Below are 140,471 nucleotides of genomic sequence, written 5' to 3' on the forward strand. Positions count from 1 at the left end.
GTTCGGAAACCTTTTCAGGACCTTTCCCGGATACGCTCTTGGCAACACGCCCAGAGCTAGATTGGGGCGGCGGGCGGGTGGAAAGTAAAGGCATACTGCCGCGATGGCAGAAAAGTAACTTAACGTGATGGAATAAATAATGTGCCGCACTGGGAGAGCCGGGTTCAAATCTCCACTCTGCCATAAAGCTTGCTGGGTGAACTTAACCCAGCCCCTCTCTCAGAGCCTAACCTACCTCACAGGGTTGTTGTTGTGAGGATAAAGTTGTTGGAAGTGAAGGATTGTTCAGTGTCTCTGTGTACCAAACACAGAATGGACAATAGAGCTAGCAAGCTTGATCGGGCAGCTTCCCGTGTATCTGTCCTCTTCTCTTCTTTGAGGCTACTTCTTTAATTAGCTAGAATGCTACTCTTAGGATCTTCTTTTTTTTTAATAAAATTTTATTGGTGAGTGGAAAAACAAAAGAAATTTTTCCAAATTTAACACATATAATCCCATTTTCCCCCCTTACTCTGTCCCCCACCCTTTTCCTCCCCCCTCCCTATTGACTTCCAACAGCTTTCCAACCCTTAACCCTTCTTATTACTTAAATCTATTTCATTTATATTTTCCTACCAACTTTGAATCATAATATCTCTTACTCTAAGCACATTCTTATTCTTTTACATAAACTCTATCAAACATACTATCAATATAGTATATCTCATATCAATATAACATAACAATATAGTATAATATATAGAAGTCTGATCCACTAACCCGTTATTTTATGTTATATATCATATATAGTATATCTCATTGAGATATCTATTTACCCCTTCTCATTATCTCATATATTCAATGTAAAATTCCCTTAAATATTATATTAGCTTAGATTATAATTACATTCCCCCTAAATGGTAAGATCCCTTCTCTCTTCTCATTGCAACATTGTTTTTTTTTAAAAAAATTTCAAACTGCCACAGTTCTCCTTTTACATCCCGCTTTTTTTCCAAAAATTGTTTCAATTTCCCCCAATCAACAATATATTGTCCTAGGTCAAGATCTTTAAGTCTACTCTTAGGATCTTTATTCATTTATTTATGTCATTTATAGCCTGCCTTTCTCACTGAGACTCAAGGCGGATTACCCAGTGCGAGATTAGTGCAGTCAAAATTAAGGACATTTCCATAAACGATGCCATATTTATTTTATTTGGGCAGGAATCTGGAATTGACCCCCATCTTGGGACAGTTATTATCTGTTATTGATTTTATGATAAAATGTTGTTTTATGAATTGTTTTAATATTTGTATTATATTTTTATAACTGCTGTACCTCGCCCTGAGCCCGCTTGTGGGAAGGGCGAGTTAGAAATGCAATAAATAAAAAATAAATAAAAAATAAATAAAAAATAAAAATGAAATTATTATTATTATTATTATTATTATTATTATTATTATTATTATTATTTATGGCATTTATAGTCCGCCTTTCTCCCTGAAACTCAAGGTGGATTACACAATCTGAGATTAGTACAGTCAATCTCAGGAACATTTCCATAAATAATACCATAGGGTAAACAAATATAAGTTCACAAAGACATAGCATTAGCAGAAATCCAATACAACGTAGTGGTGAGGTCTGTGGTTCCTAACTCATTAGCGGATCACCTGAGATCCCCTCCCTACTATCCAGCCCTCCTATCTGAGTTTTTGAATAATTCAGCTTTGCATTGTTTGTGGAAAGCCAGGAGTGTGGGGGCTCTCCTGACCCCCTCGGGCAGGCCCTTCCATAGCACAGGGGCCACCACAGAGAAAGCCCGTGTATGGGCTGCTGTCGATTTTGCCCATGTGCAGTGTGGCACCTGCAGGAGACCCTGTTCAGAAGAGTGAAGCTGCCATGGAGGGGCATAGGGAGGGAGGCGGTCCCCTAGGTATGCTGGGCCAAGGCCATGAAGAGCTTTGTAAGTGATAACCAATTCCTTGAATTGAGCATGGTAGCTGATAGGTAGCCAATGGAGTGACTGTAGGATGGGAGTGATGTTGATGCTCCTGCTCGCTCCTGAGAAATAAATACAAGTTTACAAAGACATAGTATTAGCAAGGATCTAATACAGAGTTATCAGACTCCAGGTAGGGCCTGCACATCTTCCGAGATTATAACTGATCTCCAGACCACAGAAATCACTTCTCTTGGACAAAATGGCCGCTTTAAAGGGGGGAAGGGGACGGTATGGCATTATACCCTGCTGTGGTGCCTCCTTTCTCCAGACCCCACTCTCTCCTGCTCCTCTTCCAAATCTCCAGACATTTCCCAGCCTGGAATTGGGAACTGTATTTCAGCGGTTCTTTCCTTCTGGCTAATTCCTTCTCTTCTCACTGCTTTGTCTAGCCACCATGAGGACAAGAAATGGGCACTCTGCAATGTCTCTCTATCCTAGCCTAGCTAGCTAGTGAAAATGCTTTCTCTACTTTTCGCATCCAAGGACGGAGTTCCTTCACAACAAAGGGCTTCCCTCTCTCTCCCAAAGCAACAAGCTGCCTATTGATGATTTCACAAGCAGCACAAACCAAGCGGCAGGGGGTACTGTGGGTGTCATTATTATCGTATCATATGCCAACTGCTCAGATATAGAGAGCCAGATATAGAAAACCAGTTTGGTGTAGTGGTTAAGAGCAGCAGGACTGTAATCTGAAGAGCCGGGTTTGATTCCCCACTCCTCTGCTTGAAGCCAGCTGGGTGGCCTTGGGTCAGTCACAGCTCTCTTAGAGCTCTCTCAGCCCCACCTATCTCACAGGGTGATTGTTGTGAGGATAATAACAACACACTTAATAAACTGCTCTGAGCGGGCATTAAGTTGTCCTGAAGGGCAGTATATAAATTGAATGTTGTTATTGTTATATAGGCTAAGGGCAGCTCTTCGTAGGAAATCTTAGGGACCTCAAATATAGGCAATTCTTTCTACAGAGGTGTAATGGAAAGAGAGCTGAGCTGAAAACCAAATTAAAAATGTGTATTGAGTTTCCTGCAAAGAGGGTCCAATTCCCTGTTGAGGGGGGGGGGGGAACCCAGCAGATAATCACCAACTGCTCTTACTGATATTTGATGGTCAATAATTGACGGTCAATTTTCTCTAACAAGAGCACTTCCTTGGCTCCCTTCCCCACATCAAAAAAATAGAGGAGAGCCTTCATTTTGTAAGTCTGGGGGCATAGAGAGATTTCTCTGTCTGCCATCCCTGGAACATTTCTTTTAATCCCTCCCTTTCACATCACCCGTATGGCAATAAACCTCTACCTGTCCTCGTAACCCCCCCTGAAAAACTACAAAAAGAAGCCTCAAAGCTTAAGCTTTTCCAACCCTTAGGTCACCTTAGTGTTCCTTTTCTGCCCTTTCTCAAGCGCCAAGAAACATTTTCTTAAGAAGCCGCTCCCAGAAGTCCTGTGCAGCTTTTCAAGATTTACCAGGCAAAGTGCCCGCTCTACTATTGTTTAGGAACAACCTACAAAGGTTTTATATTTTCTCTAAATCAGTCTCTAGCTGTTCTCCATTTCTTGAACCCTGTGTGACAGAGATGTGTGTGTATGTGTGACACAGACAGTTGTGTGCCTGCGTGGTGACGATAGGCTTGTCTCGTCTAGACAGCATCTACTTTTTAAGGTGGCGCTGCTGCCTGAACTATGCTCTCCATTTCCTTATGGTGGAAAAAGCCCGTGAGGCCTTAGACCCCACATCGAGGAATAGATGATATTCCTTTGCGTGGCCCAGCCAGAAACACACTCGGAGCTTCTGTTGCTCATAATGCCCCTGGCTCTTTAATAATCCATCATCCACCTTTCAAGATCCTAGATGGGCATGCCACGGTATATTAAAGGCGGGCAGGGGGTTTAATTAATTCTTCTCTGTGCCTTTATTCTTTGCACGGCACTGTTGTTCACCCAGATTTCGGTTGCCTAGGGATCTGTCCAACGATTTTTAGTACTGAAAAAAAATGCTTGCCTGGGAAAAAGCGAGATGACAGCTGGGGTGCTGTCCAGCATTCTTTACATGAGACACACACACACACAGAGTTTAGCAGCCTAGTGAAAAGTGACAACACAGTGTGTAGTAAGAGAGAATCTGACTAATTCCTCCAAGAGGAAACTGGGATAGCCCCCAGGGCTGGCTTTGTGCACAAATGTGAGCAAGAAATGAGAACAGGCCTTTGCGGTTTGTGTGTGTGTTCCTGGTTTTTGTGTGTTTGTCTCTGTCTGAATTCTGGGGGAGGCTCTTAACAATTAGAAGATTTGTTCTCACCGTACATGCAAGAAATTAGATCTGATTTAAATGCTGTGGGTTTGGAGGTGGGGGAAACCCACAGAATTTGGCACTCGTACCATTTCCTACTGCTTCACACAATGGCTAGCTGACTTCTTTCAGCTGTACACACATTTTGTGTCACTTTTCAGGGTTGTAGGAGTGGCAAGAAGGGGGCTGTGTGCCACCTGAGGAAGGGACCTGGAACCTGGCTGCATCTCAGCGTCTGGTGCGGATTCAAAAGGGTATCAACCCTTAAGGAAAAATCAGCCATTGAGGGGGGAAAAGGGAGGACTGAATAAAAGATAGTGAAAGGTGGCAGTCAGTTTGTGTGAGGTGCCAGCAATGTGCAATGGCTATAAACCGCCCAGAGCCTTCTGGTGTGGGGAGGGCGGAATATAAATCTAATAAATTAAATAATGTTGCCCAAGGACATGAGAGACCCAGGTTCGAATCTCCACTCTGCCATGGAAGCTCGCTGGGTCACCTTGGGCCAATCACCCCTTTCAGCATAACCCACCGCACAAGGTGAGGTTCAAACAGAGTAAGGGAGAATAGTGTTGTAAGCTGCTTTGGCTGCCTGTTGGGGAGCAAAGTGGCCTATAAATATTAAATAATATTTTAGCCATCTTCACCAGCTTTCTTTGTCTTCTAATTTCTCAACATATTGAAACTGTCAAGAGGGCTTCTTTTCCCCGCCATTATCTATTCTCTCTCTCTTTCTCCGTTAGTGGCTAATTGTCTCCAGGAGATGATAGAATTCTACTCTCTGTGTCTGAAACCCTAGAATAATTAGCCACTAAAGGAAAGCTAAGATGCATATTTGATTTTTATAGACTATCTATATAATGTATTGTCGAAGGCTTTCACGGCCGGAGAATGATGGTTGTTGTGGGTTTTCCGGGCTGTATTGCCGTGGTCTTGGCATTGAGGAACTACAATGCCAAGACCACGGCAATACAGCCCGGAAAACCCACAACAACTATCTATATAATATTTATTACAGGCACCTGGCCAGAAGGTCTACCTCTTCCCTGTGAATTTGCCTCCACAACTTCAGACCCCTGTAGCCTTCTTACTTACAGTGAAATCCTAAGCAGAGTTACTCCAATCTTAGCTCATACAATGGGCTTAGACTGGAGTAACTCAATGTAGGATTTCATTGTTCGTCTGCCTCTGCAAAGATTCGGAATTCTCCCCAGAGAACCCTACTTTTCCATGTTGCGGAAAGAAGTGGCACAACCCTCAGGTGGCAAGGTGGATTTCAGGGTGTAGGAGAGGAGGGCCATTTTTCAGCGCTCATTCATGTTTTTTAAAAAATCCCTGTATGCTAAAAAATAATCAAGGAGAAAGATTTTTAGCCCAGTCCCTGCAATGCTCATTTTCTACTTGCAGGGAGATAGGAATTTGGTTTTCCCCTAGGGAAATATTTAAAGATGAAAGAAAAATCTATCTGAAGTACTATAATCCATCCCGAGGAACTCTAGTCCCTTCTGTTCTTGCTTGTATTGACTGGTTCTCAGAGATGGACTTCTTACCTCCGGACTTCACGTGCAGCAGAATGAAAGGACAGCATGGACTAAACCACTTCAGAAGGCAGGTGGGACCTGGAAGACAAACACCATTTATTCCAGCACAAGTTTTTGTGAGCCAGAGCTCACGCCATCAGATGCATGAAGCCGGTGTGGTCTCTCAGGTGCCACTGGCCCCCAATCCTCCAACAAGGCTACTGACCTGAAACTCGTTGAGCACTCTGACCCCTACGCCACATGGGCTGTCTTCTGCAACAAAAGTCTGCATCCATCCATCCATCCATCCATCCATCCATCCATCCATCCATCCATCCATCCATCCATCCATCCTTCCTTCCTTCCTTCCATGGCTCTGTCTTTACTTACTTTAATGATACTGCTGGTTTGGCCAACTGGCTTTGACTTCCTTCCTCCCTCCCTTCTTTCCTCACTCCTTCCTTCCTCCCTTCCTTCTATCTATCTATCATCTATCTTCACTTACTTTAATGATACTGCCCCTTGACTCCCTTCCTTCTTTCCCCCTCCCTTTCTCCTATCTATCTATCTATCTATCTATCTATCTATCTATCTATCTATCTATCTATCTGTCTGTCTGTCTGTCTGTCTGTCTGTCTGTCTGTCTGTCTGTCTGTCTGTCTGTCTGTCTGTCTGTCTCCTAATTTCCTTCCTTCCTCCCCACTTCCAACTTCCCCCTCTTCCTTCCTTCCTTCCTTCCTTCATCCCTTCTTTCCTCCCTCCTCCCTTCCCTCATCTGTCTTTACTTACTTTGATGATACTGCTCCTTGACTCCCTTCTTTCCTCCTCCCTTTCTCCCATCCATCCATCCATCCATCCGTCCGTCCGTCCGTCCGTCCGTCCATCTCCTAGATTTGCTTCCTTCCACCCCCCTTCCAACCCCCCCTCTTTCTCCCTCCCTCCCTGCGAATTTCCACCCGCCTCCAGAGAATCCCACCCGCCCCCCCTGCAGCCCCCCCGTCTCCCGGCCGGGCGGGAGAGGGTTAAGGGCCGCCTCCTCCTCCTCCTCCTCCCCCGCCTCTCCCCCCCCCCGCGCCTGCGTGCTGCCGGAGCGGCCCCTCCCCGCCGCCCGCCCGCCCCCCCCTCCTCCCAGCCTCCTCGCCGGAGCCGGCCTGGGTGGGGCCGTGTTTTCTCCGCAGCGGCGGCTGCGCCAGCCAGGCTCGCCTGGTCCTCGGGCGGCCGCGGATGCTGCGGGCGGGCGGCGGCTGCCTCTCCTGCTCCTGCTGCTGCTGCGGCTGCTGCTCCCGCGGGCCGCCTTGCCGGGCTCTGCAGCGGGCGATCCAGAGAGCGGGGCCGGCCCTGCCCCTCCCGGGCCCTGCCCTGCCAGCCGCGGGCGATGCTGGTGCAAAGCCGCTAGCGACGCCCTGAGCGCCGGGCTCGCGAGCCCACGGTCACCCCCAGTCCCTGCAAGAGTCCGGGGGTCTGCAATTGACTTTGGCCTTTGGGAAAAAGAGGTTTATTTCCCGGGGAACTCTGGTTAGCCTCGGGTCTTCCCTCGGTGCTCTTCCAGCCTCGCCTCCGCCCTTGAGGGGCATCTCTGAGCTCTTTCTCCGCCCTGGATTATTGTCTCTTAAGAACCTGCTCGTTTTGGTCCCCCAATCTATTAATGTTTGCATTCTTCTTATGTAGGATTTTTTCTGCTGCAACTGACGCGGAATTGCACTGAGAAGCTACTATTTTTTTCCAGTTTTGGCAAACGGTGCTGATAATGTGAAGCCGGCACGGAGAGACTTGGGACCGACTTGGCAGATCTGTTGTCTGTGCCCAGGGTGGAGTGGCAGAGGACGCCTGGCCCAGCCGTCAAAATGGCGTGGCCTTGTATCAGCCGGGCGTGCTGCATCGCCCGCTTCTGGAACCAGCTGGACAAAGCAGACATCGCCGTGCCTTTGGTGTTCACCAAATACTCGGAAGCCACCGACTTCCCGGGTGCGCAGGTGGTCCTACAGCAACAGCAGCCACGCCTGACCTCGGCCATCGAGACCCAGCCGGCTGCTGTTGGCGGTGACCTGGATGCAGTTGCTAAGGTGACATCTACAGCTGGGGACCAGGTGCCCGGGCAACACAAACCTGGGGCCAAAGATTCGGGGGCGTCCGACTCGGTCATGCGCCAGGACTATAAGCCCTGGAAGGCGCAGAGGCCCGAACCAAGCTGCAAGCCCAAGAGCGAATACCACCCATCGGAAACGCCCTTTGAGAAGGAGAGCCAGTACCAGAAGGATTTTCGTGCCTGGCCCATCCCCAAGAAAGGGGATCACCCCTGGATTCCCAAACTTATGCCCATCCCCCCGGTCGACCTAGACAAGGGGTCCAAGGAAAGATCCGGCAGTCTGGAGAGGAGGAGAAAGGCTCAGGTGAGCCATGAGAAGGAGCAGGGAGGAGAGAAGGAGGTGGAGGCGGCGGGCAAGCCCAGCAGACCCGAAGAGGGGCAAGCCAAGAAGTCCAAAAAGAGGTTCCATATCACCGAGGAGGCGGCCCAGCCGTCACAGCAGCCGGGGTCCTCCGCACCAGCAGAGGGCAGCAAAGGACGGGCCGCAGTGGACGCGCTTAACCGGCAGATCAAGGAGGAGGTGACGGCACGAGTGAGCACCTCTTCCTACAGGTGAGAAGTCCAAACCACTTCCCTGTCCAGCAGGACTTGATGTCACCTGGTCAGGTGGGGGGGCATCTCCGAGCAGGTGAGGTAGCCCCCCTCCAACAGCAAGATCAGGGCATCTTTCAGGGGGGCAAAGTGGGAGATAAATCTGAGACCCTCAGTGCTCTCTTGGGCTGATTCCGCACACGTTGGATAGTGCACTTTCAATGCACTTTATCAATCGTTTGTGGTGGATTTTTTGTTCCGCACACGAAAAAATCCATTCCAAATGATCTATAAAGAGGATTGGAAGTGCATTATCCAACGTGTGCGGAATCAGTATAACCATTGTAGATAGCGCTTAGTTCAATGGTGCATCTCATGTAGAAAGTCCCACGTTCCATCCAAGGCTAGGAAAGGCCTTTCTCGGATGGAGATCCTGGAGAACCCACCACCTGTTGGAGAAGACATTTGATGGCAACAGCGGCCTTGATTGGTACAAGAGAGCTTCGTATGATGTTGTAAACCGCCTCAAGCACCAGACCTGGTAGAGAGGCAGTATATAAGGTGAATGAATGAATGTATGAATGAATGAATGAATGAATGAAACAATGTAAGTTACAAAACTCACTGCCCAAGGATATAGCGATATCCATTAGCTTAGTAATAAAGAGCCCAATAGCACCTTGAGGACTAACCAACTTCATTGTAGCATAAGCTTTCGAGAACCACAGCTGTCTTCATCAGTTGCAGAAGGGAGCTATGGTTCTCGAAAGCTTATGCTACAATAAAGTTGGTTAGTCTTCAAGGTGCTACTGGACTCTTTACTATTTTGCAACTACAGACGTAACGCGGCTAACTCCTCTGGATCTGTGACCATTAGCTTAGATGGCTTTAAAAGGGGATTAGATGCATTAGTGGAAGATTGATACATTGCTGTTTTTTAGCCACAATGTCTAAATGGAAATTCCATGTTCAAGGGGGGCATACCCCAACGAGTGGTTTTGGCCTCCTTGTCCCCTCGTGCCGAGCGACATTGGCTTTCCCCGTTGGATGGTGGACAATTGGTCTGACCCAGCAGAAATCTTCTTATATTCTTTCCAAAAGAAAAAGGTATACTTCCCCCTCCCTTATAACTATACTCTCCATCATATGCAAATATGTGTAGAGAGAATCAAACTGTTAAAACATAGACTGGCTCGGTTAAAACTCATGTTATTAAGTGGCTGAATTTCTTTAGCTGGATAATGAATCGACAAGAAGCTCTTCATTTTAAAAGTTCTCATATCACAGCTAAGGAAACAGTTTTGCCCATCAGAGTTAACATCCTAGGCTTAGTACCAGGCAGATCTGGAAATCCTACCGTGGGCAGTGTGTATTAGTGGTTAGAGTTTTGGATTAGCATCTGGGAGACGCAGGTTCAAATCTCCACTCTGCTATGGAAGCTTCCTTGGTGACCGTGGGCCATTTACAAACTTTCAACCTAACCTACCTGGCAGGGTTGTTGTAATGATAAACTGAAGGAGATAAACGTAAGCCGCATTGGGTCCCCATTGAGGAGAAAGGTGGAGTATAAGTGTAGTAAATAAAAGTAAGAATTTTTTAATTAAGATCTGCTGAAAAGATGTGGATGGATGAAAAAAACCTAAACCGTTGTGAAGACTTGATTTTTTAAAGTTCTTATACAACCTCTCAACACTTGCTGCTTTCTTTTTTCTTTTCTTTTTAAAAATAGATTTTTTAAAAATCCCAATGAATTTTGAGTTGCCGTTTCAGGTTTTAGTTCTGTGTGAAATCTTATTTCCGCATCTGAATTCAAGCCTTTAGGAATTTCTTTACAATATTTCAGACTCAAACGTGACATTCCAAAAACCGGGATATTTTGATACCCGGAGGAAAAAAATGTTTCAGCTGTCTTTGTGTACAGCACAAAGGGTCGGTCCAAAATTGTTTAGGCCCCAAGAAAGGAAATCCAAATGGTACCCCCACACTCAGACTAACTGCAATAGGGCAAAATCCACCAAGAAAATCAACCTATCTGTAGTTTCTGTATTCTATTTTCATCCCACCTGTCCTTAAGGGAGAGAAGGCAGTGAACGCAGTTGTCCTTTTTATCCTGAAAACAACCTCTTGAGGTTAGTCGGACAGTGGCTGGTCCAGTTAATTTCTTCTTGGCTAGATGGGCAATTGACTCCAGGTTTCCCCAATCCTGGTCCAACTGCTTGTGGAATCTCCTGAGAACAACAATTCATATGAAAGCATGAAGCTCTCTTAAACGGAGTCCGATCATTATTTAGCCCCATGTGTCTCTTCTGACAGTGGTGGATCTCCAAAGTCTGAGCTTGGTCTCAGCTTGCTTAGCACCTGTTATCAGAGATCCATTAATGGAGCGACTCCACTTTCTCCAGCATATCATAGAAGGCCCTTTGGCACCCTCTTACTCAAAGGGGAATCGCTCCTTCTCTGGAGGTTTCTAAGCAGAGGCTAGATGGCCATCTGACAGCAGTGCTGATTCTGTGAACCTGGGCAGCTCATGAGAGGGAGGGCAGGAAGGGTTACACCAGTGCTGAGTTCTTGTGGCTGATTGCCACCTTGGGGTCAGGAAGCAATTTTCCCAAGGCCATTTTGGCTAGGGATCCTGACGGTATTTTGCCATCTTCTGGGCATGGAGCAGGGGTCACTGGGAGTGTCTGGCGTGGGAGGTATTTATGAATGCCCTGCATTGTGAATGGGGATGGACTAGATGACCCTTGAGGTCCCTTCCAACCCTTTGATTCTAAGATGGGGACAGCAGCTGGTGGTTTTTGGAAGTTAGCCCTTGTATGAAAAACAATTTAAGCTGTTGGGGAAACATCTGCTTTCCAGTTCATCTTTCAATTGATTAAAGGTCCCTCAAAAATGCAATCCTAAACAGTTGCACTCTTCTAAGCCCATTCATTTCAATGGAAGCGTGTAACTCTGCTTTGGATGGTACTTGGAAGGCTACAATCCTTGCTCAAGAGGAGCTCAATGGGACTTCCTTCTGAGCCAACTTGTTTAGGATTTTACTGCAGCGGGAGGGGCTGTGGCTCAGGGGGAGAGCCTCTGCTTTGCATGCAGAAGGTCCAAAGTTCAATCCCTGGTGTCTCTTGTAAGAATCAAGTCGTAGCTGATGTAAAAGACCTCGGCTTGAGAGCCTGAAGAGCCACTGCTAGTCTGAGTAGACAATATTGACCTTGATGGACCAGCCATCTGATTCAGTATAAGGCAACCTCTTGTGTTCATGTTACAGTCCTTAGGATTGAATTTAAGAGAAGGGGTTTGGAGGAAGTCACTTGGAACGGCCGCTGCCCTGGTCTTTCTCTCATCATACGTGGGAAACACCATGTATAAATACTTCTTTAAACAATGCAGTGAGCATGCAGAATTCACTCCCCGTGGCACTGGGCACTAGCTTAGACTTCTCTCTAGACTAGCTTAGACAAAAGCTCTCCCTTTCCCAAAGGTCTTGGCTTTCCAGCCGAGAGCCAGTTTGTTGTAGTGGTTAAGAGCGGCAGGACTGTAATCTGGAGAGCCAGGTTTGACACTATTAATGGGGATCCATTAATAAACAGATCCTCCATGACTAGAAGTAGTCTACCTCCGAGTACTAAATGTTGAGATCAAGCTATGAGGGCCATCGCCTACTGCCTTGCCACCTTTCCCAGAGGCATCAATAACAACAACAATAACAACATTCTATTTATATACTGCCCTGCAGGACAACTTAACACCCACTCAGAGTGGTTTACAAAGTGTGTTATTATTATCCTCACAACAATCACCCTGTGAGGTGAGTGGGGCTGAGAGAGCTCTGAGAGAGCTGTGATGGATCCAAGGTCACCCAGCTGGCTTCAAGCGGAGGAGTGGGGAATCAAACCCGGCTCTCCTGATTAGAGTCCTGCCGCTCTTAACCTCTACACCAGCCTGGCTCAGAAGAAGAAACAGTCTCCTGCAGTAGGAGACAGAGTGGTGTAGTGGTCAGAGTGTTGGACTAGGACATGCGAGGCCGAGGTTCAAATTCCCATGCAACCTCAGTAAGTGGCCTGTAGCCAGTCACGTTCTCCTAACCTACCCCAAAGGATTGTTGTGAAAACGGAACAGAGGGAGAAGCGCCACGAAGTCTGAGCGTCTTGGAAAAGGCGTAAGAGAGAAAGATATAGAAAAATGATCCTTGATCTGAGCAAAGAAGGCATTCTACTCCCAAGGTGCTTGCTTCAACCCTGAACAGCAGCCCTCCCCTTTAATTTCCGCACAATAACCTCATTGACTCTTTTGCAACCTGATCCAGCATCCCTGCAATTCCCAGGGCACCCTTCACCTGTTCTTCTACCTGCTTACTTGGCACCTAATCCTTTTCCCTTTGCCCAGCATTTTTCGAGCCTCCTCGCTGGTTTTCTCAACCGGCTCCAGAATTATTTAAACATTCTTCCCAGCTCCACTGTTCCACCATCCTCCTCATCACACCAGCTCTGATTTCCCCTCGGCTTTTTTACTTCCCACTAGGAACAGCTAATGTTCCTTACCTCCTCATTCCCCGGGCAAGAGTGGCAGGTCATGTGTGAGTTCAGGAAGCCCTATTGGGCACGTGCAGCTTGCCCCATCTTTAAAGGTGCCCGGGGAACGAGGAGGGAAGGGCTGCTAACTGCCCAAGGTGAGGATGGAGGAGGTAGGGGGCAGCGAGGGATGGGCAGTGAGGGGCAGCAACTAGAGACAGCTGCGCAACCAGGGGGCAGTAACCTCAGGCAGCAGGTTCTATAAGTGGAAGACCCTTTCTGCCTCAATGCAAGGGGTGTAACCAAGCAAAGTGACTATCATGCTCTACAGGAATTCATTGAGATGCAATACACCTCCCAGGTTCCTGGGCCACCTGATGGGATATCTGCCCCAGCACTGTTCACGTCAGCCACGTCAGCGATGAGGCAGGAGGGACAGACTTCCTTTAGTGTGTGAGATCAAAAGCTCTCCCTTTCCCAAAGGCCTTGGCTTTCCAGCCGAGAGCCGGTTTGGGATAGTGGTTAAGAGCGGCAGGACTCTAATCTGGACAGCCAGGTTTGATTCCCAACTTCTCCGCTTGAAGCCAGCTGGGTGACTTTGGGTCAGTCACAGCCCTTTCAGAGCTCTCTCAGCCCCACCCACCTCGCAGGGTGATTGTCGTGGGGATAACAATAACATACTCTGAGTGGGCATTAAGTTGTCCTGAAGGGCCATATATAAATCGAATGTTATGTTATTATTTCCAATCTCTGGGATCGTTCTGGGGTGTGCCCACACCCAAGTCATGAATTCCAGACTCATCTTAAATAAAAATTAAATGTATTAGTTTAAGGGATGTTTGCAAAAAGCATGAGGCGCTCTTACACAGGCAACAGGCATTAAAATAAGAAAACTTTACTGCTGCTACATAAAATCTCCCTATCTAAAACGGTAAGGGCTTGCTGCCTAAGCATCTCCGGTTGACGTCCATTGTTGCGTATCTCACCCGTCCATTAGAATGCAAGCCCTCTCCCATGCCCTGCTGGTCTGGCACGGGGACATGTTGAGATGATGAACAGCGTGTAGCTTTCAGCTTCTCTCTGGCGCCCTTGCAGAAGGACCAGAGAAAGGAAGTGGGTGCCGTGAGAAGCCATCTTTATTTTGGACTCAGCACATCTCGAGATGGCAACTCGAGAGCCAATTAGGGCCGAGCTGTTAATTAGCATTTCACCCATGTGAAGATCTCGGGAGTGAGCATGGAACCTCTCTGAGAACAGCCTCCCGAGGTCAAATCTTTGGGGAACTCAGAGACTGCTCCGCAGGTATTACTAATCACACCGATCTAAACCATGCCACGGCCTGAAAACACGTAAAACTCTGAACATAAGTCCAGCCATTTTACCAAAAACCCTGGCTTCGGCTAGCGGTTCCTTAGAGAGATGGTAATCTTCATTACACCAAGAAACATGCGTCAAAACAGTAGATGGATCAGGCATTTTATGAGTATTTAACAATCCTGACCTCAGTGAAGATCTGTGGAACATCAAAAAGAGAACAGGAAGCCTTTGATTAAATAAAACGGGAGCGAGTCATCATGAGACATCTCCTGTGTCATCAATTGCTAGAGGTTAAATTAATTCCACCATAAAGTTAAGAGCTGTATCCAGCTCTTAAATAATACAATAATAACATTTCATTTGTATACCACTCTTCTAAAGAGATTAGTGCCCATCAGAGCGGTGAACAAAGCCAGTGTTTATTATTATCCCCACAATACAGCTGGGGAGCTGGAGCTGAGAGGAGTGCCTTGCCCAAGGACACCTGCTGAGCTCATGGCAGTCGTGGGAGTTGAACCAGCAGAGTCTTGATTCGCAGCCCAACCACTTAACCACTATGCTACAGCAGCTCACATAATAGTGCACTCATACACTGCTTTTCTGGATAGATTAGTGCCCCACTCAGAGCGATGAACAAAGTCAATGTTATTATAGTCCTCACAATACAGCTGGGGAGCTGGGATTGGGAGGAGTGACTTACCTGCTGAGCTCATGGCAGTAGTGGAAGTCGAACCAGCAGAATACCAGTTTGCAGCCCAACTACTTAAGCACTTGCTACAGCAGCTCCTAAAATAATAACTGCTTATATACCACTCTTGTAGACAGATTAGTGCCCCACTCAGAGCAGTGTTATTATCCAGCTGGAGAGCTAGGGCTGAGAAGAGTGGCTTACCCAGGGCTGAGCTCATGGCAGTAGTGGGAGTGGAGCCAGCAGGGAGCTGATTTGCAGCCCAACCATTTAACTACTATGCTACAGCAGCTTACATAACAGTGCACTTATATACCACTCTTCTAGACAGATAGTGTTCCACTCAGAGTAGTGAACAAGGTCAATGTTGTTATTATCCCCCCAACAGAACTGGGAAGGTGGGGCTGAGAGGAGTGGCTGACCCAAGGCCGCCTGCTGAGCTCATGGCAGGAGTGGGATTCGAACCAGCAAAGTGCTTCATCGCAACTCAAACTCATGGTAACCGTAAATGCAGAAGTCCACAATTTCAGCCCCCAGCATCTCCAGTTGAAGGATGGGAATGATCCTTCTCCATCCAAGACCCTGGAACTTCACTGACCTTGAGATATGAAGCTTCATGTGGACCATGGCTCAGTGGTCATGTGCCCTGCATGCAGAAAGTTCCAGGTTCAATCCCCGGCACTTCCAGTTAAAAGGATCAGGTAGTAGGTGGAATGAAAGACCTCTGCCTGAGACCATGGAGAGCCATGAGGAGGGGCCATGGCTCAGTGGTAGGGCATCTGCTTGGCATGCAGAAGGTCCCAGGTTCAATTCCCAGCTTCTCCAATTAAAAGGACTAGGTGATGTGAAAGACCTCCACCTCAGATCCTGGAGAGCCATGAGGAGGAGCCATGGCTCAGTGGTAGGGCATCTGCTTGGCATGCAGAAGGTCCCAGGTTCAATCCCCAGCATCTCCAGTTAAAAGGACTAGGTGATGTGAAAGACCTCCACCTGAGATCCTGGTGAGCCGTGAGGAGGGGCCATGGCTTAGTGGTAGGGCATCAGCTTGGCATGCAGAAGGTCCCAGGTTCAATTCCCAGCATCTCCAATTAAAAGGACTAGGTGATGTGAAAGACCTCCACCTCAGATCCTGGAGAGCCATGAGGAGGAGCCATGGCTCAGTGGTAGGGCATCTGCTTGGCATGCAGAAGGTCCCAGGTTCAATCCCCAGCATCTCCAGTTAAAAGGACTAGGTGATGTGAAAGACCTCCACCTGAGATCCTGGTGAGCCGTGAGGAGGGGCCATGGCTTAGTGGTAGGGCATCAGCTTGGCATGCAGAAGGTCCCAGGTTCAATTCCCAGCATCTCCAATTAAAAGGACTAGGTGATGTGAAAGACCTCCACCTCAGATCCTGGAGAGCCATGAGGAGGAGCCATGGCTCAGTGGTAGGGCATCTGCTTGGCATGCAGAAGGTCCCAGGTTCAATCCCCAGCATCTCCAGTTAAAAGGACTAGGTGATGTGAAAGACCTCCGCCTGAGATCCTGGAGAGACGCTGCCAGTTTGAGTAAATAATTCTGACTTTGATGGACCTAGAATCTGATTGAGTAGAAGGCAACTTTGTGTGTGTGCATGTGTTCAGTTTCCATCAGAATACAGACAATGTTGACCTTCGACTCAGTAGAAGCCAGCAGCTTTGACAGCTTTGGGGGTTCAAAATTCATTCTTCAATAATACCAGCAGCACCTCTATCTCTCGGCCACCTAAGTGGCCTTAGCATGTTTTCACTCTACAAACTTCCATCTATGACTCAGCATCTGACTGCAGGTGCATACACCTCACTTAGGGTTGCCAGGATGGGCTGCGAGGCATCCAACTTTAGCAGGAGATCTCCTGCCAGCAACTCTAGTTGGCGGCTGCTGCAGTGGTAGAAATATTTTATAAAACTGGAGAGATCAACTACGCTACTGCTTCACCTCCAGGGAAAACAAACACAGAAGTGACATAGGGTAGCTCTAGGAATTGCCAGAAACTCTGTGGTTTTACCATAGAGTTCCTGGTGATTTCTATAATTACTCTGTGTGTTCCATGTTTCCTCTGAAAATGACATAGTAGTGTACCCAACATTGCATGCCCGCATGTCTCCTCCTCAACTGTCCTGCTGGTTGCCAGGCATGGCCACATCTTCTGCTATAGTGGGAGACCCCCTACTGGAAGCCCCCTCCTCCAGTTCCTACCTCCATTTAGTAGGCCAGCAGGAGAAAAAAGAAGAAGATTGCTGTGATGTCAATGGTGTGACATCATTTCAGGGGCAAACCTGGAAGTGACATCATGCTGCTCTACGATTCAACAGAAAGTCTATGGTTTTATCATAGACTTTCCGCTGAATCCTAGAGGGGCATGATGTCACTGCAGATTCACCCCAGAAATGATGTCATACCATTTACACAACAGCAACTCCCCCGATGTTCTAGCTTCCTAGTCTTCTACTGTGTGCCCACCACCAGTTGCCATCCCGTACTTCACTCCTTTTCATACAAGCGGACTCCACAACAGGGGTGGACTGGGAGGAAATCATAGCCTTGGAAAAGGACCCAACCCATTCCCCAGACCACTGCTTCCCATCCAAAGGAGAGCAGGAAGGAGAAAAAGCCTGCTGAGCCATCCCTGTGCTGTGTGCGGCTTTGCTGGGTGCCTCCTCCTCCGCGCTGCACACGGTTCTGGTGGTTCTGAGTGCCTCCTTCCCCAAATTGTGTGGTGCTTGGCATGTGCTAGCATCCACTTGTGCCCACCCAGCACAGAGTTCAGGCCACCCATCTCTCTGTGTTGGTTGAAACTTGACACCGGTAGGCTTATATTTCCCAGGTCACCAGCCCATCCGGACTTGTTCTGGTCCCCTTAATGGCCAATCAGCCCTTGCTCTTCAAAGCCACATAACAAACCAGCTTTGTGCATATTCAGGCTTGCTGCTGGCATAATGTGACACTTGAACACAGCCCTTAGTGTGGTGTCATGATTTAACTTTGGGGCCCAGATGTGGGTTCAAGTCTATACTTAGCTGCAAAGCTTACATGTCCTCTAAAACCCCATCTTACTTCTTTTTAAATGCTTACAAAAGAGCCAGAGGTTCCGTTTCAATAGTGCAACTGAGCAGGGCTGGAAGGATTAGATCCCCTCTTCTGTTCTTGTACGGTCCCAACTCCCAGCCTGAATGGCTGCAGCTCACCTTTTCCAGACTGACATGTGACTCGGTGCTCAGTCCCTCCTCCCTCGTTGGTTCATTGTGATGAGAAAACAGGAGTGACTGTATGCCGCCTTGGAGTGACTATATGCCTCCTTGAAGATACAGAAAAGCAAGGTGTATAACATAAAGAATTGGGGAGGTGGCTGCTTTTTCTTTTTAACTAGCTTCTTAATTTGCAGCATAATTGGGTTGTAAAACTAAATTTTTATTCTCTGATACTTCTTTCCAGGGTTTTTTTTCCAGGAAAAGAGGTGGTGGAACTCAGGACTGCACAATGACATCACTTTGGGTCAGCTGGAACCAGGGGGGAGTTTTTTAAAGTTTAAATCACCCTTGGTGAAAATGGTCACATGGCCGGTGGCCCCGCCCCCTGATCTCCAGACGGAGGGGAATTCCCCTCCGTCTGGAGATCAGGGGGCGGGGCCACCGGCCATGTGACCATTTTCAAGAGGTGCCAGAACTCCCTTCCACCGCGTTCCTGCTGAAAAAAAGCCCTGCTTCTTTCTGTATGTTTTAACATCCATTTGCACTTCTTCCTTCCTTGGGATGTCAAACCACAGCATGGTGGAATTCTGACTCACATATCTCTGATGTCCTGACCTTTCTTTTGCCTTTTCCTGTTGCCTCTGCGTTGTTCTAAGGAACAGGAAAGTGGTTTGATAAATGATTTGAACCTTAAAAGGCATAAGGCTTAAGGGCTAATTCACAAGTTAGCTTTTCTGTTTGCTTGTTTTCAAGGCATAGACTTACGCAACTTTAAGTGCATTTAAGGTTACAAAGAGGTGCATCAGATACGCAGCGGAGAGGAAATTTTCAGTGACAAGCCCCGTTTAATGTTTGAAAAGGCCGTGAGCTGACGCTACGTGATTGTGTTCCCAAGATGGCTGATTTGGGCATTATTTTTCCTCTCCCACAAGAATCCCTGCTTACATGGACTGTAATTCTAGAGTCCTGGGACCCAAATGGTTTTGCTTATATCAAGAGAGCTAGTGTGGTATAGTAGATAGAGTTACGGACGTGGATTTGGGAGAGCCAAGTTCGATTCTCTGCTCTGCCATGGAAGCTGGGCTGGCTAAGCGTCTTTGGGCAGGTCACTGTCAGGTTCTGGCAGTTAGACCCCAATAGTACTCCACCGCAGACCCTCCAGTGTCTGAGTTAAAGTTGCTTTATTAGAGATCCATCCGTATCAGTGCGCACAGATAGTAGCATGGGCAGAAGTGACGTGAATCAAGATGTTTGGGTTAGTTATAGAGCAAATTCCCGCCCTTGGGATAGGGACCGTTAGGATTCTGGCGCGAAGGAGCCAGGAAGGGTGGGGGGGTCTGTGGAAAGAAGAAAGGAATGAAGTCATCTCAGTTCTCAGGACGATACAGCTCAAGCCGGCACTCAACGCCACATTCTTCAGTCGGCTGTAAAACCTAAAGTAGACACGTGCAAGATAAGAAGCTACTAGCCAAGCGTTAAATGTGTACTTCAGATATTCTCAGAGAATCAGTACAGACTACAGAATGCACTCGCGGCAGATATTTTTTGGGGACGTATCTGACAGTAGCACTCTCAGCCTAGCCTACCTCACAGGGTTGTTGTAAGGATAAAATGGAGGAGCGGAGAATGATGTAAGTTGCTTTGGGTTCCCCTTGGGGAGAGAGCCAGTTTGGTGTAGTGGTTAAGAGCGTGGGACTCTAATCTGGAGAGCCGGGTTTGATTCCCCCACTCCTCCGCTTGAAGCCAGCTGGGTGACCTTGGGTCAGTCACAGCTCTCTCAGAGCTCTCTCAGCCCCACCCACCTCACAGGGTGTTTTGTTGTGGGGATAATAATGACATACTTTGTAAACTGCTCTGAGTGGGTGTTAAGTCATCCTGAAGGGCGGTATATAAATTGAATGTTGTTGTTGTTGTTGTTGTTAAAGATGGGGTATAAACAGAGTAAAAGAAATAAATATCCTCAGGTAATTCTCAATTCCTTCATCAAAAGCATTATCCGTGAGCTTGTTTGAGCAATTCTATCTATCTAGGACATTTTCCTCCTGCCCTTTCTTCAAGAAGCTCAAATTGGCATCAAATTCTTTCCTCCAGTTTATCTTCACAAGAGCTCTGCGAGGCAGTTTGGGTTAAAGGGGGGTGGGAAACCAACAAGCTTCCTTGGTTTAAACCCAGGCCTAGCAGTCTCTAGTCCAGCAGTCTGACCACTATACCACACTGTCAAACAAAACTAACTTCCGTCAGGACCAATTGATGTTCGTATCATGATGTGCAGTCTTAGCACAGTTGCTCAGAACTGATGCTCAACAAAATATGTTTTTCAGGGAAGAGGGGGAATAGGTTTCTACATGAAGGGACTGGAGCTAGGGCTTCTTTGTGGAGTCACATCTCAGTCTTAAGCACATTTACTTGCGTGATCCCTTCAAAGGCCCGAGGGATTTGCGAACTGATGCAACGCATCTGCAAGAGAGTGGGAAGAGCATGCAACGGAGAGGTCATAAAGGATGCAACATATAAATATGGAAATAATCCCTGTTGGCTTTGGTAGAGTTTATTTCCGAGTCAGGCTGCATGCATCTGCATACCTCCTTGAGAGTAAGCCTCATTCATTTCACTGAGACTTATTTCTAAGTAGGCAGATCAAGATGGGTAGTTGTGTTAATCTGTCTGTAGCAGTAGAAAAGAGCAAGAGTTCAGTAGCACCTATAAGACTATCAAAATTTGAGGTAGGGTATGAGCTTTTGTGAGTGAGGAAGTGAGGTGTGATTCATCAAAGCCCATCCCCTACCACAAATTTTGTTAGTCTTATAGGTGCTACTAGACTCTTACTCTTTTTTATTTCTAAGTAAACACACATGGGGTTACTTTTGTTTTGTTTTGCAGCCTTAAACTCAATTCTAACTAAGCTCAATTCTGTTCGTTTGAGTACAGTCAAATGCCAAAATAAATAGAAACTGTACACAGGAAAAGCAACTGTTGCATAGCAGTTAAGAGTGTCAGACTAGGGTCTCAGAGGCCCAGGTTCAAATCCTGAGTCTGCTATGGGAGCTTTTTGGGTGGGCCAGACACCCCCCCTCAGCCTAACCTACCTCCAAGGGTAGTTGTAAGGATAAAAATGGAGGAGAAGAGAACGACGTAAGCTGCTTTGGGCCTGCCTTGGGGAGATAGCAGGAGAGGAATGAAGTATATAAATAAATAAAAGATCTGGCTGTGCTATGAGGAAATAGCCCAACATTTGACTGCAATTTCTAGGCTGTGGGTAAATCTGATGTCAGCTACAGGCATCATAAGAGCAGAAATTGCTGCCACCGAACATGCTCAGTAGCTTTGAGCCACATAATCGGACAAGCAGCACTAGGAGTGGTGCTGCCATCTCCATTCAAAAGGCTCAGGAGTTTGGTGACATGAAAGACCCTCACTGGAGACACCAGAGAGCTGCCCCCCACCAGGATAACAACAACAACAACAACATTCAATTTATATACCACCCTTCAGGACAACTTAACACCCACTCAGAGTGCTTTACAAAGTGTGTTATTATTATCCCCACAACAATCACCCTGTGAGGTGGGTGGAGCTGAGAGGGCTCTGAGAGAGCTGTGACTGACCCAAGGTCACCCAGCTGGTTTCAAGTGGAGGAGCAGGGAATCAAACCGGTCTTCCAGATTAGAGTCCCACCGCTCTTAACCACTACACCAAACTGGCTCTCAGGTAGTGCCTGATAGGCCAGTCCTTATTGGAGAGAAACCCAGATCGTTGACTCACAAGCCCGATGTGCACAACAGCCCCAGAAGTTCACTGAACATGCAAGAGACAGGATGAGAGCTCTGGCCACACCCCCGGCTTCCACACAAAGGCTTGCTATTTTCCTCCCAGGGCCGCACCCATTTCCTGTTGCTGTAAAAATAACATAAAAAATTTAATTATGTGTGTTATTTGCTGTCAAGTTGCTTCTGACATATGGCGACCCTATGAATGAAAGACCTCCAAAATGTCCTATCATTAGCAGACTTGCTCAGATCTGCAAACCGGAGGATGTGGCTTCTTTTGTTGAGTCAAGCCATCTCCTTTTAGGTCTTCCTCTTTTCCTGCTGCCTTCCACTTTTCCCAGCATTATTGACTTTTCCAGAGAATCTTATCCTCTCACGATATGACCAAAGTACAATAGCCTTAGTTTTGTCCTTTTAGCTTCTAGGGAGAATTCAGGCTTGATTTGATCTAGTACCCACTTATTTGTCTTTTGGGCTGTCCATGGTATCCGCAAAACTCTCCTCCAGCACCACATTTCAAATGAATCCATTTTCTTCCAGTCACCTTTCTTCACTGTCCAACTTTCACATCCATACATCGTAATGGGGAACACCATCGTTTGGATTATCTTGATCTTGGTTCCCAGAGAGACATCTTTATCTTTAAGGATCTTCTCTAGCTCCCTCACAGCTGCTCTTCCAAGCCTCCGTCTTCTTCTCATTTCTTCATTGCAGTCTCCCTTTTGGTTGATGATTGAGCCAAGGTATAGAAAATCTTTAACAATTTCATTGTCAACTATAAAATTGTGTAATTTCTCTTTACTTTTGTCTTCTTGATGTTCAGCTGTAATCCTGCTTTGGCAATTTCTTCTTTAACCTTCATAAGTAGTCGTTTCAAGTCTTTTCTGCCATTAACGTGGTGTCATCTGCATATCTCAAACTGTTAATGTTCCTTCCACCAATTTTCACTCCAGTTTCTCATTAATCCATCTTTCCTTATGATATGTTCTGCATAGAGGTTGAACAGGTAGGGAGATAATATGCATCCTTGTCTGACACTTTTGCCAATTGGAAACCATCTCATTTCCCCATATTCTGTCCTGACAGTTGCCTCTTGTCCAGAGTACAGGTTGTGCATCAAAACAACCAGATATCATGGCACCCCCATTTCTTTTAACACTCTCCATAGCTTTTCATGAGACACACAGTCAAAATCTTTGCTGTAATCTATAAACCATGAGCTGACTTTCTTCCGAAATTCCCTGGAGTGCTCCATTAGCCGTAGTAAATTTGCAAATGTGATCTCTAGTGCCTTTTCCTTTTCTGAATCCTGCTGTAACATCTGGCATTTCATGTCGGATAGTAATAATATATACTGTACAAATACTTTTTTTAATAATGTAAAAAAATCTTTAAAATGTAAAAAAAAAAATACTGTTGGGTGATGGCATGATGACACTTCTGGAGAAAACCTGGAAGTGATGCCTGTCTGCCCTAGGAATTGATGAAAATTCTGTGGTTTTACCATAGAGTTTCCAGCAATTCCTAGAGAAGATTTTTCCCAAAGTGACATCATACCGTTATTCAACAGCACCTCACATGTCTCCATCCCCCCAGACTCCCACCTCATGATGGCCTGGTAAAATGCACGCACTCTCTCCATGTGTTCAGCAATGCTGGTTTGGAACATCAGTGTTTATGGGGATGGAGAATTTGTGTGGCCACTTATTCCACGCAATCACCCCTGCAGGTATCTAGGTGATTGTGTGGAGGCAGGCGGCAGATCCAGCTTGCCTATGTTGCAATGTGTGCTCTCCCTTAGCTCTTGTATGCACTGGGCTACTAAGAAACATGGTAAGGGGTTACCCTGAAAGTCGTTAGGGGTCATACTTGCCCTTTGAAAGGAGGCCTCTTCGGATGTAAGAACAAATTGCACCTCGTTGACTTTTAATCCAGGAAAAGAAAGTGTGCTCCGTCTATAGAGCTTTAGCTGTACATTTCTTTGCGGATGAACAGTGACAGCTCTTTGCTTTAACCACTATTGGTTGAAATGCTGCAATGATAACAGAATCAGTTCATAAACTTTTGGCCCTTTGTAGTAGGCCAGTGTTCCTCTGACATCCGGAATCTCGATTTTTGCCTGTGGAATGCTGGACTGAAGCTCACCCTAAAAGCTTTCTCTGACTAATCTCCAGATAAACTCCTTTGCTCTTCTCTAGGTAGCGTTTGGGGAATCCAAGGCCCCTCTTGATAACCTGGCAGCAGAGCGCCCTCGCCAGACAGTAATGATCGCAGGCTAATAAAAGTGCAAAATAGAGCAATTATATTCCTTGATACCTTACTGCTCCAGCTAAATCTTTGTCAAAGGTCTCCAATCCCAGTATCAGTTTCTGTTTCATGTGTTATACCTATCCATGTTGATTGAAAACAACCTATATTTTCTAGCATGTGCCCTTATAAATGATTTCATTGATTTGCCTTTGGCGGGGAAGATATCGGAAAGGAGGTCTAGGAGGAGTCTAGGAGGAGTCGCTTATGATATCTGGAAGACTCTCTCTCCCCATATGGCCACATACACCATTGTATGGTCTCTCTCTGGCTATTCTTGCTTAAGGTTGCCCACCTGGCATCCAACAGAACCCATTCCTTGAGCCACAAAAAATATGTTTAAATGGATATTTAAAATGGTTTCGTGTGCACATTTGCAAACGTTGGTTGCCAGATTCCAGCTCATTAGCAATGCAGAGAGACTCACAAAGAGCAATAACGTATCAAAATATCGTGAAGTCCTAACGAAATAAAGTATTCATATAACAATGACAAAGTCAATAACTCATTCTTATTATGCCAATATACAATTCACCATCAATAACATAGGACACACAATCTTCCCACCCTCTAGACCTATACATAAAGTGCTGGTGCGTACAATACAGTTGATGAACATTCATTTAGCAACATTCAATATTACTTTTGTAAACAGTTGGAAGTGCATAAAGTCCATCAATGTCAGATATAGGTCTGGGTGTGTAGGATGAAGGAGCCAACGTCAGTTTCACCATTCCTAAAAGATCCTATTCAGCCGTTAACAAACCAGACATCAAGTAATGCTCCTAGGGAAGGCAGCGTTCCCTAGGAGCATTACTTGACGTCTGGTTTGTTAACGGCTGAATAGGATCTTTTAGGAATGGTGAAACTGACGTCAGCTCTCTTGACCATCTTTGACAAAGAACGGAAACGGGACCCACAATGAGCCGGTCTGCCTGTTAGATGGTTTCTCCTTCATCCTACACACCCAGACCTATATCTGACATTAATAATAATAATAATAATAATAACAACAACAACATTCAATTTATATACCGCCCTTCAGGACAACTTAATGCCCACTCAGAGTGGTTTACAAAGTATGTCATTATTATCCCCACAACAATGAACACCCTGTGAGGTGGGTGGGGCTGAGAGAGCTCCAGAGAGCTGTGACTGACCCAAGGTCACCCAGCTGGCTTCAAGTGGAGGAGTGGGGACTGAAACCTGGCTCTCCAGATTAGAGTTCCATGCTCTTAACCACTACACCAAACTGGCACCAAAGATATGCTGCTTTAGAAAATGGTGGTTCTGTTTAACTTTCATGGGTAATCTCCATTGATGGATCTATTGAATATTGATCCTGTACGAACTCATCTCTAGAGGGGTTATGCTGGAAAGACAGCCCGTGGTTGATCCTATTGGAGACCTCATCAGTCTGTAGGCTTCACAGGCTTCATTTTACTGTACTATTTTTATAGTCCACCTTCTTATTGAGACTCAAGGCGGATTATACAATGTCAGTGGATGCTATCAATAGGTTGAGTCAGCTAATAAAAATAATATTATAATAATAATAACATTCGATTTATATACTGCCCTTCAGGACAACTTAATGCCCACTCAGAGTGGTTTGTCATTATTATCCCCACAACAAACACCCTGTGAGGTGGGTGGGGCTGAGAGAGCTCCAGAGAGCTGTGACTGACCCAAGGTCACCCAGCTGGCTTCAAGTGGAGGAGTGGGGACTGAAACCCGGCTCTCCAGATTAGAGTCCCGTGCTCTTAACCGCTACACCAAACTGGCTCTCAGTCCAGTGCATAAAGTCCGGACTTTATGCACTTTCAACTGTTTACAACAGTAATATTGAATGTTGCTAAATGAATGTTCATCAACTGTCTTGTACGCACCAGCACTTTATGTATAGGTCTAGAGGGTGGGAAGATTGTGTGTCTTATGTTATTGATGGTGAATTGTATATTGGCATAATAAGAATGAGCTATTGACTTTGAGATTCCAGCTCATGTCAGGGAAGGAAGAGATCTCTCAACAACTTGTAATTGGGAGTTGTGGGGAGCTCGTTCAATGACCCAGTCTGAAGACAGGGATGTTGAAAAAGTCCTGTCAGTTGTTCTGTTTTGGTCATGTGAACCTGAAGCCTGCCAGCCAGACAAATAGCTTGTGGGGAGGGCGAGCTATAAATCGAATCAGTCAGTCAATCAATATTGCAAACACAAAAGTACCCATGAAGCAATAGAGATAGGTAATTATCCTTCTTGTATGAACTGGAAAATATGTAGATTAATTATGCAGACATACCTTCCATTCCCATAAACCAGAGCTCTAGAAAAGCATAGCTCTAGTTCACATGAATGGAATCTGTACTCACATGGAAAAGCCATGTGTCACACAATTCATACAAGATGGTGAGCTAGGGTTGCCAGCCTCCAGGTGGTGGCTGGAGATCTCCCGGAATTACATCTGATCTCCAGGCCACAGAGGACAGTTCACCTGGAGAAAATGGCTACTTTTGGGGGGGGGGGACTCTATGGAATTCTACCACGCCGAGGTTCTGTCCCTCCCCAAACCCCACTTTCTCCAGGTTTCTCCAGGCTTCGCTCCCCAGATCTCCAGGAATTTCCCAACTTGGAGCTGGCAACCCTCTGGCGAGCATATGTATCGCATGCATTGGTGGTTCACAGGAATAGAACGGCGTGGATGGGAGGATCTGCATAGGCCTAAATAGCACATCTTAATCTCTGAAACATCAGCAAGTGTGCCTAAACTGACACTAGCTTTGGCCTGTTCAAAAAGCGCTCTGGCTCTCAGACTAGAGAGCCGCCTCTCCAAACTTACCAGGCCTGCTCTTATGACTTTAACTGCAATTGGATCTGTAGGACGACACAGGTGTACATGGAGATAAACATTTCTCACCTGCCAAGAATGCCACATCAAGCACAGATTCGTGGGCAGGTCAAAGAGTTGGCAAACCTATGAAGCCCTGTTCCGAATGACACGAGTAGATTGCCTTCTTTGGTAGGGGATTCCCAGAGACAATTGGCCTTCTCCAACTCACGTTATTTCCCAAGTCCTTCTGTGTTGAAGGGGTGCTTGCCACACAACCCCCAAAATAGTGTGCACATAATTGATCCCCTTGAGATCTCCTGGACTTTCAACTGATTTTCAGGCTACAGAGATTAGTTCCCCCGGAGAAAATGGCTACTTTGGAAGGTGGACTTTATGGATGCAACCCCTCTCCTCCCCCCAAATCTCCAGGAATATCCCTGCCTGAAGTTATAGAAAAGAGCAAGAGTCCAGTAGTACCTATAAGACTAACAAAATTTGTGGTAGGGTACGAGCTTTCGTGAGTCACAGCTCACTTCTTCAGATACAGCTAGAATGTGAGTCCATCTGTCCTTATATCTTGGAGAGTGGAGTGATTTCAGACGCCAAATGACAGTAGCAGGTGAATGACAGTTGCCAGTGAATGACAATAGCTGGCCTGATTGGATTAGGCGTGGAGAAATCTGCATTGCTAATGAGACAGGAAGCCTAGGTCTCAATTCAATCCAGGTGGTTGCATTGAGCTTCCTTATCAGTTGCAATTCAGCCTTCTTTCTTTCTAAACTCCCTTTGAAATTCCTCTGCAGGATAATTGCTCGTTCTAAGTCATCAACTGAGAGCCAACCTACAAGTGACGAATGACACTTGAACAGCAAGTGGATCGAGTGGAGAGCAAGTGGACGGCAAGTGAACAGGGAGGAATACACTTGCCGTTCAAGTGTTATTCGTCACTTGTAGTTTGGCCCTAAGTGTCCTGGAAGGTTAAAGTGTCCCCCCACTGGTTTTTTTTAATGTTGTGGTTTCTCATGTCAGACGTATGTCCATTAATTCTTTGTCAAAGGGACTGGCCAGTTTGTCCGATGTAGAGAGTGGAAGGGCATCGCTGACACATGGTGGCTTAAATCACATTAGAACCACATCTTGACCTGCCTGAAGTTGGCAGCATAATGTGAGGCAAGAGCTCAAGATAGAATAGAGTTCAGCGAGTGCTGCGCTGGTTATATCGTGAGGAGGCCAATCCTTCAAAGTGCTTCTCTGGCACCCTCTGAAGTGGAATGCACAGCTCAGCGATGTCGCTGGAGAATCACAGACTTTGAACCCCCCCCCCTCCACCCTGGCTAAAGGCCAAAAGATACATTAAGCGCAGCGTTCAAAGCCTCCTGGCCTGCATTTTCTTTGTTCGTTAACATTGGGAGATAATTAAAGGAAGAATGCTCTTCTACCACGATCCTTTTAAAACCCTTTTCAACCACGGCTCCTTTCTTTGTAGATTTTTAAATTTTATTAATAAGATTAAAAGCCCAATAAAAAGGGCAGAGAAACAGAAGAAAAAAGGAAAGAAGAATACAAAGAGAGAGAAAAAAGAACAAAGATTGAAAATAACGAAGAAAAATAATACGTTTAATCAGGGCTCATTTCGAGGGGGAGCGCGCAGGAATGCAGTTCCAGTAGTTCCCCAAAGAGGTCACATGCCAGGTGGCCCCGCCTACCCGACTCTCAGCCATTTGTGGCCCGTTTCGGCCTGGGTTGGGGCCAAAACGTCCAGGATCGGGCCTCTGATAGGTGGTGGATCACTCTCCTGCTCAGCAGCGGCCCGATCCTGACCATTTTGGGCCCCCTTTCAGCCATTTTCAGCCCCTTTTTGCCATTTTGGGCCCAATTTCGGCCCTGAATGGCCAGGATTGGGTCCAAAACAGCCAGGATAGGTGATGTCAGGGGGTGTGGCATATGCAAATCAGTTATGCTAACAACACATTTCCAGTGATGTCAGGGGGTGTGGCATATGCAAATCAGTTATGCTAATGAGTTCTTCCAGCTCTTTTTCTACGTAATGACCCCTGCGTTTCATTTACCATTTTTCTCAACACCTATCATATTTTAACAAACATTATACTTTTAGTTTTAATATCTCCAAAATTTACCTTTTCAGTGCTGCCCTCCTATTTATTTTTGTTAAATTTCAAATTTATCTTTTTTAAAAATCAAAACCACAAATCATCCGTTCATTTTTCCTCATCTCAGTCAGAAAGTCAATAAGGGATTTCCAGTTAGCCATAAAATAAAAACATAAAATAAAACCATGAAATTACCATAAAATAAAACCATACATGTTTGATCTCTGATCAGAGCTGTAAGTTTAGCCATCTCCGCTAACTCCATCATTTACATAATCCAGTCCTCGATTGAAGGCAATACTGGAAATTTCCATTTTTGCGCATATGAAAGTCCAGCCGCCGTGGTCATATATAGAAATAAGATACCATGTTTATTTTCAGTTTACCCATTAGTCCCAACAAAAGATGATAAAATGTCTCTTCGTGTTGCTCACATTTCCAACATTTGTTTGACATACTTTTACTCATTTTTGCTAATTTATCAGGAGACATATCCCACCAATACATCATTTTATAGAAATTTTCTTTAAGTGTCCAGTAGCCCCTTTAAAACTAACCAACATTACTGTAGCATAAGCTTTCGAGAACTACAGCTCTCTTTGTCAGATGCAGAGAGCTGTGTTTCTCGAAAGCTTATGCTGCAGTAAAGTTGGTTAGTCTTAGAGGTGCTACTGGACTCTACTATTTTGCAACTACAGTCTAACATGGCTAACTCCTCTGGTTCTTTAAGTGTCAACTACAACTCTTTTGCTTGCAAAGCTGCATCAGTTGCTATAGGATTGCCAACAGGTCTGGGAGGAAATGTCCTGTCCCTTTAGTAGAGACTTAATGTGTGGAAATGGATAGGTGAAACTTTCCAAGGCATGGACATAAAAAATTACCCATCAAGGGGCAGCAGGATTGGAGTCCATGGCACCTTAAAGGCTAATAAGTTTTTCAGGGTGTAAGATTTTGAGAGTCACAACTCTGTTCTTCAGATGAGTCTGAAGAAGGGAGCTGTGACTCTTGGAAGCTTACACCCTGAAAATCTTGTTGGTCTCTGAGGTGCCACTAGACTCCAGTCCTGCTGCTCTACTGCAGACCAACATGGCTACCCACCTAAAACTATCCTAAAACATAATAATGACATACTTTGTAAACCCCTCTGAGTGGGCATTAAGTTGTCCTGAAGGGCGGTATATAAATCAAATGTTGTTGTTGCTGTTATCCGCAAGTTAAGGGAGCAAGAATTTTTTTTTAACTGCAAGTTTTTGGCAACCATGTGGATCCCTTTTTCTAGAGTGAAAGGCGAAAACAGCTCCTGTAGTGCTAAGAGTTGTGTACAAAGTAGTACTGCAGAAAGCCGAGCTGAGTACTGTGATACCTTGAAGACTCCCACACTGCTTGTTGCGGAACCTTGTGAAGTTATGAAACTGACAGTGCAGTGCTAAGTAGAGTCACACCCTTCTAGGTCTGTTGAAATGAGTTCAGTGCTCCGCTTAGGAAATGTGTTAATTGTTGCTTGCCAGCCGTCCTCCAAGCATTTCCTTCAGGTTCTGTTTTGGTCACCAATGTCTGATGATCCGCGACACGGAGGAGTAAGAGCTAATAACAGTTTGGGTGTGTGCTTGTACATGCAAGGCGTGCCAATTACTTTGCCGTATCTCGGAGGACATCCAAACAAACCAATATACAGTCCAAGGAATAGGTGTAATTAAAAAAAACAACGTCTTGGGCGTTTGAAGCCAAATCTTAGCTGGTATTCAGCGCTGCCCACGGAATCTTCACAAACACACACAAATCAGTCTCCTGCTGCAACTCATTCTTGCAAATGGGGGTAGGGTTGCCAGTAGCTTGGGAAGTTGCAGGATATTTGAGGGTGGTCTCTGGGGAGGATGGAGCTTAGGTAGTGAAGGGAGCTCAGCACGAATGTGATGTCATTGAGTCTACCCTCTGAAATGGCCATTTCCTTTAGGGTAACTGATCTTTGGAGTCTGGAGATTAGTTGTGATTCTGGAAGAATCACAACTGGAGGTTGATAACCCTAGATTCGGGTTGCTGTACCTTGGGGTCCCGAGATCTTATGAACGAGCCCAGTTTTACGAATGGGACAGGCACACACACTCATGTTTCTACTTGTCCTGTTTTCCTCTTTAAGACTCGTATTCTTCCTTCTTGCTTTGAAAGCTGCCGATGGTTTAAAAATGACATCAGACTACCAGGTGTTTAATCTTAGAGCAGCAGCTCCACTTATGGAAGGTCCCAGGTTTGACCCCCAGCCAGTAACCGGTAAATTTATAGATGGTATAATTGCTATTATTGCTGTATAGTTAAGTGTATTTAGAGTCCATTATTTTAAATCCACCCCAGTTCTAGTTGCTATATATTATTATGGTTTTGTTGGTTGTTTACACTGATCTGATGTTTTTTATTGTTGGGGGGGAAATTAAATAAATAATAACTTTTTTTAAAACTCAGCTCAACCCCACCCCTCCTGAGTAGATACAAATGACCTACATCTTTTCCACACTGTGACACTGAGAGATCTCTGTCTTTTGGTGCTACACCTCTGAAGATGCCAGCCACAGCTGCTGGCGAAACGTCAGGAACTACAATGCCAAGACCACGGCAATACAGCCCGGAAAACCCCCAACAACCATTTTTTTAAAAAGTTTGTTGTCTATGGCCAAAGGCTGTTTACAATCAAGATCCATAAAAGACTGTAACAAAAAGATATAAATCACAATTACAAATGTCAGTATTTAAAATGAACAACCCAAAAGGTACTAATGAAGGGGGGGAAATTATTAGAAACAGCTCTAGCCCAAATTTTCTTGGATGCTACAGGAAAAAAGGATCCTCTACAGGAGACAAATGGTTCAGTGTCCGAGAGGAGAAAAATCAACTTATCTGTGACTGGGGAAGAGTTGGAACAAGAGTTGCCATCCTCCAGGTGGCGGCTGGAGATCTCCCGGAATTATAACTGATCTCCAGTTGTCTGAGATCAGTTCCTCTGGAGAAAATGGCAGCATTGGAAGAGTTGGAAGAGAGGGAACCAAATCAGGGCTGATTTGGGGGACCAAAATCAAGAGAGGGAAGAATTATACCCTGCTGAGATCCCTCCCTTCCCCAAACCCTACTGTCTCCAGGTTCCACCCCCAAATCTCCAGGAATTTCCCAACCTGAAGCTGGCAACCATAGTTGAAACCCTTTAACAACTCTGCCAGAAATTTAGTTCTAGGTTCTGCTTATAAAGGGCAGAATCCTACTATATAAAAGGCAAACTGTGTTGCCAACAACTCACTTTTTATACTCGCACAGGCACGCTCTGGCCTGCATGAGGATAAAAAGTGAGTCATCGCCAATACGGCTTGCCTAGGATATAGTATAGTTGGAGGGCCTTGGACGTGGCAGGAATGCCTGGCGGACTGGCACTGCCCTTCCAAGGCCCCGCAGTGGCCGCCATGGCGGCAGGAAAGCCCAGCGTGGTGGCAGCCCCAAGCAAGCAGGGGCAGCACGTCGGGCCCTGGAGTGCTCCTGCATTCCACAGCGGGCCAATTGTGGCCCATTTGAGGCCGAATCGGGCCTGTTTGGGGCTGCAATTGGCCCGCTGTGGAGCACAGGAGCCATTTGTAGAGTAAGTAAATGATGTGTAGTAAATAATGCTAGTAGTAAATAATGTGGTAGATCTTCTGACACTGGGGCTCTACAGATGCAGTGACGGAGAGCCTGGGGTGTTTTGCTGTAATGACTAGAGCATCTCCAGTTAAAAGGACCAGGCAGTAGGCGACGTGAAAAACCTCTGCCTGAGACCCTGGAGAACTCCTGCCAGTCTGGGTAGACTCATACTGACTTGATGGGCCAATGGTCTTATTTCAGTAAAAGGCAACTACATGTGTAGGTGTTTGTGAGTTTAGCTTGCTACATTAAAATGAAGCACTCCAGACTTTTGCTAATGCTTGCCTGTCTGCCAATTAACTCTGGTTGCAAAATCCAGCTTAGTAGATAGTGCATATCTAAGATCTCGCAAGAGGACATTGTCGTATCACTGGTTGGAGCTGTATAGCAGCTTGGACACAGCAAAACCCCGAGGATGGGAAGAATGGCTGTTAAACTTCTTAGGAAAAATCTCAGGCATCTCTTCCCCTGGAGAAGAGCTTCTGGTGGTCTGGAAGGTGCAATGAGGGCAGCAGCATCCCATAGCGTCCCATAGGCTGCTTGTCTCAGGACACACAGCCAGCAGTGGGGATGACTGATGGATGTAGACTCACCTGTCACTTCTTGCCATGTTGCCGGCTGGATCCAAGCCAAGTGGTCCACCCCCTCGGCTTCTTCCTTGCTTGTTTTCACTGCCCAGTCTTCACCAGCCCTGGTTCTTGTTCAGATTCAAGAAGGGTTGCCTAGCAACCACAGGAAGCTTGGGGGCAGGAACATGGTTGGATACCAGCCTTGCATACATTATAATGCCACTTCCATGAAAGAAATGGAACTGATGTCAGATTGCTCTAGGAATAGCCAGAAAATCTTTGGTAAAAACCATAAAGTTTCTCACCATTCCTACAGCGGCGTGATGTCACTTCTGTCTTTTCCCTGGAAGTCATGTTACGCTGCATGCAATGCTGGCTTTTTTAAGGGTTGCCAACAGGAGGCAATCGTAGATTTAAGGGTGGGGCTGGGTGTACTCGAAACAAACATTTAAATTCGTTTCTGAACCCAGTGAAGAATGCGCCAGGGATTTTGCTGTAGCCTGTATTTTATCTCTGAAGGCATCTCCTTATCTCTGCCAGCACCAAAGGAGCTAAGCGATCATCTAAATTTCTCAAAGGCTAGGTTGACAAATAAGTGGGTGCTAGATCAAATCAAGCCTGAATTCTCCCTAGAAGCTAAAAGGACAAAACGAACTTGAAATGACTACTGGTGAAGGTTAAAGAAGAAAGTGCCAAAGCGGGAGTATAGCTAAACTTCAAGAAAAGTAATAACTACTGAAGAACGACACAATTTTTAAGGCTGAAACTGAAGAAACTGAATTTGTTAAAGTTTTTCTATACTTTGGCTCAATTATCAGGCAAAAGGGAGAGTGTAACCAAGAAATCAGAAGGAGATTGAAACTTGGAAGGGTAGCCATGAAAGAACTCAAAAAGATGCTTAAGGATAAGAATGTCTCTTTGGGGACCAAAATCAAGATAATCGAAACTATGGTATTCCCCATTACTATGTATGGATGTGAAAGCTGGATAATGAAGAAAGCTGACAGGGAGAAAATGGATTCATTTGAAAAGTGGTGCTGGAGGAAGGTTTTGTGGATACCAGATTGCCGAAAAGACAAGTAAGTTGTTCTAGATCAAATCAAGCCTGAATTCTCCCTAGAAGCTAAAATGACAAAACTGAGGCTATCGTACTTTGGTCACATCATGAGAAGACAAGATTCTCTGGATAAGTCAATAATGCTAGGAAAAGTGGAAGGCAGTGGGAAAAGAGGAAGACCCGAAATGAGATGGCTGGGCTCAATACAAGAAGCCACATCCTCCAGTTTGCAAGATCTGAGCAAGTCTGTTAATGATAGGATGTTTTGGAAGTCTTTCATTCATAGGGTCGCCACGGGTCGGAGGGAACTTGATGGCATATAACACACAACACAGGTTGCCTGAAGCTCATCGCTTAATGCTCCTCGCAGATCTCTCCAAGAGTCTTCCCCCCCCCCGCCCCGCCCATTGTAACACTGTCTGGCAAGCCCTCCCTTTTACAAGACTCTCGCATTGATTTCTTTTCTCTCCGGTGACCTTGAGCCTCTGCCATTGCTTCTCCCACCCCCCCACCCCCAGGGGCTGGGTATCATCAAGCGATTAGAATTTTAATAGAAAGTGCCTCGTGATGGATTGCTGTGAGATCTGTCAGGATGCAAATTATCCTGATGGTTTTTTTCTTGATCCATAATTTTTACGGCCTTCCTTTCTCTTTTGCTTGCCATACTCCTCCCTCACCCCGTCATAAATGCAGTCGCCGACTCAGCAGGATATCTGCAAACGTCAGCATCCCGCTGGAAGATCAGAGCATCTGTAAGCCAAGCCGCTATATGCAAAGCAGGCCCCAGAAGGTTTTACATCCAGAACGATGCTTCAAGATAGGAGACCCACAATCTCGTATTGTATTACAGATAATCCTGCAAGGCGTCTTTGGGCAATCTAAGAGTTGCACCAGGGCAACTCTGAGTGGGCACTCATCTCTCTAGAAGAGTGGTATACAAATGAAATGTTATTGTTGTATTATTTAAGAGCTGGATAAATCTAACCTTACAGTGGAATGAATTTAACCTCTGGCAATTGATGAACATAGATGCTGTCTCGGAGTCGTGACTTGCTCCCGTTTTATTTAATCAAAGGCTTCCTGTTTTCCTTTTGATGTTCCACAGATCTTTATTGAGGTCAGGATTGTTAAGTACTCGTAAAATGCCAGTTCCATCCACTCTTTTGATGTACATTTCTTGGTGTAATGAAGATTACCATCTCTCTGAGGAATTGCTAGCCAAAGCCAGGGTTTTTGGTAACATGGCTGGACTTATGTTCAGAGTTTTAAGTGTTTTCAGCAGGGCTTATTTTGAGGGGGAACGCAAAGGAACGCAGTTCTGGCAGTTCTCCCAAGAGGTCATGTGTCAGGTGGCCCCACCCACCTGATTTTCAGCCATTTTGGGCCCGTTTCGGCCTGGATTGGGGCTGAAACAGCCCGGATCGGGCCTCTTGACGGGTGGTGGATCACTCTCCTGCTCAGCAGTGGCCCAATCCTGACCATTTTGGGCCCCTTTTTGGCCATTTTCAGCCCCTTTTTGCCATTTTGGGCCCAATTTCGGCCCTGAATGGCCAGGATTGGGTCCAAAACCGCCAAGATAGGTGATGTCAGGGGGTGTGGCATATGCAAATCAGTTATGCTAACGACACTCTTCCAGTGATGTCGGGGCATGGCATATGTTAATGGGTTATGCTAATGAGTTCCTGCAGCTCTTTTTCTACAAAATGGCCCCTGGTTTTCAGGCTATGGCATGGTTTAGATATGTGTGATTAGTAACACCTACGGAGCAGTCACCGAGTCCCCCAGTGGTTCGACCTTGGGAAGTTGTTCTCAGAGATCCTGAGGAGTTAGCTGTGTTAATCTGTAGTTGCAAAATAGTAAAGAGTCCAGTAGCACCTTTAAGACTAACCAACTTTATTGTAGCATAAGCTTTCAAGAGCCACAGCTCTCTTCGTCAGATGCATCTGACAAAGAGAGCTGTGGCTCTCGAAAGCTTATGCTACAATAAAGTTGGTTAGTCTTAAAGGTGCTACTGGACTCTTTACTATTTTAGTCCTCTCTAGAAATCACTGGGAACTCTATGGTTTTACCACAGAGTTTCCAGCAATTCCTAGGGAGGTATGATGTTACTTTTAGGTTTCCACTTGTAAATGATAGCACACTGTTGGTCTGATGGACAATTTTTTTTCTCCCGCTGTATGGAGAAATGGTAGCTGCCTCCAGGGGGCTAGCAAACCTGCGGCAGAGTCAGCATCACATAGCTCCATGCAATGCTGTAACATCACTGCTGGTTACATTGCATCTTTAGCATAGTGCAGCCAATCTCCAGTTGGGAGTGGAGATCTCCCAGCATTACAACTGATCTACAGAGATCAGTTGCCCTGGAGAACATGGTTGCTTTGGTTCTATGACATCACATGGTTCTATGACATCACTTCCCTGCAGATACTCCTCCCCTCCTCAAACCCCACCCTCCTCAGGCTCCACCCCCCAAATCCCTAGGAATTTCCCAACCCGGAGTTAGCTACCATACTTTGGTGCAATGTTCTAGCTATCTCCCAAACCTCTATGTTTTTACCATAGAGTTTAGGAGTAATGCTAGAGCATTCAGCAAAGTTTGATGTCACTTAGGTTATGCAACCGAACGTAATATTACAGTATTGCTGCAATGTCACTTCTCCCCAAATTTCCCCCCTGGAGGTGGGGTGGGGGAAGAGGTTTTCCACTATAGCAGAAGACCTAGGCCCCCTACTTATCCTCCAAATGAGAGAAAAACAGAGGGTTTTTGAGATCAGTTTTTTCCAAAAGTCTGTATGCCTACTCTGCCATCTCTTCAGTAGACGTAGTCAATCAATTTTTGCCATTAAAGCTTAACATCAAGCCAGAGAGCCATTAATTCAATGCTGGGAAATTCTAATTGCATTATTGCCTTGCAATGAGAAATTTTTGCTGTCGTTAAGTTCCAGTGGGAATCATAATGTCCCCATTGAATCATGTTTTTAAAAATCCAAATAACATAATCTGATTGAAGGGGACAGCGCAATCCGATTTGAAATAATAATTTTTTTTCAAAATGTTATAGCCTTTGTGAAATTCCACCAAACTTGGATGAACTCAGCTCCTGATGGAAGACATTTCCAACATTTTGAAATTTGCCCAAATGATATAGAAATGATTGTATTCAGGCCTCACAAACAAGGCACAGATGGTTCACAACATGAACAAGGCTGGTTTATTGTTAAACTACCTCCTGTTCCCTTCTCCCAATCGGAGCTGAGAACAAAGTCTTTGATCTAACTGCAGTTTATTGAGATGTCCAAATGTGTGCACGTGTTGGAGTTTGTTCCTCACAAATTGCATAGCATCAAGCAAACTTCAGTTTGGTAAAGCGTGTAAACTCAGGCATATCCACACGTCGGGGGATACCGGGTGTCCTGCTTCAATGAGAAACTTCCCATTCTCCCTGTTAGCTTCCTGCTGGAATATTAAGAGCTCAGAGGCATCACTTCTGGTGAATATCTGAAAGTGGCATCATGTTGACATCAATGCAATGCTCTAGGATTTGAACAAAACTCTATGATGTTGCTGATATTTGCCCGATAGTGATATCGCCCCTCCAATGCAGTATTATTTCACCCTGTCCCTGAGCCACCCGCAAACGTATCATCCATTGTGTTTAAATCAGAGATGTCTAAACCAGAAAGCCTTCAGTCGTGGCTCTGTGTATCAAAGCAGGAGGGAGGGTTAATGTAGTGGTTGTAGTGGCTTAAGATATGAGTTCAAATCCCCCACGGGGCGGAGCGTGTGGGGGGCCAAGGGGCAGCTGTCCCAGGCGCAAAATTTCGAGAGGGTGCCTGGTCCACACACACCCCGGGAGCACCCCTTTGCCGCTGCTGCCTGCTTCGGTGCCCAGCGAACCGGGCACTCCAGAAGCACAGCAGGTGGGGAGGCAAACAGGGAAGCGGGGCGGCAAGCGGGGAAGAGGGCAGCATCCCCACTCGCCTTGCTACCACTCGCCTTGCCACCTTGCCACCACTCGCCTTGCCACCACTCGCCGGGCGCCCCAGCGGCACGGCTGGCAGTGAAGTGGGGAGGCAAGCTGGAAGGCAGGCCTGGGTGAGGGGGGGGCACCCCTGTGCAATGAAATCACTGTAGTGACATCATCACACAGGGCCGGAGCATGCACACGCAGAGGGGGAGAGGAAAACTGCCTCCTGCCCCAGGCGGCGGTAGACCACACTACGCTGCTGTTCCCCCAAGTAACGTCACAAGGCAAAAATGTTCTTCCATGCATCAATGCAACCTGCTGGCTTTTACAGCCATAATTTTTGCGTGGGGCTCTGCGGGGAAGGGAGAAGGGGTTTAACCCTTCCACTTCCGCTCAATGTTACTATTTGGATACCTGCTTCCTGTTTGGGGGTTTCCAATAGTGAAAATGCACAGCTGATGAAGGGTTAAACCCCCTCTCGGAGATGTTGTTTTCTCCTTGTCTAGTTGAGGGGCTCAACTCACTGGGCGACCTTGTGCCCGTCACATTCTTTTGGCTTAACCCACCTCCCTGGGTTGTTGTGAAGGATAAAATGGAGGAGTGATGAATGATGTCAGCCACTATGTGTCCTCATTGCAGAAATCCAGTTTGGTATAGTGGTTAAGAGCAGCAGGACTCTAATCTGGAGAGCCGGGTTTGATTCCCCACTCCCCCACTTGAAGCCAGCTGGGTAACCTTGGGTCAGTCACAGCCCTCTCAGAGCTCTCCCCACCCACCTCACAGGGTGATTGTCATGAGGATAATAACAACACACTTTGTAAACCGCTCTGAGTGGGCATTAAGTTGTCCTGAAGGGCGGTATATAAATCGAATGTTGTTGTTGTTAGAAAGGCCGGGTAGAAATGAAGCAAATCAATAATACACAGTGGCAGACTCTACAGTCCTGTTCCCTTCATGTAATCGCCTTCCTGAACTGTTCCATTATATTATATTTTTATAAAAATGTCCCTTGAACAATTCTGTTTTACATAGCATACAATTGCTAAATACCAGCAAAAATCCTGTGAATTTGTAGCACCTCTGTTCTCTCACCTAAGCTGTTTCTTTCACCATGTTACATAGCTGAAGAATCTTGTCCGCCTGCTGAACAAACGAAATCGTTGTTTTCATTTACTCTGATGGAGTCTGTCTTACGCTGGCTTCCAAAGCAAGAGATGTTAATAAACTGATAATAACAAATCAGGGGTTTTTTGAAGAATACAAACAATGTTAGTTACAACCAGGGCTCATTTCGAGGGGCAACGCGCAGGAACACACTTCTGGTAGTTCCCCAAAGAGGTCACATGTCAGGTGGCACCACCCACCTGACTCTTGGCCATTTTGGGCCTGTTTCAGCCTGGATTGGGGCCAAATCTGGGCTGACGTCAGAGGCCCAATCTGGGCTGATGGGTGGTGGATGACTCTCCCACAGCAGCGGCCCAATCCTGACCATTTTGGGCCGCTTTTCGGCCATTTTCAGCCCCTTTTGCCATGTTGGCCCCAATTTTGGCCCTGAGTGGCCAGGATTGGGTCCAAAACAGCCAGGATAGGTGACGTCAGGGGGTGTGGCATATGCAAATCAGTTATGCCAATGACACACTTCCGGCGATGGCAAGGGGCATGTCATATGCTGATGAGCTATGCTAATGAGTTCCTCCAGCTCTTTTTCTGCTAAATGACCCCTGGTTACAACATTCAACCTCACAGGTAACTGAAGAAGTGAGCTGTGACTCACAAAAGCTCATACCCTACCACAAATTTTGTTAGTTTTGTAGGGGCTACCGGACTCTTGCTCTTTTCTACAACCTCGCAGGTCATATTTATGACTGAATATCTAGGACTCAAGCTCATTTTGCACTGTTTATTCCCTAGGCAAGTGGTCCTGAGAGTATATGCCTGAGATGGAGCATAGTACGTGGGCCTGTTTGTGTTCATAGGTAGGTGTTGTGATGATAGGGTTGCCAACCTCCAGGTAGTAGCTGGAGATCTCCCAGAATTGCAGCTGATCTCCAGGCAACAGAGACCAGTTGCCCTGGACAAAATGGCTGCTCTGAAGGGTGAACTCTATGGCATTATACCCCATTGACGCTCTTCCCTTCCCAGGCTCCACCCCCAAAATCTCCAGGAATTTCCAAACCTGGGCCTGGCAACCCTACATGATGATCCCAAAGCAGAGATAGGCAACCTTTTGGGCCCAAGGGCTGGTCTCAATCGGCACATCTTTTTCTGTGGATGTTGAATGAGAACAAAGCCTTCCAAGTCAGCCATCTGTTGCTGAGTCTGTTTTGTAGACTCCCTGGAGAATCCCAAGGGGCGGCCCTGGTGTTTGCCTGGCTGCTGGCAAGGGACTCAATTAGCTATTTAGGAACCGACTCGGACGAGCCTTTTCTATAAAATAATCACCAGTCAGTAGAAAATGGGTTTTAAACAATGAAGCTTTCCTCGGAGGGCTTCACTGAGACATTGTGTACACAGCTTGATCCAAACCAAGGCTTGTGGGTAGAGCAATAAACCAAAAGTTTGTGATCAGAACAAATGAAGGAAATGTGCCTATATTTAATTGTTTTGCTTAACACTCCATCTGCAAGATTCTGGTTTCCAGATCAAAACCACATACAACTGATGCTTGGCTGTATCAGCACTATTGGGGGTGCTTTGTCCCTGAAATCCCACCAAAGACTAATTCAGAGTTTTCTAGTGATCCCTTTGCTAGTATATGTAAACATCTCCTTTTAGTGTGTGTATCAGTTGGCTTCAAAGGAGTTTGCCCTGTTAGTTTGTAGCAGCCAAACAGCTAGATCATCCAATTCCAATGCAGTATGGGCCTTGGATAACCACAGCTCTCCCTGCCAAATGCATCTGACAAAGAGACCTGTGGTTCCCGAAAGCCCACGCCAGGTGCCACTGAGCTCCCCAGACCCCACCTCTGTAAAGGAAATCTGTTACCTGTGGTAATGTGATAACCATTCATAGTCCCTATTCAGTCCCAGCTTGACAGAGTCAAATTTGCATATGAATTCCAGTTCAGCAGCCTCCCGTTGGATTTTGTTTTTGAAAGGTTTCTGTTGAACTACAGCGACCTTTAAGTCTTTGGTGGAATGTCCTGGTAGATTGAAGTGTTCTCCCACTGGTTTCTGGACGTTTCCATTTCTAATGTCAGATTTGTGTCCATTTATTCTTTTGCGTAGAGGTTGGCTGGTTTGCCCAATGTACAGAGCAGAAGGACATTGTTGGCACATGAGGGCATATATCAGATTGGAGGATGAGCAGCTGTAAGAGCCAGAGACAGTGTAGTTGATGCCATTGGGTCCTGTAATTGTATTCCCTGGGTAGATATAGGGGCAGAGCTGGCATCTGGGTCTGTTGCAGGGCCTGGTACCTGTGCTGGTGACTCTGCCAGCCGATTCATGGTTGTGAGTGAGAAGTCGTTTAAGGTTGGGGGGCTGTCTGTAGGCAAGGAAAGGTCTTCCACCCAGGGCTTCTGAGAGAGAGGTATCTTTTTCCAGGATGGGTTGTAGCTCACTGATGATACGTTGGATGGGTTTGAACTGGGAGCTATAGGTGACAACCAGTGGTGTTCTGTTGTTAGTTCCTTTAGGTTTGTCCTGGAGCAGACTGTTTCTGGGTACTAGTCTGGCCCTGTTGATTTGTTTCCTCACTTCATTTGGTGGGTACTGTAGCCCCAAAAATGCTTGTTGTAAATCTCTTAAGTGTGAGTCTCGGTCGAGAGCGTTGGAGCAGATGCGGTTGTATCGTAAGGCTTGGCTGTAGACAATAGACCGAGTGGTATGTTTAGGGTGGAAGCTGGAGGCATGTAGATATGAGTATCGGTCTGTTGGTTTCCGGTATAAGGTGGTATTTATCCGTCCATTATGTAGTTGTACAGTGGTGTCCAGGAAGTGTACCTGTTGAATCTGTTGCCCAACAACAGATGGGCAAAATGTGAATGGCAGGTGCAGATAATGCTGGAGTATCTTCAGGAAGGATGGTGGCTGTGTAAAGCCCGCGCAGCAGGCAGCGTCGCACACAATGAGGATGGCTGAAAAACCAACCAACCCTGCTTTCATTTCACGACAATAATTCTGTATAGAGAACGACCTTCGGTTTTGTGATTTGTCCCACCAGTTGGATACTGTTAGTTAAATCGATTATATTTATATCTTGAATTTGTACCATTTTCTAGCACTTGGCACTTTATATATACATTAAAAAATTACCAAGATTTTGTGATTGTGAACTTCGGGAAGGCTGTTGTGGTTGGTTGTTCTTCTCATACCCAAAGTAGCTCTTTTTGTACTTTCCATTTCACTGCAGACAATCCAACAATAGTTTGCCGATCTTATTGCTTTGTGTAGCCTGGTTTACACATGACTGCTTGCACATGCTGAATACATAATTCATGTGTCTTTTGTCTTTGTGAGGCGCATGAAATGGAGTTTTCAAAGAAGGCACACACAACTGTGCAATGCTTTCTATGCCGCCTGCCCCTGAACATGAAGGCTCCATTTAAGCTGTCCTGGGCTAACCGAGCTTTCAATATACTCAAAAAGAGTCCAGTAGCACCTTTAAGACTAACCAATTTTATTGTAGCATAAGCTTTCGAGAATCAAGTTCTCTTCGTCAGATGCATGGTACAGAAACTTTGCCCATTGGACACTGGAGTTTCTGTACCATGCATCTGACGAAGAGAACTTGATTCTCGAAAGCTTATGCTACAATAAAATTGGTTAGTCTTAAAGGTGCTACTGGACTCTTTTTCATTTTGCTACTACAGACTAACACAGCTAACTCCTCTGGATCTTTCAATATACTCATCTGTCATAAATCTGTTGAATTTTTTTTAACACCATCTAAACTCAATTACATTACTGGATAAATCAGGCTGAGCAATTAATTTACTTTGAGAATTTTTACGGCACTTCTGACGAATGAAAGACCTCCAAAACATCCTATTCTTAACAGATTTGCTCAGATCTTGCAAACGGGAGGACGTGGTTTCTTTTATTGAGTCCAGCCGTCTCGTTTTAGGTCTTCCTCTTTTCCTGCTGCCTTCCACTTTTCCTAGCATTATAAACTTTTCCAGAGAGTCTTGTCTTTTGATGATAATAGCCTCGGTTTTGTCATTTTAGCTTCTAGGGAGAATTCAGGCTTGATTTGATCTAGAACCCACTTACTTGTCTTTTCGGCCATCCGGTATCCGCTAAACCTTCCTCCAGCACCACTTTTCAAATGAATCCATTTTCTTCCTGTCAGCTTTCTTCATTATCCAACTTCCACATCCATACGTAGTAACGGGGAATACCATAGTTTAGATTATCTTGATTTTGGTCTCCAAAGAGACATCCTTATCCTTAAGCATCTTTTTGAGTTCTTTCATGGCTACCCTTCCAAGTTTCAATCTCCTTCTGATTTCTTGGTTACACTTTCCCTTTTTCCTGATAATTGAGCAAAAGTATAGAAAATCTTAACAAATTCAGTTTCCTCAGTTTCATCCTTAAAAATTGTGTCGTTCTTCAGTAGTTATTACTTTTCTTGAAGTTTAGCTATACTCCCGCTTTGGCACTTTCTTCTTTAACCTTCATCAGTAGTCATTTCAAGTCTTCACTGTTTTCTGCCACTAATGTGGTGTCATCTACATATCTCAAATTGTTAATGTTCCTTCCACCAATTTTCACTTCACCTTCATCTAAATCTAATCTAGCTTTCCTCATGATATGTTCTGGATTGAACAGACAGGGAGATAATATAATCTTTGTCTCACACCTTTGCCAGTTGGAAACTATTTTGTTTCTCCATCTTCTGTCTTACAGTAGCCTCTGCCAGCAGTGTAGCATGGGTTGAGAGCGCCCCGGGCAAAACAAGTCTTTCTGCTACATTTTTTGTTCACGCACACACTTTGCATGTGTGCACTCCCAGCCCTCATGATGACATCACTTCCAGGAACTGATGTCATCACACAGGATGTGGCTGCCCTCCTCTGCTGCAGCCACCTGCGTCACCATAGCCAGCTTGGCTTGAGCCACCAGCTTGGCCGTGGCAGGAAGGCTAGCTCGGTGCCCAGCGAGCCAGCCGCCCTGTAGGCATGCAGGGAGCATGAGTGGCCTCCCCATGGGTGTGACACAGTCTTTTGCACCCCTGCAAATTTTGTGCCTGGGGCAACCGCCCCTTTCACCCCTCCCCATGCTACGCCACTGGCCTCTGCCCAGAGTGCAGGTAAGCATCAAAACAATCAGATGCTGTGACAACTCCATTTATTTTAACACTCTCCATAGCTTTTCATGATCCACACAGTCAAAATCTTTGCTGTAATCTATAAAGCACAAAAGGATTTTCTTCTGAAAATTTCTGGTCTGCTCTAGTTACCATAGTAAATTTGCAATATGATCTCTAGTGCCTCTTCTTATTCTGAATGCAGCTTGAACATCTGGCATTTCTTGAGAGTCGTTGCTGTAAAATTTTGAGCATCGCTTTGTTTGTGTGGCAAATTCTGAGCATCATTTTAATTACATTCATACAGATGTGAAATGTGTCATGCACGCACACCTAGGTTGTACATCTATATCTGATTTTAGTGTTAACACATGTGCAATCAGTTGCAACTTCAGCATCTGTTCCTTTGCACACAATCTGAATAGTGGATGCAGACCAAGATTCCATGTGCAAAATACCCTGCGCATGGATCTGGTCCTGGTATGCAGAAACTTGCTTCCCCATGAGAATTTCCCTTATGGGATCAAGGCACCAGTGCCTGCCCCATTAATGCAAATAATCTTCATTGACATGCAGATGAAATTTATAAATTAGCCACAGCTCCCTGTTTCTAATGTTATCTGCAGTGATTAACAAGCTGTTTGCTATAGGTCTGCAGTCTGTATTGAATATTAAACAACCAGCAAGGTTTTAATTAATGGGCATTTTTCTGCCCTGGGGAAGGACACAAGTTTAGGTGACCAACCAGCAGCAATCACTCACGTAGATTGCAAAATAGATTGAGCAGCCTTTACATAAGGCATGTTACCATCTGTGATCTGCAGCTCAGTTCTTATTGATATTCTCCCATTAAAGTTCAATTGCTTCTGTAAGAGGCCTTGCTGGCTGCACCCCAGTTCTAAATTCTGGGTTGGATCCAGACAAAATTGATCACAGCTCTCTGGAGCTCTCTCAGCCCCACCCACCTCACAGGGTGTTTTGTTGTGGGGATAATAATGACATACTTTGTAAACCCACTCTGAGTGGGTATATTACTGTCCTGAAGGGCAGTAATATAAATCGAATGTTGTTGTTGTTGTTATTATCCCCTGGGAGCAGCATTTTGTGTAGATCATTGAGCTGCAATGGGAGCAGGGAGGCTGGAAAGCAGTGGGAGAGGGGAGGCCATTGGAAAATTTTGTCTGGATCCAACCTCCTGTTATTTCAGAGGCCACGAACGTAAGCCCAGGCTGCCAACTTTTTTTCTTGACAGAGCTTCTGGTCCTTCATCAGCTGCACAACAATCACCAACTGAATTAGATAAACTTACCCGGTCATTGCCTGAAGAATTTGTCACACTGCTGTGAAAATCCTTGGAGCCCTACCAGAAAAAATTTGGCAAGCCTACTTTCCCTATCCCCTTTCTTTCTTTCTTTCTTTCTTTCTTTCTTTCTTTCTTTCTTTCTTTCTTTCTTTCTTTCTTTCTTTCGTTCGTTCGTTCGTTCGTTCGTTCGTTCGTTCGTTCGTTCGTTCGTTCGTTCGTTCGTTCGTTGCAAAAGCATCTGGAACAAATATAGTCCTAAGAATACAAATCTGGTATTACTATGTGTGAGCAGAGGTGTAAACAAACCGCGCAGCAGGATTTGAGTCCTGTGGCACCTTAGAGACCAACAAGATTTTCAGAGTTTAAACTTTCGAGACTCAGAGCTCCCTTTGGCTCCCTAGTATCTGAAGAAGGGAGCTCTGACTCTCAAAAGCTTACACCCTGAAAATCTTGTTGGTCTCTAAGGTGCCACTGGACTCAAATCCTGATGTTTTACTGCAGACTGACACAGCTAGCTACCTGAGATTTAGTACAGGAGTGCTTGAGCAAGATCCCTCTGCAACACCTGGCACTTTCTCTGTCCTACACTGCTCAGAAATTCTGCAAGCAGAAAAACAGCGTGAGATGTGCTATGGGGAGGATGAAACAAATGTAAAATAAGCCTTATGCTGGTTCCTTGCAATAAGTTAAATATACTTAGGGCCAAGCTGCAAGAGACGAATTACACGTGGAGGAGCACGTGAAGGGAGTCGCAATGTTAGCCGGGAAGCTGAGTTTTAAAAGAGATCAGAAGGTTTTGTCAATTCCCCCTCTCTACAGAGCCAGGAGGATCGCTGCTCAGAGGGTTTGCTAATTTCCTCTTTGCCTCCCGAAGGCTCTGTCAGTTTCACCTCCCCTTCTAAGAGGCGAAGAGGAATTTAACAAACCACCTGAGCAGCGACCTCTCTGGCTCTGTAGAGAGGGGGAAATTAACAAAGCCTTCCGATCTCTTTTTAAAACTTCCCAGCTAACATTGTGACTCCCTTCATGTCCTCCTCCTCATGTAATCTGTCTCTTGTAATGGGAAACCAGTACAAGTTTTGTTTCACACTTGCTCAAGGATTCTTGTGCATGTAGAAATCTTCTAGCGGATGCAAGCCAGATAATAAAAGTCAAATGAGTACCATTACTAATGATAGCATACAGACGACGAATTCTATCCTTCCTGCTAGACCTTTTGCAGTTGGCTTTCCCCCTGGTGGATGGACAAGAAAGGTGAAAAATTCTGCCCGTGCAGTGAGATATTTTATGGTCCAGAGGGACTTGGAAGCATTCATCCAGGACTAGCTCCGGTATTGATTAGCTGGAGGCTGATTGAATGTCAGCCGCCAGGACTTTGCAATCTTTCTCTGATCAATTACAAATGGCGTCTAATTTACCCTGGATACAAAATTCTGTGCTAACGCAAAATGAAGCTACTATTTGGCAGCCATTTCTGTGCTTCTTGGAGACTTGTCAGCAACAAATCTGGGTGGTGGTTTGGCAGGTTAGCTTCTCTGCAGCAACACAGTTTTTACTAGCAAAAAAGAATGCCCGTGAGGAAGACGCTTTGAGTCTTCATGCATATTCAGGTTAGTGCATATTCAGGTTAGTGCATCAAAACTTGACTATTGTGATGCATTATACATTGTTCTCCCATCTAAGTTAACTAGGAGGCTTTAATTGGTGCAAAATGGCACAACTAGTATCAGGAGTGAGCAGGAGCTTGAACATCACTCCCATCCTACAGTCATTCCATTGGTAATGGTTATTACATAGAAAGCCCTTCATGGCCTGGGTCCAGCATACCTATGGGACCACCTCCCTCCCTATGTCCCTCCATGGCAGCTTCGCTCATCTGAACAGTGTCTCTTGCAGGTGCCAGCATGTACATGGGTGAAATCAACAGCAGCCCGTACACGGGCTTTCTCCGTGGGGGCCCCTACCCTGTGGAACGGCCTGCCTGAGGAGGTCAGGAGAGCCCCCACACTCCTGGCTTTCCGCAAACGACGCAAAACTGAATTATTCAAAAAGGACTTTTTTCTCAGCTAAGAGGGTGGTATTGTCGGAAAGGGGTCCCAGATGTTTCACTAACGAGTTAGAAACCATAGTTTTCACCATTATGTTGCCTTACATATCATCTGTTGCTTTAAATATGTACTCCTATATCCTACCTGTGCTTTATGTTGTTCAATGTAAGTCCTAGAATTGATTATGTTCTGTTTCAGCAGTTCCTCAACCCCATACTGGATCCTTGCTAATACTATATCTTTGTAAACTTACATTCTTTTACCCCATGCATTGTTTATGGAAATGTCCTCGACACTGTATGGAAATGCCTGCTCTTGTCCTTGCCACTGATGGTACTAATCTCACACTATGTAATCCGCCTTGAGTCTCAGTGAGAAAGACAGAATATAAATAACATAAATACATGTTAAAAAATAAAATATGCAGGTTTGTGCATATCGTTGAGATTTTGTAGTGGAGTAAATAAACAATGCACAGCTGAAATAAGGAGCACAGACACTTGTGCATTTTAGCTTCCATAAAAAGAGTTTACTACGTATAAGGTAAAAAGGTTGCATGGATAGAAAACAATGAATGGCTAACTAAACTCCATTGTGCATCTCTTACGAGCTAAACTATGTACATGAGACAAATTACACAATGATGCTCAAGTGAAGGGAAACGGAATGTTAGCCAGGAAGCACAGTTTGAATTTCGCCTCTCTCTACAGAGCCAGCAAAGATCATTCCTCAGACGGTTTGTTAATTTCACCTCTCTACAGAGCTGGCAAAGATGGTTTGTTAATAATTGACAGGGCCTTCCAGGAGGCAAAGAGGAAATGAACAAATTCTCTGAGGAGCGATCTTTGCCGGCTCTGTAGAGAGAGGTGAAATTCAAACTACACTTCCTGGCTAACGTTGCACCTCCCTTCACTTGAGCATCCTCATGTAATTTGTCTCGTGTAGTTTAGCTTGTAAGAGATGCACAATGGAGTTTAGTTAGCCATTTGTTGTTTTCGATCCATGTAACTTTTTGACCTTATCTCTCTAGTCTAACTGCAACTGGACACTGTAATTGATCCCTGAATAAGTGAAGGAATTCTAACTGCCCCGCAATAAAATTGATCACCCAGCAGTCAATCTTAGGGTCACCTCATTGAGCACAAACTTCCCCCTTTCTCTAGTGGGAAGAATTACTCTACATCTAAATGGTCCTATGCAAACTAGCTATCACTAGCAACACATAAACATCAGCTTAACTCTTTCGTTACACTTGCTAAAAACCCAACACATATTGTCCTACCTGGATCCTTCGATAAGAAGAACAGGAACCCAAGTGTTGTGTGTGTGGCTTTATGGAGCAAAGCTGCACAAGAGAGTGTCAGTGTAGAATCAAAGCCTAGGGCAGCAGCTGTTTTGCATTTGGTGGTAAATGCACAATTTTGAGGGGGAACTTTTATTACCTCTGTTGCCGATTCCGAGGTCCCCCTTCTCTCCTTGTCTGAACGATAAATCAAGGCTTCAAACTTGGTGATCTTAGAAGTATAAAATGAGAATTTCTCAAATAAGCCTGATGCACACACTATTACAGCAGGGTGCATGCCAAAAAACAGTCAGCACCTACATTTACACCATCACACAGGCACAATGCAAGCAAACAACAATTGCTTACAGTACAGAGGATTATTACAAGAATATATAAACAATCACGTGAATGTCTCATGATGTTCAGAACATGATAGATTGACAGGTTGAGATTATGTTAGTTACTGCCTGTGGCATGCTGTCATCTGGAACAAGAAGCTGACAGGAGGGACATTCTTGGGTAGATGGGCATTGCCAGAAATGGGCAGAAACCCTGAGGTCAGCTTTAGAGGTAGTCTGGATTTCTGTGGGGTTTCTGAAAGTGTTGTGGAATGTCCGAGGCCTTACGGTGCCTCCGCAGGACCCTGCTATGCTATATGATGGCTGATGGCCGTTATGACGTTCTTGACCTACACAGCGGTGCTCTCAAAATGCACAAAATAGAATCCTCCTCCCCACATGTCCTGTAGCAAAGCGCAGTGCTTTCCAGGGCTCAGCAGAAATGGACGCTGTTGGGGGAAACTTTTAAAAACTCTGCTGCCAATTACGAGGGTCCCCTTCTCTCCTTGTCTGAATAATAAATCAAGGCTTCACACTTGGTGATTTTAGAAGCAGGAAAGGGTTTATTATGAGAAGTTCTCAGATAAGCCTGATGCACGCACTAATACAGCCAACAACCAAGCAGCGCCTACATTTATACCATCACTCAGGCATGATGCAAGCAACAATTGCTTACAACACACAGGATTATTACAGGAATAGATAAACCATCAAGTAAATGTCTCGTGGTGTTCGGGACATGATAGATTGACAGGTCGAGATAATGTTTCCCTTCAGATCACGTAACATAAACGATCAGAAAGACTCCGTGGTTGTCTCTACATTGCTGAGGAAAGACATCCCCAAGGCTGAGAACAGGGAAGGAAGGAAGCATACATAGCCTTCTAGACAGATTAGTGCCACACCCAGAGCGGTGAACGAGTTTGTGTTATTGTTATCCCCACAATACAGCTGGGGAGCTGGGGCTGAGAGGAGTGGCTTACCTGAGGCCACCTACTGAACTCATGGCAGAAGTGGGATTCAAACCAGTAGAGTGCTGATTCGCAGCCAAACCACTTAACCACTGTGCTACAATACAACAATACAATAGAGCACCCCCAAAATTCCCTAACAACAATATTAAGTAACAGGTGGGGCATTTCAGGTCAGAAATATGGTGTGGAAGGGAAAACTTAAGCAGCTGCTCCCCATGTCTTGATCGAAACTGAGCCACCATGTTCCTGGAATTGAGTTCTGAGCAGCGTGCATCTGGTTGAAAGATCTTGCGGCAGCCACGTTTTATGAGTTTTTATTGTGTGACTCGGCCCTAGGGTAGCAAGCCTTGAGAAAGAACTTTCTTTGCACAGATATGGAGGGGCCATAGCTCGGTAGGAGAGCCCTTGGTTCACATGCAGAAGGTTTCAGGGCCAGTCCAGAGCATTGTCTCCTTTAAAATAGTAAAGAGTCTTTACTATTTTGCTACTGCAGACTAACACGGCTAACTCCTCTGGATCTAGCTCCTGTTAAAGGATCTCAGCTAACGGACACTCTCTGCCTGAGATTCTGGAAAGCAGTTGTCAATCAGAACATGCAATATTGAACTCGAGGGACCAGTGATCTGGCTTAGTATTTAATAAGTGGCTTCATCAGTTCATAAACATGTAAGGCTGGGAAGCTGCTTAAGAAAAGCCAACAATTCCCGTTAAGTCATTTATTGAGCTTTCCCGCCAATCCTCGTTCACTTCTCACTCCTCCTCCTTCCACCAGAAACGAATTTCGACCATGGACCATGGATAGCAAGCCTGCGAAAGCCACCAGAGCCAAGAGTCTGTATAAACCCCCGGAAGAGAAAATGGTTCAGGAAACCAGCTACAGTACTCAATTCACTGCAGAAAGTGCTAAGCTCGGTCCACCGGATAACAAATTCCTCGAGCGCAGGAGGATACGCAGCCTTTATAGCGAGCCGTACAAGGAACCGCCCAAGGTAAGAAAGGATGGGGACCGCACAGGCAAACGACACTGCCAGTCACGCTGAAAATAAATGTGGAAAATCAGATCCATGCTCTTGTACAGCTATCATTGGTTTCAGTGGTGCTTGTGCAAAAATATTCTCAGCAAATTTCATACATTATACACTATCTTCCCATCACTGAACTTTAGGGCAGAGATCGAAATCACTGCGGATTAGGATTGTCCACCCTTAGCCAGCAAATGCCAAGATATTTTTGAGGTGGCACCTGGGGAGGGTGGAGTTTTCATAGAAACAGAGAGCTGGAAGGAACCCCAAGGGTCATCTAGTCCAATTCTCTGCACAATGCAGGAAATTCACAGCTATCTTCTCCCCCCTTTCACCTCCTGTAGTGGCCCCTGCTCTATGTCCAGAGGATCCTCAGCCAATCTGTCCTGGAGGAAAATTCCTTCCTGACCCCAAAGTGGTGATTGGCATTACCCCGGGCATATAAGAAAGAGCTATGAGAGCCAAGCACTGGCCCATCCCTTCATGCATTCCCTCTCTCAATCTCTGTACCTTCATATTATGTCAGAGAATCATCACAGCTGTCAGATGACCATCTAAGTTTGATCCTGGCCCACCATTCCTGACGATAATGATGTAAGAGTGACAGGGAGAATGTACATGTGGAGTTGGACCCAAAGGTTCCATTCCGCTATTGGTGCAACTTCCACTGATGCAGAGAGCCTTCCGCTGGCGGAACACACCTCCTCCATCAAAGGATGACTCCTTGAACAGATGGAAGTCTCTTTGCTTCAGCGGAAAACTCTACCATAAGTAAACCTTTGAACCCAGTCCCACAGGTTATATCTAGAGAAGGACAGTTGTTTGCAGGGCTTTTAACACCAGCATTCCTGTGAGTCCCCATTAGTAAGGATGGTGTTCTCTCAGCTCCAGTATCTCCAGAATGGATTAATTTCCTAGGAAACCAGAGGATTCACCACCCATGGTTCCTAGCTTCTCTGGAAGACAATTGCAGGTCAAAGTGCCTACCGCTCTCTTTGCCACTACATAAGATGTCCACCTGAACTTCCTCCCTGTTCCCAATAAATAATATGAAGTGTGGGTGGTTTTGTAACATGGAGACTGTTCTCTAGAGATGGGCACGAACTGGAAAAAAACCAAACTGTGCAGTTCGTGGTTTGTCGCATTTCACGACAAACCACGAACTTTGACAAACCTGCCCTGGTTCGTGAACTGGTTCGTTTGGATTGCGAAAACGTCACATCCGGGTCAGCAAATTGTCACTTCCAGGTCAGGAGAAGGCCACTTCCGGCTCAGCAGAAGGTCTGCAGGAAGTCCATCCCCTGTTGCCTAGGAAACTGATTAATCGGCACCAGGCTGTCTGCCGTGATGAACCAAAAAACAAACCAAACAAAGCAGCGTAAAGTATGTGGCAGTTCATCAGAAATGGGCTCTGATGAACCACCGGTTCACGAACCACGAACCGGCCTGGTTCATGCCAAACTTTGGTTCGTATTTCAGTTCATGCCCATTTCTACTGTTCTCCAAACTACAATTGCCCGGCAGGGGAGATTTACCGGCTTCAGAGGCCCTCATTGGTGACATCATGATGTTACCAGCAACATGCTGGCATCACTTCCTCTGCACCCGGAAGTGATATCAGTGCATCAGGACACTGCCCATGCTCCGTGTAGTTTCCTGCCTTTCCCCCCACCCCCACCATCCAGATGAGTAGCAGCAGAAATCACCAGCTGGTTGCAAGGGATCTCACATCACTACCAGGGGAACGGCAACCCTACTCCAAACACTGGCACGTGGCACTGATGTCATTGACTTGCGCCAGTGCCTGGAGGCTTGTAGAGGTTGATTCGTATCTATTTCAGACTAAGCTTTGGATGTTCAGGAGTCCAATCCAAAATGGACTGTGCAGGGCAGACACACCCCAATCCAGTTGCCCCAGCTGGCAATCCTACTCAATCGCAATCCTTCGAATGAGGAAACCTAAGAAGATTGTATATAGAGGTTTTTAAGAACAGCAGGAACAACTAGACTTCAGGAAGTGGGGGGAAATGGATACTGCCTTGATTTTTATCTTTTCCAGTGCCATACTCTCTATATTTCTCAGCCTCAGTGATGCAAATTGTCTCTGTATTTTATAGTCCCCTGTAATTTTTTGTGTGAATTAACGCACACACTCTATTGGTATTGGGGTCATTTTTACCCCACTTGCACATATAGGGTAAAATTGACAAAAAGTTACGTTGCCATGGTGTTCAGTATCTCCCCCCCCACACACACACACACACACTTTTTCCTGTTGTGTTCCTGCTGAAAGAAAATGTTTAATAAAGGTTGGGGGAGTTCTAGGTGGCATGTTCAATGCAGCCCCAAGCCATCCCATCCAACGTATTTTATTTTTTGACATACTTTAGAATTACAACATACTTTGGAATCCATTCAGCTCCCACATTGGATTCATAAGGAACATGTTAAGAACTGCCCCTCCTTTTGCACTGGTCATAACAGGATCTCAAGATTTATGCCTGATACTGCCCTCTAAATCGAAACCTGCCACCATGTTGCTAGTCCTCTCTAAACTCCCTTTTTTCCCACCTCTCCCTTGTGTGTCATACGTGTTTCTCTTTGTGGCGGTGGTTTGTCGCTTGCACCCGTCCAGGTGGAGAAGCCTAGCCCTCAGCCTCCAAAACCAAAAAAGACACCCACAAGCCATAAACCGCTGAAAAAAGCCAAAGATAAGCAGATGGCATCCAGCCGGGCTGCCAAGAAAAAGACCACGGAAGCCGCCAGCAGAACCAGCGCGGAGGACAAGGAGAAAAGCAAAGAGATGAACAATAAGTTGGCCGAGGCAAAAGAGTAAATTTCTCTGCACTTACTCGCTCTCCTTCCTTCTCTCTTTCTCTCCCTCTTTCTCTCCCTCCCTCTTTTCTCTCTCTCTTAAAAATAAATAAATAAAGGCCACAAAATTAATTAGAGGCTTCTAATCTGCTTGTGTACCAACTGTATTGGAAGCTTTTTATGTGTGATTTCCAAGGAAGATTAGGAGGTATCGTTTCAGGCCATGGAGAAGGGACTCAAAGATAGATAGATGGCATGGATCACCTTGCTTTTCAGTTTGCAGGCATCAGGGGTTTAGGAAAGCTAGAGAAAGAGGCTCAGTTCACACATAACATAAAACCAGGTGTTAATTAAATAAACAGTAGTTCATGCGATTGTCTGAACATCACTCTAGTTAGTGGAAGTTGGTTAACCAGAACTAGCTCTGGCTTCACATGATGCATAACTGCCGAAAATCCGGCTTGTTCTTTGGCATTGCCTTTTGCCCAGCCAGAGCAAAGCCGATGGAACCTGCGTTGTCAAGGCAAACCAGAATTCGAGTGATTTCTTGCCAGCCAAATCCTAGTTGTCTCGAACTGCCATTACAATACATCCCTGGTTTTGTGTAATGTCTGAACTGAGCCAGAGAGTTGAAAGCACATCGAGAGAGGGCTGGGGCTCTGTGATCTGCACGTTGTACTCTAGAAAACCGATTTTGCCCCGGTTTCAACAGCCTGTAAAGCCTGTCGGGCCCGAGGCAAGAGGACACAAAAGGGGCGCACCCAAAATAGGAAACGAAGTCCATTTCAAGCTTCTCATAGCTGACTCAAAAAATTCTTGCCCATCACCAGTCTTTTCCTTATGCCGTACCGTGCCAGAACAGGAGGGCTGCCAGCAGTACCTGAGGGCACTCTCTTTAAGAAGATGCCAGATTGGCTCCTTGGTAGCACGTACTTTTCAGGGTCAAGATCCTACAAAGGCATGTGTGCTTTTCCCCTTCTGCTCAATAATGTCTCATAGAACATAATGACATGATAACACTGTAGACTTCCAATAACAGCACCATGGGGGAGAGGTAATGAAATAGGGTCTGCAGTGGAAGGGGGAATTGGCCAAAAATTGCCCATTCTTCCCTGGTGTAAACCCTTTGTATCGGCATTATTAGGGAGGGGCTGTAGTAACTGAGCAGTAAAGCAATTTTGCAAGCTACATCTCCCGGGGTCAATCCACTCTTAAACGACCGAGAGCTAAACTACAAGAGATGAATTACACAAGGATGTGCATGTGAAGGGAGTTGCCATGTTAGCCGGGAAGCTGAGTTTTAAAAGAGATCCGAAGGCTTTGTCAATTTCCCCTCTCTACAGAGCCAGCAAAGATCACTCCTCAGAGGGTTTGTTAATTTCCTCTTTGCCTCCCGAAGGCTCTGTCAGTTTCACCTCCCCTTCTAGGAGGTGAAGAGGAAATAAACAAACCCTCTAAGGAGTGATCTTTGCTGGTCTGTAGAGAGAGGAAATCGACAAAGCCTTCCGATCTGTCTTTTACAACTCAGCTTCCTGGCTAACATTGCGACTCCCTTCACGTGAGCACCCTCGTGCAATTCGTTCTTGTAGTTTAGCTCTGAGAAGCAGATAATGTAAGACCCTACCTCACAAAAGTCCAAGAAGCCGATGAGACCCCAGAGCAGACGATCCTGGTTTCGATAGACTAGCGATGTGACTCGATATAAAGCAACTTCTTTTGTCTGTTGGAATTCTTTTCATTCCAAATCGGACATTGCCCGTTAATTTCACACACACACACACACACACACACACACACACAAAATTATAACTAGTGGGGGGATCTCAGGGCAATCAGTTTAGGGATCCTCCTGATATTCTGACAGCAGCTGAAAAGCGAGCCCTTAAATCTTAGGTCCTAGAAACTTGCAGAATGTACGTGCTTCTTTTGGAGATAGTCAAGAAAGGAGAGGAAATGATGTTTTTGCCAGAAGGCTGGGTTAGGAAAACATATCTCAAGACTTAGGGGGACATGTATGACAGGTGGGTAGCAAATCTTACTTAACCAGATTTTACCGAACGGAATGCAAAAATCGTAGTGTATCTTGTGTGTGATGTGTTCTGTATGGCGCCTTGACTATAAAGTATGTGTAATGACTTCTGTGGTGTATTGCCGAGCATAGCTGTGTTAGAACTGTAGAGCGTGCCGTTTAGCCAGGATTGTATGTATGTAGTGGGGAGGGGGAGGGGGGAAGGTGTTACACCTCCAGCGTGCTGGAGGAAATCAGGTATATTGTTCAGGAAGTGAAAGAGTGGAAATAATTGCAAATGTGCGGCGTTTTCTTTTTCAAAAGAATGCATGCCTCATGATGAGCTTCATAGGTTGATCCATAATATTCATTTGCTCTTCAGAATGCTGGGATGGGGGGGGCATGGCTGTTCCTCAGTTATACAAACCACAGTTCAGAAGAGGTTCATGCAAACATGTCAGGGTGTGATGTGCACCATGCAAAATACATTTATGTTAGCGACTCGAAGGCAGTGAGAGATTTAGGGCTGTGATCCAGGTGGCCCATGGAAAATGTGGGAGAGTTTTTCTCTCTTTGGCTAAGCAGCCACTGCCTGGGGAATCCCCCTAAAAAAAAATCCAGAATCAGATTTTTGGACACACAAATGCAGTCCCAGAAGGAATGCCCATTAGGAAGTCCAATTGCCACTGAGCGGAGTGCAGCAGTGGATTTACTTCCTCACAAACTAGCCTAGCATCAAACTGAGCTCCTGGGAGGGTGGGAGCGGTAAATGCATCCTTTAGAAGGTTGTTGTGGATTTTCCGGACTGTATCCGGGCTGTAGGACCGTTCGGAGCTACACCTCTGAAGATGCCAGTCACAGCTGCTGGCGAAACGTCAGGAACTACAATGCCAAGACCACGGCGATACAGCCCGGGAAATCCACAACAACCATCGTTCTCCGGCCGTGAAAGCCTTCGACAATATACCATCCTTTAGAAGGTTCGTGAACAACTAGAGGAGCTGGAATGGTGCTTGGCTGATGTAGGGTTGCCAGTTTCCAGGTGGAGACTAGAGATCTCCCGGAATTACAACTGATCTCCAGATTGGGATGCCAGTTCCAGGTTGGGAAATTCCTGGAGATTTGGGAGAGGGCAGAGTTTGTGGAGGGGGTGACCACAGCAGGGTCCAATGCCATAGAGTCCACCCTTCAAAGCAGACATTTTCTCCAGGGGAACTGATTTCTACGGCCTTGAGATCAGTTATAACTCCAGGAGATCGCCAGCCACCACCTGGAGGCTGGCAAGCCTACCTCCAGACTACAGAAATCCGTCCCCCTGGATAAAATGGCTGCTTTGGAGGGTGGACTCTACAGCGTTATAACTTCTAGAATTCTAGGCCCTCCCCATTAACCTGGTTGGCCATAAAAAGGTGATCTTTGGTAGGCTCTTTGGATGCTAAGCTGCCCCCTTCTGGTCCATGGGGGAACTCCACTCTAAAAGAAACTTTTTAAAATATGGGATGTAGGAAGCATCCACAGGCCATTTTTCTCATTTCCCGGATTAATAGTAACAGCCAAGGTTGCAAACCAGAACACACTTAATAGGAAGTAAGTCCCATTAAGCTCAGTGGCACTCTCGTGCTCAGGATTGCATACTAGGGTTGCCAACTCCAGGTTGAGAAATTCCTGGAGAGTTGGGGGGGTGGAGTCTGGAGACGGCGGGTTTCGAAAAGAAGAGGGACTTCAGTGGGGTATAATACCATAGATTCCACCTTCCAATGCAGCTGTTTTCTCTAGGGGAACTGATCTCTGTTGCTGGGAGATCAGTTGTGATTCCAGGTGATCTCCAGCCACCACCTGGAGGGTGGCAACCCTATGTCTCATTTCAGTCTGACCATAGAGTGCAAGGACTCTCTTGTTTTTGGGATCACTCTAATTACAGTTTTTCTTCAAGCAGATTCTATTGCGTCTTGGCAAAACCTGTAACACATTTCTCTGCATCTTTTGTACAAAAAAAAATTGCTTGCTTGCTTCCCCTCCCCTTTTTCCTTTGGACTGTTCCTATACTGTGTGTTTGGTCACATTTATTGTATCTCTTTTGTACGGTTATTTTTTTTTCCCATCTACAAGATGGTGCTAAAAGTCCTTCACATCGCTTGTTTATACCTTCACTTGGCTTTGCAAAAAAAGAAAGAAATAAATACCACAGTCACCCGCTTTGCTCATCTGCGGTGTTTTTGTTGGGAAGTACATGATCCTCCATGAAACAATCTGTATTCTGGCCTCGGAGAGGCAAATCTGAGATGTCTAATTAATATTTTGTGGCCTGAGTTCGAATGCATATCACACACACAAAAGCTGTCTCCCTAAATCGTGTTAGAGCACACTGTCTCTCCTGGCGCGGACCTCAATTTTGCTCTTAGTGTAATTTTACCCAATCAATATTAATGTATAGATAATCAATTGTACCGTGCTTGTGAACTTTGCTGGCTCGAAAAGGGCCTCCTCCTTCCTTTCTCTTCCTGGACTATGTTAAATAAATCTTAAAGATGAACATCCACCTCCTCAATCTTTATTTTTATTTTTATTATTATTATTATTATTATTATTATTATTATTATTATTATTATTATTATTAAGCTACAGAAGCATTTTTGCAGATAATGATGCAGGGCTGGGTCTCTTTCAATGGCTGTTAAATTAATTTAGAAATTTATTTTATTTATATTTATTTATATTTCAATTTATATACCGCCCATCCCAGGGGCTCTGGGATGGGCAGTATATAAATGTAGTACAGCATTTTTAAACAGCTGCAAACAAATCAAGGAAGGCACAAAACTAAACCAGACCCTTCTTTACTTGAGTCTGTTTTTTAAACCAAGAGAGCCAGTGTGGTATATTGGATAGAGTTTCAGATTCGGATCAGGTTCGAATCACCACTCTGCTGTGGAAGCTCATTGGGTGACCTCGGGCCAGTCACACCCGCTCAGCCTAACCTACCTCACAGGATTGTGGTGAAGATAAAATGGAGGAGAGAAGATCGATGTAAGCCGCTTTGGTTCCCTACTGAGAGAGAGACAGGGCCTAAATGATGTAAATAAAATTTAAAAATTAGGGCTGCAAGCTTCTATCGGTAAAAGAATGGCCTTTCTTTCTAGAGATAAATGGTACTAAAGTATAACATTCTTCCTTTCGAGTTTTTGACTGTGCATAAATTTGTCCAATGCAAAGACTACCCACTTAAAACATTTAATCAGTTGACAATCAGATATTGGTGGAGGAGGAGAATAGACCCTTGATGAAACATGCAGCAGGTAGGATACAGACAGATTGCGGAATACTATTTATTATCATTTAGAAAAGTGTGTCGCTTTATCAGACGCAGTTCACTTCTAAGCAGAGTTACTCCAGTCTAAGCCCATTGACTTCAATGGGCTTAGACTGGAGAAACTGCTTGAGATTTCACTGTTAGACCAACATTCAGTACTAGAAAACACTCTAATCTGCTTAAGCAATGTCATCATAGAATCATAGGGTTGGAAGGGACCTCTAGGGTCATCCAGTCCAACCCCCTGCAATGATAAATAAAATGATAAATATAACCCAACAAAATGGCAAAGGAGACATTTATGCAAGACATCTGGCCCCTGGATTCTGACAGCTGTAAGATGAACTCAGAGCCCTTGCTGGGAAAAGACCCAAAGGTTACTTTGAGGACTATCACAGCTAGGTGGGAGAGAGGGAGGTACATTCAGAGGCCTGTGTTTGCTTTGATGTGTCCAGATGCTACTGAGAACACCAATGTCTTCATTTCATTCCAGGGCCGGGTGTACCATTAAGCAGAAGGAGGTAGACACTTTTGAGAAGCCAATTTAAGGGGAGTTGGCTACTGCCTGTGGCATGCTGTCATCTGGACCAAGAAGCTGGCAGGAGGGACGTTCTTGGGCAGATGGGCATTGCCAGAAATGGGCAGAAACCCTGAGGTCAGCTTTAGAGGTAGTCTGGATTTCTGTGGGGTTTCTGAAAGTGTTGCGGAAGGTCCGAGGCCTTATGGTGCCTCCGCAGGGCCCTGCTGTGCTATATGATGGCTGATGGCCGCTACGACGTTCTCGACGTACACAGCGGTGCTCTCAAAATGCACAAAATAGAATCCTCCTCCCCACATGGCCCGTAGCAAAGCACAGTGCTTTCCAAGACTCAGCAGAAATGGACACTGTTGGGGGAAACTTTTAAAACCTCTGCTGCCAATTACGAGGGTCCCCTTCTCTCCTTGTCTGAATAATAAATCAAGGCTTCACGCTTGGTGATTTTAGAAGCAGGAAAGGGTTTATTATGAGAAGTTCTCAGATAAGCCTGATGCACGCACTAATACAGCCAACAACCAAGCAGCCCCTACATTTATACCATCACTCAGGCATGATGCAAGCAACAATTGCTTACAACACACAGGATTATTACAGGAATAGATAAACAATCAAGTAAATGTCTCATGATGTTCGGGACATGATAGATTGACAGGTCGAGATAATGTTTCCCTTCAGATCACGTAACAAACGATCAGAAAGACTCCGTGGTTATCTCTACATTGCTGTGGAAAGACATCCCCAAGGCTGAGAACAGGGAAGGAAGGAAGCATACGTAGCCTTCATTTGTTTTCAGAGTACAAACTGACTGTACACAGCAAGACCTTTGTGTTGTTATAACCAAAATACAGGATGGAACGAGGGGTGATAAGCAAACAGATGTGGATGTGGAGTGCCCTCAAGTCATAGCTGACTTATGGCGACCCCAGGTGGGGATTTCATGGCAAGAGACTAACAGAGGTGGTTTGCCCTTGCCTGCCTCTGCAACCCTGGTCTTTCTTGGAGGTCTCCCATCCAATTACTAACCAAGGCTGACCCTGCTTAGCTTCTGAGATCTGACAAGATTGGTCTCACCTGGGCTATCCAGGTCAGAGCAAGCAAATAGATACAAAGATTTTATTCACAAGTTCTTTAGTCAAGATAGAGCACAAAGAGCCACATATAGAAAACTATAAAAAACAATATAGAAAACAACAAAGAGCCACATATAGGGGGGAAAGGGGTGTATAAAATCTTAACCCTCCCTGTAAAGGCTGTCCACCATCCTGTTTTAAATATGTATTAATACACTGCTGTTTTAATGATATTTTAATGCAGATGGATTTTTATTTTAATATATTTTAATATGTTGTTATCCACCCTGAGCCTGCTCACGGGGAGGGCAGAATAGAAATTTGAAATAAATAAAAAAATAATAGAGCACCCCAAAGATTCCTTTCTTGCCATGACCTGGCAGAGGTGCTCAAAGATACACACTCTCTGACCATGGAGGTTCTATCAAGATATGACCTATGCCAGGGGTGGGCAATTGTTTTGGCTCGGGGGCCACTTTGTGGGAGCGGAGGTTAGCGGAGGGCCGCACCTTTTAAAATGATTGCATTCATTAGTTAACTTTGCATTTCAGAAAAGGTATAAATTGTATCATAAAAATCAATAAATATAAATTAAATAAAATAGTGGTAGTTTTATTCAATTTATTTATTGTGCTAATTTCATATCATCTATAGCTGCAAGCACATTTAATTTTAGAATCAGTTTAATGAGACAAATGTACCCTATCACACTTTTCTACTGTCTTGGCGGGCCACAAAAAACTCTGTAGTGGGCCGCATGTGGCCCGCGGGCCGCAATTTGCCCACCCCTGACCTATGCAAACCATCTTTCTCATAACACAAAGTAAATGCCCATCACCTTCTGCCGTCCACTTTATGCACCAATTGAAACTGATTCTTGCTTGCAAAAGTTGATGGCACAGTAAACGTGTGAGTTTTGCAGATGCCCCAAGACCCTTCCTGCCATCTTCTGCCGTGTTTTCTCAGGGGCACTTATGGACACAGTCTATTCTAGCCAAGAGGAAGAAGACTGCTGTGCTGGAACAGACATTTCGTTCTCGTTTAAAATTTACCCAGATTTCCAGTTTCATTTTGTACATGGCCCTTGTAGGATACTTGAAAGTAAAAGAGGCGGAAAACAGAGCTAAGCCTGTTGAAGGCCACTGATCTGAACGGGCAGTTGGCATCTTGTGGAATCGTAGCCACCGTATGCATCGGACAGTTTGATGCACATTTAAGAGCAATTTGGTAGATTCAATCATTTTACAGTTTGATTTCTTCTGAAACTACCAAGCCAATGGCATCCCTCATAGGCAATGCTGTGACAAGTTCATCAAATAAGGAAACTGATTTTAATTAGCATTTGAAAGAACCCCTTTAAAATGCTAATATCAGAGCTAAGCAAAGAAAATGAGGGGGAGCTGAAGGGTTAAACCCTTTCTCCCCTGTCTGCCTGGCTGTGAGACAAACAGAACTGCCGTACCCAAAATCTGCATCTTACAGCTAGCCCAAAACGTGAAAATTTAGTCTTGTCCGGCTGAGCCCTCAATCTGAATTTCTGAAGTTGGGAATCAGGAGAATTTCTCGCGCAGAATTTGTTTCTAGTAGAAAGGCATGTATAACTGGTCACCCAAAGGGGCAATCCAGCCTACATGGTGTAGTGGTTAGTGAGTTGAACCTGAGAGATCTGAGTTCAAATCCTCACTCTGCCAGAAAGCTCAAAAGACAATCTTGAGAAAGTCACTCTTTCAGCCTAACCTACCTTGTCGAGTTGTTGTTAGGATAAATTGTGGGAATGTAGGTTGCTTTGAACGCTTTAGAAGTTAATAATGATCATAATAACATTCAATTTATGTATAGCCCTTCAGGACAACTTAACACCCACTCAGAGTGGTTTACAAAGTGTGTTATTATTGTCCCCACAACAATCACCCTGTGAAGTGGGTGGGGCTGAGAGAGCTCCGAGAAGCTGGGACTGACCCAAGGTCACCGAGCTGGCTTCAAGCGGAGGAGTGGGGAATCAAACCTGGCTCTCCATATTAGAGTCCTGCCGCTCCTAACCACTACACCAAACGGGCTATCAGTGGGGAACAGGTGGTAACTGAATGAACTTAACCAACAATGTCCATTCAAAAACCTGAAGCAGGCCTGAAGAAGTCCCAGGAGCGAAAGTTGGACAGTTTTAGAGATGTGAAAAAGGACAGACACATTTACCACAGCTGTGATCACCTACAGCACACAGAGGCAACCCAACCGGGGTGCATCTGGGATGGGATCCTTTGAAGCAGAAAGAGTGTATTGTGCCCTGCCCACTCCACTTTCCTACGGTCAGCCGATCCGATTTGGGGACACTGTCGCACAAAACACTAAATTCAAATTAGCTCCGCCTGCCTTTCCCCCTGCGCTGTGGCATGTCAACATCCATCATTCGCTTTACAGGAATGAAACGGCTGAGCTGTCATCTTCCATCAAGTTTGCCTGTTCATGCTTGTATATTCACTTCTAAATGCAACATTAAAAGTGCCCAGCGTGCCAGGGAGACACCATTAGCATCGCCCTTCCTTAGTAACAAAAAAGGCTCGGAGTAGAGAGTGTGCGAACTACCAGAGAATGTTTGGCTGTTTACGGGGAGCGGTCTTTGAGATTATGTGGGGAGCTTGCTTTCTGGTTGGAGAAATAAAATCCATTTTCTGAGCGTTCCTTTCCACATAGATCAGCTGGGATCCAGGGCCCGTAGGGAATCTTCTTTTTGAACAAATTGTTCGGTGCATGGTTAGCCACCTTGAGTCTGAAGAAATAAGGCGGGATATGAATATTTTACATAAACAAAGAAATGTAGAAATCGAAAGCATTTCTATTTCAAAATGTGTGTTTGCAAATCCAAATCTGCAAATCTGATCATTTAATGAAATTTTCCCCCACTCACACACACACACACACACACACACACACCAATGCATTTTTAGGGTGCAACCCTACATCCTGTTATCCTACCGATTTCCATCACAAATGTCCAGGGAAGGACAGAGAAACAGTCCTAATTTATTCCTTTTGGTTAAGATTCATTATGTGGCTTTCTAATCAATTGGCAAACACATTTAATAGCCCATTTTGGATTATTGCAGGGGGGGGGGTCTTGAACCTTCTTTTGTGTGGTATATAGGGAATCCAAGGAGCAGTGAACACCGCTGAAAGAACAGTGCAATCCTAAAAAGAGTTTCTTCAGTCCAAACCCATTGATTTCGACTGGGGCAACTCTTCTTAGGATTGCCCTGTAACAGCATCAGTTTAGACCGGCCTTTGAGAGCAGCATCAAGCCCACAGGCGGCTGTATGCCTCCTGAATCAAGGACCTCACATCCCAACCCAACACCCTTGCCAAATTCCATAGCAAGCAAAGAAAAACCTAATTTTGCCGTTGTCCCCTGCCAAGGACTGGACTTCTGGATGCATCTGTGGAATGACAGTCTCTGTTTTGTTTACAGGACCCCTGATCAACCCCCCGGTGCTACATCCCAGGACCCAGTTACTGCAGGCCCGGAGCAGCCTAAGGAAGGTAACCCCCAGCCTTCCACTCCGGAGCAAGCTGCCGGGACAAGCATGTCGCCTGCATGAAACGTGTACAGTCTTATTTGAATACAATAATAAAAATCAGCAGATCAGACTGGTGCTGCGTCATTTGCTGCCGTAAATCGCTTCTGGAGTTCTGCTTTTTTTTTCTTTCCTTCTTTGAGGAGGGGAGGGCAGTGTGCTGACGGAGGGACCATGGCTCAGTGGAAGAGCATCTGCTTGGCATGCACAAGGTGCTAGGTTCAACCCCCAGCCTCTCCATTTAAAAGGGCCAGGTAGCAGGTGATGTGAAAGACCTCCGCCTGAGACCCTAGAGAGCTGCTTCCAATCTGAGTAGACAATACTGACCTTGCTGGACCTTCCTGGACCAAGGGGCTGATCCAGGAGACGGAAGCTTTATGTGTTCATGTACCCTCCTCTCCCAACCACACCTCCCAGGATTCACGGCAGAAGACGGTCCTTCTGTCTTCATCCCCCAGGCTTCTCTGAACACAGTTCCAAACATGGATAGCCATGCACATATCCAGTAGGGCATATGCAAGAGACAGGGACGGCATTTGGGTATATGCAGCAAGCTCTATTTTCAAAGCCTGGGGAACAGAGGGGAGAAGGACTCGGGGATCAGGCGCGTAGGTGATTATCGAGTGGGCTGCTGGTAGCCCCATCTTGCCCTTGGCCTCTTGCTGGTGGATGAAGAAGAAGAGGTACAGTATTGGGGGTGGGGGGTGCTGGCTCTGGTTCCAGTATGGGGGGGTGCTGGTTCCTGATATCCCCAAAAGAAAGACAAGTATTAAAGAAGAAACCTTGGTCAAAAGGAATAAACTGATATTAAGAATTTTTTAATGTTTTTTTTAAATTTCAAAGTGCAAAGTGCTAAAGTGTCAACATGCAATTTCTAGTAATTAACACACAAATATCAATAGATCCTCCCATAAATATCCAATAAATATCCAAACATACAATTATGTACAAATGCAATCAGGAGTCCAACCGGTAAAGTTCCATCCTATGACAATAATGCCGGTCTTCCAGAGATGTACTCCGTGCGGTAATTCTATTTGCTTGTTCCTTTATAGGTGTTAATATGGAGTTTTCTTCAAAGGACAATACGGTCTAGTGGTTATAGTTGATGGCTAAGCATGAGCACAAGAGCCTGACGGGTACTGCCAGCTTGATATTACTGCAGTAATATCAATTTATTCCTTTTGGCCTTCGTGGTTTCTTTGATTTTGGTTTTTTCTCATGCGGAGGAGCCCTCTTGTCTATTCTAGGCCTGAAAGAAAGACAGCAGGAGTATTGGGGTGTTGCAGTGCCTCAAGGTCAGCCATGGTGCCTCCTGGAATGCCAGGGCCTCGGCAGCTGCCCAGGGGTGCCAATCCATGCCAATCCTGAGCCGTTGTGAAGCTCAGGCGTAGAAATGGGTGGGAAATCCTGCCATTCATAAGGGGGAACCAAGTGTAGAAATTGAACCTGCGTACCCAAATCTGGATCCTGGGTGCTTAAAGTAAGGCTGGATTTCTCTGGTAGTGAAAAAGAAGCACCGCTGCTTTTGTGTGGCTGGATCCCCCGCCCCGTGCGAGTAAGAACGACTCGTATACATTGCATAACTGAGGTATGTGGCTTCCCACTCTGCTTTGGCCCCCACTCAGGGGCTCAAGTTGGTGCACAGGAAGAGCTACCAGAGCCAAAGGTCTCGGTGAAGAGGAGCAATCACACTTTTTTTAATGCTTCCTGCCCGATGAACAAAAATCCGCCTGTAGAAAACTAGCTCATCAGCAAAGAATGTTCTAGCCTACCCCCTGATATGCTACATTTCTACATTCAGGAGGCTTTGTGTGCATTCAGAAATTTGGGGTGGGGCTCTTAGAAGAGGTATAATTCCAAGAAAGACTCTGCTTTGTGTAAATTTATCCTCAGAGTTCTCTAGGCTAGTTCATGATAACGTATTTGCACAGATCAAGGGTCCCCAAGGTGGTGCCCATGGACACTACGACACCGTTCAACACCTTTCCTGGCACCTGCCACATTTGCAGCAAGTGGATAGGGGCAGGTGGGGCTTTTTTCCAGCAATGCATCTCATTGGTCACTGGAGATTTGATTAGCTGTGCATATTGTTTAAAAATGTTTCTTCGGCAGCTGCTATGAACACAGCCCAACGGTCTTCCCCATGTGACTGAAGGTAAGCCCCAGCAACCTTGCTGTGGCTGCACCCACCAGATTGCGCCGGAATTCTAAAGGTGCCCACAGGCTCAAAAAGGTTGGGGACCCCTGTGTTGTCTGTCGCAAATGAGCCCCTTACGTTAGTCTCCAAATCAGTCTTTATTACTCTCAGTCACACAAATGTAAAACACATCCTACAGCTTGCAATCACTCCCACTTCTAGGGTTGCCAGTCCCCCGCTAGGGGCAGGGGATCCATCGCTCCCACCCTCCACCCTCCGCCCCCACTTACCTGGCCGGCGGTGGAGGCATGGGCCTCATGGGGCGTGGTCCCAAGCAGGGCAGCATGCTCCCGCGGAAACTATCCAGCCCAGTTTGGACCTGAATCAGTCTGGATCGGGGTCGAATTGGCCTGGATCAGGCCAGATCGGGCTGCTGTAGAGCATAGGAGCACTCATGCACTCCGCATAGGGCCGCCAGCTTCCAGGTGGTGGCTAGAGATCTCCCAGAATTACAGCTCATCTCCAGGTGACAGAGATCAGTTCCCCTGCAGAAAATGGCTGCTGTGGAGGGTGGACTCTATGGCATTATACCATTCTGAGGCTCCTCCCCTCCCCAAACCCCACCCTCTCCAGACTCCACCCTCAAAATCTCCAGAAATTTCCGAACCTGGACCTGGCAACCCTAACTTCACAGCATCCTGTTCCAGGCCAATACCAGCCCGGACTGGGCTGCTGTAGAGTGTAGGAGCACTCCTGCACTCCACAGCGCCCTGTTCCATGCCAATTCTGACCTGATCCGGGACAATTCTGGCCCGATTCGGGACAAATCGGGCCTGAATCACCCCCCCCCCCCACCATGGAGTATGAGAGCATTCCCAGGGGCAGCCATGTCCTGCGTAATGATATCACTTCCTGGAAGTGATGTCATCGCACAGGCCCACGAGCACATGCGTGAGCAGGTAGGAGCCAGGGTCCCCATCTCCCGCCAGGAGGACAGGGGGACCCAGTAACCTTACCCACTTCCTACCTCTGGCTTATATACAATCCTCTTAAAGAAACATATGCCATACCCTGGCATAGATTATCCCTTGGACGAGAAGCACAGGGGAAGTTGGAAGGAACTGCAGCCTTCCTGGTCACCTTCCCTCATCTGTTTCTATTTCCTTTCATTCAGAAGTTAATTTTTCCATTTCTGGGAGTTGTAAAGGAAAGATAATTAGCCATTAGAGGTGACAGCATATATGTTACACTCAAGAATAGAAGAAGAACAGCAGCCCAAGCTCTATGTTCCTCTAGCTTCCTCTGTCCTTCTCTAGGACAGCCTTCAGCGTTCTCAACTAGGGTTGAGTCTAAATACCAGGTTTTCATTTCACATCAACTGTTCCAGAATTAAACCATCTGCAGAGGGGTTCTTTTGGTATCAATTTCAGCTTCCTTGTACCAAATTTTTCCCAGGTGGTAACCCAAGAGAGGGCCTTATCGATCACAGCACCAAAACTGTGGAACTCTTTCTCCAGATAGAGTCATCTGTCCCCTTTCACTAATGTCTTAACTAGAGATAGACACGAACCTAAATACGGATCAAAAAAAACCCAAGAACCAGCCCGGTTCGGGGTTCGCAAACCAGGGTTCATGGAAGCTCATTTCCACGAACTTCCACGAACTGGACTACTGGTTCGTTTGGTTTGTATTAAAGTGCCAGTTTAAATGGCCATTTCCCCAGGGGGCTGGGGCTGCGGCTTGGGGGGGGGGGTGTGAGGGACTGGGGCTGGGGGCTCAGGTTTGGGCCATTTAAAGGGCCCTGCCTTGCAAGTGGCAGGTCCCTTTAAACTATCAGCTGGCAGGCAGCAGGGGAGATTCCCCCACGTGCCAGCTGATAGTTTAAAGGGTCCTGCCCTTTTAAATGATTAAATGCCCCTTTCCCTGCCAGAAAGGGGCATTTAAACCCCACAAACCATGAACCACAAACTGGTTCATAACTGGGCCAGTTCTGTGCCAGTTCGTGGTTCGTGGCCCCCCCCCCCCATGGTTCGGTTTTTTTCTGGTTCATGCCCATGTCTAGTCTTAACCTCTCCTTCCTGTCCTATGCTTTAACTGCTGCTTTTGTGTTTTTATATAGGTATTTTACTTTTGGTTTTAATTTCTTTTATGGTATGTTTTATATTTTGCTTTTACTTGTTAGTCCCTTTGCCTTTGTGACCCTGATTGAATAGAAAGGTGGGATATAAAATTATAAACAAATAAAGTTTTGCCACGGTGTGCTCTCAGAGGAAGGGTGGGATAAAAGTAGTTAGAAAACAACTCTGAAATTTAAGCTTTAAAAAAAACCTTTAAAAATATTATTTAAACCTTAAAATATTATTATAATTATTATTATAATATTATAATATAAAACCTTAAACCTTAAAAATATTATTATAATAATAACTGCACTTATATAGACAGATTAGTGCCCACCCAGAGTGGTGAACAAGTTAGTGTTATTATTATCCCCACAATGCAGCTGGGGAGCTGGGGCTGAGAGGAGTGGCTTACCCAAGGCCACCTACTGAGCTCATGGCAGGAGCGGGTGTTGGTGTGAATCAAAGTGGTTTGGTGTAAATCAGCAGAGTGCTGATTCACACCAAACCACTTAACCACTGTGCTACAACAGCTCTCCAAATAGTTAGAGGAGTTAGCTGTGTTAGTCTTTAGTTGCAAAATGGTAAAGAGTCCAGTAGCGCCATGCTTCTGACGAAGAGAGCTGTGGTTCTCGAAAGTTTACGCTACAATAAAGTTGATTTGTCTTAAAGGTGCTACTGGACTCTTTACTTTTAAAAATATGTTCACTGAGTTTTTGCTTTTGAAGGGATTTTCTTTCTCCATTTTTGTCTTTCATTTTCTCTTCTTTTGCATTCCCTTCTCTTCCCTGGTGGCACTTCCTGTCATTCAACTTCCCTCTCCTGAATAATGCGCCCCCCCTCTCCCCTCCTCTGCATTATTATTAATAATGGGAAAGTGCTTTCTGTTTGGCGACAATCAATCTTTGTGACATATTTGGGTCACAACCAGGTTTCCCCCCCCCTCTCTCTCCAAACGAAAAAAAAGTTTCATCTTCCATTTTTAATGAGGGATACATTATTTAAATGGACTCATTAATGATGTATAACCGAATCAGCACCTTGGAGAGAAATGTCTCGCATGTCCTTTTGCAAAAACGGAATGCGCAGAATGTTGGCAGAGTATTTACCCAACAATAACCGTGCGAACTGATTAAAGAGTAAAGAAAGTTTATTTAGGAACCAACGTAATTGATGGTAAACTGGAGAGGTAGAGATAGACTGAGAGAGAGGTTCTGAGAAGAAGCGAGATATTGCCCTGAGAGTAGCAATCTGGAGATTAGACAAGGACATAACACAACCGAAAGAGAGGAGCTGACATCATATTCGTATCTGACTAGCCCTTGCTGCCCGCTTTCTCTTTCTCTTTGTGCACCAGACATTGCTTCTTCCAGCACCCCTTCTCAAGGTCTAGTGTACAAAGTCCGTAAGATTAATCTTCTTACGTAGACTTGCCAACTTTTCTTGAGAAAGTGGCTTAGTGAGAACATCTGCAATTATACTCCGCACCTGGAGTATTGTGTGCAGTTCTGGAGGCCTCACTTCAAAAAGGATGTGGACAAAATCGAGAGGGTGCAGAGAAGAGCGACGAGGATGATCAGGGGTCTGGAGACTGAGCCTTACGAGGAAAGGCTGAGGGCCTTGGGAATGTTTAGTTTGGAGAAGAGGAGGTTGAGGGGGGAACAGGATTGCTCTGTTTAAATATTTGAAAGGCTGCCATTTGGAGGAGGGCAAGGAGCTGTTCCAGTTGGCAGCAGAGGGTAGGACGTGAAGCAACGGGCTTAAATTACATGCAGAAAGGTACCGGCTGGATATTAGGAAAAGCTTTTTCATAGTCAGAGGTGGACTCAGCTGCCTAGGGAGGTGGTGAGCACCCCTTCAATGACAGTTTTCAAGAAGCAGCTGGATGAATATTTATCTGAGATGCTTTAGGCTGATCCTGCACTGGGCAGGGGGTTGGACTAGATGGTCTGTATGGCCCCTTCCAACTCTATGATTCTATGATTTCTTCTGTAGGGCAATACTGTAACTCAACTAGCCCTTCTTCTTGCATGTTTCTTCCTATGTTGTGCTTCATATCTGTGTGCTTGGTTCTTGAGTTGATCTCTGTCTTTGCAAGATTTATGCATCCTTGATTCTCTTCAAAGAATTGTATGGGTCTTGGTTCATCTATCACTCACAGCAGTTTTTGCTACTATTCCCTTTTAAACTGGAGCAAAGGAAAAGCTCCTTTGCTCCAATGTACAGGGGAAATGAAACCGACCTGGATAGCCCAGGTGAGCCTGATCTTGTCAGATCTCAGAAGCTAAGCAGGGTCAGCCTTGGTTAGTAATTGGATGGGAGACAAGGATTACTATGCAGAGGCAGGTAATGGCAAAACACCTCTGTTAGTCTCTTGCCTTGAAGACCCCAGCAGGAGTCACCATAAGTCAGCTATGAATTGAGGGCACTCTCCACTACTGAAGGGGAAATGGTGTTCTGGCTGCCGGTAGAGCCTCCGTGTGAGAGCTCTGCCCTCGGCCAATCCAGAGGAGGCGAAGCTGAGCGCAGCCTTCAGATCAGCAGAGCTATGTTCCTTTTTTCCCTTTTTACTTCCCCCGTTTCAGCTTTTTAATTGAGCTTTTTTTTTTCTTTAGAGGGAGGGGGTTGCTGAAGGAACGCCCAGAAAGATTCTTGCAGAGTTGGTGCTTCGGCGCCAGTGTGACGAAGGGGAAGGTGGGGAGGGTAGTGCCAGCTGGGAGCGGCACAGGGGCAACCACGCGTGAAGGGTGGCCCTGTCCGCCTCTAATGTGCTTCCACTACAGGGGCACAATTTCCCACCCCAGTGCTGAATCAACCAGTGAGAGCAATTTAGCAATGGAACCAGCTACTGAGGAAAGGGGTGGCGGCTCTCATTTATTGGAGATCTTCAAGGCTGGGCAACCATCCACTAGGGATACTCTGGCTTGTAATTTCCTGCCCTGATTAGAATCATAGAGTTGAAAGGGATCTCCAGGGTCATCTAGTCCAACCCCCTGCACAATGCAGGAAATTCACAACTACCTCCTTCCCCCACACCCCCAGTGACCCCTGCTCCATGCCCAGAAGTTGACAAAAAAACCCTCCAGGATCCCTGGCCAAACTGGCCTGGAGAAAAATGCTTCCGGACCCCAAAGTGGCATTACCTTGGGCATGTAGGAAGGAGCCACGAGAACTAAGCCCTGATGTAACCCTTCCTACCCTCCCTCTCATGATCTGCCCAGGTTCACAGAATCAGCATTGCTGTCAGATGGCCATCTAGCCTCTGCTTAAAAACCTCCAAAGAGGGAGAGCCCACCACCTCTCGAGGAAGCCTGTTCCACTCAGGGACTGCTCTAACTGTCAGGAAGTTCTTCCTAATAGATGGCCTAGAACAGGGGTCCCCAACACACTGCCTGTGCGTGCCATGGTGCCCACTTACACCTTTCCTAGCACCCACCAAGTTGGGTTGCCAGTCTCCAGGTGGTGGCTGGAAATCTCTCAGAATTACAACTGATCTCCAGGCAACAAAGATCAGTTCCCCTGGAGAACGTGGCTGCTTTGGGAAATGGACTCTGTAGCATTGCACTCTCCTGAGGTTCTTCTCCTCTCCAAACTCTGCACTCTCCAGGCTCCCCCCCCCCCCACAACCTGGAGCTGGCAACCCTACCCAAGTGTTCTTAGAAAGTGGGGGGAGGCAGATGGGGCTTTTACCAAGCAGGGCTTCTGATTGGCCACTGGATATCTGAATGGCTGCGAAGATTTTTTTTTAAGTTTCTTTAGCAGTAGCTGCCATCACAGCACAAAGATCTTCACTGCATGACGAAGTTAAGCTGTGTATATGCAAGAAAATATTCTTAAATAGCAAGTCCATTTTGACAGGCATCCTGTTGAGCAGAGCACCTGCCTGAAATATTGAAGAATTAATATTAGATTAATGCATAACTTCACTCCCTGCAATTTTGTGGTGAGCTCTGCTTCCTACAGTGGGCATTTTGTGGTTGCACCCAGCACACTGACTCAGAACTCCAAAGGTAGGATCAAAAGTTTTGGGGACTCCTGGCCGAGAAAGTCCCTTCCAACTCTGTAGTAAAGATGTATCTGACAAAGAGAGCTATGCTTCTCGAAAGCTTATGCTACAGATGCATCTGATGAAGAGAGCTGTGGTTCTCGAAAGCTTATGCTACAATAAAGTTGCATCTGACAAAGAAAGCTGTGGTTCTCGAAAGCTTATGCTACAGATGTATCTGATGAAGGGAGCTGTGGTTCTCAAAAGCTTATGCTACAATAAAGTTGCATCTGATGAAGAGAGCTGTGGTTCTCGAAAGCTTATGCTACAATAAAGTTGCATCTGATGAGGAGAGTTGTGGTTCTCTAAAGCTTATGCTACAATAAAGTTGCATCTGACAAAGAGAGCTGTGGTTCTCGAAAGCTTATGCTACAGATGTATCTGATGAAGAGAGCTGTGGTTCTCAAAAGCTTATGCTACAATAAAGTTGCATCTGATGAAGAGAGCTGTGGTTCTCGAAAGCTTATGCTACAATAAAGTTGCATCTGATGAAGAGAGCTGTGGTTCTCGAAAGCTTATGCTACAATAAAGTTGCATCTGACAAAGAGAGCTGTGGTTCTCGAAACCTTATGCTACAGATGCATCTGATGAAGAGAGCTGTGGTTCTCTAAAGCTTATGCTACAGATGTATCTGATGAAGAGAGCTGTGGTTCTCAAAAGCTTATGCTACAATAAAGTTGCATCTGATGAAGAGAGCTGTGGTTCTCGAAAGCTTATGCTACAATAAAGTTGCATCTGATGAAGAGAGCTGTGGTTCTCGAAAGCTTATGCTACAATAAAGTTGCATCTGACAAAGAGAGCTGTGGTTCTCGAAACCTTATGCTACAGATGCATCTGATGAAGAGAGCTGTGATTCTCGAAAGCTTATGCTACAATAAAGTTGCATCTGATGAAGAGAGCTGTGGTTCTTGAAAGCTTATGCTACAATAAAGTTGGTTAGTCTTAAAGGTGCTACTGGACTCCTTGCTATTTTTCAACTACAGACTAACGCGGCTGACTCCTCTGGGTCCTTCCTGCTGTTTGATTGCACAACTCTCCCGATCATGTGGAATATGCGTACAACAGTTGACCTGGAGAGAAGTTCTCCGGCAGAGGCGCTTGTGCCAAATTACTGTGGATTCTGAAGCGCACATCAGTTGAAATTGATTGCTGGGTGTGCCTGCATCTGTCGGTGGATTTCGACAGCATGTCCTAGAAAACACAGCTGCTGCTCCCCCCCCCCCCGCCACCCTTTTAAATTTCAGAGCTTGGAACAGAAATGCCTCCTTTCAATCTCTCAAATTACCCTTTTATCGGACGTCTCCTTCAAGTGGGCTCCGCTGATTTCCAGTTTATGAGTACTGCTATATTTGTGGCCTATAGTCAAGATGTGGGAGCGAGAAGCAGAACTCCTTCCTTGTTCTGGTAGAATTTAATTTTTATGTGGGTTGAAAGATACGTCTGCCTAAGTTTGCCCTTTTGGGGGGGGGGGTCATGGCACCTGCCTCTTTTAACAGTGGCATGGCAGACAAACATTTCTGTGGGGTGGGGGGAGTTTTCCCCATGACCACATCTTGACACTGGAGGGGCAGGTCTGCGCAAGCTGAATTTGTCTGCCATGCAGTTATTAAACAGTCATTCCTAACTGACGGCAATTAACTTTTCCATTGCAATTAATAGGAAGTACTTAAATAACACTGAATATGTATGAGAGTTTGAAGGACTTCATAGAGCAACATTCCTGAGTTGTATTTTACTGGTTTTATTTGTTGTAATTTATCTATGATTTGTAACTGGCCGCGAACCTGCTTGCGGGGAGGGCAGGCTAAAAATCCAATCAACCAATCCTTTGAAGCTGTCCTGTTTTAATCCTACTATATAAAAGACTAAGTGTATCCAAGACAACTCACTTCCTACCCTGGTGTGCCTCCAGAGGGCGCTGCTGTGGAGGGAAGCCCAGAGAGTGTGCCACGGCAGGGAAGCCCAGGCCAGGATCAGGAGCGGAGCAGGTGGCAATGCCTGCCCCCCACCATCACCCACCTGGGATCAGGAGCAGAGCAGGTGGCAATGCCTGCCCCTTGCCTACACCCAGCTAGGATCAGGAGCACAGCAGGTGGTAATGCTCGCCCCCCTTCACCTGGCTGGGATCAGGCGCGCAGCAGGTGGCAATGTCTACCCCCCCTTCACACAGCTGGAATTAGGTGTGGAACAGGTGGCAATGCCCGCTCCCCTTCACCCAGCCAGGATCAGGCTTGGAGCAGGCTGTAATGCCCACCCCTCCTTCACCTGGCCAGGATCAGGAGCGGAGCAGGTGACAATGCCTGCCCCCCCTTTACGCTGCTGGAATCAAGCATGGTGCAGGTTGCAATGCCTACCCCCTCCTTCACCCAGCCGGGATCAAGCATAGAGCAGGCAGCTATGCCCACCCGCCCTTCACCCAGTCAGAATCAGGCATGGAGCAGGTGGCAATGCCCCCTCCACCTTCACCCAGCTGGGATCAGTCACACAGGAGCAGGCAATGCCCACCTGCCTACGCTCCCCTTTCTAGATCCCCTTGTATTTTTCCCACAACAGGCTTTGTTACTAGTATTGTCATATTACAAAGGGAAGAACTTATATCTGCTTGGTGATATGCTGGCAGGTAAGCTTTGAACTGGGGACCTCCTGGTTTGGCTGCTAATTTATTCCGAGCACCCAAATATTTCCTGCCCCTTGCCTTTTAAACAAGCCCTGGGTGTGACTTGTACCTGGTTAAAGGAGAAAGAAAAGCACCGATGCAGGATTGCAGCTGAACATCAAGAAGACAAAAGTAATGAGTCATGACTACTGAGGAATTGCACAGTTTTAAAGTTGACAATGAGGAAATTGAAACTGTTCAAGATTTCCTATTCCTTGGTGCAATCATCAACCAAAAGGGAGACTGCAGTGAAGAAATCAGAAGAAGATTGAGACTTGGAAGAGCAGCAGTGAGGGAGCTAGAGAAGATCCTTAAAGATAAAGATGTCTCTCTGGGAACCAAGATCAAGATAATCCAAACTATGGTATCCCCCATTGCCATGTATGGATGTGAAAGTTGGACAGTGAAGAAAGGTGACTGGAAGAAAATTGATTCATTTGAAATGTGGTGCTGGAGGAGAGTTTTGCAGATACTATGAATGGCCAAAAAGACAAATAACTGGGTACTAGAAATCAAGCCTGAATTCCCCCTAGAATCTAAAATGACAAGATTAAGGCTATCTTACTTTGGTCACATCATGAGAAGACAAGATGCAGAGGAGTTAGCCGTGTTATTCTGTGGTAGTAAAATCAAAAAGAGTCCAGTAGCACCTTTAAGACTAACCAATTTTATTGTAGCATAAGCTTTCGAGAATCAAGTTCTCTTCGTCAGATGCCTGATACAGAGACTGGTCAAATACAGAAGAGCAGGAGAGGGAAGAGGCAATTAGGGGGGGAGGGGGAGGGAGCAACCAAAACATTCCTTTGCTAGTATATGTAAACATCTCCTTTTGGTGTGTGTATCAGTTGGCTTCAAAGGAGTTTGCCCTGTTAGTTTGTAGCAGCCAAACAGCTAGACCATCCAATTCCAATGCAGTATGGGCCTTCGATAACCACAGCTCTCCCTGCCAGATGCATCTGACAAAGAGATCTGTGGCTCCCGAAAGCCCACGCCAGGTGCCACTGAGCTCCCCCAGACCCCACCTCTGTAAAGGAAATCTGTTACCTGTGGTAATGTGATAACCATTCATAGTCCCTATTCAGTCCCAACTTGACAGAGTCAAATTTGCATATGAATTCCAGTTCAGCAGCCTCCCGTTGGATTTTGTTTTTGAAAGGTTTCTGTTGAACTACAGTGACCTTTAAGTCTTTGATGGAATGTCCTGGTAGATTGAAGTGTTCTCCCACTGGTTTCTGGACGTTGCCCTCATGTGCCAACAATGTCCTTCTGCTCTGTACATTGGACAAACCAGCCAACCTCTACGCAAAAGAATAAATGGACACAAATCTGACATTAGAAATGGAAGTCAGTTCCCCTGGAGAAATAGCTGCTTTGGAAGGTGAACTGTATGAGAGTCCACCCTGCTTGGTTGCTCCCTTCCCCAGCACCCTCCTACCCCTAAATCTCCAGGAATTCCCCACTTTGGAGTTGGCAACCTATTGCTGCTGATCTTTTATTCTGTCTGTTATGTCTCACTTTGCACTTCATGGCAAGGCCTACTTTGGATGACCAAAGAAGTGAGTTTGCATTTGTGTCCTGTCCTAACACGTACCCTTTTGCAGGCTTCACTTATGATTCATTTGCTCCATGGCTCTACTTATGATTAATTTCTTTATTAATGCCTTCTCCACCCTAATCACATTTACTAATTTGATTTCTCTCCATTGAGTAACTGAGAGGGCGCACTTGTCTTCCTGCCCCGCTCGTTTCTCACGTAAGGTGCCAGGTCCTTGCGATCTGTCATCCATATACACACCAGACAAATGTTTTTGTTCTGAGTCAAGCTCTGATACCTCGCTGGGATAAAAGTGTTTGGAAAGAGGTGATGTGGGGGGTGGTTTTATACACATTGGCTCTTAAAAAACACAAATCCTCCATTATTTCCAGGCAACTGAGACAGTTTTCTCTTTGAACACAGAGATCTGCTTCCACCATTTGGTCCTAAAATAATCTGTCATCAAAGCGGCCACCTCTCTTTGCCTTACAATTAGCCTGACATAACCTTAGGTTTTGACTATTCCCTTAAATTAAATAAAAAATAAAGAGGGTGTGTTTGCAGTTGGACTCCCTTCCCATGCTAACAAGGCAATATATGGATATGGAATATCATAAACCCATTTGCCATAAGTCCTAAACACTGGAGACTGGAAAGATACCAAGCCATGAGTCAGAGGTTGGAATGACTGACTGACAGCCCCCACGCCCTGAACGGAAGCAAAGATAACAAGGTTTCCTGTGACACTTCCCCGCCTAATCTCATCAACACCTTCCTCCACCTTTCCTCTCCCATTTACCTAATTCAGCACGTCTGATAGCCTTCCTGTCCAATACTTACCAGGTCACCAAGCAATATTCTTACCTATCGTCCATCCCCGATAATTATATCAACCCTCTCCCAATTTATTGCCTTACCTCTGGACAAGCCATCAAGTCATTGTCTTTGCTCCAGGATATGTTTTGCCCTATAACTAGGCTGCCCAGCCCTGTGTTCAGTGTGTGTGCGCCTTGGTACCTGTCCACGCATCCTCGAGCTTGCTTGAGCCTTCTTCTCTCCATGAAATGCTGGTCGTTTTGCTGCTCCTCTACAGACCTCCTCCTCTCTCCTGGTAAATATCACCCGAACCCAATTACTCTCTCCTATTTTCCACCGTTTTCCTAGTTAGCTCTGTGAGTGTTTTCTGTATGCTTGCCTTTTCTTTCTCTGTTAATAAAAAAAATCTTTCCTGTAGAACATCCACATGTTTATTTGAGAGTTCTCTAAGGGAACAATCCTGGTATACATAGGTGGAGAATCCCAGTTGCCCCCTCTTGCTCCCTCCTTAATGCTAATTCCTCCAACTAAAGGAGACCTGCTATTTGTGTAACAGGGGAGGACATTAAACATAATGTGTGAACCTAGGCAGAGCATGAAAGGGAGGGCAGGAAGGGTTACATCAGTGCTTAGTTCTCATGGCCCCTTCTTACATGCCCAGGGTAAGACCAATCGCTACCTTGGTAGCAATTTTCCCCAGGCGAGTTAAGCTAGGGATCCTGATGGTGTTTTGCCATCTTCTGGGCATGGAGCAGGGGTCACTGGGTGTGTGTGTGGCAGGGAGAGGTAGTTGTGAATTTCCTGCATTGTGCAGGGGGTTGGACTAGATGACCCTGGAGGTCCCATCCAACTCTATGATTCTATGATTCTACAAGCCAGAGTATCCCTAGTGGATGGTTGCCCAACCTTGAAGATCTCCAGTAAGCGAGAGCCCCCCCCCTGCCCCTTTCTTCAGTAGCTGGTTCTGTTGCCAAATTGCTCTCACTGGTGGGTTCAGCACAGGGGTGGGAAATTGTGCCCCTGTAGCGGAAGCACATTAGAGGCAGACAGGGCCACCATTCACGTGCCATTGCCCCTGGGTGTGTGTGGAGGGGGAGATATTTGGGAATTTCCTGCATATTGCAGGGGATTGGACTACATGACCCTAGAGGTCCCTTCCAACCTTATGATTCTATAAGAACGTAAGAGCTGCCCTGCTGGGATCAGACCAGCATGTCCATCCAGTCCAGCCCCCTGTCTCACACAGTGGCCAACTAGCTACTTTGGAGAGCCAGCAGCAGGGCATAGAGGCCTTCCGCTGAAGTTGCTTCCTGGCACCAGGATTCAGAGGTTGACTGTGGAGGCTCTCTTTAGACACCATGGCTAGTAGCTACGGACGGATCTCTCCTCCAGTAATGCTGCAGGACAACACTTGAGCAAGGTCCATGTGTAAGTTGTTTGCCATCTCTGTAGCACTTTCAGCACACAAAATCTTGTTCAAGAGACTTCTCATTTCAGTGAAGTCGACCTAGGTGTCATTTATAAAAACAAGCTCAGGAAGGCTCCATAACATAACGGACCGCTGCAGGACTGCCATGTGCCCAGCTATCGCTTCATTTTACTTCATTTATACCCAGGGGTCATTTCGTAGAAAAAGAGCTAGAGGAACTCATTAGCATAGCTCATTAGCATAACTCATTAGCATATGCTTGACATCATCAGAAGTGTATCATTGGCATAACTGATTTGCATATGCCACACCCCCTGGCATCACCTATCCCGGCTGTTTTGGACCCAATCCTGGCCATTCAGGACCAAAATTGGGCCCAAAATGGCAAGAAGGGGCTGAAAATGGGCAAAAAGGGGCCCCAAGTGGTCAGGATCGGGCCGCTGCTGAGCAGGAGAGTGATCCACCACATGTCAGAGGCCCAATCCAGGCCGTTTTGGCCCCAATCCAGGCTGAAACAGGCCCAAAATGGCTGAGAGTCAGGTGGGCGGGGCCACCTGACATGTGACCTCTTTGGGGAACTACCAGAACTGCGTTCCTGCACATTCCCCCTCGAAATGAGCCCTGTTTATACCCTGTCTCTTTCCCCAATGGGGACTTAAAGCAGCTTACAGCATTCTCCTCTCCTTTTTTCCTCTCCTTGTTTTTCCTCATGACAACATCGTGAGGTAGGTTAGACTGGGAATGAGTGACTGGCCTAAGGTCGCCCAGCAAATTCCATTTTTTTTAATTGAGGGTTTTATATAATAAAAACAAAAAAAGACAAAACGTAAGGATATGATTACACAAAAAGTAGCCAATTCAGGGCCAAGCTACGAGCGACAAATGACACTTGAATGGCAAGTGGATCGAGTGGAACGCAAGTGAACAGGGAGGAATACACTTGCCATTCAAGTGTCATTCGTCACTTGTAGTTTGGCCCTAAGAAATCTGGAAACAGACAAACAACAATAACAAATCATACGAACAGAACAAAGAATATATTTAGAAAGAAAAAATATATGTATAACTTTTAAAAAGCTTCCAATTTTCTCCATGACAAATTTTAGTATTTTCAAATTTTGATGTATTGTCGAAGGCTTTCATGGCCAGAGAACGATGGTTGTTGTGGGTTTTCTGGACTGTATTGCCGTGGTCTGCAGGAGTATACCGTATACCCTGCAGCTGTGGACAAGTTTACATCGGGACCACAAAGCGTAGCATCCAGACAAGAATAAAAGAACATGAAAGACACTGCAGACTTGGACAGCCTGAAAAATCAGCAGTGGCTGAACATAGCCTAACTCAAACAGGGCACAGTACCTTATTCCAGGACACCAAAATACTGGACAACACTTCCAACTACTTTGTCAGACTGCACAGGGAAGCCATTGAAATTCACAAGCATAAGCAAAACTTCAACAGGAAAGAAGAAACCTTAAGAATGAACAGAGCATGGTTTCCAGTTCTGAAAAACAACAGGCTAACAAAACACCCCACACCCGACAATAGCCCTGCAGAGAAGATTAGCACATCAAGCACCAATCCATATGCAAAAGAACCTCCTCAGGATACAGTGAAGCCTCCCGCCATTAGCATTCCACACCCTGGGAAACTCTTACAGGATGACTCAGCTCAACCCCACCCCTCCTGAGTAGATACAACATCTTTTCCACACTGTGACACTGAGAGATCTCTGTCTTTTGGTGCTACACCTCTGAAGATGCCAGCCACAGCTGCTGGCGAAACGTCAGGAACTACAATGCCAAGACCACGGCAATACAGCCCGGAAAACCCACAACAACCATTTTCAAATTTTCTCTTAGGGCCAAGCTACAAGTGACGAATGACACTTGAACAGCAAGTGGATTGAGTGGAGTGCAAGTGAACAGGGAGAAATACACTTGCTGTTCAAGTGTCATTCGTCACTTGTAGCTTCGCCCTTACTCTATACTACCCAGCAAGTTTCCATGGCAGAGCTGAGAATTGAACCTGGGTCATCCAGAATCGAATTTTGTCCATCACTCTAACCACTATACCACACTGCAATGTTCAGTTCCACGCACGTCTCACAGAGCAATCGATGATCGCACAAACCCCGTGATGGTTAAAAGCTGGAACCAACAGGCACAGGCATTCAAAGACTTTCTCATTCCAGCAAACTGTAAGAAACATCTCATTTGACTTTTGGATGTTAAATTGTCCCTACAAATTCACCATATGCTTGCTTGGGGCTTATTGGATGTGTCAGTTTTGCCTTTTGACAGGCAGCTAACCTAAAAGCACATTAAACTTTCGGCTGTCAAAATAAGTTGAATACTTGAACATGGTTGCGTGTCACCTGGCATTCCAGACCCTGAGCTAAGCTTCATTTCCCTCTGGATCGGCAGCAGGCATTGCCAATTTGCATACCAAATGCTAACGCTAAACTTGGCAACTATCCAATACCATCAAACTTGGGGAGACAAAGGACCTCAACAGGGAATAATGCCACAAAATCTCCCTCCAGAACTGCCATTTCCTCCAGGGAAACTGATCTCTTTAGTATGGGAAACCTCCAGCCCCCACCTGGAGGTTTGCAACACTAGTTGGTGGTAAAATTTACCAACATAACCATATTCCATCGGTTTGGTGAGAGCCAGTTTGGTGTAGTGGTTAAGAGTGCAGGACTCTAATCTGGAGAGCCAGGTTTGATTCCCCACTCCTCCGCTTGAAGCCAGCTGGGTGACCTTGGGTCAGACACAGCTCTTTCTGAGCTCTCTCAGCTCCACCCACCTCACAGGGTGATTGTTGTTGTGGGGATAATAATGACATACTTTGTAAACCGCTCTGAGTGGGCATTAAGTTGTCCTGAAGGGTGGTATATAAATCGAATGTTGTTATTGTTGTTATTAAATCATTTGCCCTTGCACGTTTGGCAAGAGAAAAACTTTCAATAGTGCCATGTTTTTTCCCTTATACTTCTCCTAAGGAGGAATTTGGAGGGCCGTTGCTTATAATCATGAGGGGATGGTGTATTGTCGAAGGCTTTCACGGCCGGAGAACGATGGTTGTTGTGGGTTTTCCGGGCTGTATTGCCGTGGTCTTGGCATTGTAGTTCCTGACGTTTCGCCAGCAGCTGTGGCTGTCATCTTCAGAGGTGTAGCACCAAAAGACAGAGATCTCTCAGTGTCACAGCGTGGAAAAGATGTTGGCAGGTCATTTATATCTACTCAGGAGGGTTGGGGTTGGGCTGAGTCATCCTGTAAGAGTTTCCCAGGGTGTGGAATGCTAATGGCGGGAGGCTTCACTGTATCCTGAGGAGGTTCTTTTGCATATGGATTGGTGCTTGATGTGCTAATCTTCTCTGCAGGGCTATTGTCGGGTGTAGAGTGTTTTGTTAACAAAACACTAACAAAACACCTCTGAAGATGCCAGCCACAGCTGCTGGCGAAACGTCACGAACTACAATGCCAAGACCACGGCAATACAGCCTGGAAAACCCACAACAACCATGAGGGGATGGCTTTCTCAAAATAAATATATTTATGTATGGTCAGACACCGGCAGATTTGGAATGTAGAAAGTGGCACAAACTCTTTGGTCTGTTCAGAATGAGATTGGGTCTCCCTTTTCCTGTCTTATCCTCACAAGAACTCTATGAAATAGGCTCAAGGAACACGAGTGGCCTTATCCGGCGAGCTTTGTGGCAGAGTGAGAATTCGGACCCAGCTCTTCCAGATCCTAATCCAGCATCCTAACCGCTATACCACTCTGCTGCTTGACTAATGTAGGGTATCTTTGTACTGAACCCAAAGAAGAATGGATTAAACAGCACAATCGGGGGAGTCTTGCTAGCAAAGATCCGCAAGGCAGTTATTCCCTTAAGGGCTGAACAAGAGATATCTCCAATGCTTGTGAACAATTGATTATGAACGGATAAGCGACTGAACATGGCTGTTGAAGAAGCTATGTGAAACAGGATGTTTTTGTTGCTTGTGCACCCGTTGCCAACTCTCCAGGATGCTTTCCATCCGATGAAATCTGGTCCTCCACGACAGCTATTAGCCTGCACAGGAACAGAATGCTATACTGTTAAAAAAGGACTATAGAATATTGTATTATTGTGTTGTGGAACTTACTCGCTGTACGTAAATTGTAGCATTGGTTGACCTATACTTGTTATAAGGGGCTCTCACCCTAGTAGTGTATTGAAAGGTGGAGTCAGTATATTCTATAATTATATTTATCACCTTGCGCTTATAATGATTGCACTTTATAAAAGTTATATTGACTGATATATTGGATATATTTATTTGGGCCTCCTTGGAGCAGTGCTCCCCTATAGTTTGCAGCATTCCCTTAAGGGCGACAACAACCATTTCCTGGCAACTGACTCTTTCCCCGTCTTTGGGGCTTCTGGGTCCCACTGTAATTAGCTAGATGACTCTTTTCACACGCAGCATCTCTTCAAGAGCCAGTTTGCTGTTGTACAAGCCAAATGGCCTGCATATAACATGAGCAGGGGGAGGCAGACAGAGCACGGACCCTCCATCAGGAACAGATGGCTACTCTCCAGCCCCAGGAGAGAGAATCCATCAAAAGGAATGCCCCATTCACTCCTCCATGCAGCCAAATTGATTCCCTGCCTGCAAAATGGAGCTTGCTTTCTAATGACTGCTTCGGAAAAGAGACAAAGGAACACGGATCCTGAGCAGCCAATCAATAGGCTCAATCGAAAGGCCCCTCGTTCATCTTCATCGACCCGGAGACATGAGACTCTGACCCCATTTTCCACTAACCCACAGAAAGCTGTAGGGGGATAGAAGGGGAGGGAATGGAGAAAAGATGGCACACCATATTGATTAGGCACCGCGGGCGCCTGAAGCCCCAGTTACATGTTTGATGCGGTAAAAGAACCACGATGCAATTTTGCATGGTGTCTTGCGCTCCTCTGCCAAGATTACAGACTGCTGTATCCTAAAGCCTGTGGATAATTTATTATCTATTTATTTACTTAATTCATTTATACTCCATCTTTTCCCTCAAGATGGCTTACATAGTTCTCTTCTCCACCATTTTATTCCCACAATAACCCTGTGAGGTAGGTTAGGCTGAGAATGTGCAAACTGACCCAAGGTTACCCAGCAAGCTTTCATGGCAGAGCAGGTTTTCGAACCTGGCTCTCCCAAATTCTAGTCCGACACTACACCATGCTGGCTGGATACGATGGAGAACAGAATTAAAACTAGGTATAAAGTCTAGTTAAGATGTTACTCCTCCTACCGTGCCTTGTGAGAAGGGAGAGACGGGAGTGTCCCAGTCCTCTGACTGTATAGCGAAGACCAGAGGCAATGTAGTGTAGTGGTTAGGGTTAGACTATGGCTAGGGACGTCCGAGTTCAAATCTGTCACAAAACTATCTGGATGACCTTGGGTCAGTCTCTCAGATTAACCTACTTCACAGGGTTGCTGCGAGGTTGTGCATGCCGCCCAGAGCTCCTTGGAAGAAGGGCAGAATAAAAACACAAGAAATCTATGAGATTTAATAATAACAACAACAACAACATTCGATTTTTGTACTGTCCTTCAGGATGACTTAACACCCACTCAGAGCAGTTTACGAAGTATGTCATTCAGACCATACAATCATACAATGACTGCTAACAAGAAATGTAAATACAAGAGAATATCCTGCAATGTATCTCGTAAGAAAGTTAAACGACAGTGGAAAGAGACTCAAAAGGCTAGACATCAAATTCATAGCCTGTGGCTGAAAGTCTGAAAAGAAATATATCATGAATGCTAGCAAGACGTTTTGACAATATCTTCCTCAGATACGTCAATTTACTTGTCCTCATATATGAGGAATGCATTTCAATGTTTCTTTTTATGTATGCCAAAAAACAATAGGAGCCCCGTGGCACAGAGTGGTAAGCGGCTGTACTGCAGCCCAAGCTCTGCTCACGACCTGAGTTCGATCCTAGCAGAAGCCGGGTTCAGGTGGCCGGCTCAAGGTTGACTCAGCCTTCCATCCTTCCGAGGTTGGTAAAATGAGTACCCAGTTTCCTGGGGGTCAAGTGTAGATGACTGGGGAAGGCAATGGCAAACCACCCCGTAAAAAGTCTGCCAAGAAAACGTCGTGGTGCGACATCCCCCCATGGGTCAGTAATGACTCGGTGCTTGCACAGGGGACTACCTTTACCTTATGCCAAAAAATGTTGGGGACCCTTGGAGAACCTTATTCCTGATTTGCAAGCAAAAAAGAACATCGCACGCTCTGCCCGAGTTATAAGGACTCCTTCCTTTTCCTGCTCCTCGTATCTGACTAAGGGCGCTAAACTCATCCCCTGGAAATCTAGTCGGTCTTTAAGGTGCTACTGGACCTAGATCTGGCTTTTCTACTACAGACCAACATGGCTACCGACCTGAAACCATCATCTTAAAGATTCTCTGCTGAGGGTTCTCTGTTGTTGTTTTTTAAAATGTATTTTAAAAGTCTGATGGTTTAACTGACATCATAAACAGTCTTGGAGATCCAGGTTGCTGGGAAGGCAAGCTAGAAATGTTTAAATTAAATAATTTATGTTCTGCTTGATTACTGATTTTGACCTAGCCTAGAAAACAACGGCTGTATCGTCGACCAAACTGCTTTCATTGAATGTGGGGGGTGCTATGTGCTACTAACATAGCATCCCCCACACTCAATGAAAGCAGTTTTGTAGCTCGCCAGGGGCCGAATCGAGCAAATTCAGGCCCAAATCGGGCCACTGTGGGACGTGATTTGACTCGAATTGGGCCTGCTGTGGGGTGCGATTCGGCCAGAATTGGGCTGCTGTGGGAACAGGAATGCATAGCGCCACCCGAGGGCATGCCCCAGGAAGTGCACCCCCGTGCTGGCAGGTAAGCGGGGGAGGGGATGGAGGGTGGGAGCAAGGGATCCTCCACCCTGTGCGGCAAAACGGCACCCCTAGTATAATGCCATAGAGTCCACCCTCCAAAGCAGCCATTTTCTTGGGGGAGTTAAGCTCCGTCGTCTGGTATTTCTGGAGAAGTTCCAGAGGAAAAGGGCCTGTGGAGATGGCAGAAGGCAGTTGGCAGAAGTGCAGCCATCTTCCGATATTTAATCCTTAATGTCTCCTGCTGTGGCTGGGAGGCCAAGTGAATTCCCAGAGCTTGTGAAGAAAGGACCCTGTCAAGAGTGCAACGAGACCAGACCGGCCTGCAGTTTGGGGAGCCAGATCCCACAGACTAAAGATAATTTCTGGTGGGCAGCTATGTTGATCTGCAGAAGAAGAGTAGGAGTTGCGTTCAGTGGCACCTTAAAGACTAACAAGATTTCCAGCGTGCAAGCTTTCGAGAGTTAAATGGTTGGGCTGCGAATCAGCACTCTGCTAGTTTAACTCTCATGACCACCATGAAGCCACGCCTCTAAGCCCCAGGCTCCCTGGCTGTATTGTGGGGATAATAATAACACTAACTTGTTCACTGCTGTGATCTGTTTAGAAGAGTGGTATATCAGTACACTGTTATGTGAGCTGCTGTAGCATACTTGTTAAGTGGTTGGACTGCGAATCAACACTCTGCCAATTTGAATCCCACGACTGCCATGCCCACGACTGCCATGAGCTCAGCAAGAGGCCTTGGGGAAGCCACTGCTCTTAGCCCAGCTCCCAATCTGTATTGTGGGAATAATAATAACATTGATTTTGCTCACCGCTCTGAGTGGGGTACTCATCTATCTACAAGAGAGATACATAAGTGCACTGTTGTTGTTGTTGATATCATCAATGCTTGCGGGGAGAGCGGACTACAAATTGAATGAATAATAATTATCATTATTATCATTAATACCCTGACTTTTGGACTCCTTGCAATAATTTATCATTCCTATTATTTTGTTTAAAACTCCCCTTTCTGAGTCCATTGTGTCCCCACCTTTAAATAAAAGTTACTTAAATGTTATTCTGGTTTTCAACGGGGCTCAGGTGTTGAATGGGGGCATCCACAATTCCGTGACCACACATCTGGCCCTTTTAAGGTTAAAAGGGTTACACAGTAATAAGCAACATCCAAGTGCCACTAAAAGAGGTACAATTAACAAAAAAACAACAGCCAACTAAGATTAATTCCAACACCACAGCCTCTGAAAATCAATAGAAAACCAACAGCAGAGAACAAACCAAAGAGCGGTAATTAAAAGCATGCTGAACCCCCCCCCCCCCTGCAACCTCTGCAACACAATGGGAGGGGTCGCTGACTGTTGCATCATTGCCTCCTCTAATTGTGATTGGCTGGATGGTTTCCATGGTAAGTGGCAATAAATGATGGCTTTCCCCCCCTCCCATTCCTTACACATCAGCTCTGGAACAGAGAGATGAAAAACTGCTGCGTGAAAACCAAGCAAAACCGAGATTTGGCACCTGACAGGGGTTTGTTGGGGGGGTGAGGCGGGATGTGATATGGAGAGGGTTCGGTGGTGGTGGAAAGTACCATCAAGTCACAGCTGACTCATGGCGACGCCTGATGGGATTTTCTAGGCTAACATTTTGGGCCAGTTTGGTGTAGTGGTTAAGAGCGGCAGGACCCTAATCTGGAGAACCAGGTTTGATTCCCCACTCCTCCACTTGAAGCTAGCTGGGTGACTTTGGGTCAGTCACAGCTCTCTCAGAGCTCTCTCAGCCCCACCCACTTCACAGAGTGATTGTCGTGAGGATAATAATAACACACTTTGTAAACTGCTCTGAGTGGGTGTTAAGTTGTCCTGAAGGGTGGTATATAAATCGAATATTATCATTATTGAATGTTATTAACAGAGGTGCTTTGCCATTGCCTGCCTCTGCAACCCTTGTCTTCCTTGGAGGTCACATCCTCTGTTGTAATATACTGAAATATTCCTGAGATGCTCGGTGGTAGACTGCGCTGGGCTAGAGGGATTCCTTGGACTTGCTACAAGGCAGACAGGGTGGGGGGGGGGGTTCAAAAGGAACCAGTATTTTCCTCCACCAACATCCTAAATCTTATCTTAAAAACAAATACTGACAGGCACAAAATTCATACCAGCCCAGAGTTACAGTATAGTGTAGTGGTTAGAGTGCCAGCCTAGGATCTGGGAATCCCTGGTTCAAATCCCCCTTTGCCATAGATATTTGCTGGATAATCTTAGGCATACACTCTCAGCCTAACCTGCCTCATAAGGTTGGCGTGAGGATTAAGTGAAGGACAGGAAAATGATGTAAGCTGATTTGGTTCCCCCCCTGGGTAGAATGGTGGGGTATAAATGAAGAAAACTAAAATTTAAAATTTTAGTTTAGTTTAGTTGTGAGAGATACTTGGGCGCACTGTATTCTTGCTGGGTCCTTTATGTTATGGAGCATTCCTGGGAGAGAGGCAGAGTAAAAATGCAGTAAAATAAATAATATTACATCATCATCATCATCATCATCATCATCATCATCATCATCATCATTATTATTATTTCAATTTATAAACCGCCCATCCTCAGGGGCTCTGGGCAGTGAACAACCATTAAAATCAATAAAAACAAGAAAACAATTCTAAAATCAACATACAATAAACAATAATAAAATAAATTAACCAAATACATTAAGGTGCAACGGTGGGGAGAACCCCACCCCCACCCCAAAGGTGGGAGGCTGACATGGCACCGCCCCCTTCAACCACCGAACGCCTGGCGGAACAGCTCTGTCTTACAGGCCCAGCAGAACGATAATATGTCCCGCTGGGCCCGGGTCTCCATTGACAGAGCGTTCCACCAGGCTGGGGCCAGGACTGAAAAGGCCCTGGCCCTGGTTGAAGCGAGGTGGGCTTCCTTAGTGGCAGGGACGACAAGTGAACATTTATCTGCTGATCGAAGCAGTCTCTGGGGAACATACAGGGAGAGGCAGTCCCGAAGATAAATTAATTTAATTTATTCATAATCATAATTCATGAGCCCGCTTGCAGGGAGGGCGGGGAAAAAGTCCAATAAATAAATAAACCCTTTCTCACTGAGACTCAAGGCAGATTACACAGTGCAGTCAATTTCAAGGACATTTTAATAAACAATGAAACAGGTATATGAATGCAAATTTTCAAAGATTTAAACCATCAAAAATACAATACCTGGGGTTAAAGAAATGCTGAACAGGGTATTAGCAGTTCTAAGATCAAAATATTAAACAATACAGAACTATGAACAGTGCCCTAACCTAGGGTTGCCAGCTCCAAGTTGGGAAACACCTGGAGATCTGGGAAGTGAAACCTGGAGAAACCTGGAGAAAATGGGGGTTTGGGGAGGGAAAGGACCTTGGCATGGCATAATTCCATAGAGTCTACCCCCTCAAAGTAGCCATTTTCTGCAGGGGAACTTATCTCTGTGGCCTGGAGACCAGTTGTAATTCCGGGAGATCTCCAGCCACCACCTGGAGGCTGGCAACCCTACCTTAACCTCCTGAGAGAAAGATAGGATACCCTGGTTGCAGGCCAAGAGGAATTTTAGAGGGTTTTTTCTTTCATAGGTTTAAATAATTTTTTTCTCCATTTGTGTTCAATTGAAGGACTTTTCCCCGATGCCCAGGTCCTTTGAGGCACTGTCGGTGGCCTACACAAGCCGATGACCTCAGAGAAACAGTGGCCCGCCTCGATCCTGAGAACCATAAAAAGAAAAAAGAAATACAGGTGAAAAGATGAACCCACAAGACGCCGTCGAGAACTTTAAACTGGTGATGGACGAAATGCAGGGGAAAGTCGCAGCCATCAGAGAAAGGATGGACGACGTCTACAAAAAGTTACACCAACTGGAAGCGCAAAAGTGTTCTTTGATTTCCTCCAACGATCACCTAAACAAGGAACTGCACAAACTTTCCTGCGAGGTGGCCCTCGTTGAAAACCCCACCACTCCCCAAGGAAGGGACTCGCCCAGAAAAACTGCCCTTAAAAAGGGGCAGAAAGGAGATGAAAAACCTGGCAGCTGAAAGATGGCAAACCACAGTGCTAATTAAAGAAAGGCAAAAATCGTTTCTATTCTTTTTAACGAAAAACCGTCACAATTTTAGGAGCTGAGCAAAATTGGCTGCAATAAGACAGGAGAGTCTTTTCGAAACAGGAGTGCTTGGCTGCCCTGGGTAGGGTTGCCAACTCTGGGTTAGGTAATTCCTGGAGATTTGAGGATGTTTCCTAAGGAGGAAGGACCTTGGTAGGATATAATTAGAGATGGGCACGAACCGAAATACAAACCAAAATTAAGCACGAACCAGGCCAGTTCGTGGTTCGCAAACCATGGTTCGCCAGATCCCATTTCTGATGAACCGCCACGAACTTTTAGGCTGGTTTGTTTGGTTCATTTTTTGGTTCATCACTGCAGACAGCCTGGTGCCAATCAAGTTATCTACCAACACAGAAGGGGGGTAATAAGCTTCCAATGAGTACAACAACAAAACCAAAAAAGCACGCCCAAGACGGAAAGAATTTCAACCATGAACAGTAGTGAAAATGTGAATACAATATTTCATCAAGGTTATACGTTACTATACAAAAGTTAAGCGTTTCAATACAACATCCTAAGGACACACAAAAATAAGGCAACACAGTCCAGAGGAAAACAAGGCAGTATTGCCGAGAGGTTAGTTCGTCCAAATGCAATCAATAAGCTTCCCAAATACGCGTGATAAGATTGAGTACGCTGTGCACCAAGGGGCAAACACCTATGAAGCTGCTGCAAGGCGAGGCTTGAGCTGCTGCGAGAGGAAAGGCAACGAGCGTCAGCCGGCCACAAAATTCCTTTTTCTCGTTTCAGACTGAGGGTCCTTCTTCAGGCCACCATATATCACAAAGTCAAATCAACAATTCATTTTCCAACAAGTCATATCCGTGTATGTCGACATACACGGATATGACTTGTTGGAACATGAACAGCGGGCGTTGGCCCATCCAGGCCAGAATTGCCAGCTCAAGAAAGCCCAGACCTTGAGGTCCTTTTACAGGAGACGTCAGGAATTGAACCAGGGACTTTCTCCTCGCAAGAAAGGTCCTCCATACTGAGTCATAGGACCCTCTCTGCAAAAGCAGCATCAAACATAACAGACCAGCTGACAGGTTAGCCCAAAACACCCAATACAGCAATGCAGTGTAGTACAGGAAACTTTAATGTAATGTCCGTGGGTGCTATACTTAGCATTGCCAGCCTCCAGGTAGTGCCTGGAGATCTCCTGGAATTACAAGCGATCTCCAGGTGACAGAGATCAGTCCCCCTGGAGAAAAGGGCTACTTTGGAGGGTGGACTCTATGGCATTGTACCCTGCCGAGGCCCGTCTCCTCCCCAAATCCTGCTCTCTCCAGGCTCCAACCCCCAAATCTCCAGGAATATCTCAACCTGGAGCTGGCAATCCTAGCTATACCTGTCTTTAAGCCTGCCATTTTTAGAAAGTGAGAGAGCTTTTGCCCAGCAAGACCTCTCATTGACCATTAGAAAGATTTGGGTCCAGTAGCACCCTTACAGACCACCTAGATTTCCAGGGTTTCAGCTTTCGAGAGTCAAAGCTCCCTTTGTCAGATTGGCGGCTGGAGATGGGCTGGGCTGTGTGTACAGATTTTTTAACAATGTTGCTTGGGTGGCAGCAGCCACTCTTCACTGTGAGACTGAAGAGAAGCTGCAGCAGCCATTTTGTGTCTGGCTTAGGGTTGCCAGGCCCCCTCAATCTCCCAGCGGGGGATTGGGGCCTGGCTCTTACCTTTGAGAAGGCGGGGAGTGCGCGCGCAAAGCAAGCACTTCTGGGGAGTGATGTCATCACGCAGCCTTGGGAGCGCGCCCACGCTCCGCAGGTGCTTGGATTGGGGGCTGCTGCGGAGCGCAGGAATGGTCCAGCCCTCCACAGCATCCCAAAACGCACTTGCAAATCGGGCCCGTTTTGAGGAACTGCGGAGTGCAGGCGTGCTCCTGTGTGCTGCAGCACCTGAAAAGGGCCAGTTTTGGCATGGATCGGGCCCATTTTGGGCCGCTGCGGAGCGCAGGAGTGCTTGTGCGCTCTGCAGCAGCCCTGATCCGGGCCGAAATGGGCCTGATCCACTCCCGTTTGTTTGGGGCCGCTGCAGAGCACAGGAGTGCTCGTGCGCTCTGCAGCAGCCCCGATCCGAGCCAAAATGGGCCCGATCGTGGTGGCTGCTGCATGCAAGAGCACGGAGCTCCACAGAGGAGCGCGCATGGAAGGTGTGCACCCCCCTGCTGGCCAGGTAAGTGGGGGCAGGGGGCAGGGGGTGGGTCGGGGAGGATTCCCTGCCGGGGGTCTGGCATCCCTAGTCTGGCTCTGCCTCCCACGGCAGGCATTTTGTTGCTGATTCTTTCTTCTGTGGCAGCCAGGCGGTGCCCACCACCCTACATCAGATTTCCAAAGGTGCCCACAGGCTCAAAAAGGTTGGGGGCCTCTCGTGCAGTGGTGTAGTGGTTAAAACTTTGGAGCAAGACCTCAGAGTCCCAAGTTCAAATCCCCACTCCACTATGAAACTGACTAGTTGATCATGTGCCAGTCATTTGCTCTCACCCCAACCTACCTCACAGGGTTGTTGTGACTGAAATGGGAAAGAGAGAACTGTTATGGCTGCTTGTAGGAAAGGCAGGTTAAAAATGAAGGAGGCAAATAGATAAACAAACATGACAGCCTAAAACCTTTTCAGGGCTATTTTCAGGAGCCCCTAAGGAGATTCAGTCTATTCCTCATCCCTGTGCATCTTTACCTTAGCATACTCCTCACACCTTTTGTATAGGGTTGCCAGGCCCTCTCAACCTTGGGGTGGGGGACAGGGGCCTGGCACTTACCTTGAGGGAGGGGGGTGCACGCACTTCCCCACAAGCGTGATGACGTCACTTCAGAAGTGACATCATCGCGCAGCCCCTGGGAGCACGTCCAGGCTCCGCAGCGCCTGAAAACGGGCCCGATCCATGACAGAACAGGCCCGTTTTCAGGCGCTGCAAAACACAGGAACACTCCTGCACTCTGCAGCGCATCAAAACTGGCCCGATTCGCACCAAAATGGGCCCGTTCTGGGGCTCTGCAGAGCGCAGAAGCTCTACTGTGCTCCGCAGTGCCCGAAAATGAGCCCGTTTTTCCATGGATCGGGCCCATTTTCAGCCACTGTTGAGCGCAGGAGCACTCCCGTGCTCCACAGTGGCCCCAATCCGGGCCAAAACGGGCCCAATCTGGTGGCTGCTGCGCACGGGAGCATGCAGCGCTGTTGGGGAGCCCAAAGGGATGGTGCATCCCCTGCCGGTTAGGTATGTGAAGGCGAGGTGGGGGAGCAGGGGTGGGTGAATCCCCACCCCCACCGGGGGTCTGGGATCCCTACTTTTGTAGGGATAGTTTTGAAAAATAGGAATGTAAATAATGTTTCTCACATAAGCTCAAAGTGGAGCCACATCACTTTATCTCAATTATCTTAGCATCACTCCTATAATGTAGGCCATTGTTATACCCCAGTAACAGCTGTGAGGCCGGGAGAGAAGAGGGGATCCTAAAGACCATCCAGCAAGTCTTTTGCTGAACTGCGATTTGAAACTGGGACTTTCTTGTGGGTCACTTTGTTGCTTGAAGAGGAGCTGGTGTGCTACCATAGGGAAGCTTGCAGATCGCACTGGCAGCTGGCAGCCCTGGGGGAAACAATGCAGTTGCGAAAAATCGGGACTAGGGATGTGCATTTCGGCTTTCTGAAAGCCGAAAGAAAGCCGAAACAAAAGTGTTTCGGCTTCTTTCAAGTTAGCCGAAACGTTTTGGGCTAAGCCGAAACGTTTCGGCTAGCCGAAAGAAAAAAAGCCGAAACGTTTCGGCTTTAGGCTTTTTCAATGGGAAAATGCCTCCGGCGTCTTCCCGGACGTCTGGGGGAGGCATTTTCCCACCGAATCAGCCCAAAATTGGTGGGGACCTTCCTCTAACCCCTCTCTACAAACCCCCCAAGTTTCAGACCGATTGGACTTTGGGAAGCCATGTTATGGCCCCCCAAAGCAGGTCCCCCTATCCTCCCATAAGAAAGTGAAGGAGCAGCATATTGTTACCATGCTGCTGCTCATCTTCTTCATTATTTCCTATGGGGAAAAATGAAGAAGCATGCTTCCTTTGCCAGGGGTGGCATTTTGCATGCAAAATGCCCCCCAGCCCTCAGGGGCCCTTCTCCCACCCCTCCTCCCACCCCCCACCAAGGCTCAGCCGGCTCCCACTTGGGGGGGGGCATTTCATGGCCTCCCCAAATAGGTGCTCTCATCTCTACCACTGACAGCTGGGGGAGGCTTGTCTTGCCAGGGGTGGCATTTTGCATGCAAAATGCCCCCCAGCCCTCTGGGGCCCTTCTCCCACCCTTCCTCCCACCCCCCACCAAGGCACAGCCTGCTCCCACTTGGAGGGGGCATTTCATGGCCTCCCCAAGTAGGTGCTCTTTTCTCTACTACTTACAGCTGGGGGAGGCTTGTCTTGCCAGGGGTGGCATTTTGCATGCAAAATGCCCCCCAACCCTCAGGGGCCCTTCTCCCACCTTTCCTCCCACCCCCCACCAAGGCACAGCCTGCTCCCGCTTGGGGGGGCCATTTCATGGCCTCCCCAAGTAGGTGCTCTTTTCTCTACTACTTACAGCTGGGGGAGGCTTGTCTTGCCAGGGGTGGCCTTTTGCATGCAAAATGCCCCCCAACCCTCAGGGCCCTTCTCCCACCCCCCACCAAGGCTCAGCCTGCTCCCACTTGGGGGGGGCATTTCTTGGCCTCCCCAAGTAGGTGCTCTCAGCCCCCAAAGTCCACCCCCTACAGCCCCACACAAACCCACTTCCCCCCCAGCTGCCACACACAGACCCAAATCCCCACATTAGCCCCTCACAGACCCAAATCCACCCCCACCTGCCCCACACCCATAACCCCAGGAACAGGCTGGCAAAGGCCAGCCCTCTCCCTTTGTTCCCTATGCTGGGAACTTCTAAACTCTCTTTCCCTGGGCAATTCTGCACAGCCCAGGGGTGCCACAATGGTGGGCACACTTCTGAGTGCCAGCTGGTCCCTGTGAAAGAGCACCTGAACCACAGACACCCTCCCTCAAATTCCCCCACCACCTACAGAGATGGCTGGCCAGACAGCCCCATTGTTCCCTATGATGGGAACCAACTGCACAACAAAGAATAAAACAAGAACAACACAAAATAAAGTTTTTAAAAAATTATTTTCTCCCTTCCAAAGTACAGGTAGGCAAAGCATAATGACACATTACACCAGCAGTCTCCCACACAGAAAAATAACACAACTCACTTAACATCAGAGAATCACAAAGCACGATTCCTGTCAAAAACACTTTATTTCTTGAACAGCTTTAGGTTACACAGCAGGGGGGGGGACACCAAAGGGCATGGAAGCAGTATCTTACACAAAAATAACACAACTCACTTCACATTAAAGAATCACCCCAAAAAATTGCTGTCAAAAGCACTTTATTTCTGTAACTGCTTTAGGTTACACAGTAGGAAGGCACCACAGAGCAGGAAAGCAGTGTACTACACAAAAATAACACAACTCACTTCACATCAGAGAATCACACAAACACAATTGCTGTCAAAAACGGTGAAGTGGGTTGTATTATTTTTTGTAGCACATTGCTATCATGCCCTGTTGTGCCCTCCTACTGTGTAACCTAAAGCTGTTCAAGAAATAAAGTGTTTTTGCCAGAAATTGTGTTTTTGTGATTCTCTGTCGGTCTGAAACTTGGGGGGTTTGTAGAGAGGGGTTAGAGGAAGGTCCCCACCAATTTTGGGCTGATTCGGTGGGAAAATGCCTCCCCCAGACTTCCGGGAAGACGCCGGAGGCATTTTCCCATTGAAAAAGCCGAAAGCCGAAAGCCGAAAGTAAGCCGAAAGCCGAAAGCCGAAACGGCTGGCCGTTTCGGCTTTCGGCTTATATGAAAGAGAATCCTCTTTCGGCTTTCTGCTTTCGGCTTTAGCCGAAAATTTTTGGCTTGCACACCCCTAATCGGGACAGATCTAAATGGGTAGCCGTGTTAGTCTGTCTGTAGCAGCAGGAAAGAGCAAGAGTCCAGTAGCTCTTATAAGACTAACAAAATTGCTGGTAGGGTATGAGCTTTTGTGAATCATATCTGAAGAAGTGAGCTGTGACTCACAAAAGCTCATACCCTACCATATACATTGTTAGTCTTATAGATGCGACTGGGCTCTTGCTCATTCCTACTTGGACAGATCTGAAAGTCTTGCCCGCTCCACCTAGGTCCAGTGGCTCTTTCTATAGCACAGACAAAGAAGCAGAGAGTTTTGGCCGGACCCCTTGCAGACAGCAGCCTGGCTAGAAATGTGTGTTTAAGTCCACCATTGTGCAGAAAAGATCAGAACCAATTCTGGCTGGATTCCTTTGCTGTGTTTCATGGCGAAACACTTCCGTTTTCTTCATTGCAGCATCAGTTGTTCTGGTTGCCAGCCTCCGGGTGGTGGCTGGAGATCTCCTGGAATCTTACCCAGGCCAGTTTGGCTAGGGGTCTTCTAGGCATGGAGCAGAGGTCAGTGTGTGTGTGTGTGTGTGTGAGAGAGAGAGAGAGAGAGAGAGAGGAGAGGTAACTGTGAATTTCCTGCATTGTGCAGGGGGTTAGACTGGATGACCCTAGAGGTCCCTTCCAAACCTATGAGTATATGATTCTATGATTCTAATTACAACTGATCTCCAGACAACAGAGATTAGTCCAGGCTCCACCCCCAAGCTCTCCAGGAATTTTCTCACCTGGAGCTGGCAACCCTATCAGTTGTCCATGCATAAATTGATCCTGCCCTACTCTTTCAGTCTAAGGACAGATGCTATTTTGCTAGTAGCAATTCTTGGTTTTCCCTCTTTTGAGAATGTGCTCGGGATGCCTTTTGGACTTTTTTTTAGCATGCACATGAGCTGAGGACCATTTCAGATCAAGTGACAACCCCTGCTGAAGGCATCACATGTGGTGCATGGAAAGGTCTGGAAGCAAAATGTGGTCCCCTTTCCCAGGTCACTTTCTGCTTCCCCATTATGTGTCGAAGGACACAGATGGCAAGAATGCCCCCGTCTACATTCAAAACCAGATAGTCTTTCTGTTATGTCACACTGCCTCCTCGCAACGCTATTGGCTGAGGCATTGCCATGGCGAGTGACAACGCTGTGGCACTTGGAGAGATGGCTTCCTTCTTGACACTTCACCCCTGGGAAACCCAATGAAAAACTGCTGTGCGAAAACAACTGGCGCACTAGAAAAGAGCCCATGCGTTTTGGATCCTGGATGCAGACAGAAAATGTTGGATGTAGGCTAAATTGCAGATCGCAAGGCGAAGAGCCGGTTGTTATAGCAGCAATGGCAGGTACATGGAGAATAGAAAGAACTGGTGGGATGGCTCAGGAAAATCTAGTTTGGGGTTCCAGATGTGGCTGGCTGTATGCAACACTGAGGTTTCCAAACTGGATATAATGGCAGTGTTTGCTCTCCTGTTGTGAATCAAAAGCACCTAGAGCCAGAGTGGTTAGGGTGTTCAACAAGGACAAGGGAGACCTCTTTGCCATGAAACTTAACTAGACAACCATGGGCCAGTAATTCTTTCCCGGCTTAGCCTACCTCACATGGTTGTTGGGAGGATAAAATGGAGGATGGGAGCATGATAAATGCAGCTCTGGGCTTCTTGGAAGAAGGGTGGGATAAGAGTGGACTAAACACAGGTGTGTGCGTGTTATGTGCTGTCAAGTCGTCTCCGACCTATGGCGACCCTATGAATGAAAGACCTCCAAAACTTTCTATCTCTAACAGACCTACTCAGATCCTGCAAACTGGAGGATGTGGCTTCTTTTATTGAGTCCAGCCATCTCGTTTTGGGTCTTCCTCTTTTCCTAGTGCCGTCCATTATTGAGTTTTTCCAGAGAATCTTGTCTTCTCGTGATGTGACCAAAGTGTGATAGCCTCAGTTTTGTCATTTTAGCTTCTAAGGAGAATTCAGGCTTGATTTGATCTAGGACCCACTTATTTGTCTTTTTGGCTGTCCATGGTATCCGCAAAACTCTCCTCCAGCACCACATTTCAAATGAATCAATTTTCTTCCTGTCAGCTTTCTTTACCGTCCAACTTTCACATCCATACATGGCAATGGGGAATATCATACTTTGGATTATCTTGATCTTGGTTCCCAGAGAGACATATAAAGATTGAACAGCAGGGGAGAGAGTATCGCCCCCTGAGGGACACCACACACCAAAGACTGGCGTGTGGACAACCTCTCCCCCAGCGCCACCCTCTGTCCCCGACCGTGGAGAAAAGAGACAAGCCACCACAAGGCCGTCCCTTGAATCCCCGTGTTGGTGAGGCGGTGGGCCAACAACTCACGGTCGACCGTGTCAAATGCTGCTGAAAGATCTAACAAAATCAGCAGCGCCGACCCACCACGATCCAGGTGATTACGGAGGTCTTCCGTGAGGGCAACCAACTCTGTCTCTGTCCCATGGCCCGGACGGAAACCAGACTAGTATGTGTCCAGGACAGAGGTCTCTTCCAGGAAGACCTGCAGCTGTTCCACCAACGCCTGCTCAATCACCTTTCCCAGAAACAGGAGGTTCAATACTGGGCGGTAACTGGACGGGTCAGTGGGGTCCAAAGATGGTTTTTTCAAAAGAGGCCTCACTGTGGCTTCCTTCAATACCCTGGGAAAAACCCCGGAGCTCAATGATGAATTGATAATATCTCCAATTGGGCCCCCAGCGCGTCGACACTGGCTTGACGTTCAGTTGTAATCCTGCTTTGGCGCTTTCTCCTTTAACCTTCATCAGGTATACTAACTCTGAAACTCAAACTGGGTCTTTGACCACCCAGAACATGGTATTAATGCTGGAATGAAATTTTGCAAAATTATGAACTCTAGCAAGTTTTCAGATTCCAGTTTGTTGATATTTGGCACCAGAATTTGACCTCAAAAATTCCTCTGTTTTTGATTGGCTGAAAGAATGCAGACAAAATGCAATTGTAAACCATCTCTCCAATACTTTCAAACACCACATTTCTCAGCATCAAATGTTACCATCCGCTGCATGTCAGCTATCAAAATGTGTCCAAGAGTGATCACCTGCTTCTTGTCAGAGGTCAGGTAGACTCAAATGTCAAACGTAATTACAAAATCTTGGGATTTCACATGCTTGAATACATGTGCCAAATATTCGCAAGGCACAAAAATACTCGCTGTCAAAAGTCAGAGAAGAAAGAGGAGAGATTTCAATTGGGATCTAAAACCTGAGCCCTGGGAGTCCCTAATTCCCAGTGAAACTCTCCCGCCCCCTAAAGTTATTCCCCCAAATCAGAAAATCCTCACGTATTGCTTCTCCAATGGCCAGAAGGAGAAAGTGGTTGGGTTTAGTCTGGAATAACTTTGTTTAGGATTGCACTGTCAGACACATTTGCCAGGAGGATCCAAAACAGGAGTCATATTTCTCCAAGAAGAAAAAGGTCTCTCTCTCTCATATCCCCTTTTGCTCTATTGGTACTTTTGGAGGTATGGGATTCATCCACACATTTTTGGATATTGTGCTATTCGTTGCACTGTAGCGATTGTTGCATACGGACAGGACAACCTCTCCAACAATGTGTGAATGCAGCCAGAGACACAGGGAGCAAGCTTAAACTGGTCCACTTGGAAGTAAGTCCCATGTTACAAGTGGGCCTTACTCCCCATCTGGCAGTGAAGTTGAGAAATCCTTCTGCAGTACTGTCCATTCCTCAGCAGGGGGCGCTTTTATCTTAAAGATGCAGCCTCAAAGGAAAACTTCCACGTACAAAAGAAGACATTATTTTCACCCAAGTTTGCTTTGTTTTGTATTCCTGGTCATTCAAGCAGAGATCCCAGCCTGAAATGCTCCATAAATGGGAGAGGGGGAAAGATGCATTTTCTCCAGTTACGGGTTAACGTACACATACATCACATATTACAACATATTATAAAGACATACTAGCAACACCATTAGTAGACCCAACAACACCAGCCGTACCATCTCAGGTTCATACTCTTGCTCATCTCCTAATGTGATTTATGCCATCAGGTGTCAGCAATACCCTTCCATCCTCTATATTGGACAAACCGGCCAGTCCCTTTGTCAGGTCTTGCCAGGTAAATCCCCAATCACTTCACTGCATCACTCAGGTGTATGAGTTAAAGTTACTTTACTGAAGAGAAATATCAATATCAAGATGGTCAGACAGGATCATTGGCTAGAATGACTCAATGTAGCGAAGCAAGGTTAATTATAGGGCAAAGTCCATGCCCCCCAATGGGAAAGAAAGTCTGTTAGGATTTTGGCATGTTGAGCCAGGGAGTCAGGAGAGAGAGGAGGGAAAGGATGAGCTCTGCTCAGTCTTTTAGGAGGTTGGCGCAGTCTCTGCTGGAACTTCAAGGCCACGTTCTCAGGCTGGCCGGGATATGGTAACCAAAACACCTGCAAGATAAGCAGCTAGCAACCAGACAGCAAAACAGGACCCCTCCATATGTTCTCAGAGGTACACTACACACTGCAGCAAGAAATTCGTAACACATGGCAGATATGCTGGAGGCATATCTGACACTCTTTGAGAAAGAATTAATGGACTTAAGTCTGACATCAGAAACCGCAACATTCAAAAACCAATGGGGGGGGGGGACATTTTAACCTTCCAGGACATTCAGTTGCTGACCTAAACGTAGCTGTTCTCCTGCAGAGGAATTTCAAAAAGATATTAGAAAGAGAGACTGCTGAATTGCAACTGATAACGAAGCTCCAGACAAGGCATCCACCTGGATTGAATCGAGACCTAGGCTTCCTGTCTCATTACCAATGCTGATTACTCCACACCCACCACCCCTCTGCATACCCCACCCTATGCAATCATACCTGCTATTGCCATTCACAGGCTGTTGTCATTTACTCGCCATTGTCATATCGCTTCTGAAATCACTCCACTCTCCAAGATATAAGGACAGGTGGACTCACATTCTAACTGTATCTGAAGAAGTAACTCATGAAAGCTCAACCTACCACAAATGTTAGTCTTATAGGAGCTACTGGACTCTTGCTCTTTTCTACTGTATTATAACTCTGTGTTTGTTAAATATGGGAAAGAGCAAGAGTCCAATATCTGAAGAAGTGAGCTGTGGCTCACAAAAGCTCATACTCTACCACAAATTTTGTCAGCCTTATAGGTGCTACTGGACTCTTGCTCTTTTCCACTGCTACAGACAGACTAACTCTGCTACCCATCTTGATCTAGGTTAAATATGTCACTGAACATGTAGGCATGGTTTGGAAACAACAACAAAAAGCATAGATTTGGATCTCAACCAGTGTTTCCATGGAAGCAAGACTTCTGCTTGTGGACTGCAATGTTCCCATCTCCCCCTTTAGCAAGAGCCTAAAATGCCCCTGAAATTCTGTTCTGAGGAGGGGGGGGAGAACTACGTGTTGTCTGCTATCATGTGGATGAGCCTGAAGGTTCTTGTGAGTTCCATTGTGGCAGAATGGTTAGAACTAAGACTACAAGACCTGGTCTCTATCTCTGCTCACATTTGTAACTTTGGGCCAGTCATTGTCTTTTAACCTGTCCTACTTTGCAGGGTTGTTTTGAGGACACAATCAAGTGAGAGGCACATAAACTGAGCTCTTCAGAAGCAGGAGGGGATAAAAATGTGTGTAAGAGATAAGAGTGTTTCTACACAAGACTCCTCGACGCATGTTCATCGAGTGTAGGGAGGCGCAATGTAAGCAGGGAAGCATAGTTTAATAAGACAGAGCCAGCGGAGATCACTCCTCAGAGGGTTTGTTAATTTCATCTTCGCCTCCCAGAAGGCTCTGTCAATTTCACCTCTCCAGTCTAAAACTGTGTGGGATGGCAACCAGAGGGCAGCGAGGAATGGAAATGGGCTGGAGCTGCCTTCCAGGGCTGGGCTTGGAGCTGGAGAGGTTATAATGGACTGAAGTTTCCCTTCTGGCCTTTCACAGCCCCTTCACACAGCTCCAGTATATTAGCAAAGCCTTTGCCCTGCAGCTGGCTCTATGTTTTTAAACTACCCTTCCTGACTACCATTGCATCTCCCGACGCGCGTTCTTCACATGTCAGATGTCTCATGTAGTCTCATAGTCCTTGGATTTGTTTGCTGTTTGGCCCTCCATTGTCACCTTGAGGCTAGCTTAAGAATTCAAGATCCGCATCCGTGACCAACTGCAGCTTGCGGTTTTATGTTCGAACACTATGGTTCGAACACTTCCTTTCAAATTAGGGGTGAAATAACATTTGTAGCAGTGCCTGAACTTCAAAGCCGAAAGCACTTCAGAACAGCAGTTCAAAAGCCGGCAAAGCTAAAGCCAAAGCAGCAACGTAAGCTACAAATATTATACAAGCATCCATTAGCCAGAGGGAGACATCTTTCACAAATAAACAAAGACTTTTAAAGGTGTTTTAAAAAGTGGATTAACAGCGAGGAGGTAGCCAATACAACTGCAACTGAAAAAGCTCTGCCCTCTGTCCTTGGGGACCTCACCGGAGCAAAACTTAGAACGCAGAATAAGGCATCTCTTCTTGCTGGTTTCAGGGAACGTAAGGGTAAAGATGCTCTATACTGGGTTACCCCGGGCCTGTTCCAGAAGTTACAGCTGGTCCAGAGTGTGGCGATGCGTGTTTTGACCAGGACTCCATTCCAGTCACATATAACACCAGTATTGCGTCAGCTGCACTGGCTCCCAGTAGAATTCTGGATCAGGCTCGAGGTCCTGGTCTTAACCTTTAAAGCCGTTCGTGGACTGGGACCAACATATCTACAGAATAAACATCTCTTGGTGGTCCTCAGCCCAAGAGAGACGTGCCTTGCTTCAACTAGGACCAGGGCCTTTTCAGCCCTGGCTCCCACCTGGTGGAACGCTCTCTCTGTGGAGACCCGGGCTCAGCAGGAATTGTTCTCCTTCCTCCAGGCCTCTAAGACAGAGATGTTCCACCAGGCATATGGTGGTTGAGGTGGGTGCGTCGGGAAACCAGCCTCCTGACATGGGTGGATTTACCCCCTGTTCTGCTAACATCTAATTGTTGGCCATGTGGCCCCACGGATTGCTGTTTGGGTTGTGCAATATGTGTGCTTCTGTCTTTTAGAAATCATTTTATATATTTATTGATGTTTTTATTTGGTTTTAAAGTAATATTGTTTCTGTATTTTATATATGTTGTATTCCGCTCTGTGCCCGTTCGCGGGGAGAGCGGATGAGAAATATAATAAATTAAAAAATAATAATAATATAAAAACATGGATAAAAATTTGTTGATGATCCCATTCACATCTGACTTAGATTCGACAGCTGGAGCACTTCAGTGTCAGTCTGGCCATAATTGTATGGATGTCTTTCCATTGGTGAGGCCTGACCAAATGGATAAACTGCTTAGAAGTGCGCGGCTCATTGTGGTTAGACTCAACCCCCTGCCCTTTGTCACTGTTGTTATTGAGCTGGGATAGTGGAAGGCAGTAGGAAAAGAGGGAGACCCAAAATGAGACGGCTTGATTCAAGAAAAGAAGCCACATCCTCCAGTTTGCAGGATCTGAGCAAGTCTGTTAATGGTGGGACATTGTAGGGGTCTTTCATTCATAGGGTCACCATAGGTGAGTGGCAACTGGACGGTATAACACACGCACACCAGCTGGTTAAATGGGTCTGGGAGGTAATAATGCCTCCCTGGAGGAGGGTGAAGTTCTGAACCCCTTGAAAGTGGTGGTCATGTGACACCCCCCCCCTCCTGAAGACCCCACACACTGCCCTGAACATTTACTACCCTGTGGCTAACTTTCCATTTTGGGGAAAGGTGCTAAAGTGGACAGTGGCCCAGATGGTACCCTTCCATGTATAAGGGTATATGTGTGTGTGTGTTGGTAGTGAAGAAAGCCCTCAAGTCAGAGTTGACTTACGGCAGCCCTTGGTGGGGTTTTCATGGCAAGAGACTAACAGAGGTGGTTTGCCATTGCCTGCCTCCGCAACCCTGGTCTTCCTTGGAGGTCCCCCATCCAATTACTAACCAAGGCCGACCCTGCTTAGCTTCTGAGAACTGAGGAGATCAGGCTCACCTGGGCTATCCAGGTCAGGGTGCGCGTGTGTTATGTGCCATCGAGTCGCCACCAACCTATGGCGACCCTATGAATGAAAGACCTCCAAAATGTCCTCTCAGACTTGCTCAGATCTTGAAAACTGGAGGGTGTGGCTTCTTTTAGGAAGCTGCCTTATACCAGGTCAGACTGCTGAGTTAGGATCTGAACCTGGAACTCCCAGCTCCGAAGGAAGCGCAACACAGCATCACGCTGGTTCTCATCTGGGGACAGGAGAACATCTGAGCAATGATGAAAGAAAACCCTTCCAATTTTGGCAACTCTGCTTTTCAATTTCTTGCCGGCTTTGCTGTCTCTTGCTCCCTACAAATGTATGAATACCCAGTGGTGCCTTGGAACTAGGCTTGCCAGCCTCCAGGTGATAGTTGGAGATCTCCTGGAATTACAACTGATCTCCCGGCAACAGAAATGAGTTCCCCTGGAGAAAACGGCTGCTTTGAAGGGTGGACTCTATGAAATTATACCCCACTGAAGTCCCTCCCCTCCCCAAACCCCACCCTCTTCAGGTTCTGCCCCTAAAATCTCCAGGAATTTCCCAACCTGGACCTGGCCACCCTACTTGGAACACAGTTCCAGGGCTGGATCTAGGGTTGCCGGCGTCCAGGGCAACTCTAGTCCAACCGCTCGCATGTGCACACTGTGCACGCGTGCTCCCGGCACTGCGTGATGACATCATTTCAGTGATGTCATCACGCAGGGCGGAGTGGCAGAGGCAGCATGTGGGGCAGGGAAGCGGCCCGCACCAGTCACCTCCCCACAGGCGATTGGCGCGGGCGGCCTCGTAGCCCCCCACGCTGCCTTTCGCCTGCCCTGCAGTACAGGGGGCGGCGAGCTTGCCGTGTGCCCCCTGCCCTGCAGGGCAGGCAAAAGGCAGCATGGGGGGCTGCGAGGCCGCCCGCACCATTCGCCTGCCCCGTAGGATAGGGGGCGCCCGGCCACCCCCTGTCCTGCAGGGCAGACGAATGGCGCAGGCGGCCGTGATGCCTTTTGCCTGCCCTTCAGGGCAGGGGGCACACGGCAAGCTCACCGCCCCCTGTCATGTGGGGCAGGCAAAAGGCAGCATGGGAGGCTGCAAGGCGGCCTGTGCTGCCACCCGCATGCTCCCGGCAGCTGGCAGCTGCTCCCAGCGCCCCCTCCCTGGCGGCGCTGAGGTCAGACTACCCCCCTGCCCCCCCTCGATCCGACCCTGCACGGTTCCTGCTACATCAGCATTCTCTGCTCTGGCTTCCAGTGGTTCTCCTCCAGGGTCTCTACCAAGGCTGCTTTCCCAGCCTGAAATGGCCAGGATCGGACCCGGGACCCACCCCTTCTGTCTGCCCTAACAGAGCCTGACATCGGTGCAGATGGGAAGACCCCCAGCTGGGCGAAAATATTTACCATGATAATCAACTATTAACCCCCTCTCCTGGACTGGAATAAATTTCTCTTATTTCCCCCCTGGGGTTAGCTGTCTTCAAACAAGAGACTCCAAATTAGGATCGTTCTATCCTTTTAATCTGTTTGAGGGGCCCCTTCTCAACCGTCCTTCCATGTTAACCATTTCTTCTCCACCTCTTGCAGAAAGGAGGTTTTTCTATATTATGGGAAACCTTCCAGTTGCTACTGGACTCCTGCATAATTCTCAGTATCGCCATCTGGACTAGATTTGCATCAAATGGCAGGCGTTCTCTCCCCCTTTTAAAATCACTAACTTACGGGCGGAAAGAAATTTACTTGTTCCGTCAGTAACTCAAAAGAAGACGGGGCAGGAAGAAAGCCACACATTGGCTGATTCCGCACACGTTGAATAATGCACTTCCAATCCTCTTTAAAGATAATTTGAAACTGAATTTTTCATGTGTGAAACAAAAAATCCACTTCCAAATGATTGCTAAAGTGCATTAAAAGTGCATTATCTAATGTGTGCGGAATCAGCCATTGACTTAAGCCACCAGGGTATTTCTGTTCTATCGGATCTACTTTCTAGAAATAATATTTTAACAGCAGGTCAAGACTAGATCTGTTCCTCAATTACTTTATCATACATTCCAAACTCTTTTCTACCCTCGATCAAGAAGTATAAGGATTGCTGACAGACAGATAAAAATGCACCAAAGAAATCCGGTGGGGTTTATTTGGTGGGGAAAGTGGCTATGCTTAAGTGATGACCGTGTAAAGGTTAGGAGATATACCTCATTCCAAAAGATATTTTTTACTCTCTAAGAAGAGGAGCAAGACTGCCAGCAATGGAAATTGTATTTTAAAAGAGATTGTATTAAAACACATGTGGCATTATTTTATTTTATTATTATTTATTAAGGCTGTCAGATGATCAAAGATCTTTTGCTAATGAGCCACCTGCCTCTAAATGGCCAAATCATTTAATTTGCATATTGCCAAAACTGCAGTTTTGGGATTGTCTGTGGAGTTCCCAAGGGAGATTTATGGTTCCATAAAGGAACAAAATCCGAGTCCGGTAACAACTTAAAGAGCAACAAAAATTTTGAGCTTACATGCTTTTGTTAGTCCAAGCTTACTTCATTAGATTCAATAAAGAAAAGGGAGCATTCATTGTCAGAGAAACATTCCTTCTTTAATCTTATTTTTCATAACTAACAATAGCAATAATACTGCCTCCGTTGATTGCAATGCAAAATATCATACCATGTGGATGGTATCATTTACCCATTTTTTTAAAATGTTGACTCCTCATTGTATTCTGCAGAGGTCTCCAGCTCTGAATGAGCTATCTTAACCATGGAAACGAACCTCGAGGAACTGACAGCAGCCAACGAAACCTTCCGGGTCGAAATCGCCGATCTGACAGAAACTGTAGACTGCCTGGATGTCGAGAACCAAGAGCTGCTGAAAGAGAACAAGGGCCTCAAGGACACGAACAAGGCCCTCCAGGAGATGGCAGAAGGTTTCCGAACAACAATGGAGGAGATGCAGAAGAAGGTGGAGGACATCCGAGAAAAGATCGATGAGGCCAACGAGAAGATCCGTCACCTTGACCTGCAAAACAAATCCCTGGTGAAGGCCAACGAAGAGCTCAGCAAAGAGCTGGGCGAGGTTTCTTACCAGGTGGCTGTCTTCGAAAACTACAAAGCCGCTCAGGAAAAGGACTTAATCGAGATGCAGAGCCTGTCCGCGGAAGTTAAAAAACACCTGAGGAGCTTGGAGGGGAAGTTGGAAGACACGGAGCAGCAATACAAACTGGAGAAAAGCCGTTCGGCGCAGTTGAGGGAGAAGGTGGGGGAACTCCTCCTGATCCGGGAGAACCAGAGAAAAGGCATCAACGACCTGAAGGGACAAGTGGAGATGTCGGTGCAGCAGGCAATGGTCTTAAGAATGGACCAGGAGAACAACGTGCAGGTGGGTTCGCTCATGCACGAAATAGTGGAGGCCAAGCTGGTAGACGTCGCCTTGAACAGGTCAAAGAAGAGGAAAATTATGCATTGGCTTTGGAAGCTGGGGAAATTCCTCACCATTCTGGTGTTTGGCTGCGGCCTTCTCCTCGGTCTGGCATTTCTGTATACCTATTTCATCAATCAGCAATTCATCTCAGACACGATTCTGTTCCTTCTTAGCGACCAGAATATCGAAAATATTGTGCAAGTCTTATCTCAGTACCTGACCTGGCGAAACGATGGACTTCTACCTTTCTGAAAAGAAATGTCGACTTAAGGGTCCCCATAGCATGTTGACCTAATTCGCTCTCGACAATTCGCAACCGACACTTTAGAAACCAATGGATTTTTTTAAAATATTGGAAGAATCCAAAAAAATTGTTGCAGTTTCTTCATTTTTATGTACAGGGTTTTGTTTTGTTTTTTAAATTGCAGATATTTATAGCATAGAAATTTCATGTAATATACATATGTGGAGGTAACAAACGTTTTCACACATTGCCTAGAAAGCTTGCTACACCAGAAAGACAAGGAATGAGAAAAACAGGAAATGAAATGTGTAGAATTTCATCTAGGACACTTGGGTTGTATTTTGAATTCCAGTTCTGTATAAAGAAGTTCCATTTGGGAATAAAAGACTGAATGTATGTAACCCCTGCCCCCAACCAAAATATGCATCAGTTTAATGATAGTCTGTATGCTCTATATTCTTTTGCCCAGTTATAGAATATCACTGCGTACTGAGATAGGAATAAAGGTAATAGCAGAGTCTAAAGCAAGGGGAACTGTTTTTTTAGCCTGGTGGACACATTTTGGAATATGTCGACTTTTGAGGGCTCCAAGATGGACACTCATATTCTCTGTATCTAGGACTGAATGGTACAGGAAACAGGAAGTGCTGGTGTCTAACTTGGAGTAGTCGAGGATGGAGTCCAGAGGTCACTTCCCATGGAAGAAATGGCATCTTTGGAGGGTGGACTGTACGGCATTACATCGTCATTGAGCTCCCTTCCTTCCCCAAACTGCCCGCCCCATCACTGTTCCAAATCTCCCGGAATTTCCCAAGGTCAAGATTGCCAGTCTTCACTGGCGATCCCAGGGAGAAATGAGGGGGCGGGACTTTAAAAATCGACATTGTGCAATGCCGTGATGTTGGTTTCCGTTTCCTTTTCAGACCTGGAAGTGATGTCATGGCATAGAAAAACTCTGTAGTCACTGGAATATCACTTCTGGGGCCCAAACTGGAAGTGTTATGTTATTGATATTTAAGGTCTGCCTTTCTCACTGAGGGCGAAGCTACAAGTGACGAATGACACTTGAACGGCAAGTGTATTTCTCCCTGTTCACTTGCCCTCCACTCAATCCACTTGCCATTCAAGTGTCATTCGTCACTTGTAGCTTGGCCCTGAGACTCAAGGCGGATTACATGGAAATGGCCAAGATATAGAGCTGGGTGTTATTCACATATCAATGACATCCAGTTCCAGACCTGTGAACTATTTCTCTTAAAGGCTTTACATAGAAGTCAAATAACATGATTGATGGTTTTGATTGATTGATTAGATTTTTAACACCTCCCTCCCCGCAAGCAGGCGCAGGGTGGGTTACAATCATAAATAAGCTACAATAGGTAAAACCAATAAAATAACATCTCGGTGCAAACATGAATGAGAGATAAGACTGCGCTTATGGAACTGCAAGCATGGGACTGCAAGCATGAGGGATAAGACTGCGCTTATGGAACGCCTTAAGGTAACTCCCACTATGAAATAGTTAATTTCCCACAGCAACTCACAGCAATCTAGGAGGAATGGTTTAAATCAGTCCAAGGCATATATCCCCTGATACTTACTTCTTCCTCTAGGCACCAAGACAGGATGTATGATCTATTGTGTCAAAGGCTGCGGATAGATTTATGAGGAGCAACATAGAAGCATGGCCGTGGTCTACATTTAAAAGGAAGTCAACCACTGGTGTGATCCAACGGGGCTTTGTTTATGTCGTAATCTCAACCCCAAATTGCTGAACCAGGGCCAAGGCTCAAAGCTAAGCTACAAGAGTCGCCAGACACATGTTTTTCAACATGTCCAAGATGCAATTTTACCTGGGAACTGTAGTTGAAAACAGTGATATGTCCCTAGCGCAGGGAGCCAGGGGAGGGAACGAGGTTTTCAACAACAGTTTTCAAAGACAGAGCTGCTCGAGATTGCTGGGGGAGAGGAACTTTCCAATCGTTTCCTTGCAATCTCAACGGAGAGATGAACTACCAGCTCTGCCTCCCCACACGAGGGATCGGGTCTTGTCTTCCTCACTCTGTCGAGATTGTGAGAAAATAATTGCAAAGTTCCTCTCCCCCACACAGCTCTGTCATTGGAAACAACAGTTCCCAGGTAAAAGTGCATCCCCGAAACATTAAAAAAAACACGTGTCCGGCATCATATGCAGTTTAGCTGTCATGTAGAGCACCATCTAGGAGATCCCTGGCACAGGTGAGCTTCGAACCAGAGATCTCTATATTCAAAGGCCCTTTGCTTAGCTCTTACATCTCACCAGCTCTCCTCCATATACATTAGAGAAAGATGTAATATTCCCCAGGCAACCCAGATCAGTCCTGGTTATCATCTCCTTCCAGGAATTGCCAGATGGCAAGTGCGATCCTTAATCTCCGCTAATCGCCAGGCGCCTACCACTTCAGCTGGGGCCCTTCTACAAGGTGTGGCGCTCTTTTGAACATGGTATTATCCACGGGTATCAGCTGGATGGCCACATGGGGGAAGGGAGTGGTCTCAGCATCTTTAAGAGCGGGAGAGCAGCTATGATTTTTTGAGATCGAGAGCCCTTTTTTGTCTTTGTGCTTCTGCAAAAAAAAGAGGTGCGTGGAAATGCGAGAGATTAAATTGGATTGGAGTGTCTGCATAGGACATTAATTCACTGCAAGGAGGAGAGACACACACACACCCCAAAACCCAGGGAGGGGCTAGCATAGGATAATAGCTAAAAGACTGAAGTGTAAACCCGTCACTGGTGCAAATCTCACCTCTGCTGGAAATTGAGTTGACATGCTCGGGGAAGCCATTGCCTCATTATCTCAGTTCTTCTATTTGCAATTTGGGATAATTATATTCAGAGGCGTAGCATGGGGAGGGCTAGGAGGGCAGCCTCCCCAGGCACAAAATTTCAAGGGGGCACCACATCCACGGCCCACCCAGGAGCGCCTCCGCTCACCTCCCCACCCCTTCGCTGCCGCTGCCAACACGGTGCCCAGCGAACCGGCAGCCTACCTCCCCGCTCATCTCCTGACCCTCCTCACTCCGCGGTGCAGGCCACTCGCATCCCCCGCCCCTTATCTCTTCACCACAGTGAAGTGATAATTCCAGGCGATCTCCAGGCCCCACGTGAAGGTGGGCAACTCTATCACAAGTTGATCTAAGGACAGACACCCTCTCTCAATTGGGTTCCCAGGTGCCCGCCGGTGGTAGGCAAACTCCAGGGGATTTGCCCTCTCGTCCATCGCTCGCCCAGCAATCGGTGGGAAGGGGCAAACTCCTGGAGCTGGCCTTTCACTGGCAGGCAGCTCAGGAGCACGCACATGGCACGCACTATGACCCGGCGTGGCAATGTCATCACACCAGCTGTGGGAGAGTTCCCGCACTCCACTTGGAGCTGATTTGGGCCCCAAAACAGCAAATCGGATCCGTGCAGAGCACGGGAGCACTCCTGCGGCCGGTGCAATGATGTCACTTACAGAAGTGCCACTGCCGCACGCACAGTATGGTGGCATCTTTTCCAGAAGTGACATCATCACGCCACCACCGGAGTGCATGCATACGCTAAGATTGAAACCGGGCCAAAGAAAGGTGAGCGCTAGGTCAGAACTCTCCTGGCGGGAGGCTAGAGGGACATGGCAACCCTATTTCTCAGACTGACCTACCCCACTGTAGTGAATAACAACAACAACAACAACAACAATCATAGATTTATATATTGCCCTTCCGGACAACTTAACGCCCACTCAGCGTGGTTTACAAAGTGTGTTATTATTATCCCCACAACAATCACCCTGTGAGGTGGGTGGGGCTAAGAGAGCCCTGAAAGAGCTGTGACTGACCCAAGGTCACCCAGCTGTCTTCAAGTGGAGGAGTGGAGAATTAAACCTTGTTCTCCAGATTAGAGTCCTGCCGCTCTTAACTGCTACACCAAATAGAAACTGAAGTGAAACAGATCATTTCAAAGGCAAGACATCTCTCTTCTGTCAGTATTTGATTTATTAGTTCTTTATTGAAATTGACCTACTACAGCTAATTTCAAGCAGTTAGCTATATAGTTCCATATCCAAAATTTCATGTTCTAAATGGCCTTGGAGGTAACTTAGCTAATTAATATTTACTAAGCTTTTCACTTAAAGTTTCCAAGGCAACTTCCCGAAGTCAAAGCCAAGAACAGGTGAAAATCAAAATGAGGGAAGGCAAATCTTTAAAAAAATAAAAATCAATTAAACCCAAGCTGTCACTGATAAACCACAAAAGCCTGTGAAAATCCAAACATATTCAAGTGGTGCCTAAAAACTGGCCGATTTGCAGGACAAACCAACAGATGCAGGGAGGGCAGTCCAAAGCCAAGGAGCCTCAGCAAAGAAGGCCCCGTCTCACACAGCCAACTGCTTCACCTCTGAAAATGGGCGAACATGAAGAGTGCCTCTGGAGTCATCCATTGGGCAAATGGAAGCTGGAGGTCCTTTAGATACTCTGGCCCAGGGCAGTAGATCCTGACAGGTGTGTGCATTATGTGCTGTCAAGTTGCCTCCAATCTATGGCAACTCTATGAATGAAAGACCTCCAAAACGTCCCATCATTAACAGACTTGCTCAGATCCTGCAAACTGGAGGACGTGGCTTCTTTTATTGAGTCCAGCCGTCTCGTTTTAGGTCTTCCTCTTTTCCTACTGCCTTCCACTTTTCCTAGCATTATTGACTTTTCCAGAGAATCTCGTCTTCTCGTGATGTGACCAAAGAACAATAGCCTCTGTTTTGTCATTTTAGCTACTAGGGAGAATGCTGAAAGGTAGCAGAAATAAATAATGCAATGTGGTATGGCGGTTAGGGTTCTGGACTCCATGTGGGGATACAAAGGTTACAACTTACAATCCTTACTTGGATATAGTTTCAGGCGGGTAGCTGTGTTGGTCTGTTGTAGAAGGGCAAGAATTGCTTATACTCTATTTCATCATTTCTTCAACTCTGTATTAGATTTTTGCTGATGTTATGTCTTTGCAAATTGGCATCTATGTACCCAGTGGCATTGTTTATTGAAATGTCCTTGATATTTGCTGTACTAATCTCACACTCAGGGCCGGTGCCAGGATTTCTGGCGCCTAAGACAGCTTCAGGGTTGTTGTTCCTCCATGCACAAGCACCCAGACTGCATGATGATGTCACATGCAGGGCATGCCACTGGGATGGCGCGCATGCACCCTCTCAGCCCTATGGCTCAGTTGCTCCGTGCTCCGCCCTGGCCACCTGCCGCGCCTGGGCTGCAGCTGTGTGGTGGTGGCAGTGGCAGCAGCAGCAGCACAGGGCAACTGAGTGGGAGAGCTGGGAGGCTGCACGCTCAGTTGCCCTGCACTGCATGCGCTCCTGGCTGGGCACAGCAGCTGCAAGCCAGGCATGGCAGGTGGCTGGGGCGGTGCGCATGCGTGCTCCCAGCCTTCCAGCTCAGTTGCTCTGCACACTGCCCCAGCTGCCTGCTGTGCTTGGCCCGTAGTTGTATGCGGGTGGCGGCGGTGGCAGCATGGGGCAATTGAGCTCCATGGTGCATGCCCCCACCCCCCGCCTCCAGCGCCCTCTCCAGCACCTTAGCACTCGAGGCGGCTGCCAGCCCGGCATCAATGGACATGCCGGCCCTGTTCACACTGTGTAATCCGCCTTGAATCTCAGTGAGAAAGGCGGATGATAAATAAATAAATAAACTCAAGTAGTACTTTCTTCTTCTCTTGAGACAAGAGAAGACAAGTTTCTCTGGAAGTCAAAATTGCTAGGAAAAGTGGAAGGTGGTAAGAAAAGTGGAAGACCCAAAACGAGATGGCTGGACTCAATAAAAGAAGCCACGTCCTCCAGTTTGCAAGATCTGAGAAAGTCTGTAAGTGATAGGACGTTTGGGAGATCTTTCATTCATAGGGTTGCCATAGGTTGGAGGTGACTTGACCGCGCATAACACATACACACACAGCATCTTAAAGAACAACAGGATATGAGCTTTCGAGAATCAAAGCTCCCTTTGTCATGGAGATACTAGGGATAGCATCTGATGAAGAGAGCTTTGACTTTCGGAAGCTCATACCCTGGAAATCTTGCTGGTCTTTAAGTTGCTGCTGGACTTGCTCTTCTACCTGGGTATGAAAACTCATGAGGTGACCTTGGATCGGTCACCCTCTCACTGCATGCTGTGAAGATAAAACCGAGGCGAATTCTGTTATGCTACCTTGGAGAAGCAGTGGGATGAAAACTAAATAGTAAAGGAAATAAAAGCACGTTCACTTCACTTGATAGTTGTTTGGAACACAGTTGGCACAACCGTGCCCAGTATTTGGAGCAGCTGCCTTCGGAAACTGGATTTCTGACATCCAACGCAGGCGCTTTCCGACACAGGTACCTATGCACGGACAGGCTTGGGGGAAGCGAAGGCAAGTTGGGTTGCTGTCTTGGGAAATTCCTGGAGATTTGGCAGAGCAGAGTTTGGGCAGGGGATGGAACGGGGAGGCAATATCACTTCTGCTGCTCCTAGACTTTGTAGTATACCGTAGAGCCTGCCCTCTGAAGGTGCAGTTTCCTCCAGAGGAGCCAATCAGTTGTCATTCCTGGAGGACTCCAGGCCTCCACCTGAAGATTGGCCCGGTCATCTGGTCACATGCTGGAGGACGGTCACACAACCGTGGTAACTAGTACAACGCTGGAGAGGGGGCTGTGGTTCCACTTTCCCCGTGGCTACATCAAAAACAAAAGCTTTCTCGGTGCCTTCTCCGTTCTCATCTCTGCCCCCGAGGATGTAGATCTTGCCAGCACACACCGTGATCCCACAGCTCTCCTGAAAGAGGGCAGAAAGATACACACAATCAGTTCTTCATGCACCAAGAAGGGTTCTCGGTCTCCCACTGGGGGCGCGGATCCCTCGCTCCCACCCTCCACCCCACCCCCGCTTACCTGGCTGGCGGGGAGGAAACACACCACCCGGGGTGCACTCCTGGTCCACACAGTGCACTTCTAGGCCGCACAGCGTGCTCCCGCGTGCTGCAGCACCCCGAATTGGACCCAAATTGGCCCGGATTGGACCGCTGTGGAGCACAACATGCTCCCGCACTCTGCAGTGGCCTAATCTGGGCTGAATCGGCCTGAATCGGCCCACATTGGGCCGCTGCAGAGCACAGCGATGCTCATGCGCTCTGCAGCAGCCCGATTTGGGCCCCTGCATAGCACAGGGGTGCTCTCAGAGAGGCCCGCAGCTCATGTAATGATGTCATTTCCTGGAAGTGACAGGCAGGGAGTGTGCACGCAAGCTTTGCGCACACACAGCCAGGGAATAGAAGGTAGGTGCTGGGCCTCACACCCAGCAGGTAGGGCAACCTGGCAGCCCTAGCACCAAGCCAGAATGTTTTGTTATTCCTCAACTGTTCTCATTGAAGGATCCTTCTCCCACCCCCCATAGACTAAAATGGCTTATAAATTTATTCAGTGGTAGTATGAAGTGAAGACCTTCAGAGTAACGGTTTGGCCATATATGAAGCAGAATGCTGGACTAAATAGACCATTGGTCTGATCCAACAGGGCTCTTCTTACATCTTTATGTCCTTTTTAATGGTCTGCTTCTTACCTGAGTACTGTTCTACAGATATCATTTTAGGGCACTGAATTTTGTTTCATGCTGTTTTATACTTTTTATGCTTTTTATGTTTATAGAAATGCAGTTATGATTGTTGTTATGCCCCTGAATTGGTTTTAGGACTTGTTTTAATACTGATAGACTGCCCCGTGGCGCAGAGTGGTAAGTGGCAGTACTGCAGTCCAAGCTCTGCTCACAAACTGAGTTCGATCCTGGCGGAAGCCGGGTTCAGGTAGCCAGCTCAAGGTCAACTCAGCCTTCCATCCTTCCGAGGTCGGTAAAATGAGTACCCAGTTTTCTGGGGGTAAAGTGTAGATGACTGGAGAAGGCAATGGCAAACCACCCCTAAAAAGTCTGCCAAGAAAGCGTCGTGGGGCGACGTCCCCCATGGGTCGGTAATGACTCAGTGCTTGCACAGGGGACTACCTTTCCTTTTTAATACTGATAATTTTTACATTGTGCCAATAGTTTCATTGTCTTGTTTCAACTCTGTGAGCCAACTCTAGCAAATCTCTAGAAAGGCTGCATATACATTTTCCAAATAATAATTATAAATAATAGTCACATTTGCTGACAGAGTAGCAGAATCACCGGCAGGCTTGGAAAAGGGAGAAACTTTGATTTTCAGAGTAGGGTATGGGATGACTAGGTTTTAATCCCCTGCTCAATAATAATAACAACAACAGCAACATTTGATTTATATACCGCCCTTCAGGACAACATAACACCCACTCAGAGCAGTATGTTATTATTCTCCTCACAAAGGAGAATGTTATTATTCTCCTCACAACAATCACCCTATGAGGTAAGTAGGGCTGAGAGAGCTTCAAGAAGCTGTGACTGACCCCAGATCACCCAGATGGCTTTAAGTGGAAGCCTGCCAGGTGACCTTGGGCCCATCAATCTCTCAGCTTAACCTACCTCACAAGGTTGTTGCCGTGAGGATTAAGTGGAGAAGAGAGGGAAATGATCTGGAAAGCCACTTTGGGTCTCCAATCAGGAAGAAACAAAAAAGGATTTAAATTTTTAAAAAATAATAAAATAATCAGTCTATCTAAAACATCTGGAAGGTTTCCCCGTACCAGAGGCCCAGGGAGAGATGCCACTTCACTCCAGGTGTCCTTCCGGGGATCGTAGTGGAAGATTTTATTCAGAAGCCCTCCGGCAACATAAATCAAGTTGTTCAGTGTGACGGCATTGATACACCTCTGACTGAAAGGGGCAGGAGACAGAAGGCTCCAGCGATTGGTTGCTGGATCGTAGCACTGCACCTGAGGGACAAGAAACTTCTGGTCAACGTGCACACAACTTTCAGGGTTTTGCTACTACAAGTAGAAGGACTTATAAAGTACAATAATAATATTAACAACAACAACAAAAGTACAATAATAATATTTCTTTTATAATAATATTTCTTTTCTTAGAAGATTTCCGCACCATTGGTTAAATAATTGTCAGAGCTCTTGGAATATTATTAAGAGCCGTAATATTTATTGGGATTTTTTGCACTTTGCACTTTCACTGACATATTAAATTTATGTTTTATATACAGTGGTCTCTTAGGACTGTGTCTTTGAACGGGGTCCTCCATGTATACTTGCGGTGTTAGAGACCACTTTCCTTTTGTTGTTTGATGGGAAGAAAATAAGCCTAAAAGTTGGAAATAAATTAGTTGTTTCTTTAACCCATAACACTCTCTTGCTTTATTTGCATTGGCCCTGTCGTCCACTGCACCCCCAATCACATATAGCTGGCCAAGGCAGGACACAACAGTAGCCGAACTGATGGCTTCCACCAGAGGAAACTTCTGGTCAATATGCACACAACTTTCAGGGTTTTGCTACTATAAGTACAAGGACTTAGAATAATATTTATTTTATAATATTAAGTACACTAATAATAATAGTATCATTAATAATAATAAAAGTATATTGATGTTGATAATAATAGTATAATAATAATATTTATTCTGTAATAATATTTCTTGTATTAGGAGATTTCTGCAGCTTGGGAAGAACATAAGCCCCAAAGTTGGAAATAAATTAGTTGTTTCTTTAACCCATAATGCTCTCTTACTTTATCTGTATTGGCCCTGTCGTCCACCGCACCCCCAATCACGTACAGCTGGTCGAGGCAGGAGACAACAGCAGCCGAACTGATGGCTTCCACCAGAGGTGCCACAGCTGTCCAAGTGTTGCAGAAGGAGTCGTAGCATTCGACACTAGCCAGCCGGTCAAAGCCATCGTATCCCCCCACTGCGTAGATCTGTCATCGAGCAGAAGAAAGAATCTTGGTTGTTTCACTAATTCCAGGAATGGGATATGTAAAGGTCTTAGTGATGGTACTTAAAGAGGGCAGAAGGGCTAAATCATACCCCCTCACTGTTTGCACTAAAGACATTTGTTCAATGTACAGTTTTTTGGTAATTTTCACTACACCTTTCCACTGCAGAAACAACTCAAAACACTTTAAAACAATCCAAATCAATAAATCTAACAATATAACCACATAATAAGACAGATCGAGCAATAAAACAACCATACTTTGCGGAGGGGGGATGTTGAAATTAAACTGAACATCATTAAAATTAAACTGAACATCATTTAAAGCCTAGGAGAGACATCAGCTGATGCTTAAAAGATGTTTAAGTAAACGGCAGAAAAATGTGACAGGACAGAGCTTTCCAAAATGGGGATGCTGGATTCGGTTTTGTTTTCCCGGCCATGTCGGACGTTCCTCTCCGCAGGTCTGGGGGGAACTGTCTGAGCAGCCTGACCGGGCGGTTGACCCACGAGGGTTAACCCCCAGGACTCCCAGTGAGGGAGCCTGGATCTGGGGCACCGCGGGAAGAACCCCCTGGAAGTAATGCAGGGGGTAAATTGCCCGCTTGCTCCAACAGAGGCCGGCAGACTTGCGCAGCACCGCATGTGCTGCCGGGCCATGGAGAACGGCAATAAGCAGATTTAAGGTGAAGACCTGTAAGTAAGCGAATCCCTTCTGATTTTTAAGCATATGCGAAGGATCGGTGGGAATTGAAGCTAAAAAGGCGCAGACTTCTTCCCCTGCACCGAGTTTCGGAACTTAGTTGGCGTCCCCCCCCCTAAGATGGCGACGAGAAAGCAGGGCCCAGCAATGAGTAAATCGGTGATGGCGACGTTACAGGGGAAGGGGGAAACTTTGGAAGAGTTGGTGAGACGAGCAGTTTTCGATGCTGTGCAGCCCTTTGTAGCGAAACTGAATGAAATGGGGCAAAAGGTTGATTCAGTGGAGAACGAGGTGAAAGCCATTAAAGAAACAGCGACCGGAGCAGAGCACGAGAAGGCAGTACTCATGAAGGCAACAAGTAAGGAAGTGAAGCTTTTGGAGAATCAAATAATAGGATTGCAAGTGGACCGTGCCCAAACGGTACTGCGTCTTCAGAATGTAAAAGAAGAGCAAAGTGAAAATTTAAAAGATTTGGTGTCTGGACTTTTGGCGCCATTCGCAAAGGCAACTAAAGAAGAGATAAAAAACGATATTTTGGAAGTCCGGCGGACATCTTCAAAGTATGCAACGAAGCGGCAGCTGTCTCGCGAGATTATAATTGACTTTTCATCTAAGAAGACTCGGGACACCATCTTAGACAATTTGTATAATGTGGACTTGGATTATTTGGGCAATAAGGTTAAAATATTGAAGGATGTTCCATTTTTGGCTTGTAAAAGAAGATTCAAGTATAAAGGACTTGCGGCTTTCTTGAGGAAATGTGATATAAAATATAAATGGCTGTTTCCAGAAGGCGTCTGGTTCAGATATAAGGATCAAACCTCCAAGATTACATCGGACGCGCAGCTGACAGACTTTTTGTTCAACCATCAGGAGTTTCAGCAGGAAGAAAGTTCGAAGTCTGAAGGGGAAAGTGGGGGGGAGGAAAGAACGGGCGCAGCTGCTCCAGCTGCGCAGAGAGAATTGAGACCGAGACGCAAGGGGGGGGGGGTGGAAGAAGTCCTGACCCTGAATATAGTTTGTATTGTATAAGATCTACCAACCTGATAGCATATTAGAAAGTTAACTTTTAAGAAAAATAGCAGCATGAAGGGAATACAAGACATGTAGTGTAGTGTTTGTTGTTTGTATGTTGATTTTCCCTTTTCCCAGTTCTCCCTTCCCTTTTTTTCCCCCTCCCCTTTATACTTTTGTAGTCTTCTGTAGTTTTTTTATGTTAGATATTAAAAAATAATAAAAAAACTTTAAAAAACAAAACAAAATGGGGATGCCATGGCTGGAAAGAACCTTCTGTGGTGACCACCCCACTTAGGCTCTGAAGGTGGGGCATGCAGGGTTTCTGGTGCAGATCTCCATTTGGTGAGCCAGTTTGGTGTAGTGGTGAAGAGAGGCAGAACTCTAATCTAGAGAGCCAGGTTTCATTCTCCATTCTTCCACTTGAAGCCAGCTAGGTGACCTTGGGTCAGGCACAGCTCTTCCAGAGCTCTCTCAGCCCCACTCACCTCACAGGGTGATTGTTGTAGGGATAATAATGACATACTTTGTAAACCGCTCTGAGTGGGCATTAAGTTGTCCTGAAGGGCAGTATATAAATCGAAAGTTATTGTTGTTAGAGCTGAAATTCATACACACCTTGGCCGATTCCAGACGGCCCTCCCCATCGCGAAATGTCGCGCGTCGTCGCGCAGAAAATGCTAAATATCGCGTTTTCTCGCCCGAGTTTTGCGCGACGTCATGCAAAACTCACACAAGAAAACGCGGTATTTCGCGACAACGCGCGACGTTTCACGATGGGGAGGGCCGTCTGGAATCGGCCCTTCTTTACCAGTCCAATCAGAATATATTGACAAGATGAAGCAAGATTAAGATGGGTAACCATGTTAGTCTGTCTGTAGCAGTAGAAAAAAGCAAGAGTCCAGCAGTGCCTGGATTCTTACTTTCTTCATTCCCTATGGCCCCATCATGCAGAATAAATTATTTAATGAAGTTTAGGTGGGTAGTTGTGTTGGTTTGCAGCAGGATTTGAGTCCAGTGACACCTTAGAGACCAACAAGATTGACTGTGTGTAAGCTTTTAAGAGCTCTCTCTTCAGATATCCAGAGGAGTTAGCCGTGCTAGTCTGTAGTAGCAAAATAGAAAAGAGTCAAGTAGCACCTTTAAGACTAACCAACTTTACGGTAACAGTTCTCTTCATCAGATGCATGGAGGGTAAGAAGAAACTGGTCAGATATATAGGTGGAAAGGGGAGCGGGAAGTAGATGCAAACAGTAGCTTCTGATAATGGGATCAGTTACTTCTGGTAAACCATTCATAGTCCCTATTCAATCCAAGCCTGACTGAGTCAAGTTTACATATGACAAATTTTCATATGTAAATTTGACTCAGTCAGGCTTGCATTGAATAGGGACTATGAATGGTTATCTCATTATCAGAAGTAACTGGTTTCATTATCAGAAGCAAACTGATCCCATTATCAGAAGCTACTGATCCAAGCGGCACAGAGGGGAATCTAAACTCCCCTCTGTCTGGAGATCAGGGGGTGGGGCCACCAGCCATGTGATCATTTTCAAGAGGTTCTGGAACTCCGTTCCAGCTGAAAAAAAGCCCTAGATATGCTACAGATTACCAAGGGGAAGAACTTGACACAGGGCTGCCATTTTAAGCAGCAGTTTCTTATTTCCCCTAAAAGGTTAAAGAGGGCAGTCTCAGGAGAGCAGAAATACCTATAGAAGTACTGTAGTCATTCATTCAAAACTGCTATGCATGGTAGTATGAAAAGCCACATCCTCCTCAGAGCTCTTGACTCTGGGAAGCAGCAAGACAAACCTTTCCCTGGAGAGTAACCATTTTGTGCCTCCACCGGCCTTTCTTCAAGCAGGCAACCTTGATCCAGACGTTCAGCTTCGGGCTCAGCATCCAGACATCACTGCTGTTGACATGTCCTCCTTGCAAAGCAAACACAGAGTCGCTACGTGAACTCGGGAGATTTAAAAGGCAGGATGCAATTTCTTAAGAGAAAAAAAATCCCCAGATAATAAAAGCCTTTTAGAAATGGAATGTGTTGTCAAGAGCACTGGGGGAGGTTAAACCTCCTTGGTGTTAGAGATTATGTATTTTATATATTTAGTTTAGTAACTTAGCAGAGTAACATAGCAGAGCAATTTAGTCAGAAGCGTTTAAACCCTCACAAACGTGCATTAATTAATCCTCAGACAAAATTCATAGAAAGATAGAACTTACAGTTTATTGTAGCAGATTTCTCCATAGCAATATCTTCTGGTAATAACAAGGGAAAGATCTTATTCTAAAGAGTTACATTCTCTAGTCTAATACCACGGCCTGAAACTAGGCAGCGAGGTTGTAGGTGCAGGTTTGTGGACAAAGAGAAGGGCTCCATGAGGAGCATGGTGGCTTTATATCTTTTCTCTTGGAAGAGCATGAGGGAAGGTGTGAAATCTCCCAAGAGGCACAGAGGCAAGAGAGGAGGAGTCAGTAGGCGTTCCCACCTTAGACAAGAGAGTGGCAGATTGCTAGACATATACATTACATTTAAAGAGACATGCAGTGCCCCCCAGTGTCCAAAGGCAGGCTGAGTCGCCTATTCCAACACTTGGAAGTTTAAAATATTTTGTTTTAAATGCTAGAGAAGCATAGGAACATAGGAAAGTGCTTTGTATCAAATCGGACCCATTGCAAGATCAAACCCAATACCGTTTACTCAAACGACAGCGGCTCTTTGGGATCTTAGATAGCACACATCTTATTTCTTCGACAAAAGGCAAATTGCAGACTCATGTGCCCTAAACGTGTCTCTTCCAAAGAAGCCCTGCTGCTTGGCTATTAGGAAAAAAGGGTGTTCTTAAAAACTGTCTTTTTGCCTTTAAAATAACAATAGAAAGGCAGGGATCCTCGTTTCAAATAACAAAACCAAGTAGAAGCTGTAGAGTTAAATCACTTCTCCTTTCACTGCAGGGTTCCAGGGCAAATCACGGCTGCAGGAGTCAATTCATTGGTCTATAGTTTAAAAGCAGTGAAATGGATCTATGTGCTAGCTGCACAAATAAAAGAAACTATGTGATGCCACTTTTTTTTTTAACAGTGAACTCAAAATGCAGGAAAAACTCGTGACGCTGTCCTTCTTGGGCTGTACCACTCTAAACTGCAGAAGGGGTAGATCTCATCTTTCAGAGCTTTCCCACGTAAGAAGCTGCTGCAGAAAATGGCATCCCTGTGTCAGATTCTTTCCCTGTATCCCTTAATCGTTCAGCCTATGTCCTGACCTCATTGCACCGCATGTTTCTTGGCCAGCCAGAGCCAATATGGTGGAACTAGGGTCAGAAAAATGCAAAGCATAATTCTAGATGTAATGAGAGACAGAATAGGAACTCAGTTCAGGAATGCCATTTTCAGCCGCAATTACATTTCGAGACAATTACACTGTCAAGCCCTGTGCTCCATCGACCTGGCTGTTTCTTGAAGAGTACTAGGGGTGGGCCCGAAGCGAAATATGAACCAAAATTCATCACAAACCAGGCAGGTGTGCGGTTTGCAAACCAGCAGTTCACCAGAGCCCATTTCTGATGAACCGCCACGAACTTTAGGCCGTTTGGTTCATTTTTCGGTTCGTCACTGTAGACAGCCTGGCACTGATCAATCAATTTTCTAGGCAACTGAGGGGAATGGGCTTTCTGCAAACCTTCTGCTGACCCGGAATTGAGTTTTGCTGACCCAGAAGCGACGTTTTGCTGACCTGGAAGTGACGTTTTCATGAACCAAATGAACCAGTTCGCGAACCGAGGCAAGTTCATGAAAGTTCATGGTTCGTGAAATGTGACGAACCATGAACCAAACAGTCCATTTTTTACCCGGTTCGTGCCCATCTCTAGAGAGTACCCAATAGTCATCTATACCTGAAAGGCCGACCAGGAAAGGATGGGCTCTACAGTCACCTCACCTGATATGTACACGTTGTTCTTCAGGCTGCAGGACGCAAACTCCGATTTAGTATATCCTGGCATGCTAGAGAGTGGCTTCCACTGCCCACTTGCAGGATGGAACATGTCCACGAAAGGGAGCTTCAAAAGACCTTTTTTATCGCAGCCACCAATCACAACTATCATCTCTGCTAATTCCATGAATCTGGCAAGGGAAAAGAAACGGGTAAGACTCACAGTGTCGCTAGCATTCTGTTCCCAGCTGGCCAGTGAAGTGTCTGAGAAGCTGACCGGGAGGTCAGGAAAATATCAGCCCTTCCATGAATTGTTGATCCTATCAGCAATTGATATTCTGATGTATACTGCCACTAAATGTGGAGGTTTCATTTAGCTCCTGATGGACCTCTCCTCCAGGAATGATGTAAAGCAGGGGTCCCCAACCTTTTTGAGCCTGACCGAGTATAGTGGGTGCAGCAACAAAATGGCTGCCACAAAATGGCTGCTGCAGGAGGCAGAGCCTGCCACAAAATGGCTGTTCACCTTCAGACAGACAGTGAAGATATTTGTACTGTTTGGGGTAGTGGTTAAGAGCAGCAGGACTCTAATCTGAAGAGCCAGGTTTGATTCCCCACTCCTCCGTTTGAAGCCAGCCGGGTGACCTTGGGTCAGTCACAGCTAGGGTTGCCAGTCCCCCACTGGGGGAAGGGAATCTCCCACTCCCACTCCCTCCCCCTTACCTGGCCAGCGGGGGGGAACACGCCTCCAGGGGTGTACTCCCAGGCCATGCAGCACACTCCTGGGTCCGAATCAGGTCCGAATTGGCCCGGATCAGGCCACTGAGTAGCACAGCAGTGCTCCCGCACTCTGCAGCAGCATGATCCAGGCTGATTCTCCCCCCTGTGAATCACGGGAGCACTCCCAGGGTGGCCCACGGGTTGCGCAATGGCATCACTTTCCAAAAGTGACATCATCATGCAGGCCGGGAGCATGCGGGCGCATGCGAAGAGAAGGTAGGTGCTGGGCCTCCAACCTACCCCCCCCAGGGGGTAGGGGACCTGACAACCCTAATCACAGCTCTCTCAGAGCTCTTTCAGCCTCACCCACCTCACAGGCTGATTGTCGTGAGGATAACAATAGCACACTTTGTAAACCGCTCTGAGTGGGTGTTAAGTTGTCCTGAAAGGAGGTATATAAATTGAATGTTATTATTATTACTGTAGTAGCAGCTTCTGCCAAAGAAGTGTTTTAAAATATCTACCCAGCTAATAAAATCTTCTATAGTCAACCAGAAGCCACGCTGGGCAAAAGCCCCATGTGGCCAGAGCCACTTTCTAAAAACGGGCATCAGGAAAGATGTAGGCAGGCACAAGTGGGCTTCATTGGGGACCCCGTTGTAAAGACATTGGCAACGTCATTGACATCGCAGCCACATCCCCTGTCCCTCCTACCAGTTGCAGGGCTCAGCCTGACAATGCTGCCTCCTGGCTACAGACATCAGTTCCCCTAGAGAAAATGGTGGCTTTGATGGGTGGACTCTATGGCAGTATACCCTGCTGACATTCCTCCCCTCCACAGGGTCTACTCCCCAAAATTTCCAGGAATTTCGCTGGAATTGGCAACCCTACACTACTCGGTGATATGAAACAGTGTGTCAGCAGCCCCGAGTTCCTCCAAGGAACAGCACATTCGAGATTAACCCTGATCAGGGCTTTTTTTCTGGGAAAAGAGGTGATGGAACTCAGTGGGTTGCCCTCGGAGAAAATGGTCACATGGCTGGTGGCCCCGCCCCCAATCTCCAGACAGAGGGGAGTTTAGATTGCCCTCCGTGCCGCTAGGGTTCTGGGGTTCCGAAACCCCATTTTCAAGAGGTTCTGGAGCTCCGTTCCACCACGTTCCAGCTGAAAAAAAGCCCTGACCCTAACGTTGCATGCAGCACACAAATGTTGATCAGATAAATATTCTCATTTTTACCTTCTTGGTCTAGACCATGGAGAGCCGACTTCAGTGCCTAGGAGGTAACCCTTGCGGACTTTTTGAAGCAAAGGAACGCACTCCTTGCACGCCTGGATAAGCTCGTTCGTCTCCACCTTCTCTACGAAGTAGCAGGGGTCCAACAGAGGGAGACGGACACACTGCAGCAGATCTTTCAACACCCCTTTCCGGGCACCCACATCATGGCGCACCCATCGCATCGCTGCCTCGAAGACCACTTCTTCTTTTAGGACAGCCAGTTGTTCATCTGCCAAGCACTCGGCTAGCTCCTCAGCCTCCAGGTCCAGGAATTCCTGGTGGTGTGACACCTCCGCAAAGCCTTCCAGTAGACACCTCTTGCTCTTCTCCACCAGGGATGGGATGGAAAAGGAGTTGGCGAACCTCTTGATGCCCAAGCAGTTGGAAGGGTGGAGCTGCCCTTCCAAGAAGCCAATGCAAGCTTCCTGGAGTTTGGAGATCTGAAGCAAGTTGGAAAGTTCCAAAACTCGTTCCACATTGTCTTCCTGGATGACTATATCCGCCCCGTACATGTAGTCTAAGACCAGACTCATGGTGGGTGCTGAGATCTGCTGGAGACTGATGACATTTTGGTGGCCTTCTTTCAGGCCACGGGCAAACATCGCTCGAAAGTAAGCACTGTTGGCCGATAAAGCGGCACGGTGGCAAGGGAACTCCTGCCCTTCCGTTGCAAGCACTACATCCGTGAAGATGCCATCCTGCCGATAGGAATCCAGCGTCCGGAGGATCTGCTCAGCGTGGCAGAGCTTCACGAGGAGCTTTTCGTTGCTTTGGTCCCGAGAAGTGTTTTCACCAGCACCACGATTCATTTTGTAGGTGGGTTCTTCTTTCACTTGGTGGCGCATCCCGATTTGGACCAGAACGAGGTCAAAAGAACCCTGCAGACCAAGAGGTCATTTAGTCCAATATATTTTTTTAAAAAGTTTTTAACACATATTCATTATACATCTTTTCAAATATTCCCCATTATCTTAGTATATGCATCCCACCCCCTCCCCCTCCCCCTTTTCTATATTGACTCCCAACAGCACTATAACCCCTTTATTTCTTATAATTAACTCTAGATTTCATCTGTCCCTATTATTAAAGGCAAAGTTCTTACTACTTCATTCTTAAGTCTTAATAATTATCGAGAGACCACAATTGTCCTTTTACATCCCATTTCTTTTCTAAATAATTTTTAAATTTCTCCCAGTCCATAATAAATTCCTCTGGATCTTGTTCTCTTAATTTCCTTGTCAATTTGTCCATTTCTGCCATGTACAACAGTTTTTGAATCCAATCTTCCACTTCTGGTAATTCTTCTTGTTTCCAATATAGTGCATATAATGTTCTTGCTGTTACTATCATATAATATAACAATACTCTATCTTTACTATTCATTTTTTCCATGTTTAAACCTAATAATAATATTTCAGGACTCTTTGACACACTTTCTTTCAATATTGATGACATTTCCGCACAGATCTTAGACGAAAACATCCTAGCCTTTTCACACGTCCACCACATATGATACAGAGAACCTTCATGATTTTTACATTTCCAACATTTGTTGGAACAAATTTAGTCCAATATCTTGATTCCAAACAGTGACCAGACAGGTGCTGTTGGCAGAAACGCAAAAGCTCTCTGCTGCTTTTTGCCACCCCAAGCAACTGTCAGGAGACCCCCCCCTTCTGCCTCGAAGAGATGCTTCGCTAACGAGTTAGGGACCGTAGACTTCACCACCATGTTGCCTTACGTCCTATCTGTTGCGTGCTCCTATGTACTACCTGTTCCTTTAAGTATGACCCTGCTAGGTAGTTCTATCTTGTCTAATGTCCGTCCTAGAATTGCTTATGTTCTGTTTCAGCATTTCTCCAACTCTGTATTGGATTCTTGCTAAGGTTCTGCCTTTGCAAACTTTCATTTATTTATCCTGTGGCATTGTTTATTGAAATATCCTTGATATCGACTGTGCTAATCTCACACTATGCAATCCGCCTCAAGTCTCAGTGAGAAAGATGGACTATAAATGACATAAATAAATAAAATTAATTAATTAAATAAATATTCAGAGATACACTGCCTCTAGACACGGAGGTTCCATTTTGCTAATAGTTTCGGGGTTACCACACTATGTTTTAAATTGTCCCTTATACCAGGAACCAAGGGGAAAATTTCTCACAAATATTTTATCTAGTCTCCATCTTCTGTCTGACTTTGAGAAATTAAATTTTATTCTTTCAGATACAGACCCTTTTATTTCGAATAGGATGGCCCTCCGTGCCCTGGCTGCTAGGAAAATAAGGGCAAATGTGGTAGCCAGGAGAGTAAACACCTGACATAGATTAGAAACCGTTTGGTTTTAATGTCGTTAAATGTTTACATTTTAGGCAAAATGCATTTTATAGTAATTCTATTTATATCTATGTAACTATATCTGTATTCTTGTATTATTTGTTCTGTTTTTAATGAATGATTTTAGATTGTGAAGGCTTATGGCCACATACAATAAATTTGCCTTGATTTTTTTAAATAGTTTCTATGAAACTATTAAAACAAGTTCCTTTACACAACCCCCTCCCCCCCAGGTAGGGGTTGTGGCTCAGCAGTAGAGCATCTTTTTGGCATTCATAAAGTCCTCGGTTCGGTCCCTGCCATCTCTACTTAAAAGAAGTGTTAAATACAACGCTGAGGAGTGTCATCAGCTCCCTGAACAACCCAAAGCTGTCGGATGAAGATTGGAGAAGGGAAGGAGAATCTCATTCGACTTGGAACAGCATGAACTGAGTAAGTCAGAAGCTTGGAATAGCCATAAACTCGGCTCCCACATGCTCTACTTTTTCTTCCCCAGTCTGTTATTCCCTCCCTTATCTCCCTTCCCCATCCTCCCTAACCTTGATAGCCTAGGCTTGTTGGATCTCAGAGTGTCTCTACATGAATCGTCCGACACATGAAGAGCACGTCAGGAGATGCAATGGTAGCCGGGAAGGATAGTTTAAAAAGACAGAGCTGGCGGCATGGCAAAGGCTTTGCTTTGCACTGGAGCTGTGTGAAGGGGCTGGGAAATTCCAGAAGGAAAACTTCAGCCCTTTATAACTTCTCCAGGTCCAAACCCTGCTCTGGAAGGCAGCTGCAGCCCATTTCCATTCCTCGCTGCCCTCTGGTTGCGATTTCACACAGTTTCAGCCTGGAGAGGTGAAATTGATAGAGCCTTTAGGGAGGCAAAAATGAAATTAACAAACCCTCTGAGGAGCGATCTCTGCCAACTCTGTCTTTTTAAACTACATTTCCCGGCTAACATTGTGTCTCCCTATACTTGATGAACACGCACTGAAGCGTCTCGTTAAGAGAGACTCTCAGGGCCAAGCTACACATGACGAATGACACTTGAACAGCAAGTGTATTTCTCCCTGTTCACTTGCCCTCCACTCAATCCACTTGCCGTTCAAGTGTCATTCGTTATGTGTAGCTTGGCCCTCAGAAGCTAAGGATGATTGGCCTTAGTTAGTAATTGGATGGGGGAGACCACAAAGGAAGACCAGAGTTGCTATACAATGGCAAACCACCTTTGTGTGCTTCTTGTCTTGAAATCCTCAGCAGGAGTCTCTGTAAGGCTGCCATGACATGATGGCATTTTCCACCACTGTCATTTATTCTGCATAATTCATTCTACGTCTGCTATTCCTGTGGAAGGAAGATGAAATGCATTAAAGCTGCCCACGCACCCCAATGACTGGATATCCTATGAGCTTGTGGATATTAGATGATATTAGCCACACACTTTCAATTTTGTCTTGCCAGGCATGAGGACTAGAAACTTGCTAATGCTGTAGCACAGTGGTTAAGTGGTTGGGCTGCGAATCAGCACTCTACTGGTTCAGATCCCACTACTGCCTTGAGCTCAGTAGGTGGCCTTGGGGAAGCCCCTCCTCTCAGCCCCAGCTCCCCAGCTGTATTATGGGGATAATAATAACACTAACTTGTTCACTGCTCTGGGTGAGGCACTAATCTGTCTAGAAGAGTGGTATGTAAGCACAGTTGTTGTTATTCGAATTATCCGAAACACAATCAACAATAAGCAGAGGCCGCATGTTATTATTGATTGGCCTTGCTAAGCTGATACAAGTTTCCACCAGAGACCCAAGAATCGACCAGATATCGGCGTAATATGTACACTGTTCCATATTACGCCGATATCTGGTTGACACTTAGGTCTCCGGTGGAATATTCTGGTCTCTGGAATAGTAATAGTAATAGTAATAGTAATAGTAATAGTAATAGTAATAGTAATAGTAATAGTAATAGTAATAGTAATAGTAAATGCAAAAATACAAAACAGATGCAACTATTACCAACTTCTACCCTTTCTCCACATTTGCATAGGATTATTGAGAGCCTCGCTTGTACTGATCCCAACAACACTAGCTAAAAATTATATCCCTTTGCTCTCCCTCCGTGCAAAGAGCAGCAACAACACTCATTATTACACAGGGGGAAATTCCTGTGAGCAGCGGCAGGATTTTCTCTTCCCTCCACCCAAAAGCACTTGAACGATTCATGTCATAATCTGCTGTTCCCTCCAAATCGAGATCTGTCTTTTCATTTTCAGGCAGGTGTTTCCCCTGTTGTTCACATCCATACATCTCATGTCCCAAATTGCTGCATCTTTCAGAATTTCAGCCTTCTACACATTCAACTAGGTACATTTGCAAGATCCAGTTTCTAGGTACAAAGAGACAGCAGCCTGCCGGCGAGACAGGTAAAACAGAGCAATTCTGTACATGTCGACAAGCAACGCAGGGAGAAAACAGGTACTATTGAATTATGCCTTGTAGGAAAGAGTTTCATTTACTGGTTCTCCCTGCCCTGTCCTTCTTCACAAGCCTGAAAATTACTTTAAGCTAAGACATAGCAACTTACTTCCTCACCTGGACCGGAAGGACAATTTCCAGGCGTGCTTCCTCGGAGGGTCCTTTGCATTCCAGTCCTGGCACGGACAGAAACTCTCCGGCAAATAATAGAAGCAGCTTCTTTCAGCCTGTGCTGGGCAAAGACAAAAAGAATCCCCCTTCCCTTGTAGCCACACAGCAGATACAAGCAAAACCAGCTTTTGTTCCTCTGCTTATGATGTGCCCGGAGGATTTGCTGGGCAATTAACAGTGTGCACAAGAGAAGCCCACCCCGCCTCAGCAGAAGGGAGAGTGTGAAAAGAGAGAGAAAGGAAGAAAAGCCTGACACCGCTCAGATTTTTCCCAGGGGGCAGCTTAGAGGCAGCGGCCCATCTGGAAACCAAATTGGTATCCAGTGGGAGCAATCCAGTTGATGGAGAGCCTTACTAGATGAGTCTTAAATGAAGAAATTACGGGTGGAATTCACACACCCATTGAATGGGGACGTCTAACCTCGTCTCCCTAACTGGGATGTCACCAGCCGTCCTGGTGAAGTGGGCTTGCCGTATTTTCAAGCGTGGTTTTCGATAGTAATGAAGCGTCTCCCCCATAATTTATTTCATTTGAGTGGGCTTCTAGGCCCCCTTTCTACTAAAAAAAAAATGGACTGAAGGCGGCCTAACAAAAGAGAATGTGAAGAGAGGTAACATAGTGTGATTGCAATAAAATGAGCCTAGGACCCCCTACACACACACACACACACAGACCCAAAGGGCCGCTTCTCTTGATGTGCTCTGCTGTGTCAGCGGCACTCAAAGTCAATGAGGGTGCCATCCTGCCAATGGGTAAAATTGTTCGTGAGCACTCTCTCATTTTGTGGAAAGATCTGCCTGCGGAGGTCAAGACACTTCTATCGTTGCGTGCCGGGCTGAGCATATGTAGGTACTTCATTCATTGTAACTGTGGTGTGTGGTGGAGTGTGCGGACTGGTTATTATGAACTGGCCCTTTGAAAATCCTCGTGTTTGTTCCAAGTGAGTGCTTTGTTGCTGAAAGGTGACAGCTGAAGAAATGGCAGGCAGGATCTATTACAAAATAAATTTCTACCAGATACAGGACATTCAGTTGCTGGCCTAAAAGTAGCAGTTCTCCTGCAGGGGAATTTCAAAGGGAGATTAGGAAAAGAGACTGAATTGCCACTGATAACGAAGCTCAAGGCAATGCATCCACCTGGACTGAATCAAAACCTAGGCTTCCTGTCTCATTACTAATGCTGATTTCTCCACACCCACCACACCTCTGCATACCCCACCCTATCAAATCACACCTGCTATTGTTATTCACCGGCTATTATCATTCCGCTTCTGTAATCACTCCACTCTCCAAGATACAAGGACAGATGGACTCACATTCTAGCCGTCTCTGAAGAAGTGAGCTGCGATACGTGAAAGCTCCTGCCCTGCCACAAATGTTGTTAATCTTACAGGTGCTACTGGACTGTTGCTCTTTTCTACTGCTACAGACAGACCAACATGGGTACCCACTTGATCTACCGGATACTCATTTAGGACGGGACTGCTGAGCTGATTTTTTCTGGTGTGGGCCCTCTGTTTGTTCCTGAAAAGGAGCTCCCCACCCCCGAGTGTCTCTGTGGATTTGCTTCTGGTGTAGACCCTCCTAGCCCATGTTGGCTGAAATGGAAGAACTTCCTAGCGAAGAAGCGAGCCTTGCGATCTCCTCTTCAGATTGGTGGCCTGGCACTTAATAACTGTAAGGCTGTAACTTGTTGGGCTTTTGCTGATCATGGGACTCTGAGACTGAAATGACAAGAGACGAATTACACGAGGATGCCTACGTGAAGGGAGTGGCGATGTTAGCCGGGAAGCCGAGTTTTAAAAGACAGATCGAAAGGCTCTGTCAACTTCTCCTCCCTACAGAGCAGCTAATCTCCTCAGACTCTTTATTTCCTCTTCACCTCCTAGAAGGGGAGGTGAAACTGACAGAGCCTTCGGGAGGCAAAGAGGAAATTAACAAACCCTCTGAGGAGTGATCTTTGCTGGCTCTGTAGAGAGGGGAAATTGACAAAGCCTTCGGATCTCTTTTAGAACTTGGCATCTCAGCTAACAGTGCGACTCCCTTCATGTGAACATCCTCGTGTAATTTGTCTCTTGTAGTTTAGCGCTGAGCTTTTGGTGTGGGAAGGGAAAAGAGCTTGTGGGGTGGAGCATACCATACCCAGCAGTACAAGTTTATTTATCTCTATTCCAATAAACACAATGTTTATCTTATGCCAAGGTGTGTGAGTATAAAGTGGGGTGCTTTAAGAAAGGAGACCCTAGACCTTGATTCCAACACCTGGGTTACAGTTAAGTAACACTTTCCATAAGTTGCCCCTTGAAACAACCTGCCATGTTCAACCAGGGCAGACTGGGAAGTTGAAATGGCCTTGGAAGAAATTAAGCTGAGTGCCCGCTGTGTCCTTGCAAACTGGAATTGCAGGGGCCACTCCGCTCAGCCCCTGCTAGCAGCGCTAATGATGGGCAACGGTACATCCAGCCAAAGGCAACCGGTGAGCTGACACCGATCATTGCCTGAGCGAAGCAGTGCTTCCGTGGTGCTGGCAGAACCACCGAGGTGCAGCTCTACATGCTCCTGGCTATTGGTGGCTCTTCCAAGGAATACTCCACCGGGAATTTCCCCAGTAAGTTGAATGGCCAATGTTCCCCCCATCCCACCCTGTGCTCAGTCATAGCAAGTATGTGTGTTTCAGTCCACCGAGAATCGTACTCCGTCGAGCATCTGCTTTGTATGCAGAATAGCCCAGGTTCGATCTCTAGTTCAAAGAACCAGATAGGAGGCGATACAAAAGATCTCTGACTGAGACCCTGGACAGTCACTGCCAATCCAAACAGGAAAAGTAGACCAGAGGTCTGACTCCGGGTCAAGCAGCTTCATATACTCACGCAAGACCGTTTGTTCTTAGATGGCACACCCAAGCCAAACGTATTGCATGTCCCGCTTGAACGGTGCGCACATGTCTTCTTAGCATCTCTAAAGGCAGTATGGTTGCGCGGGTGCGCACGGGCGTGCATGTTTCTCAAAAAGTGAAACAAGAATTTGGCTATAGGGCACAATGCACAAAACTGATGCTGGGCCTTGTACCTCACTCTTTCTGAGACTACCCTACCTGGAGAGCCAGGTTCGATTCCCCTCTCCTCCACTTGAAGCCAGCTGGGTGACCTTGGGACAGTCACAGCTCTCTCAGAGCTCTCTCAGCCCCACCCACCTCACAGGGTGATTGTTGCTGTAGGAATAATGATAACATACTTTGTAAACCGCTCTGAGTGGGTGTTAAGTCATCCTGAAGGGCAGCATATAAATCGAAGGTTGTTGTTGTTATTATTATTACCTACCTCACAGGGTTGTTGTGAAGATAAAGCAAGGAAGACAGACTCAGGCATGCCACCCTGATCACTAGACATAAAACAAGCCAACCTCCATTAAAGCAGCAAACCAACAGTGGAAACCACACCGGAGGGTCCAAATAAATAATTATAACAATAAAGTAAATATTTGTTCTTATATTCTGTGCTCAGTGAACCTCAATATAAACATTAAACAATCTAATCCAAAATACAGAATAATTTACATTCCATACAGTGAATAATACATATATTGGTAATTTTCACAAAAACAATTCTTACACAGCTGTAGTAGCAACAGCTCCAAAATTAAATATTTTTAACAGCTCAAACCCCCCACCCTCTTCGATGTACAAAAGTCTCATCAATGGGGTATAGGTCCTAAGAGAACGCAGCATAATATTTGCTTAATGTTTAAATTGAGGTTGTTTAATGTTTATATTGAGGTTCACTGAGCACAGAAGAACAAATGTTTACTTTATTGTTATAATTATTTATTTGGACCCTCCGGTGTGGTTTCCACTGTCGGTTTGCTACCCTGATCTCTAGGGCAGCCTAAAAATGCCCAGCTAGGAACACAAAACATCACCATTTCCCGTGCCCAAGATGGTGTTTTCCAAGCTCAGGATACATGTTTGTGCAGCAATTCGAGTGCTTCTCAAACATGCTTCTTTGTCTAGCACAGGCTTGTTTTGTGAGAAGAGAAAGGAGTGAGCAAACATTGGATGGACTTTAAAGCGCCCAAGGTGATTCCTTGCAATTTTCAGCTGCTTTGTTCAGCTCTGAAGTGCAGTGGTGGAGGGGCTTTTTTTAAATCAAGAAGGAAGCAATACAGGCAAGAGAAACTGAAGATCGTCCCCCCCTCCTTTAAATCTGTTGCTTTCAGCCCCTCCTTCCAATGCAAAACTTTGCCCGCAATTCAATTTATACTTGGGTGAGTCAACTAACACATCTGGCCCTCAGTACTGTTCTCCATGCATGTAATCAGACTGTATATTGTGGGTGGGTGGTGGGGAGGTGGCATCTTTCAATACTTGGACAGTACCAGACACACATTATTAGTACTACAACTGGCTAAGCTGTCAGGAATCCGGGGCAAAGGAAAATCCCCCCATCTCTGGCTTTGTACTTTCCCAACTCTCGGAGCTTACATGGCGCTTTCCCTTGGGTACAAGGCGCCAAGGAACATGCGCCGATCCACAGAGATGCCGGCATGAGCTGCTTTGCGCAGGTACCAGCCCGGTTTGAACAAGCTGCTGTGCAAGGACAACGTCCTACAGGAAAGGGTTTCCCACAAACTGTGCAGACACATCCCTCCCCTTTAGGTAGCCGCCTTCTTGCACCGAATTTTGTGTTTTTAAAGTTTTAATGTGTTTTTATGTGATTTTTATTACCTGTCGTTACCTGCTCTGAGTCCGCTTGCGGGGAGAGCAGGTTACAAGTTCAATGAAATGATAGATAGATAGATAGATAGATAGATAGATAGATAGATAGATAGATAGATAGATAGATAGATAGATAGATAGATAGATAGATAGATAGATAGATAGATAGATAGATAGATAGATAGATAGATAGATAGATAGATAGATAGATAGATAGATAGATAGATAGATAGGAGAAAGGGAGGGGGAAAGAAGGGAGGGAGTCAAGGGGCAGTATCATTAAAGTAAGTAAAGATAGATGATAGATAGATAGAAGGGAGGGAGGAGGGAGGAAGAAAGGAGGAAGGAAAGAAGGGATGAAGGAAGGGAGGGAGGGAGTTGGAAGGGGGAAGAAGGAAGGAAATCAAGGAGGCAGAGAGGGAGGGAGGGAGGGAGGGAGGGAGGGAGGGAGATTGATGGATGGATGCTGGGACCCAGAGTGTTGCTTTTCTTACCCACACAAGGCCGAGGCACTTTACTGTTCACTTGCCTCCGGGCATTCCTGGATATTGTGCAAGAACAGTCCATTCACTCCTTGGATGGTCTCGTCCACACAGGAAAAATCCACTGTGAGTAATTGTTTTAGTGCAATGATAGCGTAATGCCCAACGATGTATTCACACAACCAATGATGTCATGATTATTAGAGACTAGCAACAAAGCCCGTTGTGGGAAAAAATATAATAGGCTCTAGAACGGGCAGGGCAGGTGGGCTGGGCATTGCCCCCTCCCTCACACCCTGATCTCAGCAGGGGGAGGACAGGGCGGCCAGGCTAGGCATTGCCCCCTCCCCTGCACCCCATCTGAGTGGGGGGAGGGAAGAGTGGCCGGGCCAGGCATTCACGTTTCTGTCACCGGCTCCGCCCAATGGGGCTGGGAAGGGCCGCACAGGCGCGCTAGGCCTTCCTGCCGCCTGTGGCTATGCAAGAATAAATGGTGAGTCGTCGCCAATAGCGGCTCACCTTTTATTTAGTAGTAGATGAACCACATGTGCAAAACACCCACTTGTGGCCAAATTCAGGCTGCAACCTTTCAGGGTGCCTCAAACGAAGCCCGCTTCAGTGGATGCCATTCACATGAGTTGAGGATGCAAAGTGGAATGAGGGGGTCATTGAGTGGCATAGACGCATGTGTGAATCAGCCCTTTAAGAACCGGGAGAGAGAAGTTCGGGACACAGGAGTTGCCGCTGAACAGGCAGCGCACAGCCGCAGATGTTATTCTTGACGGATTTAGCCACCACAGGAAGTTGCCATCACTCACTTCCTGTCACCTCGCCCTTACGCCCTTTCTTCATTTTGAAATTAGCGAGCAATTGTTTCGGCTAAGAGTCTGTCCCAAGATTTTGGGCCCCTCTTGCCTGAAGTTTCTGCAAAGTGGACAGGCTTACAGTACCCTAGCGACCCAGGGGTAACCATCCCACATATTCAGATTTCTTTTTTTAAAACCCCAAGTAATGACACTTCACAACAACTTCACAACATACATATTTAAATAAGTTCAGCTAACAATCGCTGCACCAAGGAAGGGAGTGGAGAAGACACGCGGGTCCTTTCACCCACTGGCTTGCCCCAACAGTTGTTGGCTGGCCCAGCCAGAAGGCAGGATTTCCGGTCGCCAGCTTTTTCCTCACGAGTATGTACACACCCCGTTCCAAATACGCAAGGAAAAAGGACCACAAAAAAGGGACATATTTACAAAAAAAAAAACTCCAAAGAAACCCAGGCCAGCTTCAGTTTCCAGAGAGGCACCAGGCCACCCTCGGGAAGTCCACTGCAATAACAGTTCATTAGGGGAAGTCCAATCCTCAGCCGCTCCTGAAAGAGCGAAAGAGCCATTGAGCCGAGGAAGAGCGGGGCATTCCAGAGTCCGCCAGTTCCTGCCCTTCAGTTGATACGTAACTTCACGTCCCTGTGGTCCATGGGCGTGACGACTTCATTGGCATAGCCGTTCTCGGAGCACAGCGACAGCTCGTCCGTCGTCTCCACTCCATTGTTGATTTCTGAAAATAAAGCAAAAGGAGAGATGCTATTCTAGAGTGGCCAGCGAGGAGAGAAATCGAAACACTAACTGTGAAACATACGGAAGAGCACATTGTGCCTGTAGTGTTACATGGTGATTCTGTGAACCTGGGCAGACGATGAGAGGGAGGGCAGGAAGGGTTGCGTCAGTGCTTAGTTCTCGTGGCCCCTTCTTACATACCCAGGGTAAGGTCAATCGCCACCTTGGAGTCAGGTAGCAATTTTCCCCAGGCCAGGTTGGCTAGAGGTCCTGATGGTGTTTTGCCATCTTCTGTGCATGAAGTAAGGATCACTGTGTGTGGGGGGGGGGGGGGTTGGGGGGGGTGGGAGGTAGTTGTGAATTTCCTGCCTTGTGCAGGGGGTTGGGCTACATGACCCTAGATGTCCCTTCCAACCCTATGATTCTATGGAGCGTGTAATTGGACACCGACCAATGTGGGAACACAGAGAATGTACAAGAATTAACGCCATAAGCAGCGATTCTACACATTGCCCAGTCATGTATGGAGTCTCCAGGTGACACCAGGGGATGTACAGAATGACCTCATTTCATTGCCGGTTCACCATGCGTATTTTCCATGTGCAGATCGTAAGCTTTGACCAAGTAACGAAAGGGCAAAATCCTGCCCGATGCTGTCCGTCTGTGCTCATTATCCAGAACCTCTGCCAGCTAGCATTTAGGCACATTCCCCACCCCGACAGTATTCGCCTCAGTGTACACAAACTTGAAGATTAAAATCCCCAGTGCAAAAATGCGGCTGCATCCCATCAACCCGGACATGACATGCCTAGGTGGCAACTCCCAGGTGAAAGGAAAAAAAGATCAACAATTACTTGCTCCGTTCAGGAGCTCAAGTGCCATTCCCCAACTGGAGACTTTTGAAGGTGATGCTAAGGACTGAAGCCAATACCTATTGCATGCTGGGTATGTGCTCTACCACACACACCCATGACTTGTTTAGAACATTCTAAGCTAATGGAAGAAAGGGGGAAATCCAGTGAAGGGCGGCCAACCACAGATTCCTAAAATCACTCAGAGAAAAATTTTAAAAGCAAACAATCCGATCCACTTAAAAAAATGAAGAAAGTGAATTTCAAACTGTGAGGTCAGAGGCCCCCAAACCTCCGACAATATTTTTTCAGGTACAACAGGTGATCGTTGCAAACTGCCTTTACTGTGGCTACATCAACCTATGGTTGGACAATCAATCACCATGCCATTGGCTTGTCCACACCAGAAACTCCAGTTGTGAATTACCACTTCAGTGCAATATCCTGCGATGTGTGGATGAAACCCAACTGTATTATTGGTCCGTTTAGACGGACATTATTGATGCTGACCAGTTCCCAAGTTCACTGGCAGCCGTCTCTCTGAGCTCTGCTGTTGGCAGGCATCAAGAAATTACTTGGGGCATCTTCCATGCCAGGTATATGCTCTGCCATTTCCAAAGCAGAGGTGGTGACCGTAAATGGGGTTCCAGGAAGCAGTAGCTGGGCTCTTAACTGTTCTAGGACTGCCAGTGGACTCTTAAAAATTTGATCTTTCTTCCCTAAAAAAGGGCAGCCGGCACTTGTGGTCCCTTTTGTGGGAGGCCTATGGTAATCTCTGAAGGTGGACACAAGAAGTGCAGAAGACAAGAAGCTGAATGGGGTTAGTAAAAGTGTCCCGGAGCAGCAGAGCAAGCCAAGATCGATCCACAGCCAGAGAGTGCAGCCGTTCCCAAGATCCTCCACCACGTGGGTTAACGTGATGCCGGCAATTCGGCATCCCAGCGCTCTTACCTGGCGGTCTTGGGGAAACAAAATGCCAATGAGCCTAGCGCCACCTAGTGGCCGGAACCTGCAAGAAACAGTTTCAAAAGACTGTTCTGTGCCGGGTTTGGGTTCTAATTGGCATGAGCTCATTTGCGATCTATGTTGGTTGAGCGAGTGGCCACCTGGTATCCAAATAGCCCTGGGCCAAAGTCTCCAGTTGGAACCACGCTACAAACCCCTAGGTGGCTTCTGGCAATGCGCTGCTGTTGTCAAACTTCGAAGAAATGAGCTCTGATTTCCGAAGGCTCATATGGAAAGAAATGCTGTTAAGCCTTTAAGGTGTTGCTGGACTTTTGATTCGTTTGCTACAATAGACTAACAATCATCATAAACATCAGCCCACCTGGGTAGGGGGCGCAATATCACCTTGGCCGTTTCCACACGTCCTCCCCTCCCGAAAAATTGCTCAAAACTTATGGAACGGCATGCCTTCATAGCATGATTTTCCATCTTGAATTCGCTTTGTGGCGCGTTTTCTGACGTCATCGTGCCACGAAGCAATCATGTCAGGAAGTCGTTCCATTAAGTTTTGCACCGTTTTTCGGGAGGGGGAGAAGACGTGTGGAAACGGCCCTTGTCTTGTACGGTAGGTCAGGAATTAATGTATCAGAGGAGCTGAGAATGCCTGAAACGTGTTCTACAGTTTGTCCCTCCCCCCCCCCAGATGAAGTTGTGAAGACAATTTGGGCATTGTACACATTTTCTTGGGGCCTTTTTAACATCCCACGGCTTCCTCTAAGAAGCTCGGGGTGGCATACATGGTTGTCCCTTCCTCCATTTTGACCTTGCAACAACAATCCTGCAAGGTGGGTTAGGCTAAGGGAAAGTGATAGGCCCAAGGTCAGCCACTCGGCTTCATCCTAAGCAGGGATTGGAATTTGGGTCTCTCCTGTCCCTGGTTCATCACTGTAACCACTGCACTTTACTGACACATG

The 140,471-nt window shown here is 46.3% G+C and overlaps 3 protein-coding genes across 6 annotated transcripts in view; 1 reads left to right on the plus strand and 2 right to left on the minus strand.

Annotated features, from left to right (window-relative positions):
- Positions 1-7,502: 7,502 nt before the first annotated feature.
- MAP6 (microtubule associated protein 6) lies at positions 7,503-64,936 on the plus strand. Its single transcript, XM_054974133.1, has 4 exons — positions 7,503-8,424; positions 51,354-51,570; positions 54,239-54,435; positions 64,807-64,936. Exons 1-4 carry the CDS (start codon positions 7,631-7,633, stop codon positions 64,934-64,936), a joined length of 1,338 nt encoding a protein of 445 aa, XP_054830108.1. The 5' UTR covers positions 7,503-7,630.
- A 50,137-nt stretch (positions 64,937-115,073) lies between these two features.
- KLHL35 (kelch like family member 35) lies at positions 115,074-126,828 on the minus strand. Its single transcript, XM_054974775.1, has 6 exons — positions 125,945-126,828; positions 123,994-124,178; positions 121,866-121,984; positions 118,131-118,319; positions 117,137-117,325; positions 115,074-115,262 (listed from the first exon to the last, which is right to left on the minus strand). The coding sequence occupies exons 1-6, from the start codon at positions 126,826-126,828 to the stop codon at positions 115,074-115,076; spliced, it is 1,755 nt and encodes a 584-aa protein (XP_054830750.1).
- Positions 126,829-137,190: 10,362 nt separating this feature from the next.
- Positions 137,191-140,471, minus strand: part of GDPD5 (glycerophosphodiester phosphodiesterase domain containing 5) — a 182,477-nt gene continuing 179,196 nt past the window's right edge. For 3 of the 4 annotated variants that reach the window (XM_054974901.1, XM_054974903.1, XM_054974904.1), the window contains exon 16: positions 137,191-137,702. In XM_054974901.1, the coding sequence (XP_054830876.1) occupies positions 137,587-137,702 (116 nt within the window). In that variant the 3' untranslated portion in view covers positions 137,191-137,586. Of the gene's footprint in view, positions 137,703-139,503; positions 139,562-140,471 lie in introns of all 4 variants that reach the window. The other variant, XM_054974905.1, reaches the window with a different exon arrangement.

The sequence above is a fragment of the Eublepharis macularius genome, chromosome 3 (assembly GCF_028583425.1).
Source record: "Eublepharis macularius isolate TG4126 chromosome 3, MPM_Emac_v1.0, whole genome shotgun sequence".
NCBI lineage: Eukaryota > Metazoa > Chordata > Lepidosauria > Squamata > Eublepharidae > Eublepharis > Eublepharis macularius.

Excerpts from the sequence above, each read along its gene's own strand:
- MAP6 (XM_054974133.1), top strand. The coding sequence starts at position 7,631 with ATGGCGTGGCCTTGTATCAGCCGGGCGTGCTGCATCGCCCGCTTCTGG. Across the intron at positions 8,425-51,353 it reads GTGAGCACCTCTTCCTACAG|AAACGAATTTCGACCATGGA; the intron begins GTGAGAAGTCCA and ends TCCTTCCACCAG. Across the intron at positions 54,436-64,806 it reads AAGTTGGCCGAGGCAAAAGA|GACCCCTGATCAACCCCCCG; the intron begins GTAAATTTCTCT and ends TTTTGTTTACAG.
- KLHL35 (XM_054974775.1), bottom strand. The coding sequence starts at position 126,828 with ATGCGCCACCAAGTGAAAGAAGAACCCACCTACAAAATGAATCGTGGT. Across the intron at positions 124,179-125,944 it reads CCATGGTCTAGACCAAGAAG|ATTCATGGAATTAGCAGAGA; the intron begins GTAAAAATGAGA and ends TTCCCTTGCCAG. Across the intron at positions 121,985-123,993 it reads GAACAACGTGTACATATCAG|GAGGACATGTCAACAGCAGT; the intron begins GTGAGGTGACTG and ends TTGCTTTGCAAG.